Genomic DNA, 144,179 nt, shown 5'->3' with positions numbered 1-144,179 from the left:
TCGTTATCCTCCATGCGCAGCTTTTGCTGCTTTCGTTCCAGCTTCTTAAACGAAGAAGCTTTCTTAGTTGGTGAAGAAAGAGATCCTATGGGGGGTCCTTTTTGGCGCAGCATTTTCTTTTAGCCTTTTTGTCCGTTCCTCTCTCATTCTTTTCTGTTCCCTTTATTTATATAGTCTAGGTTTTTGGTAGGGTTTTAGGTTAAGGGGTATGGGCCTAAGAATTATGGGCTTGACAATTATGGGCTAGGTCCAAATTAGGCCTAAATATGGGTTGCTCGAGCCCAAGCTCTATTCTTTCGCTGCGAACGTGATTAAAAATACGGGCCCATTTGTTAATTATTCTTACTATTCAAATAATTATTAAAATAAAACTAACTATTAAAACAAATCTATTTTTGATATTTTCAAATATCATATTTAAATAAAAATATGATACTATTGTTGTATATATGTTTTTAAGATTTTTTTTAAATTAAAAATGACTACAAACATTAATGAACATATTTTGTGATTTTTTGTTTTCTTGTAATAAAATAAAGTAAAAGAGTCAAAATTACTTAAAATATCTATATTATGCCTAAATTAAATATTTTACGCTAATATATAAAAAATCTTGGGAAGGGTCAAAAATCACATGTCTACAAGGTTGAAGCAGCTTTTACCCGAGAAAGTCGGGATCGATTTCCACAAGGAGCTAGATATTGGAGTTGAGTTTCTATCTAAATGGGAGTTGTGTAATTGATCCTAATTGTACTTCTAAACATTGTTTGTTTTGGTTTTACTTCTAATTTTATATTACTACGATGCTAAATTAAGCTAAGTAAAGCTAAGATTAAACTATTGAGAGTTGATCAAATAGATAAAAGGCACTAGGGTAGTGACTTTCTCCTAGGTGGTTAATTGATGGATTCTTGAGTCTAAGGCTAGATTGTCACATTTGGGGAGTATGATATAACCATTGCACGATTCTACTCACTCTATACCTCTCGGTAGTTCGAGTGATATTTCCCGAATTGACTTTCTCAAGACCAATTGGGTATGCAAATGTCACGACCCAAACCGATGGGCCGCGATGGGCACCCGGTACCTTACTCAACCGAGTACCAACGTAACGTATCGTTCTCATTACATCATCATATACACATGACATATGGGCCTAATAGGCCAACATGATCCTTTATAAACTCAAATCATAGGCCGACAAGGCCATGCAATCTTTCACGTACAAGACATATATCTACAAGCCTCTAATAATACATAAATATAATAAAGGTCGGGATAGAGTCCCGCCATACCAAACAATACATGTCTAAATTATACTAACCAAATGAGCAACTTCGAAGCAAATGGAGTGCACCAACATCTTTTGCTGAGCTGATAGCCTACTTGGAGGGCTCTCGACCTGTCTATCGGGACCTGCGGGGATGAAACACAGCGTCCCCAGGCAAAAGGGGCGTCAGTACAAATAATGTACCGAGTATGTAAGGCACATAAGTAAGTACATCAGAGACATGGAAGAAATATAGAGTACATGACTCAACCTGCAAGTATGAATAACTTTGTAAATCATAAATTACTTTTAGCGTCATGCATGTACATATGAATGTCATGTCGTGCATAGGTACATGTTTTATAACATCATCAGCCTCTGAGGGCATTCCATTATATCATACCGGCCACTGTGGGCAAAATCATCATCGTATACCAGCTGATCAGGTGGTGGTGCGTATATAACGCCATAACCTTTCCCATATCCCATATACATATATTTACATATATACGCGTATATAATGCCATTTGAGTACATACATATATATGCGTATATAATGCTATTTGAATCATATTTCAGCCACTATGGGCAACATCATCATCATATACCAGCTGATCAGGTGGTGATGCGTATATAACGCCGTAACCTTTTCCCATATCCCATATACATATATTTACATATATATGCGTATATAACGCTATCTGGTCATGGGTCAATGCACATGAATGCAATGCATGAAAAGAACGTCAATAAAATCATTCGGAAGGTCATAAGACCACTTTTCCTCTTGAACAATATCTAAAGTAACATCTTTTCAATTTCGTATTTTTCTGAGACCCATGAACAGATGCTAAAATGTTATGACACATGGAAATTCAAGAACATAGATATTTCTAATACTTCTATGAATAGAGTCATTTATGGAATTTGTGCATTTGCACGTTTTGTTCGTATCATATGGATCATGCCAAAAGAAAGAAGGGATAGCCTTAACATACCTGAGCCGATTCTCTTGACAATCCCTTTAACACAGGTCAATTGCGACAATTACGTAACGGAGTATCGAAGAAGGAAAAAACCTGTATGATATTCTTGAGAAAGATTATATTGTGTTCTCTTAGAATCGCGTCTTACACTGCGATTATAAAATTCCAGATTGTGTTACAGAATGTGTAACTTGCTAGTATGGCGTTGAAGCCCATATAGGCTGCCATGGAATTGTAGTATAAAAGAAGTAAAGAAGAAGGAGATGATGTTAATTTTAGGGGCATGTGATATTGAATAGATTGTAAAGATAATGGAATGAATAGGATTAGTTTGTCACTTTAAATGGGAGCATACGTATTTACACATACAGTAGTGCTTTTCATAAGACATGGATACGTGTTTTCTTGAAAAGTGTATTAATTCTTATCCAAAAGTCTTGATTAAGCTTATCAACAAAAATTGTTTAATTAATTTGATAATCTCTCACTAATCAATAATCCCCATAATTAAGAATTATCCCAAATTACTTTATATATTGCTCATTTTTATCATACCTTATACACCTCTCTATCATGGCTATGTGGTACCTTGTATGGTACTAGTCCATCAATATCGGGTATTTTAGTTTGGGCCATATTTTATCCCAAAACGTCAAACTTTGACAAAATTCTTTTTCTTATAATTGCTCCCCCTTTCACCTTCATGAATTTACTAATCACTTGTGAAATAGCATAATCCTTATAATCCCCAAAATTAATCTTATTCCCGAATTTGCGTCGATTAATCTTACGACGAAGATTTATTGTACGACGATGTTTTAATGTATGAAAATGCGAAATATAATATCTCATTTTCATACTTTCATCATTTTACTTATGGCGTACTTTTACGCACGAAAACCTGCGGTGTAACAGTATTCCCCCCTTTGGAACATTCGTCCTCGAATGTTGACTGGTGCACTTATCATTTTCGTAACTTATGTCTTCTAAAAAATTTGTGCTCTTCTTTCCATCATGGCAACTGTTCTGTGAGTAAATCCAAATGCTAGGGCATTCCCTCTTTTAGGCCTCTTTCACATCCCACAATTTGTAATCGGAATTCATCCAATCTTGTAACCGTTGCTACCTTTTGTCATGCAGCCTGTACGACTTCTTCCTACTATGTACGCCTATGAGACTCTTTTCTTTAGCTTTTAGCCAATCGCCTTTTCTTACTTTGGGAACATATACAGAACTCGACAAGATGTCCCTTTGGGTATCTATGAGTATACTGAAGTTCTTCTCTCGGTACTTTGTTGAACTCACGAATATTGCTATATCTTATCGCATGGGTCCGTTTAGCCATCCATATGACTTTACTGCATCTAGCTGGGTCATACTATACCATAACTCTTACTTCAATTTTTAGTTACTGAGGTTGATGACCAAACTCCAGGTTACTCTTCCACTGCTTATCATATATGTATAAGTCTAAGTCCTTTAATACTTCCTCATTACTGTTCATCTTAGGAATGATTGTCTAATTTCATCTCGTACTTTGTAACTTTTATCCATCCATTGTCAATTCACCTCAACGTTTATCTATAATCTTCCATCGATAACTTGAAACTTCTTACGTAATACATTGCCACTAGGGCTTAAGTTGCATCGAGGAATATTTGAAGTGATTCCCATAATCGTATTTCATAGTGTCTCAATGTGATTCACCTTATGGGGTATCTTAATTTCGTATCGTCCGCGAAATCTTTTTCTCCTCCTCTTCTTCTATTTTTTCAAATCATTATTCAAACGAAGGCCCAAACTTCATCTTTTATCTGTGACAACTATACCCTCATTTTATTACTGGGTCAGCATTTCATTCTTTCTAAATGCCATTTGTCTTTGACTTCTTTGAGTTCATTCAGGCTACACTAAGCTTTGTATAACATAGAGAAATCATATGCTTTTATTGTTTTCATGGGCTTAATTATCCATTTTGTTACTTTCCCATTTGCATATTCTTATCCTTGCTCCTGTCTTCTAGAACCTTGTCGCTTCACCATACAATAACTTTTGATCTACACATCTCTATTTATACTACTTGCAACCTTTCAACTTGCCTGCATCATAGATTTCCTTATGTCATTTGGAATATCAAACGAGACATCGCATCGTCTCTAATTCTTCTTTACTCTGTTAGTCAAGCTTTTCGATACCTAGACCATAGGTTGGAAGATATGATAATGACGATGCTGCTATTATTTCTGGATACTGAATCCCCATACTTATAGCTTTCTATCCGAAGTATGGACTATTCACGATCTTCTGTCTTTGACTATCTCATACGTTGTTCACATTTACCTTACATACCTTACAATCTCACATCGTATCTTCTATCTCTCTCACGACCTCCCTTCCACCTAGATGTAATTCATGTCTATAACTTGAAGCTCTATTATAATACTTGCACCTCTGGTACATACACAATTCGGTGGGAACTTCGTACTGACTTCTTATGAGGCTGGTACTTTTTCTAACTGGGTTCCTTGTAAAGCCATTACAGATTATGGTTGTTGTGTTATTTCTCTTGAACATCTGATACTAAGAGTGATTCTGTCATGTTCTCCAGCACAACTTCTATAATTTTTCTAGGTCCAATAATCAGACTCCTGATTTACTTAGGTGATGTAATTCTTTAGTTTCCTCTTCCTTTTGATCCGCCTTTATGTAGGCTTAAGCTATCTTCCGATCTTTGGCTCATGGTATCAGTTATTACCTTAGCCTTTTATGGGCGTTATGAAATATCCATGATACAATCTTCTAACAATTCAATCCTTTGTCAATGCCCTGGGCTTAATTCTTTTATTCCATCTTAGCTTTCTTTCAATGTAAGCTATTACTTTTCCTGGTCTTTTTGCCCCCTCGTTGCGTCCATAGTTAGCTTATCTTAGTGACCACACTCGCCAGAATTTTTATACAACTCATATGATCTCGAATATTACTTTTAACTCCAACTTCCCATTCATTAGCCAAGGTAGGTGCCACTTTCCTTTGGAATGTTGTTGTGAGATTGTTGTTACACGACTATTTCCTCTTTAGATCGTTGTGCTTAGGTTGAAGCCTTCTTTCTTATCTCCTCAGCTAGTCTTTCATTGTAGTACTTATGGAGAACCCTTGACTCTCGTAAAGATATGAGCTTATTACGATCCTTTTTGATGTCCTTACTAGCCTATAATCATCCATAGTTGCTTACTTCCATGCCCTTGTGCTTGTATGGTTGCTTCTGAACTGATATTTTGATTGCCTTCCCAGTGGCACTTTCTTTTATCCCCATAACATTCATACGTATGTTTAACTAACTCGACTCTTGTTTGAATGTTTCTCAAGTATTATAATTATATTCTCCGAGGCTGAATTCTCCATGTTGGGTTCTACTATGTTTATCTTAAACGATCTGATGACTCGTCTGTAACCTCCTATTTAGCCAAAACTGAGATCTTCCTAACCAATTACTAACTACTCGTTGGCTCATTCTCATATCAATATTCCTCGTAATCTTTCTTGGTTTATTTCCTTTGTCTCAACTTACGTCTCGTATGGACTTCTTATTTATTAATAACAACTCGGGCAGGAACCTTTACTTCCTCTCCTTGACGTCGTGCTTGCACAATATTCTTGAATCGTAGCGTATCTGTAAGATTTAGTTAAGTGCCATCTCATTCCTCTTTCATTTATTGCATTCTTCCTTTACCATTCCATAGTCACTAGAATCCCTTTATTTTAGTCACCAAAACCCCTTTATTTTAACTTAATGCCACATCACTCTATATTCTCCCCCTTTAGGGGTGTACTAAGAGCTGAAGCTACGAGGATCTACCTATAGATGTTTTACCTCTTCATCTTTGGCGTCGTTTCTCAACATCAATGATCTTTACTCGCCATGCAGCAATCCTTCTATACCAAGGATAACAAATTCTCTTACTCGCGAGGGTGACACTTAGCGTAACTAGCACATATAGTCCTTTAAGCTTAATTTTGCTCACATTGCTTGCTTTAGGGAAGCGTCTTCGTGAGTGACCATCCTCTGAATTCATCATGAATTTTCTTTTGTGGTCCATTCTATTACCACCGGAACAGAATCTGAAATTCCCATGATGCCGAGTACTTTCCAATCATTTAGTCTCTAATTCATATTTAGTTTATCTTGTTTATCAGCCTATACTGATTTCTATTACTCTGGGGATTAACTCTCCCCTCTGGTAGTCGCGTTGGAGTCACAAACTTGTTTCTCAAAATAAGGATATAACCTTATGGACTATACTATTTTGTTCTCTTAAGGCCCATCATCTTTCGTCTCTTTCTTCATTTGACTATAGGTTCTGTAACACTCTACTGTTTTCATCTATATATCATACCTTATTCATAATGCTTCCTTATCTCTCTTCCCATTACTCTGCTAATATTTCTGCATATCCCTTTTCTTGTGAAAACTTCAATACGACATTCTTCACTTTTATCTTTCCTTTGCTCCATTCAGTGGCTCTTCAAGTTTCTTAACATTCTCGGTTTACTAGGGACGCGAGCCACACTAAGGTAATATTTATCCCTTCACGGCTTATAGTGCATGTCTTTGTAGTACTCATAGCTATACTATTTTAAAGTGTACCATCTGGGTGTCTCACAAGGAGATCTATTAGCACATTTGCCATTTCCTTCGAAAATGTCAACTGAAACAAATAATTCATCCATCATATCTTCTTATACTATTTCTATTAACCCCCATAGGGCATATCCGGAATGGGTGTGACCAATTGTATATACCTCTGTTACATTTAAATATAACTCAAAAAGCTTATGTTCCTCTGCCTGAATTATAAACACTGTTAACCTTTGTTAACTGGGCACCTCATACCCTTCTTCATCTTGCTTCTTTTACTTGCTGAAACTTGTACTTATCTTCTTAATCTCTCATTGTCCTTCACCATAAAGATGGATAGGCATTCTTTCCTTAAGGCTTCTTACCAGGAAGTTTACACCTCTCAGTAAACCCATGATCTTCTAAAGACCTCATATTTACATATCGTAGGCATCATACAAAAATCCAAGTCCTCTTACTCAGCTCTTCCACAACTATCTCTCTTTCCAACCTTCTTTCCAGTTGTAGGCATCGTCTTATTACGAATAAAATAGAATTTCGAAACTTGGATTCTTATAAGTGAGCTCTATCACACGATCTAGAGTAAGAATAAAGAGTGACAATCCTAAATGCCCTGTAGCCTCCTGCTTATAAGTGTGGTGTACGACACACCCATAAACAAGACTCTACTAGACAGGCTTGTAGACATCCCTAGGAAAGAACGGCTCTGATACCACTTTTGTCATGATCCAAACCGATGGGCCGAGACGGGCACCTGGTACCTTACTCAACTGAGTACCAACGTAACGTATCGTTCTTATTACATCATCATATATACATGACATATGGGCCTAATAGGCCAATATGATCCTTTATAAACTCAAAACATAGGCCGACAAGGTCGTACAATCTTTCACGTACAAGACATATATCTACAAGCCTCTAAGAATACATAAATGTAATAAAGGTCGGGATAGAGTCCCGCCAGACCAAACAATACATGTCTAAATTATACTAACCAAACGAGCAACTCTGAAGCAAATGGAGTGCACCAACATCTTTTGCTGAGCTGATAGCCTACTTGGAGGGCTCTCGACCTATCTATCGGGACCTGCGGGCATGAAACACAGCATCCCCAGGCAAAAGGGGCATCAGTACGAATAATGTACTAAGTATGTAAGGCACATAAGTAAGTACATCAGAGACATGGAAGAAATATAAAGTACATGACTCAACATGCAAGTATGAATAACTTTGTAAATCATAAATTACTTTTAGTGTCATGCATGTGCGTATGAATGTCATGTCATGCATAGGTACATGTTTTATAACATCATCAGCCTCTGAGGGTATTCCATTATATCATACCGGCCACTGTGGGCAAAATCATCATTGTATATCAGCTGATCAGGTGGTGGTGCGTATATAACGCCATAACCTTTCCCATATCCCATATACATATATTTACATATATATGCGTATATAACGCCGTTTAAGTACATACATATATATGCGTATATAACGCCATTTGAATCATATTTCAGCCACTGTGGGCAACATCATCATCATATACCAGCTGATCAGGTGGTGATGCGTATATAACGCCGTAACCTTTTCCCATATCCTATATACATATATTTACATATATATGTGTATATAACGCCATCTGGTCATGGGTCAATGCACATGAATGCAATGCATGAAAAGTACGTCAATAAAATCATTCGGAAGGTCATAAGACCACTTTGCCTCTTGAGCAATATCTAAAGTAACATCTTTTCAACATTCATATTTTTCTAAAACCCATGAACAGATGATAAAATATTATGACACATGGAAATTCAAGAACATAGATATTTCTAATAATTCTATGAATAAAGTCATTCATGAAATTTGTGCATTTGCACGTTTCATTCGTATCATATGGATCATGCCAAAAGAAAGAAGGGATAGCCTTAACATACCTGAGTTGATTCTCTTGACAATCCCTTTAACACAGGTCAATTGCGACAAATTACGTAACGGAGTATCGAAGAAGAAAAAAATCCGTATAATATTCTTGAGAAAGATTATACTGTGTTCTATTAGAATTGAATCTTACGCTGCGATTATAAAATTCCAGATTGTGTTACAGAATATGTAACTTGCTAGTATGGCGTTGAAGCCCATATAGATTGCCATGGAATTGTAGTATAAAAGAAGTAAAGAAGACGGAGATGATGTTAATTTTAGGGGCATGTGATATTGAATAGATTGTAAAGATAATGGAATAAATAGGATTAGTTTGTCACTTTAAATGGGAGCACATGTATTTACACATACAGTAGTGCTTTTCATAAGACATGGATACGTGTTTTCTTGAAAAGTGTATTAATTCTTATCCAAAAGTCTTGATTAAGCTTATCCACAAAAATTGTTTAATTAATTTGATAATCTCCCACTAACCAATAATCCCCATAATTAAGAATTATCCAAAATTACTTTATATATTGCTCATTTTTATCATACTTTATACACCTCTCTATCATGGCCAAGTGGTACCTTGTATGGTACTAGTCCATCAATACCGGGTATTTTAGTTTGGGCCATATTTTATCCCAAAATGTCAAACTTTGACAAAATTCTTTTCTTAGACTTGCTCCCCCTTTCACCTTCATGAATTTACTAATCACTTGTGAAATAGCATAATCTTTATAATCCCCAAAATAAATCTCATTCCCGAATTTGCGTCGATTAATCTTACGACGAAGCTTTATTGTACGACGACGCTTTAATGTACGAAAATGCGAAATATAATATCTCATTTTCAGACTTTCATCATTTTACTTATGGCGTACTTTCACACACGAAAACCTGGGGTGTAACAGCAAATTTGTACAAGCAATTGAGATTCAAGTCGGGTATTACTATCTCTAGGTTTAACCCTTTATCTGGGGCTATCAATCTCTTGAATACGCCCCAATTCCTTGTTGGACTAATTTCATGAACTTAGGCTCTCTTTCCTAAGAAGAGCCAAAGTTTACTAGGCATAAACTAGTGTTTGCAACCATTAATTCAACATTAAAACCCTAAATTAGTCCAAATATCAAACACCAATAGACAATCAAGCATCAAAACACAAGACCCATCAATTACCCACACTAGGGTTGAGCCACAACCCTAGCTAATGGGTCTAGCTACTCATAATTATAGAAGAAAATAAAGAAATAGATGAAGAAAAACCCATAATAATTAATTACTAGATAAATCTTGAAGATTCAAAGTTGAAACTAAGCTAAAATTACTAAAAATGGTAAAAGAGAAGAAGTCATGAGCGCAGCTCTGTCCCAAAATCTATCTGATGACCTAAAAATGGGAAAAGAAACTATTTATACTAGGCTAAAAATTCTAGACAAAAATACCCCTGCGGGGCTAGTGCAGACCGCACAAAATCAAGTGTGGCCGCACTAAGGCTCTTGGCTTGACTAATCTGCTCTCTGAAGTTGGCCACCGTGGACCGCACAAAATGCACCGCGGCAGCGGTGGCTTCTATTGCGGTCCGCACAAAATGGACCGCGGACCGCATTGACCAGGTTCCCCAAAATGTCACCTCTCTGAACTTTGGCTCTGCGGACCGTACAAAATCGAGTGCGGCCGCATTTCCTGGCTGATTGAGAAGCATACTCTCTGATCTTCATCTTTGCGGACCACACAAAATGGTGTGCAGCCGCATTGGCCCTGTTTGACTAAGCTTGGTCTTGGTCTTGGTCTTGGTACTTGTGCAAGTTTCACTCTTTTTTGAGCTAGTTTTTGACACCATGTCACCTTGTTGATCAAACCTGCAATCAAGTACAACTTGTGAGCCTTTGGGACTATTTTGTACACATTTCTAATCAAAACTTAAGCAAGAAGTAGTGTAAAATGCATAATAATCCCTAGTTATCAATCTACCATATAATTCTTACTTCCTCCAAATTCAAGATAACACCAACAACACAAGAATACAATAGTAACAATGTATATACATTATTTTCCAACCTTATATACATCACAAAATACTACAAATCAGCCCAACACACTCGAATCTCTTCAAACACAAAATGACCACCGTAGTAGTGTCAAACAGCCTGAAAATGTTATGACGAACGACCAGCCCACCACCACGCATTTATGTGGTGTTTCTCCACATTCTTCCTCCTCCAAAACTCCACAAAATAGTAGAAAAACACGCAGCCCAACAGCAACACAAAATAGTCCACAAAACAGTCTGCTACAAGTGAATAACTCGAACTCACGACTTCCGATCACCGTCCCATGAGTTCTTACAAATATAGAACGGCTTACCATGCATTTACAGTAGAAAAAATTGATGAAAAAGAGTAGTAAACTTACCTTATTTGTTGTATAACTCAGCTCTTATCTTGGTTCTTCAGACTCTAGGTTTTACCTCCAATTAGAACTTGAACGGGAGAGAAAATCAATTAGGGTTTATGGGAGATGTTTTGGAGGATGTTTGCAGGGGTTTAGGTCTGATTATTGTATTATGTAATGGGTGTTATATTGCAGGATATATGTCCTTAAATTGTCTCTTTGGCCTACCCGAAATAGCCCCTTTTTGGACTCTCATTTAAGCAAGTAGGTGATACACCTACTTGTCACCTAGCAGCTTGCGCAGTCTCCAAAAAATGCATATATCTCTCAATTCTGATGCCGTATTGACAAACGTTTAATACGTTAAAAATAGACGCATAGAGATTCAATTTTATTGGTGGAACACCCAATAACTCTAAGTATATTGGGAGAAAATCACAGTTACATTTGACCCAAATTTTCAGTAAAACGTATGAACGTAACTTGTGATGACTTTCATCGACTTTTGTTCCACAACTCGCTTGACTTCAAAACATTACACAAGAATATCATATGACTAACATAACTCATAACATAACCTCCTTCATGTTAATCACCCTAGCCTCACCCCAAAAGTATATGTTATAACATTCCCAACTTGTCGACTTTCGACGAAGCATTGTTTTCTTCAATTCCTTAGCTTCTAAACCTTCCAATACTCTTTGTACTTGTTGTTCATGATCTTCAATATATATAAAATCCAAGGTAATATGATAACTTACTTTATATACTTCCAAAGATGATCTCAGTTTTGGTCTTACATTAGTTTACTTACGGCGCACTTTTACGTACGAAAATGTGGGATGTAACATCATCCCCCCCTAGGAACATTCGTCCTCAAATGTTTACTCTTAGAGACTTGGGGAAATTTTGCCAGAGTCTCCTCTGTACACTAGATTAAAACCAACTTGCACACAGCTAGAAAACATACTACACATGCCATACATGGCCAATGTCTATAAATAACAACATTTGGCCTCACACTGTCGTCAATCATAAATACTGAAAGTCAAAAATAAAAGCTTACCTGATGACTTACTAGCCTGAATAGAGTTATGCTGAAGTATCCCATCTCAAGCCATATATTCATTTGAAATAGGTAGGGGTATTTAAACTTCATTTCTTTCTCCGCTTCCCACGTCATCTCTTTCATATTCTTGCTTCTCCACAACACCTTCACGGAGGCTACCTCCTTATTTTGTATCTTGCGGATTTGTCGGTCTAGGATGGAAACTGGAACTTCCTTATATTACAAGTCCTTCGTAATCTGTACATCATCTGTGGGTACCACTCAGGTAGGATCGCCGATGCACTTCCATGGCATAGATACATGAAAAACCGGATGGACAGACTCTAATTTTAAGGGAAATTCTAACTCATAAGCTACTTGGACCACTCTCTGAATAATCCTATAAGGCCCAATATACCGTGGGTTAAGCTTGCCTTTCTTCCCAAACCTCATCACGCCCTTCATAGGCGACACCTTTAAGAATACCCAGTCATCAACCCCGAACTCTAAGTCTCATTGCCACACTTCAGAATATGACTTCTAACGACTCTGAGCTATCAACAATCACTCTTGGCTAAGCTTTACCTTCTCTACGGCCTGCTGAATCAAGTATGGACCATGTAACCCAGATTCTCCAACATCAAACCACCCTATAGGAGATTTGCACTTGGACCATACAAAGCCTCCTATGGAGCCATCTGGACACTGGAGTGGTAGTTATTATTATATGCAAACTCGATAAGAGGTAGATGTCCATCCCAACTTCTTTTAAAATCCAGCACACATGCTCGTAACATATCCTCGAGCGTCTGAATCGTGCGCTCAGCTTATCCATCAGTCTTTGGATGAAAAGTTGTGCTGAGATTCACCTTAGTCCCTAGACCTCTCTGAAATGACCTTCAGAAATGTGCTGTGAATTGGGCCCCACGATTAGATATAATAGATAGCAGTACTCCATGTAGCCGCACTATTTCTTTAATATATAACTTCGCATAATCTTTGGTAATATGTGTAGATATGACCGATAGGACATGGGCTGATTTCATGATCTTATTGACTATCACCCATATGGAATCGAACTTACGATGGAAACAAGGCAAACCTGTGAAAAAAGTCCATGTTTATCGCCTACCATTTCCTCGTCGAGATCTCTATAGTCTGCATTAGCCCTCCAGGCTTCTGGTGCTCTACCTTCACCTACTGGCAACTAGGACACTAGGCCACAAACTCAGCAATGTTCTTCTTCATATCGTTCCACCAGTACACATCCTTAATGTCATGATACATCTTCGTCAACCCAAGATGAATGGAGTACCACGAATAATGTGCCTACGACATAATCTAGGCTCGTAGCCCTGCTATATCTGGAACACATAGACGACCCTTGTATCTGAGAACCCCATCTCCCTTGAGCTCTAACAATGGCTTCTTCTGCTGTGGAACTCGCTCTCTCCACTCGACCAACTCGGGGTCCTCATATTGCCTTTCCTTGACTTCAGGTATGAGAGATGATTTTGCAGTGCTTTGGAGTACAATTCCACCATCGTCAGAATCTACTAACCGAACCCCCAAACAAGCCAATTGATGAATCTCTCTAGTTAATTGTCTTTTCTTGACCTCTACATGTTCTAAGCTACCCATAGATCGGCGACTTAAGGCATTTGCTACAACATTAGCTTTCACTGGATGGTAAAGAATGTTAACATCGTAATCTTTCAATAATTCAAGCCATCGCCTCTGTTGCAAATTCAACTCTTTTTGCTTGAAGATACATTGTAGGATTTTATGATCTGTAAATACATCAACATGAACACCATATAATAATGCTGCCATATCTTAAGTGCATAGACAACCGCAGCTAACTCGAGGTCGTGGGTTGGATATTCCTCTCGTTATTCCTTAACTGCCTTGAAGTATATGCAATTACCTTCCCATCTTGCATCAGGACACATCCTAACCCAACACCAGAGGCATCACAATACAATGTATAACCCTTTGGACCCTTTGGAAATGTTAGAACTGGCGTTGAGGTCAACCTGTTCTTAAGCTCTTGGAAACTCTGCTCGCAAGACTCCATCCACTAAAACTTAGTTACTTTCTGTGTCAACTTCGTGAATGGTGCCAAAATGGAAGAAAAAACCTCTACGAGCCTCCGGTAGTATCCTGTAGAACATAGAAAGCTACAAACTTCTATCGGAGTGGTAGATCTAGGCCAAGATTCCACGGCCTCAATCTTCTGAGTGTATACCTTTATATCTTCATTGGATACAATATGCCCCACGAATGCTATAGACTTCAACCAGAACTAACATTTAAAAAACTTAGCATACAACTTACGATTATGGAGGGTTTGGAGTACCGCTGGCAGGTGGTCCTGCATGCTCATCCTCTGAACGTGAATAAACCAGAATATCATCAATAAATACTATCATGAACAGATCTAAAAATGGTCGAATAGGCTATTCATCAAGTCCATAAATACGGCGGGTGCATTCGTCAACCCGAAGGACATGACAAGGAACTCGAAGTGGCCATATCGGGTCCTGAAAGCTGTCTACGGAATATCTTTCTCCTGAACTCTGGCCTGGTGGTACCCCAACCCCAAAAATATATCTTTGAAAAGAATCTAGCCCCCTGCAACGGATCATAGCCCCCTGCAACAGATCAAACAAGTCATCGATCCTTGGAAGTGGATATTTATTCTTAATAGTTACCTTGTTCAGCTACCTATAATCTATACACAACCTCAGAGAGCCATCTTTCTTTCGCACAAACAGTATTGGTGCACCCCAAGGTGAGGTACTAGTCCTGATGAAACCTTTCTCCAGCAAATCTATTAATTGCTCCTTCAACTCCTTGAATTCGGTAGGTGTCATTCTATACGGAGGGATGGATATTGATTGAGTTCCTAGAAGTAAATCGATGCTAAATCAATATCTCACTCTGGAGGAATACCTGGAAGCTCATCTGGAAACACATCTACAGATTTTGGAATCAATAACCCCACCAGAAGGCGGAAGGTTACAACAGGAATCCCCAGCAGTAAACAATAAAATCCACAGCACCGGGAAGCAGAAGGTTGCAACAAGAGGTCCCAGCACAAATTCAGGCGCATGAGTCAAAAGGAAGAAAGGACGCGTCTTGAAAGAAGCAGCTGGTGAACATTAAATCATGCCCAGCATTACAAATCTGATGAAGAGAGTCGTACCCACCAGAGGAACCGCCGAAAAGCTTGATGAAGAAAGCCATGTCCCTAGCGGACCAAGCAAAATGATAAAAACTGGTATTCAGAAAAGCAAAGGGCCAGTATCATTCCCAAGTTCAAGGAAGAAAAGCATCGGAGGAAGCACAAGCCAACAAGAAAGCAAGGCAACAAGAACAAATTTCAGTCTAACCTAGCTTCTTGTTTTCTTTTAAACACGGTGTAACAAGGAGATTGGTAAGCAGTGATAACATCATGCAACAGCAGTAACATCGCAGTCCCACGGTAGTCCCAGCTACCAAAACTTCCCGAACTACATTAACCTGATTCCCCTTTAGCCAGGGATATGTAGGAAACCTTTGAAGCAAAGGTTCGGTTGAATCTTTTTCAAAAAATGCTTCACACGGAGTACTCGGATGGGCAAAAATCGCTCGCTTTATCTTTGCACGAAAACCCTTCGTGTCTTCGGGCAAAGAGGGGCAGCTGTAAGCACGTGATTTTTGCCCTATATGAGAATTACTCCCAAAAAATTCAAAAAAAATAAAATAATTTTTCTTGGTGTGCAATTTTTGTGATATTTTGTGTAACTATTTGTATGTTTGTCTATGCATGTTTATTTGTTAAATTAATAAAAAATACAAAAATAGGTATCTTTTGCATTTTTAGCATTTAATGTCCAAATGAATAATTTTATGCTTAATTATTACTTAATTGTGCGTTAATTGTTATTGGAAGTTAATTTGCGCTTTTATAACTTAATTTAGTTCTTAATAATAATTTAAGTACTTTTATAATTTAGTTTTAGAAAAATAAAAGAAGAAAAGAGAACAAAAATACAAAGAAAAATCGGATTGGGCCACTTCTTCAATTTCAAACCACAGGCCCAAATAATTGCCCAACTTTCCCCATGACCCGGTCCGTTTCAAACCGGGTCGATCCGGTCCGCTCCATTAACCCAACACCCCTTCTTCATTTTTGTCCAACACAAAACAAAACCAAAAAAAAAATAAAAAATAAAAAGTGAATTATCACTATTAATAGTTTTATTTTTTGTTTTTTGTTTTTTTATATATCAAAAAAAATCCGAAAATATTTTATTTTATTTATTATTTTTATTTTAAAAAATATATATATATATTAATTTTAAAAAATAAAAAAATAAAAAAATAAAAAAAAAGTAAAAGAATGTAGAAAATTTAAAAAAAAAAGTAAAAAGTTTTAAAAAATTTAAAAGTAAAATAAGGTTGGAATTAAAAAATAAATATAAAGGTATCTGAAAATTTAAAAAATTTAAAGTAATTGAAAGTAGCATTTTTAAAAGAAAAAGAAAAGATAGTGGTTTGTTTTTTAAAGAAAAGTTAAATAAAGTGAGATTCTCTTTTTAAAAAAAATAAAAAGTGGGATTTTAAATAAGATAAAGTAATTAAAGTTGGAATTTTAAAAATAAAAGTAAATAAAGGTGGGATTTCTTTTTCTAAAAAAATAAAAGCAATTTGTAAGTGGGATTTCTTTTAATTAAAAAAATAATAAAATAATAAAAAAACAAATCTGAAAATTTCGAAAATTTTGCTATAAATAGAAGAGAAAATTTAGGAAGAAGGGGTGGAAAAAAAAGAGGAAAAACTAGATAGAGAGAAGAAAAAAAGAGGGGGCGGAGTGAGAAGTATACACCCTATATACATTCTGGATACACTGAATATACAGGGGCAGAATTCATTTTGGAGAGTTTTTTTAGGGGGAACATTATTGGAAGACTTAGAGATTATTATTGAGAGATTTTTACACTTGAGAGAGGATAGACTTGAAACATTTTGAGAGTAAAAGAGAAATGCAATTTGAACTTTCACTCGAATAATTTTCGTTTGCATTTCTTCGAGTGTTATTCAAAAATCCGAAACTACTGCATCTTGTATCTTTTCTCTCTTCTGCTTTGACTGCGATTGCACTTTTGCATTGCTGATTTTTCAATCTGTTGCTGGGTTATTCTACTGATTGTTACTGGTTTTGCGGTGTTGCTGAATCTGCTGTTTGCTGTGGTATTATTGCTGCTGACTCCTACTTCGTTTGTTCTTGTACTGATGTTTCCAGGTACACATTTGTACAATCTCGGCTTGAAGCAAAAATGAAATATTAATCAGGCTTTGTTCCTGTTGAATTCTTCCCGTTTAGATTTGTGGTTGAATATAATTTTTCTTTCTTCGTATAAAGATGTAGTTGAATGATTAATGAATAATGAGGTTGCATATGTATATTTTCTTCATCTAATAATGTTAGTTTAAATTAATCGGAGAATAATTAATCTGTTTTGATATTATGGTCAATCTCATGTTCTAGTATTATTGAATAACAGAATATAAAATGAAAGCAGTTTTTTTGTACAAACTCGATCGCAATTTTCCATTCGCATTAGCCGTAAACTAATAACTAATAAGTTACGTTTTTCAGCATGTAAATAATTAAGAGATTTTCTTTTATTTTAGAGACGAACTTAATAGAAAATATAGTCATTGTAGGTTTATCCTTTAAAAATAAAAATGAGACGAGCCTCGCCAAATAAAACGTATAGATTGCGGGGCCCTCACAAAATGTATGGTTTAATAAGAATTCGGAAGGACCGTTTAGCGAATTTCACGGTCTTCCCCAAAATAATAACGCGATAATCTCTTTAGGCGCGTGTTTAATATTTTACTTTCTTAAGCCTGGGTGTGCATTTCATGCGACCCGAATCCAAATCCCAAAACATAAAATAAAACGTGTTCCAGATTGTGGGTGCATTTCATGTGACGCAGTCCAAAGACGTGTTTTAAGCGATGTTCACATTTCTTTTAAAAACAATAATAATAAAGCGGTTAAAAGATAAAATTTGCACATAAGTTCATATTTGTATAAAATCAGATAATCAAGCCGAATATAACAGTTGAGCGACCGTGCTAGAACCACGGAACTCGGGAATGCCTAACACCTTCTCCCGGGTTAACAGAATTCCTTATCCGGATTTCTGGTACGCAGACTGTAATATGGAGTCATTCTTTTCCTCGATTCGGGATTAAAATTGGTGATTTGGGACACCCTAAATCTCCCAAGTGGCGACTCTGAAATAAATAAACCAATCCCGTCTCGATTGTCCTTTAATTGGAAAAACTCCCTTGCACCCTCGCGGGTGCGGGAAAAGGAGGTGTGACAGCTCTGGCGACTCTGCTGGGGATCATTACCCAGAACCACTGGTTCAGGGTTAGAAATTCGAGCTTAGATAAATTGTTATATTTGGTTTTATCTGATTTTTACATGTTTGAGCCTAATGTGCTAAATGCTGCTTTTACTGCTTTGATATTATTTGAATTGTACATATAAACTGTGCCGAAACATACTCTTCTTACCTCCGGGGATGTGCTTACTGGTTAAGACTCCCTATTCTGTTAGTGTCATACCCTGAATAAAAGAGGTTCGGAAAGTTTCTAAGCCGGCTGGCCTTTTGGTTCCCGGAAAGGAGCTCTTTCCTCAACTCGAGTTGTCCGCTCGGGTACACTGTCTAGAACACCGACCCAGGTTTTTGAACATAGAATAACGTGACTTCATGCCGGATCCCTAGTAGGAACGCTTATTTGCATCACGTTGCATTTGACTTAGGGGACTCAACACAGGGGTTGGGTCCGTCTAGGACTAGCAACCTGATATGAAAAGACCATCCTGATGCATCCTATTTGTTTTCCGTGCATTTATTTTGTCTCGCTGACCGGTGTTTGAATATTATGAATATTGTGCAATCGAAAAATAGCGGTTAGGGAATTGATTGTTTATTTTGAAAAAAAAACAAATACTGTCAAAACTCTGTCGATATTTTGAGAAAATGAAAAAATGTCTTATTAGTTGTTTTATTAAAAGGAAAAATAGAAAAAAAATCATCATTGTTCTGTTTTGTTTTTCAAAAAAAATAGAAAAGAAAATAGTTTGTTTTGCCATGAAAATGAAAATGAAAAAGAGTCTTATTTTTTAAAAAATGTTTTTTTTATTATTACTTAGTTGTTTATGAAAATGCAACAAATAAAAAAAAAGTCTTTCATTATTTGTCGCAAGTATATATACATATATATATATATATATAAATTCAAAAGTTTTTTTTTATTTTTTTCAAATATATATATATATATATATGTCTTTACTTGTTGCAAAAATATTTGTCTTGCCAAAAAGTCTAGAAAGGTTTTTAGACCTCCAATTTTCAAAAACAAAAAAAAATCCAAAAATATTTTCCATTATTAACTTCTTTAGAAAGTCTTTTAACTATTATTTTTTTAAAAAAAAAATATATAATAAGGTAGAAAAAAATCCGAAAATATTTTTCTTCTTTCAAAATTGAAAAGAAAATTCAAAATTCAAAAAAAAATATTTTTTAGAAGCATTTCTATTATTAAAGGTAACATTCCGAAAAATATTTTCTTCTTCCTTTAGAATAAGAAAAAAAAACAAATGGAAATTAAAAAATATATATATATATATCTTAGAAGTCTTTCTTTTAAAAAGAAAATCAATCAAAAATATTTCCTTTCTCCTTTTAAAGTAGTTCTTTCACAAATTCAAAAAAGGAAGTTAGTTTATTTACTTTATTCTTGATTGCCCGAACTACGCGGGTTTGATTCTCACCGGATGTGAGATACGTAGGCAACCCTCATCGGGTCCAACCCCCATTTTTGCTAAAATAACCAAAAACAAATAAATAATAATAAAAATAATATGTCATAAAGAAGTCAGGTGATGTTGTTTTGTCATAAATAGCCGAATGTTCCCGAAAGGGACGCCGGAAGGCTGACTTTGCATAAACAGCCACCTTTGGGTCATTTTAGGATTTTGATCCAGTTGACCCACTCAGCCTTAAAAATCTTCGTCCCCGAGATGTTGAAAGGCCGTGTTTGCAATATTGAGTTTGCTAATTTGAAAACGATAAAAAGAGTCATGAATAAGTCAGGTGATGTTGTTTTGTCATAAATAGCCGAATGTTCCTGAAAGGGACGCCGGAAGGCTGACTTTGCATAAACAGCCACCTTTGGATCATTTTAGGATTTTGATCCAGTTGACCCACTCAGCCTTAAAAATCTTCGTCCCCGAGACGTTGAAAGGCCGTGTTTGCAATATTGAGTTTTCTAATTTGAAAATCGATAAAAAGAGTCATAAATAAGTCAGGTGATGTTGTTTTGTCATAAATAGCCGAATGTTCCCTAAAGGGACGCCGAAAGGCTGACTTTGCATAAACAGCCATCTTTTGGGTCATGTTTAGGATTTTTTGTCCAGTGGACCCACACAGCCTTAGAAATCTTCGTCCCCGAGGCGCTGAAGGGCCGTGTTTGCAACACCAGTTTTTTCGTAATTTTGAAAAGAAAAAAAAACAAAAAGTCAGCGGTCAGGTGAATACCGTTTGAATTTTGTCATAATAAGCCGAGCCAGCTTCGGCCGCGTCTTAAACCGTTCTCGCCGAAATAGCCTTAGAGTATCTTTCAGTTGTCGAAAGGTTATTTTCGTAAAAGAATGGACAAGTTTGTAAAGTGTCAAAATAATCCTCCCCAGCCTCAAAATTCATGTGAGATTTGGAAGGGGCAACATTTGCAAAAATAACCGTTTGGTTGCATTTGACAAACGAGGAAAGGAAGCTGGCTGTTGTTTTTGTAAATCTTTTGATTAGAATATGCGGGTTGTTTGATTTTCAAGTTTGTAGGTCATTTTTAAACCTTCGAAACCCAATTTGTTTTATTATGAAAATTGATAAAGAAAAAATGTTTCATTGCTTTTACCTTTCATTTTGTCCGAACTACGCAAGGTCTGATTCATGCGGGGTCATGATACGTAGGCAATCTCCATAAGATTCGACCACAACAAAAAAAAATGAAAAAAAAAGACAGAAAAAAGAGAATGAAAAAAAAACGAAAAAAAAAATGAAAAAATGAAAAATAGAAAAAAAAGAAAAATGAAAAAATTTGAAGAAAAAAACGAAAAGAAAAAAAAAATGTTGTCAATAATGAGGACCGACTGAGTCCATTCTAACCTGTTTTGTTTTGAATCACAAAGTTAAGGTGGTTGGTTTGTGGTAAGCCGGACAATGACACCCAGAACATCGCGAAGAATCCTATTGGGAACTTGTTGAGGGGTGATGATATTGAAGTTGGCAACGGTCTGGCAATACTGATGCAAAGCAAAATGGCTAAGATGCCAGTTTCGCTAAGTGGGAGGACACTCCGTTCCTTGGTTAACAAGAAAGAAGCAGTTGGTGGTTTATTTTGTTGTCATTTCTGTTTGTTCGGATTATTAGGATTGTAATTCGGATTTTGTTTTGTGTCAATATCTTTCCGCTTATCTTTCCGTTTTGTCATAGCGGTTTGTTTAAGTTTTGTCCAGGTTGTTTAGGATTTTATTTCGTTTGTTTTGTTATTCAAACCATTTCACCGGTAGTCTAGCACAAAATCCAGTCTTTTATTATTTCCATTCATCTTTTTGTTTAGTCTTTTTATCATTTTGTTCAGCGCCGATTCTAGTGACATGACATGCGCACACAGTTTGGGCCTAATCTTTAAAGTTAATCATAAAACCCCGAAAAGGTGATCAGAACATTTAAAGGAAATAAGAACGGTTTGAGATTATTCGGAGCTCGAGTCATGTGGAACTGGGGCAAGTAAAACATAAAGAAAACCGTTAAAGGCAAGATTCGCCAAATTGACATAAGGGTCTTCATGATAATGAGAAGTGAGAGTGTCGCCCAACGGTGCTTTAGAAATGGCAAATGAAAAAGCAAACGTGTGAATATAATTGTCAAGTCCAGCATCATCGGAAGAGACTATAAATCTTTATTGTGTTGTTTGCACTTGGCATGTTTTGAAGACTGGAATAACGAAGGCATTTTGTTATGCTACCTAAACACTTTACCCTTCGTTACTCCTTTTGAGCCTTATTTATTTTCCTTCATACCCCTCGTTAGGAATTAGTAGCAATGAATAGAAAACGCAAGCGCGGCAGGTAAACAAAAGAAAAAAAAAGGAAAAAGAAAAGAAAACAACACAACAAAAAAAAAGGGGAAAAGAAAAAAAAAAGAAAAAAGAAAAATGATAACAAAAAAAAACAAAAAAAAAACAAAAGAAAGTCAAATGAAAAAGAGGAATTGGGAACTACGTTTGACCTGATTCCTCAAAGAGGATACGTAGGCACTTCACGGCTCGGTCATAGTTTTGAAAAAAAAATATAAAGAAAAATCAATTAAAATATCCCCAAGCAAGAAACTGGGGCAAAGGTTGCGTTTGTTGTAAATAAATCTAATTCCGAAGGTTGTAACTAATAACCCAAAATTAATGCATTTTTTGAGCCTTTAATACCTTTTTTTCTAGCCCTATCCAAAACCCACATTACGGTCCAAAGAAAGACCTTCTGATCAGTCTTCAAAAGATGCCAAGTCAGACAAATGAGAGTCTCCCCGGTGAGCATAACATTCTGTTCCACAGCAGAAAGGACTCTAATCCCCAGCAGAAAGAGTCATACCGGCGACACTCCAAATCCCCAGCTGGAAAGTGATACAAATGAGAGAGTCTTATCGGTGAAAACCTTCACAGGCACCATAAGGCGATGAAAGCTGAGAGAAAACCAAAAATGAGAGAGACTTGATAGTGAAAACCCTTTGGGCACTACAAGTCGAATAAAATTGAGAATCAGATGGGGAATCGCCAATTGAAGATCTTGAAAAATGATTGACGGTAGAGGATAGGCCACATGTGTATGTCATGACCATTAGAGCTGGTATCTCCATTTGATAGATTTTCATTTATAGTTTCTTTTGTTAAAGAGTCATCTTTTCTTTTGTCTTTATTCTGTTCCCTTTTATCTTTTTCCTTTCATAGAAAAATCCCCAATAGAGTCTATTTGGTCAGAACAAGTGTGAACTGACTTCAAAATAGGCCATCAGCTTTCCAAAATGAGATCTGACTAGTACATCCAAGTGGTATAGTCAGCAGGGAACAAACGCGAGGCCAGTGTCAAAAGATATCCCCAACAGAAGGGAATTGACAGAAGGACTGACAAGTGTCAAGAGGGATACCATTGCCTTTATCAAAGGTTATAAACCTCAAGGCCAAAGCCCGTGGGCAAATCAAGGAGAGCAATGAGCATGATTTGGGAAATTCATACTAGACTAAAAGGTCGGGGAAATGCCAGTTTCCGAGCTATGCCACAAAAGAAGAGGGATATCCCCAGAAAGGAATTATCCCCAGCAAATAATATCATCCCCAACAAGTTGTGGAGCGCAAATCAAGGAAGGAGAAAGGGAAAACCATCCCAGTAGGAGTATCACAACCAACCACCATGTTTTAAACTAACAAATTTTGTTTGATTTGAAACAGGTAAAGGAATGGGCATTGACGCCAGAAATGCATGCCACAAGGGATATTACCAAACTGGGGCAGAAAATTTTCCTTCCATTTAGAAAATTTTCTGTAAGTCAGGTACCCATGCGGGGAAAAAATATAACACCAGTCTCAAGGGAAGTGGTCTTAGAACTAGTGTTGCCCCAACATAATAAGTTTCAATGGAGGAAGTTGTTCCCCAGCAAAGGAATCAGAATCCCCCAGCAGTGTTATCCACGACAGCGTTATCCCCAGCTGATAACATTTTACCCCCAACAGGTAAGTAAATAATTCCCCAACAGTATTATCCCTAGCAGTTTCGAAGAGTCCAACACGAGTTTGGTGAAAATCGGTATCCTCAGCGGTTCCATTCGGGGAAAGGCAAAACGAGTCTTAAGGGAGTTAGTCTTCAAAGAAAGAAGCTAATAATAAAAAAAAAGTTAAAAAAAAAATTTGGGGAAGGTAGAAAGGGAAAATTCATCCCAAGCAAAATAATCCCCAGCAAGTATTCGAGATAAGATATTTTAAAGTCTTAAGGATATTTTGGGTTCATCCGCCCTCGAATAGGATATTTTGGGTTCATCCGCCCTCGAATAGGATCTTTTGGGTTCATCCGCCCTCGAATAGGATCTTTTGGGTTCATCCGCCCTCGAATAGGATCTTTTGGGTTCATCCGCCCTCGAATAGGATCTTTTGGGTTCATCCGCCCTCGAATAGGATCTTTTGGGTTCGTCCGCCCTCGAATAGGATCTTTTGGGTTCGTCCGCCCTCGAATAGGATCTTTTGGGTTCGTCCGCCCTCGAATAGGATCTTTTGGGTTCGTCCGCCCTCGAATAGGATCTTTTGGGTTCGTCCGCCCTCGAATAGGATCTTTTGGGTTCGTCCGCCCTCGAATAGGATCTTTTGGGTTCGTCCGCCCTCGAATAGGATCTTTTGGGTTCGTCCGCCCTCGAATAGGATATTTTGGGTTCGTCCGCCCTCGAATAGGATATTTTGGGTTCGTCCGCCCTCGAATAGGATATTTTGGGTTCGTCCGCCCTCGAATAGGATATTTTGGGTTCGTCCGCCCTCGAATAGGATATTTTGGGTTCGTCCGCCCTCGAATAGGATATTTTGGGTTCGTCCGCCCTCGAATAGGATATTTTGGGTTCGTCCGCCCTCGAATAGGATATTTTGGGTTCATCCGCCCTCGAATAGGATATTTTGGGTTCATCCGCCCTCGAATAGGATATTTTGGGTTCATCCGCCCTCGAATAGGATATTTTGGGTTCATCCGCCCTCGAATAGGATATTTTGGGTTCATCCGCCCTCGAATAGGATATTTTGGGTTCATCCGCCCTCGAATAGGATATTTTGGGTTCGTCCGCCCTCGAATAGGATATTTTGGGTTCGTCCGCCCTCGAATAGGATATTTTGGGTTCGTCCGCCCTCGAATAGGATATTTTGGGTTCGTCCGCCCTCGAATAGGATATTTTGGGTTCGTCCGCCCTCGAATAGGATATTTTGGGTTCATCCGCCCTCGAATAGGATATTTTGGGTTCATCCGCCCTCGAATAGGATATTTTGGGTTCATCCGCCCTCGAATAGGATCTTTTGGGTTCATCCGCCCTCGAATAGGATATTTTGGGTTCATCCGCCCTCGAATAGGATCTTTTGGGTTCATCCGCCCTCGAATAGGATCTTTTGGGTTCATCCGCCCTCGAATAGGATCTTTTGGGTTCATCCGCCCTCGAATAGGATCTTTTGGGTTCGTCCGCCCTCGAATAGGATATTTTGGGTTCGTCCGCCCTCGAATAGGATATTTTGGGTTCGTCCGCCCTCGAATAGGATATTTTGGGTTCATCCGCCCTCGAATAGGATTTTATTTTCAAAGTTGTTGTTGAAATCAGGCGCCCACCTGAATAACGAGAGGAATACTTTTCTTGTCTGTCCATTGCATATTTTAGGTGCCCACCTGTATAACAAGGGGATACATTCCATGCCTTTACCAATAGGAGACGCACTTCCTAGGTCAAGTTTTACCAATAGGAGACGCACTTCCTAAGTTTTACCCATAGGAGATGCATTTCCTCCTAAAAGTTTAGTTTCACCCATAGGAGACGCATTTCCTCCTAAGTTTAGTTTTATCCATAGGAGACGCATTTCCTCCTAAGTTAGTTTTTACCCATAGGAGTTGCATTTCCTCCTAAGTTAATTTTAGAGTTCTACCCATAGGAGATGCATTTCCTCCTAAGTTTGTTTTAGTTTTACCCATAGGAGATGCATTTCCTCCTAAGTTAATTTTAGAGTTCTACCCATAGGAGATGCATTTCCTCCTAAGTTTGTTTTAGTTTTACCCATAGGAGAGGCATTTCATCCTAAGTTGTTGTTAAAATCAGGAGCCCGCCTGAAGAGAGGAATGACGTTTATTTTTAAAGTTGTAGTTAAAATCAGGAGCCCGCCTGAAGAGAGGAATGACGTTTATTTTTAAAGTTGTTGTTAAAATCAGGAGCCCGCCTGAAGAAAGGAATGGCGTTTACTTTAAAAAGTTGTTGTTAAAATCAGGAGCCCGCCTGAAGAGAGGAATGGCGTTTACTGTTAAAAGTTGTTGAAATCAGGAGCCCGCCTGAAGAGAGGAGTGGCGTTTATTTTTAAAGTTGTTTAAACCTCGCCAACCTAAAGAAAGGAATGGCATTTTATTTTTAAAGTTGTTGAAATCAGGAGCCCGCCTGAAGAGAGGAATGGCGTTTATTTTAAAAGTTGTTTTTGAAACCAGGCGCCCACTTGAATAACGAGTGGAATACTTTCCTAAAGTTTATTTTACCCATAGGAGATGCATTTCCTCCTAAGTTTGTTTTAGTTTCACCCATAGGAGATGCATTTCCTCCTAAGTTTGTTTTACCCATAGGAGATGCATTTCCTCCTAAGTTTAGTTTTTCCCATAGGAGAGGCATTTCCTCCTAGGTTAGTATTGAAGTTGGGAGCCCGCCCATATAACAGAGGCATACATTTCTGTCCTTTCACATTATGTTCTAGGTCGCCCACCAGTAAAATGCGGGAATACTTTCAGTTCTAGGTCGCCCACCAGTAAAATGCGGGAATACATTCTGTTCTAGGTCGCCCACCAGTAAAATGCGGGAATAAATTATGTTCTAGGTCGCCCACCAGTAAAATGCGGGAATACTTTCTGTTCTAGGTCGCCCACCAGTAAAATGCGGGAATACATTCTGTTCTAGGTCGCCCACCAGTAAAATGCGGGAATACATTATGTTCTAGGTCGCCCACCAGTAAAATGCGGGAATACTTTCTGTTCTAGGTCGCCCACCAGTAAAATGCGGGAATACTTCTGTTCTAGGTCACCCACCAGTAAAATGCGGGAATACTTTCAGTTCTAGGTCGCCCGCCAGTAAAATGCGGGAATACATTTCAGTTCTAGGTCGCACACCAGTAAAATGCGTGAATACTTTCAGTTCTAGGTCGCCCACCAGTAAAATGCGGGAATACATTCATGTTCTAGGTCACCCACCAGTAAAATGCGGGAATACATTTCAGTTCTAGGTCGCCTACCAGTAAAATGCGGGAATACATTCATGTTCTAGGTCACCCACCAGTAAAATGCGGGAATACTTTCAGCTCTAGGTCGCCCACCACTATAATGCGGGCATACATTTCATAATTTTGCATTTAAGCAACTTTTTAGTCTTGTACTACAGATTTTGGAATCAGTAACCCCACCAGAAGGCGGAAGGTTACAACAGGAATCCCCAGCAGTAAACAATAAAATCCCCAGCACCGGGAAGCAGAAGGTTGCAACAAGAGGTCCCAGCACAAATTCAGGCGCATGAGTCAAAAGGAAGAAAGGACGCGTCTTGAAAGAAGCAGCTGGTGAACATTAAATCATGCCCAGCATTACAAATCTGATGAAGAGAGTCGTACCCACCAGAGGAACCGCCGAAAAGCTTGATGAAGAAAGCCATGTCCCTAGCGGACCAAGCAAAATGATAAAAACTGGTATTCAGAAAAGCAAAGGGCCAGTATCATTCCCAAGTTCAAGGAAGAAAAGCATCGGAGGAAGCACAAGCCAACAAGAAAGCAAGGCAACAAGAACAAATTTCAGTCTAGCCTAGCTTCTTGTTTTCTTTTAAACACGGTGTAACAAGGAGATTGGTAAGCAGTGATAACATCATGCAACAGCAGTAACATCGCAGTCCCACGGTAGTCCCAGCTACCAAAACTTCCCGAACTACATTAACCTGATTCCCCTTTAGCCAGGGATATGTAGGAAACCTTTGAAGCAAAGGTTCGGTTGAATCTTTTTCAAAAAATGCTTCACACGGAGTACTCGGATGGGCAAAAATCGCTCGCTTTATCTTTGCACGAAAACCCTTCGTGTCTTCGGGCAAAGAGGGGCAGCTGTAAGCACGTGATTTTTGCCCTATATGAGAATTACTCCCAAAAAATTCAAAAAAAATAAAATAATTTTTCTTGGTGTGCAATTTTTGTGATATTTTGTGTAACTATTTGTATGTTTGTCTATGCATGTTTATTTGTTAAATTAATAAAAAATACAAAAATAGGCATCTTTTGCATTTATAGCATTTAATGTCCAAATGAATAATTTTATGCTTAATTATTACTTAATTGTGCGTTAATTGTTATTGGAAGTTAATTTGCGCTTTTATAACTTAATTTAGTTCTTAATAATAATTTAAGTACTTTTATAATTTAGTTTTAGAAAAATAAAAGAAGAAAAGAGAACAAAAATACAAAGAAAAATCGGATTGGGCCACTTCTTCAATTTCAAACCACAGGCCCAAATAATTGCCCAACTTTCCCCATGACCCGGTCCGTTTCAAACCGGGTCGATCCGGTCCGCTCCATTAACCCAACACCCCTTCTTCATTTTTGTCCAACACAAAACAAAACCAAAAAAAAATAAAAAATAAAAAGTGAATTATCACTATTAATAGTTTTATTTTTTGTTTTTTGTTTTTTTATATATCAAAAAAAATCCGAAAATATTTTATTTTATTTATTATTTTTATTTTAAAAAATATATATATATAGTAATTTCGGAAATGATTTTAAAAAAATAAAAAATTAAAAATTAAAAAAAAAAGTAAAAGAATGTAGAAAATTTAAAAAAAAAGTAAAAATTTTAAAAAATTTAAAAGTAAAATAAGGTTGGAATTAAAAAATAAATATAAAGGTATCTGAAAATTTAAAAAATTTAAAGTAATTGAAAGTAGCATTTTTAAAAGAAAAAGAAAAGATAGTGGTTTGTTTTTTAAAGAAAAGTTAAATAAAGTGAGATTCTCTTTTAAAAAAAATAAAAAGTGGGATTTTAAATAAGATAAAGTAATTAAAGTTGGAATTTTAAAAATAAAAGTAAATAAAGGTGGGATTTCTTTTTCTAAAAAAATAAAAGCAATTTGTAAGTGGGATTTCTTTTAATTAAAAAAATAATAAAATAATAAAAAAACAAATCTGAAAATTTCGAAAATTTTGCTATAAATAGAAGAGAAAATTTAGGAAGAAGGGGTGGAAAAAAAAAGAGGAAAAACTAGATAGAGAGAAGAAAAAAAGAGGGGGCGGAGTGAGAAGTATACACCCGATATACATTCTGGATACACTGAATATACAGGGGCAGAATTCATTTTGGAGAGTTTTTTTTAGGGGGAAAATTATTGGAAGACTTAGAGATTATTATTGAGAGATTTTTACACTTGAGAGAGGATAGACTTGAAACATTTTGAGAGTAAAAGAGAAATGCAATTTGAACTTTCACTCGAATAATTTTCGTTTGCTTTTCTTCGAGTGTTATTAAAAAATCCGAAACTACTGCATCTTGTATCTTTTCTCTCTTCTGCTTTGACTGCGATTGCACTTTTGCATTGCTGATTTTTTAATCCGTTGCTGGGTTATTCTACTGGTTGTTACTGGTTTTGCGGTGTTGCTGAATCTGCTGTTTGCTGTGGTATTATTGCTGCTGACTCCTACTTCGTTTGTTCTTGTACTGCTGTTTCCAGGTACACATTTGTACAATCTCGACTTGAAGCAAAAATGAAATATTAATCAGGCTTTGTTCCTGTTGAATTCTTCCCGTTTAGATTTGTGGTTGAATATAATTTTTCTTTCTTCGTATAAAGATGTAGTTGAATGATTAATGAATAATGAGGTTGCATATGTATACTTTCTTCATCTAATAATGTTAGTTTAAATTAATCGGAGAATAATTAATCTGTTTTGATATTATGGTCAATCTCATGTTCTAGTATTATTGAATAACAGAATATAAAATGAAAGCAGTTTTTTTGTACAAACTCGATCGCAATTTTCCATTCGCATTAGCCGTAAACTAATAACTAATAAGTTACGTTTTTCAGCATGTAAATAATTAAGAGATTTTCTTTTATTTTAGAGACGAACTTAATAGAAAATATAGTCATTGTAGGTTTATCCTTTAAAAATAAAAATGAGACGAGCCTCACCAAATAAAACGTATAGATTGCAGGGCCCTCACAAAATGTATGGTTTAATTAGAATTCGGAAGGACCGTTTAGCGAATTTCACGGTCTTCCCCAAAATAATAACGCGATAATCTCTTTAGGCGCGTGTTTAATATTTTACTTTCTTAAGCCTGGGTGTACATTTCATGCGACCCGAATCCAAATCCCAAAATATCAAATAAAACGTGTTCCGGATTGTGGGTGCATTTCATGTGACGCAGTCCAAAGACGTGTTTTAAGCGATGTTCACATTTCTTTTAAAAACAATAATAATAAAGCGGTTAAAAGATAAAATTTGCACATAAGTTCATATTTGTATAAAATCAGATAATCAAGCCGAATATAACAGTTGAGCGACTGTGCTAGAACCACGGAACTCGGGAATGTCTAACACCTTCTCCCGGGTTAACAGAATTCCTTATCCGGATTTCTGGTACGCAGACTGTAATATGGAGTCATTCTTTTCCTCGATTCGGGATTAAAATTGGTGATTTGGGACACCCTAAATCTCCCAAGTGGCGACTCTGAAATAAATAAACCAATCCCGTCTCGATTGTCCTTTAATTGGAAAAACTCCCTTGCACCCTCGCGGGTGCGAAAAAAGGAGGTGTGACAATGACAACTTTTAGTAGTTATTATAGAAAATAGTATAATATCGTCTGCGAAGAATAGATGAGATAGTAGCCAGGCACTATACCAAACTTTCCTATACCTGTCACAACATCTAGTGAAGACTCCTGGTCCTATCGACCTGCTAAAGCATAGATATAGTTCTGGTTACCACATGAACTGGAACCTTTACCTCTGCCTCGACCTCTACCAGCCGAAGACTGAGACACCCGCCCTGAAGGATGCACAGACATAGATGATCATGTTGTTGAACTCGCTGGTTGTGCCATACCCCTAGAATCTCTATTTGGACAATCTCGCATCATATGCCCCGACGCCCAAATTTTGGATGGCACGGGAGTTGGAGACTGAGACTGCATTTCATCAGGTTGTGGATATTTCTAGGAGATTAGATCATATCTGTTGGTAGGAGAGAGAGGATGGGAGGCTAATAATCCTCGTGGTTTTAGAGGATATAGTGGCACCTACACTGGGGGCAACCTTCGTCATAGCAAAGGTTATGTCAGTCGACCAGTTCAGTCTGCACTTCAAGTTTCCCGTAGTGCTACAGCTAGTCATGGATTTCAGAGCACTTGTCGCAGAAAGTCATCTTTCAGTGCACTTGTAATGGAAAGTCATCTTTCAGTGCACCTTCTACACGGGGTTCCTACAGCAGTTATTCCAATCGTCCGGGACAGACTGATTACCAGCAGCCACACCCGCAGAGGTTGTTTCAATGTGGTGATACTAGGAAAATTGTGAGAGATTATCCTAGACTTCATATGGGTGGAACTTAGTAGGGTGATTCAACTATAGTTCCCTCTCTAACTTCTACTCCACCTACACACTAGAGGTGGAGGGCATGTGGGTAGAGGACGTCATAGAGGGGGAGGCTAGGCTCATTGTTATGTTTTCCCTGGTAAGACTAGAATAGTTGAATCAGATGCAGCCATTACAAGTATTATTCTGGTCTGTCATTGAAATGCATCAGTTTTATTTGATCCAGGTTCTACGTATTTGTATATGTCATCCTATTTTGCTTTATATTTGGATATGACTCATGATTCTATGGATACTCTTATCTATGTGTCTACACCCGTTCAGGTTTCTGTTGTGGTGGATCGTGTCTATCATTCTTATTTGGTAACTATTGGCGGCTACGAGACTAGGGTTCACCTTCTGTTACTTAATATGGTGAATTTTGATATGATTTTGGGCATGGCTTGGTCATCTCCATATCATGCTATTTCTGATTGTCATGTTAAGATCATACAGGGTTGCTGAGGATGGAATGGATAGGTTCCTTGGGTCAAGCTCCAAGTAGGGTGGTGTCTTTTCTGAAGGCTCAACGGATGGTTAAGAAGGGGTGCTTAGCATACTTAGCCTTTGTTAGAGATGTGAGTATTGATACTCCCACAGTTGATTCAGTCCTCATGGTGAGCGAGTTCTCATATGTTTTCCCTATAGACCTATCGAGCATGCCACCCGATAGTGATATTAATTTTTCTATTGACTTGGCACCGGGCACTCAGCCCATATCTATCCCATCGTAGGCTCCAGCAAAGTTGAAGGAATTGAAGGAACAATTGTAGCAATTATTAGATAAGGTTTCATCAGGTCGAGTTTGTCACCTTGGGGGTGCTCCAGTTCTATTTGTGAAGAAGAAAGATGGTTCCATGAGAACGTGCATTGACAGCAGGCAATTGAACAAGGTTACCATCAAGAACAAGTATCTACTACCGCGTATTGATAATATATTTTATCAACTTCAACATGCTAGGTAGTTCTCAATGATTGATTGGATATCGGGATACCATCAGTTAAAGATCGGCGCTTCGTACATTCCTAAGATGGCCTTCAGGACCCGTTATGGCATTATGAGTTCTTGGTAATGTCATTTGGGCAAACCAATGCCCCAACAACTTTCATGCATTTGATGGACAGCGTGTTTCAGCCTTATCTTGATTCATTCGTCATTGTGTTCATTGACGATACATTGGTGTATTCTCGTAGTAGGGAGGAGCATAAGAAGCATTTGAGGATTGTACTCCAGACTTTGAAGGAGAAAAAGCTATATACCAAGTTCTCCAAGTGCAAGTTTTGGTTAGATTCGGTGTCGTTATTGGGTCACATGGTGTCTAGTAAGGGATTAATGTGGATCCGAAGAAGATTGAGGCAATTTAGAGTTAGCCCGGACCTTCTACCGCTACAGAGATTTGGAGTTTCCTAGGGTTGGTTGGGTAATATCACTGCTTTATGGAGGGGTTTATTCTATCACATCCCCAATGACTAAGTTGACACAGAAGGGTGCCCCATTCAGGTGGTCTGACGAGTGTGAGGAGAGCTCTCAGAAGCTTAAGACTGCCTTGGCTACAGCTCCAGTTTTGGTTTTTCCTTCAGGATCGGGTTCATATACAGTCTATTGTGATGCTTCATGGGTGGGTATCGGGTGTGTGTTGATGTAGGATGGTAGGGTGATTGCCTATGCTTTGCGTCACTTGAAGTCCCATGAGAAGAACTACCCAGTGCGTGATTTATAGTTAGTAGCTATTGTATATGCTCAAGATTTGAAGGCACTACTTATATGGTGTGTCTTGTGAGGTGTATACGAATCACTGGAGTCTTCAACATCTATTCAAGCAGAATGATTTAAACTTGAGGCAATGAAGGTGGTTGGAGTTATTGAAGGACTATGATATTATAATATTTTATCATCCGGGAAAGGCTAATGTGGTGGCCGATGCCTTGAGTAGGAAGGCGGAGAATATAGGGAGTATTGCTTTTATTCTAGCTAGGGAAAGGCCATTAGCTATGGATGTTCAGGACTTGTCCAACAGGTTTATAAGGTTGGATATTTTGGAGCCTAGCAGGGCTCTTGCTTATGTTGTATCGCAGTTATCCTTGTTTGAGCGCATCAAGGCTCGTTAGTATGATGATCCCTACTTGTTTATCCTTAAGGACGCGGTGTATGGTGATGCTAAGGAGGTGACTATTGGTGATGATGGGGTATTGAGGCTTTAGGTTTGGATTTGTGTTCCTAATGTGGATGGCTTAAGAGAGTTTATTCTTGAGGAGGCGTATAGTTCATGGTATTCCATTTATCCAGGTGCTACGAAGATGTACCATGATTTCAAGCAGTGTTATTGGTGGCGGAAGATGAAGAAGGACATTGTTGAGCATGTTGCATGGTGTTTGAACTGTTAGCAGGTTAAGTATGAGCATTAAAGATCAGGTGGTTTGCTTTAGAGGCTAGACATACCGGAGTAGAAGTGGGAGCATGTCACGATAGATTTTGTGGTTGGGTTGCTAGGACCTTGAGGAGATTTGGCATTGTGTGGATCATTGTGGACAGACTGACCAAGTCTGCACATTTTATTCCAGTTATGACTTCCTACACTTCGGAGCAGTTGGCTCGGATTTATCTTAGAGAGATTATTTGCCTGCACGGTGTGGCGGTGTCTTTTATCTCGGATCGAGGAACTCAATTTACATTATATTTTTGGAGAGTCGTGTAGCGTGAGTTGGTCATACAGGTTGAGTTGAGTATGGCATTTCATCCCTAGACAGACTAGCAGTCTAAGCGTACCATTCAGATCTTGGAGGATATGTTGAGAGCCTACATCATTGGTTTCATAAGCCGGTGGGGTCAACTTTTACCGCTAGCAGAGCTTTCCTATAATAATAGTTATCACTCGAGTATCCAAATGGCTCCGTATGAGGCCTTATATGGGAGGAGATGTCTCTCTCTAGTTGGTTGGTTTGACCCTCTGGAGGCTAGGTCATTGGGCACTGATTTGATTCGTGATGCTTTGGAGAAGGTGAAATTAATTTAGGAGTGGCTTCATACAGTGCAGTCCAGGAAAAAGATTTATGCTTATAGGAAGGCTCGGATGTGGGATTCATAGTGGGTGAGAAGGTTCTACTCAAAGTTTCACCCATGAAGGGTGGGATGAGGTTCGGGAAGAAGGGCAAGTTGAGCCCTCGGTACATTGGTCCTTTTGAGGAGTTAGAGAGAGCTAATGAGGTGTCCTACAGACTTTCTTTGCCACCCACACTTATCGAGAGTTCATTCGGTGTTTCATGTTTCCATGCTTCAGAAGTACTATGAGGATCTGTCGCATGTGTTGGATATTAGCTTGGTATAGTTAGACAAAGAATTTGACTTATGATGAGGAGCCAGTGGCCATTTTGGATAGGCAGATTCGAAAGATGAGGTCAAAGGATATTGCATCGGCGAAGGTTCTGTGGAGAGGTCAACCGATCAAGGAGGTGACTTATGATACCGAGCATGATATGTGGAGCAGATACCTTCATCGTTTTGACATCCCAAGTATGATTCTAAACCCGTTCGAGGAAGAAGATTTGTTTAAGAGGGGAGAATTTAACAAACCAGCCAGTAGTTTTGTGTATTTGAGCCCTGTTACCCTATTCGATATTTCTCGTATGCTTATTTCTCATTTTGTGACTTGCATGGATAGTTGGTTTTGTTCCGGTAAGGTTTTGGAACTAGTTGGAACACTAGTTCTATGGTTGGAAGTTTAAGTTATAAGAGTTTATCGAGGTTTGGCTTTTGTGTGCTTTTATGGTTTCAAAAGGTTCATATGGTGATTTTTGACTTAGGCGTATGTCCGGAATTGGATTTGGATGTTCCTAGGTTGATTTGGCTCTAATTGGAGAAAGTTGAAAATTTGAAAGTTTGGATATTCATAGGTTTGACCGGTAGTTGCCTTTAAGCTAAACGAGGTCGGATTATTGTTCTAAAAGTTGGAATAGGTTCATTATATCATTTGAGACTTTTGTACAAAATTTGGGGTTATTTCGAGTTGGCTAGACATGGTTAGGCATGAAATTTAGAAGTTGGAAAATTGATTAGTTCATTAGGCTTCAATTGAGGTGTGATTCATAGTTTTGATGTTATTTTGTGTGATTTGGGACCTTGAATAGGTCCGTGTTATGTTTTGGTACTGGTTGGTATGTTTGGATGGGGCCTCGGGGGCCTCAAGAGTATTTCGGATGAGTTTCGGATCATTTTGAGGTTTGTGGGTAGTTCTAGTCCGGTGTCTTCGCACCTCAGAGGTTTGGACCGCAGGTGTAAGATCACAGAAGCATTTATGGGGTCGGAGAAGCGATGCTTTGGCTGGACAGGCGAATCCACAGAAGTAAGGGGCTGCACAAAGAAGTGATTGGGTAGGAGCAGAAAAAGTCCGCAGGAGCTGAATACTTCTCACAGAAGCAAATGGTTGGGGGCCAAGTGAAACTCGCATAATCGAGCTTTTTTCGCGAAAGCGACACTGCAGAAGCGACAGTATTGATTGCAGATGCAAAATACTGGGCAGTGTATTAAGTTCGAGGGTTTGGCTTATTTTAATATATTTTGAGAGTGGGAGCTCGAATTGAGGCAATTGTAAAGGCAATTTTTACAACTTGGATTGGGGTAAGTGTTCTTGATTCGGATTTGATTATTATACATGATTCCATCCTAGAATTTGGCATTTGATTGATGAATCTAAGCGAGAAAAAATTGGTGATTTTGGTAAAACTTTTCTAAAATGAAAAATAGAGATTGGAACCCAGATTCGGAGTTGGATTCGTATGTAACTTGTATATTTGGACTCGTGTTCAAACAGATGACTAGGATTTGTGACTTTTGTCGAGTTTTGGAAGGTGGGCTCGGGTTGACCTTTTGGTTGATGTTTTTTATATTTGATGAATATTGGAGCTTCATTACTTAGAAACTATTTCTATAGTCGTGTTTGATGTTATTGAGTTGTTTTTGGCTAGATTTGGCCCGTTCGGAGGCCGATTTGATAGGCAAGGGCTTTTCAGAGTACTAATGTAAGGCCCCGTAAAAGGTTTACCAAACACCCGGGGTTTTGTGGTGTCGAGGTGGACTTTTGTATTTGTCACCTCCTTTTTACCCGCCCGAGGGGGTATATAAGGGAGTTTTTCCAATTAAAGTGACATTATTCAAAATGAGATTATTTTATTTAATTTTCAGAGTCGCCACTTGGAATAGTTTATTTGGTGTACCAAGTCACCGGTTTATTTTAAAATCCCAAATCAAGGAAATTTCGACTTTATTTTAAAAGCCTATGAACCAGAAATACTAAGTAAGGAATTCTGTTAACCCGGGAGAAACACTCGTGGTTCACAACACGCTTTATTTAACATTGTTAAGAATTGGGTCACATGAAATGTACACTCGGATTTAGTAATTAAAAATCACAACTACGTCACGGGAACCGTACCTATAGCTATGATGAATTATTTAAAGAATGTGCCTAAAGCAACTACGAAGGTTCAAAATAATAACAACATTTATGAGGGCCATGGAGAGTTTAATTGATGGCACACCTCGGTTCTTACAAGGATTAACTTTTGAATTAATTTCATGAGGGTCATGGGTTAAGGGGTTTTACGGCACACCTCAAATTATTTTAAGAAAAAAGATTATATATTTTAAAGGCAAACTAAAGGTGCTCTTATTTTAATCTAATTTAAAACTAGTTATCACAACCATGTCACGGGAACCGTACTCGTAGTTGTAATAACTTAATTGCGCGCCTAAAGCAAGCTACGTGTATTTAAAGAATTAATCACTTCTAAATTTTGTTTTACTAATAAGAGGGCCATGGGTAATTTTAACGAGAGATGGCACGCCTCTAAACATTTTAAAGGGTTACACTTAATTAGGCCTAAGGTGTTTCAGGCTTAGCATAAGTGAAGCTCAAATTAACCCTACTAATTATAAGCATGCTTTAGGTAGTATACTAGGTAATTATTTATTTAAAGGAATTTTGAGCCAGCAGCATGGCCAAAATTATTAAAAGTCTCAAAAAGGAAAACAGGAGAAACTGGGCTCAACATCAAGCCCAGCAACGAGGACAAGATGGCTAACATAATTTCAAGGGCCAAACACTGGACCTAAGACCCAAAACTTCAGTTGTTATAAACATAAACATTTCCATTGTATCAAATATGATAAAACTCAGCAAATTGGAACTGCTGAACCTGAAAGGGCCTGGAATCGAGCCCAAAAAAAATGAGGAGAAGAAGCAATGAGACAACACTGAGTCCAGCTTCAAAACGGACAGCCTGATGGGCCCAAGTTTGGCCCAATAACCTCCAACAAAGAGGGCCTTCAACATTAAGGCCCTTTTAGGCTTAAAACCTTCTAAATCACTTATGACCAAACCCAGCAATTTTGAATATTAAATATATGGATGCCAAATTATAAGATCAGTTTTTAATGATCTATTCAATAGTAAAAACATGATACATTTACTAACTAACTTTAAACAAATATAAGAATGATTCAGCATCTAATAAATTCCAATATGAAATCATCATGCATTATCCTAACATTGAATAGCACTAATGCTTTTAACTCAATATAAATCTAACAAAGTCCCCAGATATTACAATTCTTCATGCAGTAAACCATTTATTCAAAGAAAACACATGATATACTAATCCTACTCTGTCTTTCAAACCAAACATCAAGACTAAACTACACAACAGTGAATATCAAATTTAAAGACCAACAGCTCAAACAAATGGAAGAAAAATGCAAGGAAAGGAAGAAACAAAGAGAAAACATTTGAACAAAAATGGATCTGGAGCTTTTCACTTTCCAGTCAACATGTTATAACCACATTTGCTTTTATGAGAGTACCTGGATACAGCAAAAGGGAAAGAAAAATACTGGTACAACTGAATGAACAATAAAGGAGATCAGCAACAGTGAACAACAATAAAAACCCAACTCAAATAGCCTCAAAGTCCAGCTTCATTTCAGCTTACAATTTTAAAAATGTCCCAGAAAATACCACTTCCAAACTTTTTCAAGAGAGAAAATCAATTTCAGTCTATAGAAAGAAAAATTTTCTGCCGTTTTTTCTATTTTTTATATTCTGATCCCTACCCTAGAATTTAGGAAAGTGAGCTTCTTATAGAAAGGTTTTAGGGCAGCAGAGTTTGATTTTTCTTTTACTGTTACCTCTCCCTCATTTTCTTTTTGTTCACTTTTTACCCTAAGATTTAAACCTGTTATTTATCTAAAAACCCCACAGCTTTCAGGAAAGGAATCTTTACATAACTGAAAACTGAGCAGCTCTGGGACAGCTGTCCATATTTAGATATTTCCATATCAAGTCTAGGGAGTTGTATGCTTTCTAGAACATTCTCCTTCGATTTTGGGCCAACATGCCCAAACCGTGGCTAAATGGCTTCAGACAGGCCCAAGTGTAACAACTAGACTCAGGCCTGGGCTGAACACCATTTTTTCAGCCAGAATCAGACACTCAAGTAAAGGGGAAAAAGAAAAATGGTGCAATCAGAATCGAACTTCAATCGACTAATTAGCTTATTTGACTTAACCTAAAACAACTAATCGAGCTTATTCTAATTTACCCTAAAATAAATTGTAATTAATCAAGAACTTAAAACATGTTAACAATGATTTAACAATTGCCTAATTAAAAATGAATGAAACCCACTTAATAAGCGCTATAAACTACCATGCAAACAAAATCGATGGAGAAGAATAGAAAGAAAGAAAGAAAGAAAGAAAGAAAGAAAGAAAGAAAGAAAGAAAGGAGAAGAGAAAACATAAACAACATAAAAAGAAACAAAGAGTAGGGAGCCAAGATTTATCGATTGAACTTAAAAAAAATGACCGAGAAAAACGAGGCGAAAGACTGGCCGATCTTCAAAATTCTTCGAAAGGCTCGAAGTTGACCCAAACGGCTACTTCGGTCAAGAGTAGCCTAGTTGGACAAACTTCTAGCCAAACGAGCAAAACCTTCGAGAAAAAAAACAAAATGCAGAAACTAGGTCAAACCCTAGATCCAAGATTCGACGAGTTACAAGAGTCATTAGGGGAAATTGTTGGGGGCTTTGGGTTTGAGGAGGCCTGGTGATTGTCTGGTGAAGATTTGGGCTAATTTGGAGATGATTAAGGCAGTGATTTAGGTGGCGCCGCCGGAATACGATTTTTGGTGGCTAGGGTTTACTTGGAGATGGAGGGGATGAAGAACTGAAGAGGACTCGAGGGTTTGGGGGGTGCTCGTTCAGACACTTTTAAATGGGGAAGGTCTCCAGTTCCCAACCGTTAGATCTCAAGTGATCAACGGACGGGATTAGCTGAAGCAAAACGGTGTCGTTTAAAAACCTGTCCGAGATTGGGCTGGATAAGGGGAACTGGGTCGGTTGGTTTTGGAGGGGGGAATTTGGGCTGATTTGGGTATAGGAATTAGCCCACTATCTAATTAGTCCCCTTGCTTCAATTTCTTATTCTATTTCCAATTTTTTTCTTTTCTTTTAATTAAAAATCCTAAAATTGAAATCCTAAATTATCTAACAATGTGAAATTAAACTAATTAACAAGTTACAAAAATTATAAAAGCTACTTAATCCTAATTTAAAAGAGAAAAAACAATAACCTAAAAATAAAAGGAAAAAGCGTAAAGAAATGAAGCATTTTTTGTGATTTTCATTTTATAAAACAAATAATTACTGATCAATCCTAAAAAATATAAAAATAAAGCCTAAATGCAATGCATGATATTTTTGGTATATTTTTATGATTTAAATAAAAATTAAACATGCACAGAAATACAAACAATTAATAAAATTCTATAAAATTCCTAAAATGGCAAATAATTAACAGAAAAATCTATTTTCTTGGGATTTTATAGGAGTTTCATATAGGGCAAAAATCACACGCTCACAGTTGCCCCTCTTTTCTAGGAAACACGAAGGGCTTTTGGGCAAAGATAAAATAAGTAATTACAAGGTATTTTTGCCCGTTCGAAACTCCATGGGAAGCATCTTTTGAAAAATTCTGACTTAATCTTGCTTCGGAGGTTGCCTACATATCCTTGGCTATAAAGGAATCAGGTCAGTGTAGTTCTAGAAGTTTTGGTAGCTAGAGCTACCGGGAAACTGTGATTTCACTACTGTCGCTGTTGTTTCTTCTTGCTGAGCTCCTTATTACACCAAAATAAAAGATAAAAAGCTAAACTAGCTAAACCTATCAACTACGAGTTACAAAAATCCTATGTATAAACCTTCTAAAGCTTGATCTTGAGTCTTGGATGGTTCTTCCTGTAGAACCTGATCTGAATCTTGATGCTCGTTAGCTGTGACTGCTGGTTCATTCTTCCTCCGCTTTTCGGATCAAGGCGGTACATGCGAAGCTTGTGACTTCAATCAAATTTTGAGTAGTCCGTATCTTTTCTCCGCTTATGCAGCTTGAGTTCAACTTCTTTTCTTGTTTCTTCTTTTCTTTTGTTTGGGTTGAGACTTCTTCTTTTGGTCATCTCAAACTGTGTGCCTCACGGTGAAAACCTGTTCAGGCACCAACACAAACAAAAGAACGAAATATTTCTGCCCCAGTTTTCGCTAGAACATTTTCGTGAGTTATTTATAACAAAAATCTAAACTATTTCTTTATTGAAAGCAATAAAATCAGGATTATGTATCCTTAGGAAAAAGAGATTAGGGAGTGGAGCCCTATATCTATACTAAAATCAACCAGGGAGTGAAGATCCTATGTTGGAAAAGCGACTAGGGAGTGGAGATCCTATGTCAAAAATAAAATCAACTAGGGAGTGGAGACCTTATGTCTAAAATAAACTCAACTAGGGAGTGGAGACCCTATGTTGGAAAGGCAACTAGGGAGTGGAGACCCTATGTCTAAAAATAAACTCAACTAGGGAGTGGAGACCCAATGTTGAAAAGGCGACTAGGGAGTGGAGACCCTATGTCTAAAAATAACTTAACTAGGGAGTGGAGACCCTATGTTGTAAAGGCGACTAGGGAGTAGAGACCCTATGTCTAAAATAAACTCAACTAGGGAGTGGAGACCCTATGTTGGAAAAGCGACTAGGGAGTCGAAACCCAATATCTAAAATAAAATCAACTAGGGAGTGGAGACCCTATGTTGGAAAGGCAACTAGGGAGTGGAGACCCTATATCTGAAAACAAACTCAACTAGGGAGTGGAGACCCTATGTTAGAAAGGCGACTAGGGAGTGGAGACCCTATGTCTAAAAATAAACTTAACTAGTTCCAAGGCGACTAGGGAGTGGAGACCCTATATCTAAAAATAAACTCAACTAGGGAGTGGAGACCCTATGTTGGAAAGGCGACTAGGGAGTGGAGACCCTATGTTTAAAATAAACTCAACTAGGGAGTGGAGACCCTAATTTTGGAAAGGCAGCTAGGGAGTGGAGACCCTATTTCTAAAATAAAATAAACAAGCGAGTGGAGACCTTATGTTGGAAAGGCAACTAGGGAATGAAGACCCTATGTCTAAAATAAACTCAACTAGGGAGTGGAGACCCTATGTCTAAAATAAACTCAACTAGGGAGTGGAGACCCTATGTTGGAAAGGCGACTAGGGAGTGGAGACCCTATGTCTAAAAATAAACTCAACTAGGGAGTGGAGACCCTATGTTGGAAAGGCGACTAGGGAGTGGAGACCCTATGTCTAAAAATAAACTCAACTAGGGAGTGGAGACTCTATAATAAACTCAACTAGGGAATGAAGACCCTATGTTGGAAAGGCGACTAGGGAGTGGAGACCCTATGTCTAAAATAAACTCAATTAGGGAGTGGAGACCCTATGTTGGAAAGGCGACTAGGGAGTGGAGACCCTATGTCTAAAAATAAACTCAACTAGGGAGTGGAGACCCTATGTTGGAAAGGCGACTAGGGAGTGGAGACCCTATGTCTAAAAATAACTCAACTAGGGAGTGGAGACTTTATGTTGGAAAGGCGACTAAGGAGTGGAGACCCTATGTTGGAAAGGAGACTAGGGAGTGGAGACCCTATGTCTAAAATAAACTCAACTAGGGAGTGGAGACCCTTAATTGGAAAGGCGACTAGGGAGTGGAGACCCTATATCTAAAATAAAATCAACTAGGGAGTGGAGATCCTATGTTGGAAAGGCGACTAGGGAGTGGAGACCCCATGTCTAAAAACAAACTCAACTAGGGAGTGGAGACCCTATGTCTGAAAATAAACTCAACTAGAGAGTGGAGACCCTATGTTGGAAAAGCGACTAGGGAGTGGAGCCCCTATGTTTAAAATAAACTCAACTAGGGAGTGGAGACCATACGTTGGAAAGGTGACTAGGGAGTGGAGACCCTATGTCTAAAATAAAATCAACTGGAGAGTGGAGACCTTACGTTGGAAAGGCATCTAGGGAGTGGAGATTTCTAAAAACAAACTCAACTAGTGAGTGGAGTCCCTATGTTGGAAAGGCGACTAGGGAGTGAAGACCCTATGTCTAAAAACAAACTCAACTATGGAGTGGAGACCCTATGTTGGAAAGACGACTAGGGAGTGGAGACACTTTGTCTAAAATAAAATCAACTAGGGAGTGGAGACCCTACATTAGAAAAGCAGACTAGGGAGTGGAGATCTATGCCTAAAATAAAATCAACCAGGGAGTAGAGACCCTATGTTGGAAGAGCGACTAGAGAGTGGAGACCCTATGTCTAAAATAACTTCAACTAGGTAGTGGTTACCCTATGTTGGAAAGCGACTAGGGAGTGGAGACCCTATATCTAAAATAACTTCAACTAGGGAGTGGAGACCCTATGATGGAAAAGCGACTAGGGATAGGAGACCCTAAGTCTAAAATAACTTCAACTTGGGAGTGGAGACCCTATGTTGGAAAAGTGATTAGGGAGTGGAGACCCTATGTCTAAAATAAAATCAACTAGGGAGTGGAGACCCTATGTTGAAAAAGCAGACTAGGGAGTGGAGACCCTATGTCTAAAATAAAATCAACTAGGGAGTGGAGACCCTATGTTGGAAAAGTGACTAGGGAGTGGAGACCCTATGTCTAAAAGAAAATCAACTAGGGAGTGGAGACCCTATGTCTAAAATAAAATCAACTAGGGAGTGGAGACCCTATGTTGGAAAAAACGTAACTAGAGATTGGGGACCCTAGGCTACCATGATTTTGAATTTTTATTCTTCTTTTTTTAAAAAAAAATGAGTAAAAATGCAAGAAAGAATTCGGAGGAGACTTCCCTTTTGGATTGATTATTGCTGCAAAGCTGTTTCTAGCCCTTGTACAATTTCTCTTTGGTTGCACCTGCTTCTTGCAAGGTTGCTTTGGATTGCACCTATTTCATGTTTTCAAACAAAGAACAATTGTAGTTTGAAATAGTGGTTGGTTTTGTGGCCTTGATTGTTTCAATCACTTGATCTCGGCTCTCAACTGCAACTGCTTGTTTCCTGAGGACCGATTTCATTTCAGGCTCTGGAGAACCTGTTGTTTTTCCAGACTTTGCCATGACGGTTGGTCGGTGGAACTTAACCTTTTCGACTTTATCTTTCCTTTGTAGGCCTTTCCCTTCTGATTTCTCTTCTTTTTTTCTCTTTTTTTTCTTTTCTTCGGAGCATTGGGGGACTTTGGCTCCTCAAACTTTGTCGCAACGGCTAGTCGCGTGGGACTTAACTTTTTCTAGCTTTATTTTGCCTTCGTAGGCCTTTCATTTTTGGCTTCTTTCTTCCAACTTTAATTTCAGAGCATTTGGGGTACCTTGTCTTTTCAAACCTTTGCCAAGACGGTTATCCACGTGGGACTCAACCTTTTCAACTTCATTTGCCTTTATAGGCACTTTAATTTGATTTTCTCCTTCCAAGAGTTTTCAATTTCATAACATCAGCCACCATGGCCGGTTGAAGTTGACTTGATGCCCTTGACGAGGCTGGGTGCCTTATTTCACATTAGCTCGTGTCAAATGAGAACTCTGTAAATCAGTCTTGTCATCCCTTCTTTGTCTCATTTTCAGAATAGAGTTAGACCAAAAGCGATTCAAAGAAAAACAAATAATAGAATGGACAATGAATTTAAACGAGAGGTACCCCTTTCGGGGAGGAAAAAGAAGGACTTATCTGGAGTGCATGCGAATTTCAATGAACATGACATGCTTTTTGGACTGGATGGTTGATCTGTATAAACCGTCCAACTCTCATAAATTCATTACAACTTTTCCTTAAAACCGAAGAACCTTGCCAGGACTCTGTTGATGCTGATGGTTGTGAGGATCCTCTTTTCGATCAATGGCGCCTTTTGCGGGTTTTCACTAGTTGACCTCTCTCATTTCTCTTCTCACCATCGCCTTATAGTGCTCTTTGCGAGTTTTCACTAATAAGACTCTCACATTTTCCATTTATCTACTTATTGTCGCCTCACGGTGCCCGTGTGAGTTTTCACCAATAAGACTCTCTCATTTTATTTCTCTTATTTTGGTTGCATCGGATCCAAGTAGTTGTATTCTCTGATCCTTGAACATTCTCACTGACTGATCGGAAGGACTTGAAAGGATTTGGGTAAAAATGATTTGCAGTGAACTACAACTTTGGAACCATTCATGCGGGATCATCGCCGAACCATTATAACATCTGCCCCAGTTTCACTTTTTAGGGAATTTGGATTTTTATTTTGGTGTGAATAAACCCTAGAGAGAGGCTGCCTACATAGCCTTTCAGAATCAAGTCGAACGTAGTTCAAGAAACTTTGTTTTTGATTTTTCTTTTGTTTTTCTGTTTTTTTTTGTTTTCTCTTTTTCCTTTCCATTTTCCATTTCTTTTTTCATTTTTTTATTTCCCTTTTCTCCTCCCCCCCCCCCCCAATTTTTGGATTTTTTTTTCTTCTCTTTTCATTTTTTTCATTTTCTCAATTCAATTTTTTTTTTTCGATAACACTTTTAGTTCCAAAGAGGGTAATCAAAGAAGAGTAATCGGCTCAAATGATTTACAAAAGGGTTAATGTTATTTGGGTAGCAAGAATGAAAGCCTTCGTCATCCCAACCGAAGAATATTAGTTAATATGGAGGATCCAACACAGTACCTTTTGACTGCATTTGCATTGACAGTTATTTCAGGGACATTTCCTTCGACTTGTCCCAAGTACAACGCATTCTTTTGGCAGTTTTCCTTCAGTTGTTCCAACTCTTTGTTTTATTTCCTTAAACTTATCCTCATTGCGATCTAATTCTTGATTCATTACTTCGAGGTCTGACAGCTTTTCAGGATCTAGGCATGAAGTCCGCAAGCATGTCATGTTATTGAAATCTGTATTTAAAAGAACTGAAAAGAAAAATAATAAAAGTGACAAGACTAAGAAAAGAGATATTACTAGACAATGAAATATTAATTTCATTTGATTTTTTTTGATTTTTTTTGATTTTTTTTCTTTTTGATTTTTTGATTTGATTTTTTTTTAATTTTTGAAGATAGAAGGGTTTACATCGGAAAGTAAGACAACAAAGTAAAACATCCGGATCACACCCTGAGATAATCTGGACGCAGAAAGGATAGCAAAACTGGCTACTAAGACTCCCGTCTGATGGGGAACTTTCATGCTTGGCGACCATTTTTTGGCTTTTCTTTTGTCTCGGCAATGGCTGTAATGGCCTTCAGTGCCGGATCAAATTCCTCAGCTTCACAAATCATTCTGACTATTGGCCCGATGTTGTGGGCAGACAACATATTGTTCATCACATCAGGAGCTTCTTCATCCCGAAAAATGATTCTTTCAGCTTCAATCAAATCTTCAACTACCCTTTTGAGGGTCCAACAGTCCTCTGTACTGTGTCCCACTGCTCCAAAGTGGTATTCACATATAGCATCAGCTCGGTGCGAGGGAAACTCGGGGTTCGGCCGGTTCGGGGCCACTAGCTGCAATAGATTTAACCTGATTAGCTTTTGGAACAAGCTTGAATACGATTCACCAATATGGGTGAACTGATTCTTTCTGAAAGGCTCTCTTGGGCGAGGATTGTATTGGGGATCATTTGGTTGAGGATTATATCGAGCTTGGTAAGGATGGGCATTTCTAGGAGGTGGAGCTTGATTTTGTGGATAATGTTGTGGCCGCGGGTAAGGTTGCGCGTTCATCACCGCATAGGGAGGTGGTGCCACGGCATAAGCAGCATCTTAAAGGGGATAATAGTATAGTGGGGCCATATGAGGCACATATGATTGGCTGAATGACCTGCGGGCCTCCCTCGAGCTTGAAACCATCATGGCTCCCTCTTCAACCCCATTTCTGTTCATCAAACTCTCTGAACCATTCTGAGCAACCTGGGATATGGCCTTAAAGGCAGCATAACTCAAGAGTCGCCCTGTTTTTAAACCGTTTTCAACCATTTCCCCATTTTTGATAGCCTCAGCGAATGGCTTACCCATAGCAGGCATCATATTCTGGAAGTAGTCCGCCTCTAGGGCCTGTAGAAAGACTGTGACCATTTCAGTTTCATCCATTGGAGGCTTTACCTTGGCAGCTGCTCACGCCATTGACAGCATTTTCGCGGAAGCTTTCTGCGATTTTCTTTTTCAAATTGGACAAGGAGTTTCTGTCGAGAGCGATGTCCACATTATATTAGAATTAGCGGACAAAATCTCGAGCCATATCGTCCCACACATGCCAATGAGTAATTTCTTGATCCGTATACCACTCAGAAGCAATTCCGGAGAGGCTTTCCCCAAAATAGGCCATTAGCAGCTTCTCTTTTCCACGAGCGCCTCTTAATTGGTTACAGTATCGTTTCAAGTTAGCGACCGGGTTTTCGTGCCCGTTATACTTTTCAAATTTTGGCATCTTGAAGCCAGCTAGCAAGTGGACATGGGGAAACATACAGAGGTTAGAGTATAAGACACTCTTTTGGCCACTCAGACCTTGCATGTTTTTTAGGCTTTGTTCCAGGCTCTTCATCTTCCGAGCCATTTCCTCTTGCTCGGGATTTTTAACAACCTTTTCTTGTTCCATCGAGAGATCATATTGCGGAGGTTGAGTGAAAGAGTACGGGGTCACATATATTATTTCTGGTTGAAGCTGTGGACCCTGAAAGATGAACATTGGAGGCGGTGCCCTTGAAGCCGGTGCCTGGGAGCGAACCACAGAAGGCATGCCAGGAACATTGGACAATATTGGAAGGTGCCCGCATGGGATGAGCGGGTTAGGCACAGGGGCGTTGGTAACCTCACCTAACCTGGGGACCAACTCAGGGAACCTAAGGATTGCACTTGTCGGTTCGCTTCCATTAGACCAGGCGTCCCACATTTCCAATATGTGGAGACGCAATATCTTATTCTCTTCAAGCAGCTGCTGATTCTAGCTGCAGAATAGTCGATGTCGGGCTATCCTCAGGACCGACGATTGGTAGATTGCTTGCGGATGCCATATGTGCCTTTGGATCTTGTGAAGGAGGGGAGGCTAGATTGCCAACAAAACCAACCACCAAAACCTGGCTAGTTTGCACATCCAACAACCTTGTTAGTTTTGAGACACTTAACAGATAGGAAATCGCACGTTTGGATGCAATGCACATAGCAGTTAAACGTTTCTACCATGTGTTTGAACGGTTGCATGTTTCATACTAGCCTTAACTAAACCTTTCAGTACGTACCTCTTTTCTTTTAATTTCTGCCTCTCTTTAATCACTCTTGATTTGATTTTTTTTTTCATTTCGTTGTTGTCGCTCTTTTATTTTTTGGCACTCTCCTTTCTTTTTTGTTTTTGTCACTCTTTTATTTTTTGTCGCTCTTTTTTTCATTTTTTTATTTCTTTTTCACTCAATTTTTTTTCTTTTTTTCAGTTTATTTTTCACTCAATTTATTTATGGCTATGATCGAATCCGATGGGGATTGCCTACGTATCATGACACCGCATGAAAAAGATCTTGCGTAGTTCGACAAAATCAAGAAAGGAGTAAATAAACTAACTCTTTTTTTTTACTTTTTATAAAACTCAGACCATGAAAGATTTAAGGCAAAAGAAAAACATTTTTGATTTTTAATTTTTTTCTTTTTTTTTGATGATTTTTTTTATTTCTTTTGGAAATTATCTAAAAAAATGCTTTAAAAGACGAAAGGAAATATTTAATTTTTTTTTTGATTTTTCGTTTATTTTTGAAAGACAGACTTCTAAAAACTCCTTTTCTTTTGATTGGAACTTTGAGATTTTTAAAAGTAAAAAGAAAATATTTTTGTTAGAATTTTCATTTGTTTTCTCTTTTCCTAAAGAAGAAAGATTTGGATTTTGGATGTTGCCTCTTAATTTTCGAAAGAGAGACTTTTAGGAAAATGTTTTGAATTTCTGAGTTTTTTATTTATTTACAAAAAGTACTTCTAAAGAAAAGAAAAAATATTTTTAGACTTCAATTTTTTCAACTTTTTTTTGTTTGACATTTACGAAAGAAATACTTTTAAAGAAGGAAAAGAATATTTTTTTTTTGATTCTTTTTTTTAAAATTTTTTGGAAAAATACTTCAAAACAAAGAAAACCCGTATGAAATACTCCAGAAAGAAGGAAACTACTTTTTTGAGTTTTAAAAACTTCCTTCTTTTTGGTTTTGAATTTTCTAAGGAAAGATTTCTAAAGAAAAATATTTTTGGATTTTTGAAAATTGGGGTCGGAACCGATGAGGTTTGCCTATGTATCTCACCTCCGGTGAGAATCAGATCCACGTAGTTTGGTCAGTTTTGACGGAACAGGGGAAACATGACACTTGAAAATTTTGGCTCATTTTGAAATGACTTTTTCTTTTTCAGAATTTCTGCAGAGTTTCAGGATTTTTCAAATATTTGGATTTGTCAGAACCTGGTGAATTTTCTCTTTCCTAGCTCACTCTGGTTTTCTTTTTCTTTTTCTTTTCTTTTTTTTGATTTTCTTTCCCTATTCTAGAAGTCGGTCAACATGCAAGCCGAAACAAACAGATGCGCAAGTAGCACGCAAGATGCATCAGGATGGTCTTTTTAATTTCGGGTACACCTGTCCTAGACGGACCCAACCCTTGTGTTGAGTCCCCAAAGTCAGATGCACGTGATGCAAACAAACGTTCCTACTAGGGATCCGGCATGAGGCTATGTTATTCTAGGTTTAAAAACTTGAGTGTATTGTTCTAAACCTGTCTTACCCGAGCGGACAGCTCGAGCCGGGGGGGCAGCGTAACGGGGATACAGAAGCTTCACCGGCTTTGCAACTTGTCCGAACCTCGTTTTAAAATTGGGATATGACTCTAATAGAAGATAAGTCACACGAAGTGCACACTTCCCAGATGATTTAGAAGAGTTAGAGAGAAGAGGGTTTCGTAACAGTTTATATATAGTTCAAGCAATATCAAAGCGGTAGAAAGCGACATTTAGCACATTAGGCTCAAACACGTAAAAATCAGATAATAAATAAAGCCAAGTATAATAGTTATTCTAAGCTCGAATTCTTGAACCCTGAACCAAAAGTTCTGGGTTAATGATCCCCAACAGAGTCGTCAGAGCTGTCACACTTCCTTTTTACCCGCCCGAGGGGGTATATAAGGGAGTTTTTCCAATTAAAGTGACATTATTCGAAATGGGATTATTTTATTTAATTTTTAGAGTCGCCACTTGGAATAGTTTATTTGGTGTCCCAAGTCACCGATTTATTTTAAAATCCCAAATCGAGGAAATTTCGACTTTATTTTAAAAGCATGCGAACCAGAAATTCTAAGTAAAGAATTTTGTTAACCCGGAAGAAGGTGTTAGGCATTCCCGGGTTCCGTGGTTGTAGCACGGTCGCTTAAACTATTAATATTGGCATATTATCTGATTTACTACATGTTTTAAACTTATTGTGCATTTTCAACTTTATAACCGCTTTTATTTATTTTAAACCCTTTTTAGGAAGATTCAATGTCATTTAAAACACATCGTAAACCACGCTACATGAAATGCACCCGTAATTCACAACACGCTTTATTTAACATTGTTGAGAATTGGGTCATATGAAATGTACACTCGGATTTAGTAATTAAAAATCACAACTACGTCACGGGAACCGTACCTATAGCTATGATGAATTATTTAAAGAATGTGCCTAAAGCAACTACGAAGGTTCAAAATAATAACAACATTTATGAGGGCCATGGAGAGTTTAATTGATGGCACGCCTCAATTTTTACAAGGATTAACTCTTGAATTAATTTCATGAGGGTCATGGGTTAAGGGGATTTACGGCCCACCTCAAATTATTTTAAGAAAAAGGGTTTTATATTTTAAAGGCAAACTAAAGGTGCTCCTATTTTAATCTAATTTAAAACTAGTTATCACAACCACGTCACGGAAACCGTACCCGTAGTTGTAATAATTTAATAGCACGCCTAAAACAAGCTACGGGTATTTAAAGAATTAATCACTTCTAAATTTTGTATTACTAATAAGAGGGCCATGGGTAATTTTAACGAGAGATGGCACGCCTCCAATCATTTTAAAGGGTTACACTTAATTAGGCCTAAGGTGTTTCAGGCTTAGCACAAGTGAAGTTCAAATTAACCCTGCTAATTATAAGCATGTTTTAGGTGGTATACTAGGTAATTATTTATTTAAAGAAATTCTGGGCCAGCAACAGGCCCAAAATTATTTAAAAGTCTCAAAAAGGAAAACAGGAGAAACTAGGTTAAGCATCAAGCCCAGCAACGAGGACAAGATGGCTAACATAATTTCAAGGGTCAAACACTGGACCTAAGACCCAAAACTTTAATTGTTATAAACAGAAACATTTTCATTGTATCAAATACGATAAAACTCAATAAATTGGAACTGCTAAACCTAAAAAGGCTTGGAATTGAGCCCAAAAAAATGAGGAGAAGAAGCAATGAGACAACACTGAGTCCAGGTTCAAAACGGACAGCCTGATATGGGCCCAAGTTTGTCCCAATAGCCTCCAACGAAGAGGGCCTTCAACATTAAGGCCCTTTTAGGCTTAAAACCTTCTAAATAACTTATGACCAAACCCAGCAATTTTGAATATTAAGTATATGGATGCCAAATTATAAGATCAGTTTTTAATGATCTATTCAATAGTAAAAATATGATACATTTACTAACTAACTTTAAACAAATATAAGAATGATTCAGCATCTAATAAATTCCAATATTAAATCATCATGCATTATCCTAACATTGAATAGCACTAATGCTTATCATGACTTAACTAAATGCATTTAACTCAACATAAGTCTAACAAAGTCCCCAGATATTACAATTTTTCATGCAGTAAACCATTTATTCAAAAAAAACACATGAAATACTAATCCTACTCTGTCTTTCAAACCAAACATCAGGACTAAACTACACAACAGTGAACATCAAATTTAAAGACCAACAGCTCAAACAAATGGAAGAAAACTACAAGGAAAGGAAGAAACAAAGAGAAAACATTTGAACAAAAATGGATCTGGAGCTTTTCACTTTCCAGCCAGAATGTTATAACCACATTTGCTTTTATGAAGGTACCTGGATACAGCAAAAGGGAAAAAAAATATTGGTATCAACTGAATGAATAATAAAGGAGATCAGCAGCAGTGAACAACAATAAAAACCCAACTCAAACAGCCTCAAAGTCCAGCTTCATTTCAGCTTAGAAGTTTAAACATTTCCCAAAAAAATACCACTTCCAAACTTTTTTCAAGAGAGAAAACCAATTTCAGACTATAGAAAGAAAATTTTTCTGCCGTTTTTTCTATTTTTTATGTTCTGATCCCCATCCTAAAATTTAGGAAAGTGAGCTTCTTATAGAAAGGTTTTAAGGCAGCAGAGTTTGATTATTCTTTTACTGTTACCCCTCCCTCATTTTATTTTTGTTCACTTTTTACCCTAAGATTTAAACCTGTTATTTATCTAAAAACCCCACAGCTTTCAGGAAAGGAATCTTTCCATAACTGAAAACTGAGCAGCTCTGGGACAGCTGTCCATATTTAGATATTTCCATATCAAGTCTAGGCAGTTGTATCCTTTTCTAGAACACTCTCCTTAGATTTTGGGCCAATTGCCCTGGCCAACATGCCCAAACCGTGGCTAAATGGCTTCAAACAGGCCCAAGTGTAACAACTAGACTCAGGCCTGGGCTGAACACCATTTTTTCAGCCAGAATCAGACACTCAAGTAAAGGGGAAAAAGAAAAATGGTGCAATCAGAATCGAACTTCAATCGACTAATTAGCTTATTTGACTTAACCTAAAACAACTAATCGAGCTTATTCTAATTTACCCTAAAATAAATTGTAATTAATCAAGAACTTAAAACATGTTAACAATGATTTAACAACTGCCTAATTAAAAAATGAATGAAACCCTCTTAATAAGTGCTATAAACTACCATGCAAACAAAATCGATGGAGAAGAAGAGAAAGAAAGAAAGAAGAAGAGAAAACATAAACAACATAAAAAGAAACAAAGAGTAAGGAGCCAAGATTTACCGATTGAATTTAACAAAAATGATCGAGAAAAACGAGGCGAAAGACTGGCCGATCTTCAAAATGCTTCGAAAGGCTCGAAGTTGACCCAAATGGCTACTCCGGTCTAGAGTAACCTAGTTGGGCAAACTTCTATCCAAACGAGCAAAACCTTCGAGAAAAACCCCAGAATGCAGAAACTAGGTCAAAACCTAGATCCGAGATTCGACGAGTTCCAAGAGTCATTAGGGGAAATTGTTGGGGGCTTTGGGTTTGAGGAGCCTGGTGATTGTCTGGTGAAGATTTGTGCTAATTTGGAGATGCTTAAGGCAGTGATTTACGTGGCACCGCCGGAATACGATTTTTAGTGGTTAGGGTTTACTTGGAGATGGAGGGGATGAAGAACTGAAGAGGACTCGAGGGTTTGGGGGTGCTCTTTCAGACACTTTTAAATGGGGAAGGTCTCCAGTTCCCAACCGTTAGATCTCAAGTGATCAACAGACGGGATTAGCTGAAGCAAAACAATGTCGTTTAAAAACCTATCCGAGATTGGGCTGGGTAAGGGGAACTGGGTCGGTTGGTTTTGGAGAGGGGGGGAATTTGGGCTGATTTGAGTATAGGAATTAGCTCACTATCTAATTAGGCCCCTTTCTTCAATTTCTTATTCTATTTCCAATTTCTTTTCTTTTCTTTTAATTAAAAATCCTAAATTATCTAACAATGTGAAATTAAACTAATTAACTAGTTACAAAAATTATAAAAGCTACTTAATCCTAATTTAAAAGAGAAAAAACAATAATCTAAAAATAAAAGGAAAAAGTATAAAGAAATGAAGCATTTTTGTGATTTTTATTTTATAAAACTAATAATTATTGATTAATCCTAAAAGATGTAAAAATAAAGCCTAAATGCAATGCATGATATTTTTGGTATTTTTTTATGATTTAAATAAAAATTAAACATGCACAGAAATGCAAACAAATAATAAAATTCTACAAAAATTCCTAAAATGGCAAATAATTAACAGAAAAATCTATTTTTTTGGGATTTCATAGGAGTATTTCATATAGGGCAAAAATCACATACTCACAACGTCAATGATTGTAGAGATTCTTCGCGGCTCGCAAGCTCTCCGCGGCGGGGACATTTAAGGCTTAACAGTGCGTTTGGGAATTGAAGAAAATTTTTTGGAACTGCAGGGCATTTGTGCGGCCAATTCTATGATCGCTGAACTGATCTGCAAACCGCAGATCTGCCGTGGAGTGGAGCAGAAACTTGAGCAAAATGTTAGGACCAATATGCGAAACAATTTGCGGCCACATAATCATTTCGCGGGCCGCACAATCCATCGCAAATTCAACATTGAAAATTTCCGGAGAGATGTTCTGCAGCGGCCAATTCTATAATCGTAGAACTGATCTGCGTACCACAGATCTGCCGCGGAGGAGTAGAAACCTGAGCAAAATGTTAGGACCAATATGCGGTCCATTTTGTGGCCGCATAATCATTTCACAGGCCGCACAATCCATCGCTAATCCAACATTGAAAATTTCCAGAGAGATGTTTTGCAGTGCATTATGCGACCGTAGAATTCGTCTGCGGACTACAGACTGGTCGCAGAGTGGAGTAGAAAATGCCCAGTTTCGGAGGGCCATTATGTGGCCCATTTTGCGGACCGTAAAAGCTTTATGCGTTGGGGCTTCATTTTTTTGGTTTTATAAACCTGACCCCATTCTTATAAAACAAACTTAGAGATCATTTTAGAAGGTTAAAACTTATATTTTAGAGAGAGAGAGGAAGGTGGTCTAGAGTGAGAAGAGGAATTCTAAGTCATTTGTTCATCAAACTTTGCTCAAACCTTGAAGATTTCTCTAGGGTATCTCACAAGGTCTTCAACCAAAAGGTAAGATTCAACTCCCTAGCCTTCAATATCGAGATTTAACTGAAAATAGGTAATGAGCCAAACAATTCTTGGGTGTGGGAATGGTTTATTATGCATGCATGTACTATCTAGGGTTGTGAAAAGATTGTTGAGTTCAATTGCTAATGAAATAGAGGAATCCACCATAGGAGCACCTTGAGATCACAATGGCCACCTAGTGTTTGATAAAATGCTCAAATAAGCTAGAATTATGAACTCCTTCCTAATTTATGTTCAATTTTATTATATCTCTAAATAGATCAAAGTTTCTAGGATTCCGGAATTGTATAGTGAATTAAGGAAATCTCAAAGTGAGGTATGTTGGCTAAACTCCTCTTTTAGAATTGAACCCCATAATGACTTGTAAGCCCCGTGTTGCTCATTGTAATTGATTAATCTGAATAAGCCCTATGTTCAAATAAATATGCGTTCAATATGTGTTCCAAAGGTTCTTGTTGTGTTGAGTTACTATTTGAGGATGTGGTTTAAGTATGGGTTGTGTGCTAATATGATTGGTTTAAAAACGTGATTCTAATGAAAGCTATCATGTCAAATTGTGTAAGAAATCACATGTGTCTTGGCCCCTAAACTGCTCAATGTGTGTTTAAAGTCTTAATTTAAAAGTCTCGTTGTTGATTATACATGATGATATTTTAAAGTGAAAGAAAAGAGCATGAAATATGATGTGCTGCTAACGTCCCAAGAATGATATTGTGTCATGGCCATTGGTGTCAAGAATGATATTGTGTCATGGCCATTGGTGCCAATGAAATGAATGATATGTAAAATAATATGAAATGAGTGGTAAATCCCTTTAAATAAAAAATTGCTTTGGGGAGTATCGTTTAGTCACTGAGGAAGGGTAGGTCAAAATAACTTAACCCCAAAACTACACGTGCCGATGTAGGAGTGATTGAAGGGTAAATCCCCGTGTTAATGTGTTGAGGTTTTTTCCCCTTATATGTGATGAGAGTGATGTGTTGATATGTCTCCCGTTGAATGGGATGAGATTAAATCTAGCAAGATGTGATGTCGACCCACACGATATTATGGTGATACGTCTTAGGCAATCGGGCTGAGATCGGATGTCATGTCGCACACATGGTGGTATTGTGAGTGGATGTCTCAGGGTAAGACGGCTTAGCCGATCAGGATGAGATCGACATCCGTGCTAAAAACACGATGGTGTATCGGTGCTAAAGGCCTCCCAACTTAAAATGTTGAACTTGTTTGAAATTTACCTTTCCCTTAACTTGACACCTTGATGTCGTGTGAGCCTCTTAATGATTTCATATTTCCTCTGTTTAATTTTACTCATTCTATTGAAAGGGTGTTTAGTTTTGCATGCTAGTACTATTCCACGGGTATTAAAATCGCTTTTGTCGGGGACGCTGCATCTTTAATGGATGCTGATGGTTCCATAGCAAGTGGTGTTGATCCGTGATAGCAGCATACCCTCTCCTCAGCTAGCTTGGTGACCTCCACTTCATTTTGGGGTCCTGTTTCTCTTGTCCTTTGTACATACCATTTTGAGGTATAGCTAGGGCCTTGTTGCCTGCACCGTTTTAGCACTCTTTTTGTTCTGTTAGAGGCTCCGTAGACGTAGTGTGGTTAGTATCTTATTTTGGGAAGGTTGAACTAAACTTGTTGTAATTGTATCATATGTTCCACTTTAACTACGGATGTATAGTTTACTATTTTGGAGACTTGTTAATAATGTAACTAATAGAAATAAACTGGTGTTATTCACATGACCTCTCACTGCCTAATTAATGAAATGTATTCTTCTCTTTATTCTTGGGTGAGTTGGTTAGATGGCATTGTGCAGGCTTGCTCGACTAAGGTAACTCTATTGAGCGCCGGTCGCGCTCCCCGAGGTCAGGGCGTGACAATTAATTTAGCTTGTTTGAGGTAAGTATCTTTCCTAACCTCATGTGGGAGAATACTCCATAGTATTTGGTCTTTAATTATTTATTTGTGTTATGTGAAAAGAGGCGTGTACACGAGGTGACGAGCGTGTACATGGTACTATTTGTGGCTTATGACCGGATTAGACCTTAGGTTATTATTAAGCCTTAATTTAAGGATGTATTTTATATGAAATATGCTTAATCTTTTTGTGGCTACGTGAACATGATCACTACAATTATTTTAGCGGTAATAATGTGTTATATGTTAAACACCCATCCGTATTGTACTATTTTCATGCCCTTGTTCACCTTGTTGATAAATTATGAGCTTATATTTTTGATACAATTTTGGCCTTGTTATTTTGTGATAATTGTGGCACAAGTGGACATGTTAAGCAGATTGATTGGGTGTTGGCACGAGGTCTTTATTGTGTGATTGTGATTATTGTTGTGCACGTGGGGTGAAATAAGGGTGACATTTTCTCAGGTTGCCCACGTAACGAAATAGGGGTGGTGATAAGCGCATCTAGCGAAATAAGGAGGGCATTTATTGTTACTTGCACATGCAACGGAATAAGGGTGGCATTATTGATGTTGTTATATGATGATTTGGGTATGTTTCTCTTGATGTTGTTTATGTGTTAAAACGGGATTGATATCTTGATCACATATATGTCTCTTAAAATTCCGTCTTGCATTTTTAATGAGTTGTTAGTCAAATTTGACATACTATCATATGCTCCCACTTTTAATTGATTATTTGTCGACAAAGGTGGATTCTTTTTTGTCGAGTTGTTATCGCATGTTCTAACATTATTGTTGATGTTATTTTCCATTGCACATTATGTTTCCAGTTATCGATACTTTACACAAGTTATTTGACTAGTAAGTATAATATGACTTGAACTTTGCCACTACTTTATCGAGGTTAGTATTGATACTTACTGGGTACCAAGCATGGTGTATCCATACTACAATTCTACACATTTTTGTGCATATCCAAGTGTTGGAGGCAGCGGGCCTTGAGAGTGAGAGCTTGCATCAACCGTGAGGATTCAAGCTAGAGTTGCATGTTGTCGTAGTCCCTAGGAGTCTAATCCTTTATGTAGATACTGTTAATTTTACATTCGAACAGTGTTGTCTTTTGAGTATTCCGTATGTATTCAGTTAGAGATCATGACTTTGTACTACCTAGTTCTGGGGTGATATATTTAGTATAGCCATTTCGGCTTGTGTTAACTCTATTTTCACTTTTGTACTAAACTCTATCTTGTTATATCATGTTTTATTGACTTAATGTTATTAAGTGATAGGCTTACCTATTCTGAGAGACTAGGTGCTATCACGACCCCTTTGGTGAAATTTTGGGTCGTGACAAGAAAATAACAACTCGTAATGAACTTTCCATTCCCATAGAAGGCATCAACCTAAACGTCATGGTCAAAACCATCGGGATCTCTTCAAAACTCATTTGCACATAAGAAATCCATCATAATAAAATCCCTCTAAATCAACCAATCCAACCATAAAAGTGACCAACTACTCGATCATACCGATGAAACCGACCAATGCTATTGTCGTGTTGGCCCAAGCTAATGTCATCTGATCCATTTTCTTCAATCGCTCTAGATTCCCTCAACGATGATACAGAAGTGCCCTAAGTCTTCGCCATAACTCCATGTTAATCACAACTCCCAACCAAGCAAAGGGTCCGATTAATCTTCACGCATCACATCCCGAAGCTCAAACTTACTAGAACCACATTTTGAAAGTCAGCCACTCCATTCTAGTGCCCCAATACCTAACCGAACATACCAAACAATCTATTCCCCATTGCATATCATCCCTTTCGTAAGAAAGTAAAATTGCCCATAGATAGCTTAGTGAATATCGCGTCACTGAACGCCTGGGCGTACGCCTCAAATTGTTGCGTGTACGCCTCTTGATACTTTCGCACACACTATCACCTCGGGACATTTTGTATGTGCCTCGCCCCAGGGCTCGCCCTGAAAATGCCTTTTACAACAGTGGGTGGCACATAATTAACAACAGCAAAAAGGCAACATTCACACGATAACTTAGCAATTAAGGTAGAATATATATACGTGCATATGAGGGAAAGATAAATACAATACAAGGCATGTCCCTCGTCCTCACTTGCACGGAAACATCCATTGTACTATGAACTCATGATAAATATAATACAATACATGTTGCTCGTCCTCGCTTGCACATAAACACTTGTCGTTCCAAGAACTCTTATCCTCATAGGTACATAAACACTTGTTATACCAATATCATATCAAATCGCATGGAAACACATGTCATACTAATATCACTCATCCCGGCCTGCACGAAAACATCAGTCGTGCAATATCACTCATCCTCACCTGCACGGAAGGACCCGTCGTGCAATATCACTCATCCTTACAATATGTATATCAGTACTAAGCAAGGTAGGATGCATAAATACAATCAAGAGGGATGAGTAAGAATATTACAATATATGAGAGATAAGCATAACCATCGTACAACTACAAACTAACAATTCAAGAGTCGCCTTGTCCAAATATCGCAACAGAGTCTGAAAATAATCTCAACATGAATAAGGATCAAGTAGCACAAATATGGCAGGTATGGACATGTGTTCCTAATATAAAGCACGATTACAATCAAATCAAGTATATCACAACTTCAAGAATAGCCCATCATATTCTTTTAAGTTGTCATATGTTTAAACATGATTTCTAGCATAGATAATTATACTCATTTAGTCATTGAAGCAAATGAAGCATAAGTCAAGAATATCACAAAGTTCAACAAGGCACAAGAAGTCTATAATCTATCCTGAGTATGAATAACCCTGGCACATGCATATACGCTTGTTACCTCGCATATGCATCATCCCCTCTCCCCCCATGTACCAAACAATATCATTTATTAGAAAAAAATTCCTCAACCAAAGATAGGCAAGACACTTACCTCATTCTAAAACAAGTTCAACAACCAAATACTGCTTCCCTTAGAAATACTCCTTAAAAAGATCAAAACTTAGTCAAATATCATCTAAGAAAGTCAAACAATGCTAGAAAATATCCTAGTCAATAAAGGTTCGGTCTTAGATGAAATCCCAAAATTCAACAAAAAAACGCAGGAGCACATGGTCCAATCTAAAATTGAGACCAAATTTCGATGACCCATAACCTCACGAGTCTAAATATATAATTAATTTCAAGATCCAATCTCAAATTGAGGTCAAAATCCCCAAAATTAGTATTCATTAGTTCAAACTTCAAATCAAAAAAGCCAAATTTTTACACTTTAAAATCCTAGATTTAGGGATGAAGATCTAGGGGGAATAACGAAAATTAATCAAAACAATGTTAAAATCACGAATCTTGAAGTTGGGAAGAAAATTCTCTCTAAAATCGCCACCTAACAAAGTCTAAATCTCGAAAAATGGAATGGGCTAATATCGGAATCCTTCCCTTTTAACGCAACTTCAAATATCGTAATTGCAAACTCTTGTTTGTAATCTCGCAAAAGGGAACAAGTGTTCGCAATTGCGAAGGACTACTGATGTCGCGCGTGTGACATGTATGTCGCAATTGCAGACATTGTAAATGCGATCCAAGCTTCGGAATTTCGAAGCTCCCCTTACCAAGCCTCGCAAATGCAAGGTGATATTTGCAATTGCGAACCTCATATTTGTAAATTGTCACAATTGAGGCAACAACACCACTAGCAATTGCAAGACTTACCAAAATAGTCTGAAATCAAAACTCACCCGAGCGCCCCTCCCCCCGACCCTATTCCAAAACATTCAAAAAATTATTACACAAACTCGCTCGTAATCTTAAAACATCAAAATAACATCAAAAATCAAGAATCAAGTATCAAAACGCAAGAATTTCAAAAACTTATAAACTCAAATTTCCAACTTTTGACTAGAAGCACTAAAATTACATGGGATCACCCCGGACCCAAACCAAACGTACGTACAAGTCCAAAATCATCACACAAACCTATTAGAATCGTCAACCTTGGAGCGTTGACTTGTTCCGGAAAGAGGTAAGTGTCTTGGTTAACCGTGATTTGAGGAAATTAGGTTGTAGTTGAGTCTTTGCTACGTGCTTTATGTGTTCAGGTTGGTGTATATGCAAAGTGACGAGTATATATGCGTTTGTCATGGATTAAGCATGCGGGTAGAGTTAGCCTTATTCATGACTTGTTGCTTCATATATTACTTCTTATTTGCTCTGTATGGTTCGTGGAACTTCTTGATTATTCGTATTTGTGCTAATAGTTACATTTTGGATTTGTTGAGACATTTTGATATTATGTTTCTTGCGATGTTGGCTCGGCTTTTGATGCAAAAGTGATGGTTATCTCTCATGTGGTGTGTTATACTTAATCACTCTTTATGATGTTGTTATGCTTCCTACCTTGCTTGGTATTATTTTGTATATATGCTTGATGAGGAATAGTGAATTGCATGAAGGGTGTTTCTGTGCTTGTGAGGAAGAGTGATTATGCACAAACGGTATTTTCGTGCTTCTTAATATTATTGCTATTTCACAAAGGGTGTTTTTGTGCTTCTTGAAATTTCTATTATTATTATTATTGCTCGAAGGGTGTTTCCGTGCTTGATGAGGAAGAGTGTTAATACATATGCACGAAGGGTGTTTCTATGCTAGTGAAGATGAGAGATAAATGCACAAAGGGTATTGTCATGATATTTGCTTTTTTATCTTTTACTCCTTGCTTCATTTATGCAGATTCGAGGACTTGGCTATGTTGTTTCACGGATATTGTTCATTCTCTCAGACTTGAGTTATTGTGAAAGGCTTGATTGTGTTATTTGAGAAGATACGATCATTGTTTCCCTTAGTTGATTCTTTACTATTCCTCATATTTTTTCTTGCTATTACTCTCTTGTTATCTCACTCATTAATTCTCATATTATATTACTTGTTATCTTACTTATTATTTCACTTGTTGTCTTACTTGTAATATATCTCTTGTTATTTCTCTAGTTATTGAACTGGACAGGTTTATAGAGTATGTATCTTGTTTTAGCCTCGTCACCACCTCGGCGGAGTTAGGTTTGCTACTTACTGAGTACATAGGGTCGGTTGTACTCATACTATACTTATTCACTTGTGCATATTTTTCTGGCATTGGATCTAGTGGTGCTCAGAGAGCTAACTAGCTTGTTGATTTGAGGAGACCGGAGGTAGTGCTGCACTCCGCAAGCCTTGAAGTCATCTTTCCATTTTTCCTATTACTGTTTATTTGTGTCAAAGAATATCATTTATCATTTCACACGCTGTATTTAGTAAATCCTTAGATACTCATGCACTCAGTGACACCCGTCCTAAAAAGTTATTAGATGGATGTTTTGGCTTAGACTCGTTATGTTGTTTTATGTTAGTCTTATTATTATTCAGTGTCAGCTTAGTTGGGAATTTGGGTCATGATACATATTTTCTGAAAATAATGAGTATTCACAACGAAAATTATATTTTTTAATTTTTTTGAAGAGAATGAATGTTGGTTAGTCTTGTGGATATTCAACCAAGAAAATAGAAGAAAGAAGAAATATTTGAGCCCAAAAGGGAAGATTAATAATACGACGTGGGAAGATGTATTGGTTATAGCCATTCAAGTTCCTGTTTGTTCGGCAATATTTTTATTCATTTGGATTCAGGACATTTACAGAAGTTTTGATCTCCTGCTCTTTCTTTTCAAAACCAAGGGTGCTTAGCAGTTCTGATTATTTGAAAGTTGTATTTTTTGTGGACAATTTAACCTATAACCTTGGTGAGTTTTCTTTCTCCTCTTTCTGTTGAATTTTTTTTTCTAGTCTTGACGTTAGAATGGCAAAATTTGGTGATTCCTGTTTGAAAATTCCTTTGGCTTCTTAAGATCATAGCGATGATAGTGTTGTGTAAATACTGTCATCCAGATATGAACATTTACTTTGATAGGTGAATGTGGTGCCTAGAGGGAAGTAGAAATGGCGTACAAGGTGGATCATGAGTACGATTATTTATTCAAGATTGTATTGATTGGAGATTCAGGTGTCGGAAAATCTAACATTCTTTCCAGATTTACGCGAAATGAATTCTGTTTGGAGTCTAAATCCACCATTGGCGTCGAATTTGCAACTAGGACACTTCAGGTTAGTTTCCAATTCTCCCAAGTTCCATGCATTTCTGAACCTTGTATTTCATGGATTAAGATATGATTATGTGCAATTATATTTTGCTAATTAGTCTACCACAATTATGCTTAATTAATAAAAACGTGCATTGCATGGCGCAGGTAGAAGGCAAGACAGTAAAGGCACAAATATGGGACACAGCAGGGCAAGAAAGGTATAGAGCAATAACAAGTGCTTATTACAGAGGAGCCGTGGGAGCACTTTTAGTTTATGATATAACAAAAAGACAAACTTTTGAAAACGTGCACCGATGGCTTCGTGAGCTCAGGGACCATGCTGACTCCAACATTGTCATAATGATGGCTGGAAACAAGTCGGATTTGAACCATCTTCGAGCTGTACCAGAGCAAGACGCAAGGCTCTTGGCCGAGAAAGAAGGCTTGTCATTTCTTGAAACCTCTGCATTGGAAGCTTTAAATGTTGAGAGGGCGTTCCAGACGATTTTGTTGGATATTTATCAGATAATGAGCAGGAAAGCTTTAGCAGCTCAAGAGGCAGGTGCTATTCCTGGTCAAGGAACTGTCATTAAGGTTGGAGAGAATTCTGGCAACTCCAACAAGAGACCATGTTGTTCTAACTAAAAACTGGGATTGTATTATTTAAGAGTAGATTTATATGTGTAAGAGTTGAATTGAGGAATGACATATAGGAATCTTATGCTGCATAAAATTACTTGTAATTAAACACAGGTAAACTTTTTGTAATACTTTTTGACATTCTGAAGTATGAAAGATTTTTGCTGTAGTAGCTTATAACTCAAGTGAAGGTCCTGATGGACAAGCAATCAGTTTTTGGTTGCTTCTTAATCCTGTGTTTCAATAGGGTCAATATTTCTAGTATTTCACTCAAAAAGTAAAACAAATGAATTACTTACATCTTATTGACATCATGCAGAGCGTAAAAGCTTTTTAAGGACAATTACGAAGTGTTTCTTATGAATCTGGCGCCTGGCTTGCTGCAAAGTAGGATTTCAATTTAGAACAATATTTGCAGGAAAGTAGGAAACATTTCTGGAGCATTCAAATTCAATTTTTATTGCAGTTAAAGTGCAGCAGTCTCCGATAAATGTTACATTTTCTTCTATTTTTCATTGTGGCATATAATTCTCTTTGGGACTGAGCATCCACAGATGAATCCCATAAAAAATGAGGGGAGCAAATCCAGCTTTGCAAGATCAATGAGCAGTCAGATTCAATGACTTCTGAATTGCCATACAGCAGACGAGACCATCAACAGCCACGGCCAGAGATGTTACAATGATGGTATCATAAAGGAAAATTTCCTGTGAGGTAAATGTGATCCAATGTACGTCTTAAACCATACTTATTCACGGCTTCGTTAGCAGCTCTAAATCCTCCACCATATGCTGGAGAAGTATCATGGGCAATCTGGTGCATGAAAAACTCACCCAGCTTATTCTCTACTCCAGACTTAACACCTTTCTTGGATGATGACAATGACGAGGATGAAGCAGTTGACGTGGATGGCATATCTCTCGATACAGGCATTACCTCTGATTCCAGCCACATGTAGGAAAGCATTTGGCATATTCCTTCTTCTACCTCAAGGCTGAGATTACGGAATCCTGCAAATAAGTGATCAGGTTCAAACTTATATTAGCTGCAGAGGCGAATCCAGAATCTAGAGTTAGTGGATTCAGAATGAATGAGATCACATTCATTTTATGTATTACATGTTTTAAATGTTTTTTGCACATATATAGAGCCAAAAGCAATTAGTTTAGTTGAACTCATAGAACCCGCTCTAATGATTAGCTGGTATCAAGCATCATGAGAGTTTGATGATGAAGCATCCGGCTATCTTTTTATCTTTATTTTCTTGAAGATGAAGATTATATACATCTCCAGAGTTTGCTGCAAGCCCATGCAGATAGAAAGCCAGGATCAAAATTACCTTTTAGACGTAACCACGCATGCATCAGTTCATGAGCAAGAATGGCACCAGTAAGTAGTCTGCAGATAAAGAATTATAGTCAGTCCATCTGGCCTTACATAATCTTTTCAGAAAGCATCTTCACTGTTAAACAAGGGTTACAAATATACAAAACAAAAACATTGTCAATAGGATATGCCAGGAATACCGCAAGAACAGTGTGTCTGTTTCACTTGACTGGTTATTTAGGAGTGATTTCTTTTCTCACATATGAACTCTTCTTTCTCGTCATCCCTTTAAAATGTAGATTATTTACATTTTCGCTCTGCTTCTAGAAGAACACTAACTCGATACATGATAAAACACATTAAAGACATTCTTGTTATTCATTTAGAAACTCTATCTCATATAGGCAAACCCAACTTGTTCAGGACTAAGGCGTAGTTGTGGCTGTTGTTATTTGGAAACTAGACCTCCTCTTTTTTAGAGCCTATAATGTTTAAATTGGTGTATGTTCACATTGGAATAGAGAAATGGAATTAATATTGACACTTTGTAGGTATATTTGTGTGAAGAGGGAAAGCTGCCTTAATAGACGTTGAATTGAAAAAGTTAGTTGAATGTCATAATAAGTTTGCTTTCTTTAATTCCTTATCCTTTGAGTTGATTCCTTCTCCTCTCGTCTTGTTTGGAGAGGAGGGTTCGCCACATTCCACGTAACACTTTTCGCTCTTTTGAGAATTATGTTAGAATAAAATAAACTGAAAGTAATTAACACAATGAAAGTTACCTTGGGAGACCAAACAACACTAGAATAGCTGTAACTTCACATTTTCTAGTTAGCTTCTGAGGATGTGTTCTGATTCCTACTACTTCACGACCACCCATTCTTGGCCTTTTGAGTATCTGGACATATGTTCAATAAGATGTCATAGCTCGTATTGCACGATTCAATAGGTTACCTATAGATTTGACAGTTCTAATCTAAATTGAAAATTGATTTCAAGTAAATGAAGAGCTTACACTGGTGACTGTCTGCTCTTCTGATAGGCATAGACCTCTCGTTTCAGGCATATGATGAAAACCCTACAAAAAAATTACGGTCAGAAATTTTCCAGACTAAAGAACAGAAAAACTACATTATGAAGTCACTCTTACATGCTTTTCCCCTTCAATGGCTTCATTAAGTGCTTGTCTTTCAACGAGAAGCATAGGAACTTGCTGATCTATTTTCATGTTCATGCCTTCATAATAGTCTCTGATTGAATGGTAAAGCGGTTGACAGTCCCCGGTATCCATGATAGCAGATTCCATGCACTCCAAACATAAGCTCCTACCATCCCCAAGCGATATATATCTTGCATTCCATGGCTTAAAGAAGATAAGAACAATATCAGCGTGAAGCATATTAGTTGAACGATAGGTGATCCAACATGTTTGATTTCAGCTGATAACCATACCTCCAGACGTTCACAACTACAGCATCGTTTTGTGACATCATTTTCATGTGAAGGACAATATTTCTGAGACCAAAACGGGTGGCACCTATACTCAATCAAGCCTGCTGCATTTGTTGGGATCTGAAAATGAAATGGTGGATCGTAAAACAAACTACTGCATGAGGGATTATAAGGTGAGAAATGGTACTCCTTTCAATATTTGTCTGTAAGTATATTTCAAATTTCATGAAATATTTCCAATACTTTAAACTGCTTCACCAAAAGATAGGATGCAATTTTTAGTGACACACAAAAAATGGCACTATAAGCTGGTTTCTAATCAGACAAAAAGTATTGCAGAACAATTTGACAAAAGATAATCTATGTAAAACATCTCTTTAGGATGGTGAACTAGACAACACTTTTACTCAAAGACGAAAACAGAATGCATCAATGGATATAATAATGACAGCAAGTGATCGATGACACTCTACGGGCACTTCAACAATCATGTGCCAGTACTGTATATGCATTTTTCTGTTTGACGAGCAAGAATCAGTATTATCCTAACAGAACATGCAGGAGAAGCTTATATCTGCAGATGCAGTCAAGATTAAAACCTTGAAATGTAAATTGGATTTGTGATGAGCAATTTCCGTTAACCAACTACATGAAGAAGCACCATGTCCTTACAAATTGGTAGCAAACTTCACATTTGGGGTGAGTCATTTCTCTGAAGCATGATTTGTGATAATAATTGTTCCCTGACAAAGAAAACTTGAATCAACAAAGAAACCAATGAGCTAAACACAAGAAAAGTTTCAAAACCATTAGGTCAATTGAAATTACAAGTTTAATTCAAATTTCATTTGGGAGAAAGATTGAGTGATAGTTAGAGACAAAGGACAAGAATGTACCTCATATTCAGTAATTGGATAACCACAAGCACGACAACGAAAGCAATTTGGATGAAAGAAAGTTCCCATGCATCCCAAATAATTGCCAGAGCCAATATCCCCATGGCAGCCACTACATATTCTGCAAATTATAAATGCGCTATATGTTCATCCGAAACAATCAGTAGTTTTCAACAGATACTCCTTCGAAAATTTGTTTGGATGTGCATATTAATTCAGGTCTTAAATTTGAATTTTGTTCATTCTCCATTTTTCAACTAAAGACAGATTGAAGTTTTCATCTATAATAGGTATTAGCATGCGACAGTTTCCATTTTCAGACAACACTGTCTCAGTAACACATATTGAATTTGATGCCCCGTGAATTTACCACTCTAAAAGGCAGCCTTCTATGAAATAGATAAATAAATGCTATAATTAAGCTGAATTTGAAATGACACAATGCACAAGAGGATATCTCAACAAAATCCAATTACCTATAACTTGTGGGATTATATTGCCAAGGTGCATATAAAGGAGCATAAGGAGGCGGATATGACGATGAAGTAAGGTCATGGTTAAGCGAACTTCCTACATCTTCATCATTCTCAGTCCTCCATTTGTATCCTGCAAAGCACACAACTCTCAGTCTTAACCTCAAAAGAGTGAAATTAGTCATATAAATAGATTCTATATACAAATAAAAACTTTTAATTTCCACCTGGTCTTTTCAAATCTTCGGCCAAAGATAATGCAGTTGCATTTTGGTCTAGTTCCTCTTTTTCTGTACTAGCCCTAGAGCGATCATCCTGATGAACTTTAAAATTGCGTTAAGAAACATTCAATCAGAGGAGCATGAAATTCAATTTAAAACGACAGAACAAAATTCCTATGAGTAAATCAGTCAGATGTTAGAAATAAGGATAAAGCAAAAGATTGAGTCATGACTAGTAGAATTTGACTTCTGAAGCAGCCAAAATTCCTGAATTCAAAATGAAAAGTTAAAAAAATTACTCCTACCAATGATCCGACTGGAGCGCGCCAAACCATATTTTCATCTTCTAGAAACTGGGGTTGACGTCCACGTGGAGATCCCCTATTACATGACCCACCCTTGAAAATCTTAGTCAGCCATTTCATAACCTTTGACTTTCTCTCTGCGTATGAAGAAACAAACTGACCTGCTTTAAACCCCATAAGAATATCAACAACAAAGATCAACTTTTTTCACATAAAAATAAACCAAGGTTCATTGTATACTCAAACGGGTATACGTAAATAGCAAAAAAGTCAAGTCTAGGAACTTTTGAAACATTACCATATATGCATGGCTGAGAAAAATGGTTGATATTTGAAGAAGACATGAGAAGAATTAAGGTGTGTATTGAGAGAGAGAGAGAGAGAGAGAGAGAGAGAGAATGGTACGTAATGTATTAATGGAACAGAAGAGAAGGTGGAGGAGAGAGAAGAAGAATGGCATGATTGATAAAAGGGTACGTAAGTTATAAGAGAAAGAAGAGAATAATTGAGAGAGAAAGAGATTCTTGGCTTGGGAGAAAGAAATAAAGGCTGGGGAGAATCTGCTGAGGCGGATCGTGATGGAAAGGGAAGGAGAAAGGCAAAGATAAACGAAGTGGCATATATACATGCAGTTTATATTTTGGACGGCTCAGAAATGGAGTATGAGTGAAGCCTTAAGAGAACCCATATACATGAAATATATGAAATTCTCAGCATTCAAGAATGTCTCTTCTTCCTGTTAGCATTTTCGAAAGTTGGATGCCGGGGAAAAGGATGTGCTTTTTACTAGTGCGGTTTCTTTTCTTTAAACTTACTCCTTGGTCTCAAATTGGTGATCATTTTAGGGGTCGTTTCGTTAGTTGTATTAAAATAATAATAATTAATCACAATATAATAAAATGACAGTGTTTAGTAATTCAACCTGTTTACCCTAAAAAAACGTATAACAATTGAATTTATACACGGTTTTAAGAATATGTGGATCAATTCAATACAAATGATTGATGACGTTAGTTAAGCAAATAAAAGATAAAATAAACAACCAAACCAGTAGTGATATTGAATCCGGGCTCGGTTGAAAGCTTAAGAAGAAGCCCACCTTCGGTTCCGGGCCAACACTTATGAAGGACTTATGAGCAAAAGTAAGAACTTTGAATAACAGAGAAAACAGATGTATATTGCCTTGGTATGGGTGTTACAGATTGTCCATTGAATAATAAACGTCCCCTTTATATAGTAGGGGAGTTTTACCCGAAGTACAATCCTAAGAAAAGTAAAAATCTTCATTTTCGCTAATCACTAATATGCGGCTGATATGGGCCGAGATCTACGCTGTGATATCCGATTGGGCACGGATATCATGACCCTTTGTTGATCGTGTGAGGTCGTTTGTCAACGCTTTTGGATTCACCATCGACCACCTACTCCGCTTATAAAATCCCCGAACTTTCCAAGAGGGACTACTCAAGCTCGCTCGACGGGCCAGCAAAGCCCCCTTTTCGAGCATTGACGTAGATCGAGACCGAGGCTGGCAGGGCCGCTTCGTTCGGGTAAAGACCGAAGACTTGATCCCTTCCGAGTTCATGCTATTCCCCGAGAAGTGGAATGCATCTATTAAGTGCAGCCTCTCCTTAAGTATTAATCTTTCTTCATTCTCTTCATTATCATTCATATTTGTGGTTGTGCACCTATTTTTCGGGTTCCAAATGCGGTCCCCCGGCTTAAGGAGTGGATCAAGGGCATCTGCAAAAAGATGACGTACTCCGAGCGCGCATGGCACAAGCTTTCAAAGGGTTGATGGGGCCCCGTTCTCATGGTAAGGTCCTCCTCCGAATAGTTAATACTAGGGGTGTACATAGGCCGGGTTGGTTCGATTTTTTCAATTACCAAACCAAACCAATTGTTTCAGATTTTTAAATTTATAAACAAAACCAAACCAACAAAAGTCGGGTTTTTCAATCACGATTTTTCTCGAGTTTTTCGATTTTCTAGAGTTTTTCTAGGTTTTTTCTTACAAAATCTTCATAGCATAAAATTTATAATTTGTGCCTAATATTTCTTAGGTCCTAGGAGGATAAAATTATATAAGATGTTACCCAATAAACTAATACAAAATAATATGAGATGAGTCATAATTATACTAAAATACTCAACAAATCGCATAAGATAAATATTGCTAATTAATAAGCCATAATAAAAATAAACATAATCTAAAAGTACTAAGTCATGTGAAAATAAGTACGACTAATAACTACTAAGTATTAATTACATGACTAAATAATATTAAAAGTGAGTTATGCATTTTCACTATCTAAATCAATGTGAAACTAAAAAAAAATATCCAATACTATTGTCATTTTTAATATTGAATTGATTTTTTTTGTTAGCATTAGTATTGATTTTATTTTCCTTTAGGCTTTATTTGAGTTACTAACTTTTATGGGCTATAAAACATATTTAACCATTCAAAAGTTCTAAGTCCAAACTTTAAATAATACATTAAAAGAGAGAATTATTAAAGAGTTTAAATTATATTTATAAATTACATTACAATAATTATTTTTATGTATAAAATATTTTTAAAACTTGTATACATGTAATGTCCGGTTGGTTTGGTTTCGATTTGACTTTTTTTAGTTAAAACCAAACCAAACCAATTATAGTCAGGTTGTTTTTTCTAACACCAAACCATAATTGAGTTTTTTTTCTCGGTTTGACTCGGATTATCGATTTGGTGCGGTTTGTCGATTTCCTTTGTACACACCTAGTTAATATCATGATTTTAATTTACATCATACAGACCTTTCTTCCTTCTTTTATAGGTTTGCCTAAGACCACTGAACTTGGGCCTTTGGAAGGGGGACGAGGACGTGTCCTTGTCCGTTGGTCCCTCCATTACGGGACAGCCCGGGGCTGCCGGGGGGGGGGGAAGAAAAAGAATAAAAGAAAGCTTCTAGCTCCCCGAGCATAGTGGTGAAGCCAAAGAAAAGAGTGGCTCGTAAGCCCAAGAAGAGCTCCAATGAGGTCGTGCCTTTTCAATGAGGCGCAGCAGGTGCTGAACCAGGTAAGACATCATTACGTCTTTCTGAATTTTACTTAGGTTTTGATGTTTCTCACGTCTCTCATTGTTTTTCAAGCCTAGGTACTTCATAATGAGAGCTTCCTCCGATAACGGGTCGAGGTCAATCAGCTCGACCTCAAGGAGCAGGCTAAAAAAAAGGATATGTACAAGCTCCTCAGTGAGTAACAGGACGGGGCCACCAAGGACCTTCAGGCCGAGATGGATAGAGCTCTGAAGGAAGGGCAGAAACATGTCGACCTAGTCGAAAAGGTAAAGGTCTTTGAAGTTAGAAACGAGGAACTAGTCATCGCGACGAACGACCAAACCTCGCAGGTCTAGCAGAAGACCGACCTGATCGCCCAACTCCGAGTTGAAATGAATGAGGTCCAAGCCATGGCTGATGGTTGGAAGAGCAAAATGGACCGATTGGCTTCGGGGAAGGAAACCTCCCAAACAAAGTTGGCATCGGTAGAGGTTCAACTTTGGGTGGTGAAGGAGAAAGCCGACAAGAGGTCCCAGCTGAATGACGAACTCCGAGCACAACTGAGCTCGGCTCTAGCAGAACGGGACGCCCTCGGTAAGGAATACGAAGCAATAAAGTCCAAGTTGGACACAACTCCAAAAAGGTATTTTCAAAATTTTCACTTCAAATCACTCACAAAAATTTAAAAATAGCTCCAAAATTGTATTTATGTCCAAACACAACTCTAATTTTCAAATACCATTTTCTCTTAAAATTTCTTTTTTACTTTTTTGGAAAATTCTTCTTATGTCCTAATACCCACTTAAAATGGCAGTGATTCAAAATATAAATACTTAAAGAAAGATTGAGCTAAAAATAAGGAAAACTTTAAATAGGGAAAAGCTAAAAATATAAAAAGATCCGAGTAGCTAAGGAAAGATTGTCACGACCCAATCCTAAGGGTCGCGACGGGCACCCGGTGCCTTACTCAACCGAGTACCGACGTAACATATCTTTCTTATCATACTATCAGGGGTAAAAGATCCAGAAAACCCATCATGATATAACAAGAATAAAACATAAGAGAATACTCAATATATGACGACCCAATATGATATACAAACTTATACATGTGACATACAGACCTATAAGGCCGACAAGGCCATACAAGTATCCATACACCTGACATCTGTCTACAAGACTCTAAGAGTACATAAAATTATAAAGGTCGGGACAGGGCCCCACCACACCAATCAATACATATCCAAAGCTTACTGATGAAATAGGCAACTTCGGAGCAAGTGGAGTGCACCAACACTTTCCGCTGAGTTGATAGCCTACTAGAAGGACTGCCAACCTATCAATCCAGACATGCGGGCATGAAAAGCAGCATCCCTAGGCAAAATGGACGTCAGTACGAATAAAGTACCGAGTATGTAAGGCAGAAAAACATAAATAAGATTAGTAATGTAAAGAGAGGTAGATGAGATACAACATGTGACATCTGAGTGCCTCTGGGGCTACTGACATGAAATGCATAATACATATATATACATAAACTTTTAAAAACATACGCCTCAGTGGGCATCATCATCATCATATCGTACCCGGCCTCAAAGAGGACTAGGTAAAAATGTACCCCACCATCATAAGTCTCGGTAGAATCGTACTCGGCCACGTGGAGCTCGGTAAACCCAACTGATTAGTGGTTGCACAATTGGTGTCGTACCCAGCCGACTATAGTGCGACTAGGTATAGTAAAATAGATACATATATATATATATATATATAATGCATGTAGGACTCGATGGAATCATATTCTGAACCTTTCGGAGTGACGTAAGGTCGATATTCTCCGTACACCTTCTTAGGAATAACTCTTCATCAAGAATCTTATAAGAATCATCAAGTACAAACAACATTGATAACATAAGAATAAGAGAAGCAACCTCAACATCAATTGTTCCATAAGAAGGGAAACAATGTAAGTACTGCTAGCTTCTAAGAGTTGAGTACCTTTGGATGCTCGTTCATTGCATTATGTACAATCGAAGTCATGCAAAAGAAGGAAAGGGATAGCCTCACATACCTTGTATATGTACTGCCAACCTCAAGCTATGAAAATGTCACGACTCCTTAGTCTACAATAAGAGAAATGACATTATCGTTATTGATTAAGCGTTGTAACTATTACATATCGACCAAAACCTATTTTACGATGAAACGGACATCACCTCCCCTATATATATGACTTCACACAAGTACAAACAATCACCAAACAACCCAACATAGCCCTATCATTTCATACACAACACGACAACCATACTAGTGTCAAACAATCTGAAAATGTTACGATGAACGACCAGCAAACAACCCTGCCATTATGTGGTATTTATCCACATCCTTCCTCCTCTCAACTCCATAAAAATAGTAGCAAAAGAGACAACCCAATAGCAACACGAAACATCCCACAAAATAGTCCCACAAGTTCAGCAACTCAAATTAATTTTTCAGTTTACTTAAACACGTTTCGACTTGTCTTTTCTTTCAAATTGAGAAACATAACCAAAAGTACATAATTATACCTCTTATCTAATAAACCAGCCATGAATTCAACTTAAAAATAAGTTCACAACCAGCTAACCATGACACAAGAACAAATAACATACCATTCTTTCGAAACTCGCTAGGTCTATTCTTTACGATCGAGTTACAACTCGCAAACGCATAGATAATGGAAGGAAAAGCATAACCTTACCTTGTACTGAGTATAACCCACGAAACCTGGTCCTTCTTCATAAAAAATCAGTTCCTTAACGCGGCTACAAGAAGGAGAAAGAGAAACTAGCAAACTGTCCGGACATTTCAGCACTAGAATCACGTCGTAACACCCGAAATACCCTAGGGTTTGTGTGGGATTTTTGGGGAGGAGTTGTAGGGGTTCAATTTGATTTTTAAGTTCTGAAAGATGGGTGAAATAAATGAGTTGATAATCCCTTAAAAGTCCCCTCTTGGACAACTCTGAGGCTTTTAATTCAGTCCTCTCATTTTGGCAAGTAGGTGATGCACCTACTTGTCACCTACCAATCTGTGCAGTCTCGCGAAATTGCGAATATCTCTATACTATGAGATCGTATTGGAAAACGGTTTAATGCATTGGAAACTAGACTCGTAGATCTTCAATTTTACATGTAGATAATCCCTTGATTCCAAGTATATTGGGAGAAAAGTGCAGCTACATTTGACCTAAATTTCAGGCACATTATGAATGCAACTTGTGATGACCTTTGCCAACTTTTTATTCCACAACTCGCTTGACTTAAAAACATAACACACGACTATCATACGACTAAAATAACTCATAACTTAACCTCCTCATCATATTAATCACCCTAGTCTCACCCTAAAAGTATATGTTATAACATTCCAACCTTGTCGACTTTCAACGAAATTTATTTTCTTCAATTCGTTTAGCGTCTAAGTTTTCCAACCCTTTTGGTACTTGTTATTCATGATCTTAAAGATTTGTAACCTCCAAAATAACATGATGAACTTACGTTATGTACTTTCAAAAATGATCTCATTTCCGAACTTACATCAATTGGCTTATGACGCACTCTCACGTACGAAAACATGAGATGTAATAAAGATGTTTATCCTTTTCAAATTCAACTAGTTAAGGAAACATGATCTTGTTCCATTCAAAAACCAAAAGTAGAAATGGCGTGGCATATCCACCTTTTAATGTGGTATTTAGTTTTTATCTAGTTTTTTAATATTGAGCAAAAATAGTCACTACTTTATTAAAATTAATACGAAAAGACATTTTTACCATTTCTTCATGAGCGCTGTGTAAATATTAAGGACATTTTGTCCTTAATATTACACTCATGAAGTTAAGGACACCATGTCCTCAGGTTTAACAATAGAAGGGCAAATACAAAACACTTTGGCCTTAATAGTTACATAACACTCATGAAGTTAAGGACATCATGTCTTTAATATTTACACAACACCCATGTCTAGCATAGGGGTATTTCGTTCGGACAGGTACAAATTTATTAAGCATTGGCTAAAGAGTAAATACATTTTAAACAATGGTTAAAGAATAAAGACATCTCTAATTAGTGGCTAACTGTGCATTTTCCCCAAACTAAAAAGGTCCACTTGGGTATGATCCAACAAATACAATATAGCATTTTAATCTAACAAATTAAAAATAACGTATTTAAAAATATCTAAATAGAATCAATTTAAATTATTCATCTTTACCAGTATTTTAAAAGGTGTACCAAAATGCCCCGGGGCGATGGTGTGGGGCAAAAGTCTCAAGAGGCGTATATCCAGCAATTCGGGGCGTAAGCCCAGGTATTCGGGGTGTATGCCCGGGTATTTGAGGTGCGTTTTTGTAGTGAGGCGTAAGCCCCAGAGACTTTTTTAAATTAAAATAAAATTTGTTGAATAAGTCCTTCATATAATACTCAAAATCTCAGAAGTGAGCTCGTAATTACTCAAAAGTTTTAAAAAGGAATTGAAATGTATTAAAAAGTCAAGACCTTTTTTTATTGATTGAAGCCTTAATTTATGGTCTTTCCCAATTCTTTATCTTGTCCGCTAGTCTGCTGATATCTCCCAAAAGCAAAGAATATTCATTTTTTTACAAATACAAAGAAAACTCTATTCTCCTTCATAGGAACAAGTTCAAAGTTCAAATTGCAGGTTAGTCATCCTTTTGGTTCCTCCATGTAGAAAACTTTATTTTTTTCGACTCAAGTTGCTTGTACTTGTAAGTAGCGTATAATAGATTGTTTTGAATAGTTTTTTTGTAGGGATAGAGCGCGTGCGCGCATACACACACACCACACACACACACACACACACATATATATATATGCATACATACATATTTATAGTTTTCTTCAATTTTTATACAATTTTACATGTTTATAAATATTTATTGTAATTATATTATTTTATAATTAAATACCTATGGGGTTTACAAATATCCATGGGGCTTATACCTCGCTGATGCATATGTAAAATGACTCGCCTTATGGCTCACGCCTCTTAAAACACTGATCGTGGCTACTTCATCTAATCATGCTGAGATCAAGTATTCACAACAAAGTTTTTTTGTGCACTTTTAACTTTAACTTTATAGTCCAAACAATTATTTTTTAAAGTATTTATGCAGTTAAAAATTTATTTATTTTTATGCATTAGAGAGAGGGCGCCTACTTTTTGGCCCAGAACTTTTTTGAATTTCCTATATCCTCTTTCTCTCTTAGGTAGGGTTTCAAATCAAACACCTAAAATAGAAATACAAAATGCAGAATTACGCCACCAACTACTTCACTCTCACTTTCCCATTCATCTAAATTGTCAAAGCTAAAGATGGATTCGATAAAGAGCTTGTTGGCGGCAAGTGGGGGTGACACGGTGAAGCTATTTGACCTGTCATTGGAACCGCGTGATCCCTGCATTCTTAGCTACACTCCTTCCCCTGGCTTCCTTATCAACTCCCTCAAGTGGAACGTTACTAGTCAGTTGATTCAATTTATTTTATTTCAAATATTTAACAGTTTTTTGGGTTTTAATTTTGGATGTTTTGGTTGTTGTAGATTTAGTGGTGGCAAGCGCTGGAGACGACAAGAAGATATCTTTGTGGAGGAAAAATGGACAGAGTTTGGGGACTCTACCCACTGATGCTGGTGACAATATCGAGGTTCTTTTATTTTGCTATTTACCTTTTTGACCTTTTGTTGAAATTTAAGATTATTTAGTTTTACCAGCAACTGCAAAATATGCAAGTTTAAACCTTTTTTTTCATTTTTTTAAACATGATCAAGTTTAGTATTCGGCTGCCAATTATTTCAATGTATTTTGGTACAGCATTCTTTGTGAAATGGTGAATTTTGAGTGTAAAGATCTGCTGCATTGCAAGCCGTTTGGACCGACTTTTTTTTGTTTTTGTTTTTTTACCTCTATTTGCTGCTGAAATTTGTAGGAGGATTGGTGCTTTCATTAGGAATGGCAGGCGGGGCGGGTGCGGGGCGGGTCCTGTCTGAACCCGCGAAATTTAAACCCGCCCCGCACTCCACCCGCGTTCACCCGCCCCGCACCCGCATTTTTTTTTCTAATAAAATTTCTTTCTTTTTTAGAAAGCTAGACTTAAATTTGATTTTTTACTATGTGCTATAATTGTTTGTTTCCTCTTTTCACTACATGTGAGTAGGTAAAGTGATTTTATTATTGAATTGAATGGTTACCCCACTCCCTTTTCTCCACACGAGTACTAAATTCTTGACTTAGAAACGTTTAAGTAGTTTGCAATTGTAATTGTTCAATCTCGGACTCAATTACTCAAAAAACATTTGAAGTGACTTAAAATCTTATTTTTTCTGTGTTGAATTTAGTACTCATGCAAGCACTTAAAGCGGACCAGGCAGTGTAAAACTTCCGATAATTAAAAGCTACCAAAATGCAAATTTCAAACAAAGTTCATACCAAATATGTTTGAAATTCCTACCAAATGCATGTGACATAACTCGATCAAGGAAGGACTCATCTCAATGATAAACAGTCACACTGACAAGACTGTTTCACAAGCCAATTAAAAACTATTTCCCAGGAAAAAGCAAAGCATCAACTAGGCTAAACATTAAGCAAAACAGGTTTAGAAACATCAGAATAAACTCTACATTTATCGACACAGGTGCCATTGAGCAGGCTGCTGTGGGAGTTCCAATTGTTGTATTCAATAGGGATGGAAATAAAAGCAAGGAGCAGAATGAAGGAGATGCAGCATCTCAGATGCCGAAGCAATGGATACAGAATGTCAGAATCAGAACTCAATGCCAGAACCAACAACGCTGGACCATAGACCATAGTGTTGAAGCAAAAACACATCTCAAAAGGCATAGAAGTAGTAGCTTTAACAAACTACAATGTCTATTCAGCAAAACAACAAGTCTATACTCGAACAAAATCTATCAACAAATGAAATTCTCTTCCTCTTCTACGACCACTTGAATCCGGCTCTTCCTCTTCGTCAAGTAATGATGGACATGAAACTTTGTTGACCGTTGAAGCCAAACCTAAAAAGAAACATATATAGTATTAAAAATTGAAAATCACTATTAACATTACAAGTCATTGAAAAAATCACTTACCATTTATTTCATTCCATAACCAAGTGCGAGCACACATTAAAGCCTCCAAAGTAGTAGGATGAAGTCTACTAAGATGCGGACTAATCAATCTTGCACTAGTAAATGCAGATTCTGAAGCAACGGTAGAGACAGGAATGGCTAAGAGGTCACGAGCCATTTTTTGTAAAGTAGGAAATTTCAATCTGTTTGTCTTCCACCAACTTAAAGTGTCAAATGATGGTGTGCGGGGTAGCACATTTTCTTCTAAATAAGAATCCAATTCCGATCTTGTGTCCACGTTCGAGCTACTCGACGCGACAAACCTATCAAAACTAGACAGTCGGTCACCCTCAACATGACCAACAACTTCACTAGAACTAGATGCTTGGGATGACTCAGCTCCTCTACTCTTATATTCTTGAAAGAGATCAACACAATAGTTTCGAACTTCTTGAATTTTATTTGAAGCAGCTTCTCCACCATAAATATGTGTAAGATAGAACTCCACCAACCTCATCTTATACCTCGGATCAAAGATAGCAGCTACACCCATCAAAATATGCACTTCATCCCAATATTTCTTAAATTTCAACAACATTGATGATGCCATAGAGCTAATCAAAGGATTTAAACTTTTCACCAAGGCTTCCAATTCTAGCTTAATATCACAAACTTTAGAAAAGTATAGAGTAGAAGTGGGATATTGAGTCCCTGAGAACTCTTCAGTGATATGATAGAAAAAAGCTTTAATATATTACAAACTTTTTTCGCTACACTCCATTGCCCTTCGGTTGGAAAACAACGATAACTAAGGTCACTTAGGCTCAATTTCATAAACACATCTTTGTATTCCAGGGTTGTTCTCAACATTAGATATGTTAAGTTCCACCGAGTAGGGCAATCATACTCTAACTTTTTGTTACAAGAAATATGTAGCAATCGTGCAGCTTCTTCAAACCTTTCGATTCTGCCTGAAGACCCTATCCAATATAAGACACTGTCACGCACATTATTTATACTATCTTGTATCACCTTTAGTCCTTCTTGCACAATCAAATTCAAGATATGTGCGGCACATCGTACATGTAACATTCGACCCATCAACAATAAATCCCTTTTACAAAGTTTCTCATCTAGCAAGGTTTTCATCATAGCATTGTTTGTGCTACAATTATCAACTGTAATTGTTGAAGTTCTTCTTTCAAGATTCCACTCTAACAAGCAATTAAGCAACGCACTACACAAAGTATCCTTATCATGTGGAGCAGGAACATAAACAAATCTAAGAATATGGCTTTGAAGTCTCCATGAATCATCAATAAAATGTGCTGTAATAGCCATGAACCCTTTTTTGGTGTTGTCCGAAGTCCACATATCAGTTGTTATTGCAATTTTACTTGTAAGTTTTTCCAATAACATAGAAGTTTTTGATTTCAAATTGTCGAAAATCTTCAGTATATCATTCTTGATTGTGTTCCTAGACACCATTTTGAACAACGGTTGGAGACTAGCAACAAACTTCTTAAATCCTACATGATCAACAATAGACAATGGATACTCGTGCAAAATGATAGCATGAGCAAGCTCTCTGCGTGAAACATCTTGATCAAAATAGTGTTGTTGACTACCATCACCCCCCGAACTAACCTCATTGTCTAAGTTACTTGGCTTTTTGCGACATCGACTACGGATATGATCTAACATGGACGATGTCCCACAATTTCTTGTTGATTTGATACGAGTATTACAATACTTACAAACACCAAAACGAACACCATTAATCATCACCGGTGTAAAATGATTCCATGCGTCAGAAATAAGTTTTCTTTTCCCAGTTTCCTCAACAACTTCATCGACTTGGATAGGCAATTGACTGTCACTCTCTATAGGAAAAGTACTAGAAGATGAACCAACCGGATTCTCTTCATTTTGAGACTTCATACTTTTCTACAAAAAATAAGCTAAATTAATATTATGAGACATTTCTAAGTGCACATGGAAAATGAAAAAAGAGTCAATTAATTAGTAAATCCAACTTAGTCAGTTATACTCAGTTTGATCCAAAAGAGTCAAATAATTACATTACATACAACTACAACAGAATAATGCTTGCAACTCTGTGAGCTAAAAATCAGCAATAATGAGGCAAGCCCGTTTATCTTTAGATGTAATATAAATATGTAATTCACATGTCAACTACAATCAACATCATTATTGACAAAATTTTAGTTTTATTTCAACATAAATTGACATGAGACTTAAATTAAGCTACATCATTGAGTCAAATTAAGCTACTATAAACTTGAGCTTACAGGAGTTATCACTATTTTCAGAATCCGAAAATCAATCCAATAAAAATAATCTCCAGAAGAAAAAAAGAACACAATATTTCACCAAAAAGAATCAAATTCAGCAATCAACAATAAACAGAAATTCAAGACAATAAAAAGGCAGAGAAAAGAACCGATGGAGAATCAAACAGGAGAAAGTCGCCGACGGTCCACCTTCTGAGAATTGAAGAACCGTTGGAGAATCAAACACCGTGTTACGGCCGAAAAACAAGAGTTTGAGAGAAAAATTGAGACGAGAGTTTGAGAGTCGACGACGAGTACCTATTCACGAGGACGAAGGAGCGTCTCTGCGTCCGTCGTCTGAGAGAGAATGAGAGATGACTGTCTGGCTAGTGACTGACGAGCCGTTTAAGTCTGAGTGAAATTGGGAGTATTTGGGACTTGAGTTTTAAATATTATTCAGGCTTTTAAAATTAAATCCCCAGTCCCCACCCGCGCCCCGCCCCGCCCCGCATATTTTTTTTAATTTAAAAATTGAACCCGCCCTGCCCCAACCCGCACCGCCCCGCTAACGTTCAAACCCGCCCCGCACCTGCACCGCCCCATTGCCATCCCTAGCTTTCATACGATAAATTTTCTTTTAGAATGCACAGGCACATATTAGGGATATTAAAATCAGGTTCCAAAACTTAATAGCATAAATTGACCAGGTTGCTTTTGCTATATACATTTTATGCAACATGGATCATTCTGTGCGGGGCTCATAATACAGAAAAGTATACTAAAGGGAAAATAGAAAAAGATTTCAGTTGTTTTGCTTGTAGTAGCTTCAATTGTTGATTTTTTTTTCCAACGAAGTAACTTCAAATATTGATTATGATAAATTGTCCCACGGGCAGGGCTTTGGTCTAGTGGTAAGAGAGCAATATGCAATGAATGGCTTAGGCAAACTTCATGTGTTACATGGTATTTACGTGGAGAAGGTTTGGGTGGGCCCATTATCTACCGAGTTTTGAACCATTCACCACGGGCCCTTGGTGGTTTCTCGGTTATAAACAAAATATTGATTATGATAAATTATGCATGTATCATCTAATACACTGATGGTGTCACTTTGATTAGTGGATGTTGCACTCAAACATTCTCCAATAATTAGTTGTCTTTAGGGGTTTCTCTATTTCAGGTGTTTAATGGTAAGTTTTTTAAATACTGTTAAGAGTGTTAATACGCCAACTGCAAGGTTGCAGGTTCAAGTTCACTAAAGAAAGACATCTAGATGAGATCGTTCAACAACAACAACAACAAATCCAGTAGTTTCCCACAAATGGGGTCTGGGGAGGGTAAGATGTACGCAGTCTTACCCTTATCCTAGAAAGGGCAGAGAGGCTGTTTCTGATAGACTCTCGGCTAGAGAACGACCGAAAAAGAAAAGGTAATTGCAACAACTAGGAATAACAGCAATATCAAATAAGATTGAATCCAAGAATGCAGTCAAACTCTAGGTAGTAATAGCCATCTATGATTAAAAGATATCATACATGCTACCGAACTGAGCAAGACAAAGAGAAACGCTCGACTGCCTACGAACCTTCTACCCTAATCTTTGACATCCACACCCTCTTGTCTATGGCCATGTTCTCAGTCAGCTCCATCTGCGCCATGTCCCGCCTAATAACCTCTCCCCAAGACTTCTTAGGCCTACCCCTATCCCTCCTGCTGGCCACCGAGGCTAACCGCTCGCACCTTCTAACGGAGACTTCTATACTTCTCCCCTTAGCATGCCCGAACCATCTCAACATCGCCTCCCGCATCTTATCCTCCACAGGGGCCACTCCCACCTTTTCCCGAATAACTTCATTCCTAATCTTATCCAACCGGGTATGCCCACATATCCACCTCAACATCCTCATCTCAATTACTTTTAGCTTCTAGGTATAAGAGCCAACACTCTGCTCCATACAACATAGTCGGTCTAACTACAACATTGTAAAACTTACCTTTAAGTCTCAGTGACACATTCTTATCACACAAGACACCGAAAGCGAGCCTCCGCTTCATCCATCTTGCTCCGATACTATTCGTGACATCTTCATCAATCTCTCCATTACCTTGTATTATAAATCCAAGATACTTGAAACTACCTCTCTTGGGGATGACTTGCGTATCAAGCCTCACCTCCATATTCCCTTCCTGGGTACCATTGCTGAACTTGCACTCCATGTATTCCGTTTTGGTCCTGCTCAACTTGAAACTCTTAGACTCTAGGGTTTGCCTCCAAAACCTCCAGCCTCTCGTTAACACCACCCCGCGTCTCGTCAATTAAAGCTATGTCATCCGCAAATAACATACATCATGGCGCCTCACCTTAAATGTGTCTCGTCAATGCGTCAATCGCCAAGGAAAATAGCAATGGACTAAGAGATGATCCCTGGTGCAACCCCATCATAACCGAAAAGTGTTTCGAGTCTCCTCCTGCTGCCCTAACTCAAGTCTTAGATTCATCATACATGTCCTTAATCACCCTAATGTAGGCTACTGGGACCCCTTTAGCCTTCAAGCATCGCCAGAGCACCTCTCTCGGGACTTTGTCATATGCTTTCTCTAGGTCAATGAACACCATGTGCAAGTCCTTCTTCATCTCCCTATACCGCTCTACCAATCTCCTTACAATGTGAATGGCTTCCATAGTCGAATGCCCCCGCATGAAACCGAACTGGTTCTCAGAAAGGGACACACTGGTCCTCACTCTCACTTCAACCACCCTTTCCCAAACTTTCATAGTATGGCTTAGCAGCTTAATCCCCCTATAATTAATGTTATCAAAGGTGAAAAGTGCAAAAAAGCTTTAAGGTCCGTTGGAGCTTTAAGCGCAAAGCGCAAATAAAGCGTGAGCTTTAATGAAAAAAGGCGCAACTGGAGAAAAAGTAAAAATATATATATGTAGTCCAAAACTAATAATTATAAGCATGAATAACAAATATATGGACAAAGAAATTGAATTTTTTTTACGATAAAGTGAAATATCAATTGTTTAATATTGCCTTTTCATGATACACTCATTGATAAAGAATAGTATGCCTTAGAGACTTGATGCGATACTAAAGCGCTCACAAAGCGAGGCAAAGCACTCGACATATTTTGAGCCTCGCTTCAGGGCTTAAACACGCTTTAAGCGCACCTTTGACAACATTGCCTATAATTATTGTAACTTTGGATATCGCCCTTGTTTTTATACAGAGGAATCATCGTACTCCACCTTCATTCATCGGACATCTTCTTCGTCCTAAAAATGACGTTGAATAGCCTAGCGAGCCACTCCAAACTTGCCCTACCTGCATTCTTCCGAAATTCCGCAGGTATTTCATTTGGCCCGGTAGCTCTACCCCTGTGCATCTTACACATAGCCCCCTCGACCTCCTCTACTCTTATGCGCCTACAATACCCGAAATCCCGACGGCCGACGTATTTCGGAGTGCTCCAAGTCGCCCAACACAATGTCCCTATCACCTTCTTTGTTCAGGAGTTTATGGAAATATGCCTGTCATCTTCGTCTAATCTGAGCCTCTTCCATCAAAACTCTACCTTCCTCTTCTTTGATACTCTTAACTTGATCCAGATCACGGGTCTTCCTCTCTCTCACCTTGGCTAGCCTGTATAGCTTCTTGTCCCTGCCTTTGGCCCCAAGCTCTTCATACAAACGCCCAAACGCCACAGTCTTAGCCGCAGTAACCGCTAACTTCGCCTCCTTCTTAGCCCTCCTATACCCCTTCCTGTTCATCCTCTTCGCCTCCTCGTCCATGCTCTCTATAAGCGTCAAGTACGCCGCTTGCTCGGCTTCCACTTTCTCTTGTACCTCCTCACTCCACCACCAGTTACCTTTGTGGCCGCCAGAGAAACCCTTCGAGACCCTAACACTTCTCTCGCAGCTACTCTAGTACACTCCGCAGTCGTGGTCCACATACAGCTCGCGTCCCCACTGCTCCTCCAGGTTCCCATAGCTAACAACTTCTCCCCCAACTCCTGCGCTTTGTCACTAGTCAAAGCACCCCTCCTGATCTTGGGTTGACAAAACGCAGCCCTCTTCCTCCTCTTCCTCACGATCTCTAAGTCCATTACCAATAATCTATGCTGAGTCGTGAGATTCTCGCTTGGTATAACCTTGCAATCCATGCACAGGCTCCTATCACACTTCCGGAGGAGTAGATAATCAATTTGAGTCTTGGCCAACGAACTTCGGAATGTAACCAAGTGCTCCTCCCTTTTCGAAAAACACGAGTTGGCAATCACCAAATCAAAGGCTTTAGCATAGTCCAACAACGAAGTACCTCCTCCGTTTCCTAACTCTAAAGCCAAAGCCGCCATGCACACCGTCATAACCCCCAGATGTCGCCCTAATGTGACCATTGAAGTCACCTCCTATGAATAACTTCTAGATGAGATCGTTCGAACCACAAAAGTTTTGTTAAGTGGTAGTCAAAAGGAATCATTATTGCTAAATAACAGCGTTTTTGTTGTTGGCTTATCAAGAAATCCATAGTTTACTACTTTATTTACTCTAAAAAAAGAGTCTGTACTTTACATCTTTGTATTTTTAATCCACTGTCATAGAATTTGTGTTCGCCTCTGGGTTTGAATGGGACGAAGATAGGGTTTAGTAGGGTAAAGAAATGGATCCCTGAAGGTTCGATTATCCTATATAGGTTTATGAAAATACGGATGCTGGATTAATGTGTGCTATATTGCTATCCGTGGCAAAAAGGTGAAGACAAGACGATTGGTTAGAATAAAGTTAGCTTCCTATCCCATCTGCCACAACCTAACATGGTTCTATAGTATAAGCTGTCAACATTTTTTCGGAGTCCACCTTGTTTAGTGGGCTATCAATCAATTATCCACAAGTAGTTACTTTATATCACTTGCAGGAGTCTATTTCAACAATTAACTTTAGCAGCAAAGCATCCAGATACATTTGTTCTGGAGGCAGTGGTCAAGTTGTACGAATATGGGATTTGCAGCGGAAGCGTTGCATCAAATGGTTGAAAGGTCATACTGATACTATTAGCGGTGTAATGTACAATTGCAAAGATGAGCACTTAGCTTCTATCAGTCTTAATGGGAATCTCATACTTCACAACCTGGCTTCTGGTGCGAAGGCTGCTGAACTCAAGGATCCAAATGAGCAGGTTAATTCATTCTTTCTAAGTCCTACTTTGCTGAAAGCTGCTTATAGCTGCAATTTGCTTTTGGTGTTTGCTACGATGCTTTGTTTTTCTGATGCCATCTATCTTTGTCTAATTATCACAAGACCAGGTTTTGAGAGTCCTTGATTATTCCAAGATTAGCAGGCACTTATTGGTGACGGCTGGTGATGATGGATCGATCCACCTGTGGGATACTACTGGTCGCACTCCCAAGGTTTGTTGTATGTCATTTTGGTGTTTTGAGACGATAAAATTTGATCTCGTTACATCTCCTGCTAGTGCCTATATCCGTCTTGGTTAAATGGGTTATCGGTTTAAAAGTACTAGGGAATTCTTTTCTTTCTCCTCGACATCTGCATGTGCAAGTCAAATCTCATCTGGCTAATTTGGTATAGGCACTAGGCTATGATATAGAACATTTCTGGCAGAGTGTTTTCTGAAACAAGCATCCACTATCCATTTGCAACTTACAACTGTTACATCTCAAAGGGCTTGACAGTTTTAAGAAACTCATCACTGCTCTTTGGGGGTCTCACAGTGTTTTACTCACAACAACAACAACAACAACAACGACCCAGTATAAATCCCACAAGTGGGGTCTGGGGAGGGTAATATGTACGCAGACCTTACCCCTACCCCAAAGTGTTTTACTCACGAAAAGAGAAATTCTTACTGCTATTGGTGCGGTGACTGTTTGAAGCACTATTCTTTATAGCTTGCGGACTTCAAAGATGGAATGTGAGCTTGCACGTGACACTGAATAATGGTTATGAATTTTCTGAAGTTTCAGATAGATAATTATTTCGGAACCTCCAAGCCCCTGTCTCAATACTTATTTTGCCTCCCCACCTGACGAAGTTGAGAACATGTCATGGTTCTTCCTCTGATCCTTCTCCACTGCTCTTCCTTTTCCTACTCTTCCCTCCCTTTATTTATTTGAAAGATGAGACGTGGATGTCCTTTTTTTTATAAGGTAAAAGTTTTATTAATAAAGGTACCAAGAAGGTACTCAACAATACAACCAAACAAGTCAGCCCCTACAACAATTTCTAGTTACATATTTCCAAGTGGTCCAGAAATTCCATATACTGATCAATACTCTCTAGTGTACTCCTTTTACACCAAAAAACAGATTTTGCAAACAAAGGTTCCTGACTCCAGAGATGCGGTTCTTTTTATTCTCGAAACAACCACTGTTTCTCTCTATCCAAATAGTCCAGAAGACGCATAAAGGGATAGTTCTCCAGATCTGCTTTTGTATCCTTCCAATCCTCTGTCCGTTCCAGCTCTCCAACAAACTCTTAACATCTGATGGCATAACCCAAGCCACACCATCATCAGACATGCTTTGATAGCCATAATGGTTGAATTTTCCAAGTTCCTGAAACTTTCTTGCTTTGCATTTGTGTCAATCTTTTATTAACCTTTAATTTAGTGGTTGGCTTCTTTGGGGTTGTTGTCTCTCTCTCTCTTATGCAGTTATATCTGTCTTGCCAGCTGTAAAATTTGTTTCATTGGATAACTGGTAGTTATTTTTATCTCTATAGGTTTCTTGGCTAAAGCAGCATTCTGCACCAACTTCTGGCGTTAGTTTCTCACCATCAAATGACAAGGTTTTCTCTATTTTACTCATTAACTAGTACACCTATTGCATACCTGTTCTAGTGAAGAATTGTAAATCCTTCCTCAGGCCAAATGATTGTAAGCATTTTCTTAGGTATGGTTTTACTCTTATGATTGCAGATTGTTGCTAGTGTTGGTATGGATAAGAAGTTGTACACTTTTGACTCAGGGTCAAGAAGGCCATCATTTTGCATTCCTTATGAGGCACCTTTTTCTTCACTGGCATTTACTGATGATGGCTTCACTCTAGCAGCTGGAACAAGTAGTGGCCGTGTGGTATTCTACGACGTTCGTGGAAAACCACAACCTTTGACTGTTTTACGTGCTTATGGAACTTCTGAGGTCTTTTATTCTTCTCTTCTTAATAAAGTATTTGTGTTGAGGATCAATTTCTCCTTACTGTGTACTTGACTCGTCATTTCATTACCTTGGTTGGCAAAACATGAGATAAAAAAAAGAAAATTAAAGAAAAGATTTAGTTCCCTATTACTAAGGGTGGAGATACCTAACCATATACCAAATTCCATTTGGTGTGGGTATGCATATCAGGGTTCAGAAAAGCGCCCGCTTCCTCGCTTTAAGCGAGAAACGAAGCGGAGCGGGAGGTTGGGCACTACTCCAATTAAAAGCGGCTCAGGTAAAGAAAAGCGCCCGCTTCTCTCTAAAAAGCGAGAAGCGGAAGAAGCTTTCGCTTTTTGAATTAAAAGACCTAAAGTCTTTTTTCAATTAAAAGACCAAATCGCTAACTTCTGTTCCGGACCCAGTAGTTTCTTCGACTTCTTCAGCAGCAAACTAGGGTTCTAAACTAGCGATTTCTTCCTCACTAAAACGGTAAAACCAGCAATTTCTTCAAGCAAACTAGGGTTCTTCTTTTCTTCTTCAACACTACAACAACAGCTTTCAAGTTTCAACAGGTATGTTTTGCTTTTGCACTTTTTATTTTCATTCTTCTTCTTTTTCTTTTTCTTTCTAAAAGTCCAAAAGAGCCGAAATGCTGGCGAATTTTTTTCAGAAAAATTTTGCCCAGTTTCTGCCCAAATTCTGCCCAATGATAGTGGAATAAAAGAATTTGACAATCTTGTAGAAGAATAGGATGCTCATTTTGTGTTTTAATTGATGCTACTCTTTAGTTTTTTAATTGAAGTATTGAACATTTGCTTACAATTACATGTGTTGTCTATGCCGTATTTATTTTAATTTTTTTTTAAATTCCGCTTCACTTAAAAAAAGCGAGCGCTTTGCTTCTCGCTTCTCGCTTTTCGTGAAATGGGGGTTATCGCTTTTCCTCGCTTCACGCTATTTTTAACACTGATGCATATAGACTTTAGCCCACTTGTTGTCTTCAAATTATACCTTCCAGTGATGATAGAAGTGGATATGCATGCAATGGTAAATGGGGCAAGAGGAGATGGGGAGGAGATGAGGCGGACAGGTAGGTGATCCATGTGCCATTCTGCGGCTTCTGCCAATATATGGCATGTATTGAGAGGTTAAAGATAGCCAGCATTTGCTTTGGGGAAGGGGTGGTCCACAAGCTATTGACCACCTACCCTGATTCACTCAGAATGCAGCAATAGGGTACAAAAGCAGCACCTCACTCAGTCAGGCATGACAACCAAATTTCTGCTCAGTCAAAACGTGGAAAATAATTTAAGGCACTTCTCAATTTCCTGAAATTGGAAAACATTGTGAGGATATCCTTATTCCTTGTTTCTTCCTTGGCTAAATGTTTCTTTGTGTCATTACTGTATCAAGGTAGACCGATGTGTATAATCTGATTGATGAGCTGGAAGATGGTATGCAACGTTGGTTTTTGGAGTTTGGGTGGGGGAGCTGGACTGAGAACTCTCTCTCTCTCTCTCTCTCTCTCTCTGCAGAACAACACAGCGTGGTGTTTCTTTATCTATTTGTGCAATTATCATGTTCTGGTTGTCTTATAATATACATTGTTTATCAGCTTGTAAAATCCAGCTGTGTTCCTATTCTTGACACTAGCCTTCTTACTCTTATTTATTTCCTCTTACTAGTAAAGTCTGATATGAATTAACAGGCTGTGACAAGTCTATGCTGGCAAAGAGCAAAACCTGTAATGGTCAATGAAAACAATTGCACAACAGAAATAGCTCTTCTGGGCAGTGCTGTGGAGGATTCGATTTTAATGCCTGACCCACTTCCTGCTACGACATCATCAAGCCTATCAACTTCCATGACAACATCAGGTTCCAGAACCACTGTTCGTTCAGGTTCTGTGGACTCATTTTCTTTTCCAGCAGGCAATACGGGATCTACATCTGGGACACTAGGTTTGTCTCCATCCGAGGAAACACCCATACGAAGTAGTTTGTGGAAAGGTGGATCTTTGACACGATTACACGCTCCTCGTAACTTCAAGGATGATATGGAAGTCTTTTCTCCTCTTAATGAAGTTCAGCCAATTACACCTTCACTTGATAAGTTTTGGGATGATCAGGAAGGTTTTAAAAAGGATCTTGATAAGAGATCATCTTTGCTATTTCCTTCTCTAAGGTTTCCACTTCCAGTTGAGGGTGGCAATGACAACCGCCCCATATTTGATTGGAAATCAAGTTCCTTGCCCAAACAGGTTTGCATCTTGTCTGGTTGATGTACCTTGATTTATTTGCTTTTGGAGAGCAAATTATTTCATTGTTTGCCGGACACTTAGTGAAGTTGTGAGTTGCTGTTCTACATGCAGAAACTTGTTTTGTTAAAATTTTCTAAGTTGATTTGCTGCAAATGGTGCTTTCAATATCCAGTGTTGTCAAAGGTGAAAAGCTCTAAGAAGCCTCCAAGTCTATTGATTGGGGCACTTTAAGCGCAAAGTGCAATTCAGGTGTGAGCTTTAGTGAAAAAAAGGCGCAATGACAAAAAATAAAAATATATGTAATTTAAGAAAGTAAAAAATTAGTTCATATTGTTTTCCTTAACAACTATTACACTTATTTGCCGATTATATTTGTTTAGTACACTCGACTCAAGATAGAGCTCATGGGCAATGAGTGTGCACGCGTCAGTGCCTTGCACTACACTGAAGTGCAACTTAAGCAAGGTGAAGGGCTCTCCACGAGGTTTTCTGAGCGTCAGGCTTAAGTGCACCTTAAATGAGCCTTTGACAACACTGTCGATATGTAGTTTAAGTAAATAATTTCTTAACTCGCAACTTCTACCCAGATTCTTGGGTGCTAAATAATTTGTGAAGTCGGTCCAAAAAGTGGCGTCAGTATTCTGATACTGAAGTCAATGACTGGATTAACATCAAATGCATGAGTAATTTTCCTTTCTTGACAAGTATTTCATATCTTTGACATTCCTGCAGGAGAATACTTCTTCGGCACAGTTATCTTCTACTCCTACATCTTTCCGTAGGGATGATTCTTCCTCCATAACTCCTCCAGAAGCTTGGGGTGGTGAGAGATTATCTGATAGATTATCTCACCTTCGGCAGTCAGGAAACATGCCTTCTCGTTTTGCAACATCGACATCTGGCCCTCTTGCACCAGGAACAATGTTCTCTGGATTACAGGATACTTCTCCAGCAACTCAGAGTATCAGCTCTTTGAGCAATTCTAGTCTGAGTTTGGCAAATTTGCGCATTAAAGAAAATTCAAATGAAGAAACTTCTCTAGGATCGTCAGAACACATCCCCTCTAGTTCCACATCTTTTTCAGTTGGAACAAAAGGCATTACAGGGCAGGGTACTCTTGATTCTCTTGGTTCAACTATGACCCTTCCACGAAGATTTTCCAGTTATGCTGAGAGAATAAGCACCAAGCCGTCCTTCAGTGATGGAACCCTTTCTGTTGGTTCTCCAAAAACTAAGAAAACTGGAGCTGAAACACGGGAGGAGCTTCTGAATAGCTTGTTGTCTAGGTCTGACACGTCATCTGCTGCAGGAGCTGGTGCTTTCCAAGCAATGAATGTATGAAACAGGAAAACCTGGCTGTTCCTCTTTATCTTAGGCGTCATCTGTTATGATTCATCATGGATTGTTTTCACCTTTGTGTTTTTCGAAGAGAATCTTGGAAGCATGAGCTGGTGAAAAGAGCCTTAATGATGAATCATTCCAAATGCCATAGGCTTATCTTTTCAATAGAAAGTTTTCATTTGACCTAAGAATTTTACAGGGTGAAGTCAGACAATCACAAACATCCACACTGCCTGAATTGCAGCAGGGAAGTTCCTTTCAACTCCAGCTGTTTGAACGTAAGCAGGAAGAAACTTTGTCTTTCATTCAAAGAACCGTTCATGAGCAAATGAGGAATCTTCATTTAGAATTGATAAGTCAAAATCATATGCTGCAGGTACATTTCTTAAGTTTGTACTATCTAGTTCTTTGGTTGTATAGTATCTGTAACTTAGATTTGGAAACATATACAGATGGAAATGTCTAGTCGTCATAACTTGATCTTGGACAACCAGAAGGTTCTCTTTGATCGCCAGACTTTGATATTGGAAAACCTAGCAGAGCTGATGAAGAGGTTCAATTAGTTTGAAGAGAAACACGGAAGCTTCGTAGCTAGAGGTCCTGCTCTAAAATAAGTAGGTCATTTTCATTATGTATTCCTCTAGTTTTAGCCATGTACTGCAATATTGTTTTGAGAGACTTGTATTGACAGGCGTGTAGTAACTAGAGAATGGAAAGAAGTGTTATTCTGTGTTTATCTAAATGTGGGAGATTTTGGGGTTTATTTTGTCCTAATATAGTAAAAGAGAGAGGGAAGGCTGATCAATATTTGAGATTAGAGCGTTGTATGGTTATGTACAGAAGTTGGTATACGCCAATTTAATTTAATGTACAGATCATCTGATTCACTTTGATTAGCATACTTCTTAGTTGAGCATTCTCATCTTTGTACCAGGTTTGCAGCTTTCTTTAGTTCATTACAGAGATGTTCACGAGCTATTTGTCAGTTTTAGATAATCCCCAAGTCTTAAAATGTCTAGTTTCATAAGCAATTAATTATAGTATGATAAGTAGGTAGTACTAATTGGTTTTAGAAATTGTTTAATTAATGCAAGTAAAATGAGCACGTATTACAACATTATGAAGTGTTGGAGCAGGCTGAAGTCAAGTGTGAGACTTAGCTGCCGCGCGGGTTGTTTTTGTGTGACATAAAACACGCCTGTGACAACTGGTATCAGTGCGGAGCAGGTTCGTGACGGAGACACGGCGGGCAGTGGCAGATTTTGTGGTCTTGTTTGAAGACATGGCCGGTGGTAACAACGAACTGCGGGAAAGGCTAATGAAACTAGAGGCATTGGTGGGAAATGTTCCTGATGGTGAAGAAATTCAGACTCTCGTGACAAGGCTTGCCTACCTTGAGGCAGAATTGGCAAGGCTAAGTCGAGAGAACGCAGATCTGAAGGCCGAGACAGTGGTACTACGATATGCTGTGGGCGAGGATGCTCCTCAACGTGGTGCTGAACGTCTCAAGGTGAAAATTCCTGAACCTAAGGCATTTGGTGGTGCAAGGAGTGCACGTGAATTGGAGAATTTTGTTTGGGATATGGAGCAGTACTTTCATGCTATTCGTGTGCAAGATGAGAAGTAGAAAGTAACCTTGACTAGCATGTATTTGAGTGACGATGCTAAGTTATGGTGGCGCACTTGTGTGGCTGAAGATGAAAGTTTGGGCAAACCAAAGATTGAGTCATGGGACCGGCTTAAAAAGGAATTGAAGGATCAGTTCCTTCCTAGCAATACGTCTTGGATTGCTAGGGACAAACTGAAAAAGTTGAGGCAAACCGGATCAGTTAGAGCATATGTGAAAGAGTTCACTTCTTTGATGTTGAGCATCAGCAACATGTCGGAAGAAGACAAGTTGCACAACTTCATGAGCGGGCTGCAACAGTGGGCACAACTTGAGTTGCGAAGGCAGAATATTCAAAACCTCGCAAGTGTTGTGGCTGCGGCTGATGCATTGAGCGATTTTCATTTGAGTGATGAGATTTATGCTTCAAAGTCCAACGACAGAAAGAAGGACAAGGCTAAGGAGTGGAAGAAATGTGAAAACAACAATGCAAATGAAGACAAGGGGAAGAGAAAGCATGAGGCTGGAACTTCAAAATGCAAGGAGAAGGGCAACAAATTAAGTGGTTGTTTCCTTTGTGATGGACCACATCGAGCAAGGGACTGCCCAAAGAAGGTAGTGTTAAATGCTATGACTGCCGCAGATTAGAGGGCTGCATTGGAGGCAATGACCAGTGACAAACAAACTGTTGGTGTCAATGCAATTGTGGCTGAAAAGAAGGGAGGCCAAGGGGCGTTGCTTGTCAACCCCTTAGGACTCATAAACTGAGCTAACCTCAACGAGGACGTCAAGTTTCAAAGGGTGTAGGTGGTTTGTTAGACCTCCGCCAATTGAGCTCGACTTGACAACAAGAGTGTTGTCATGGGGCAACAAGAGTGTTGCTAAGCTAAGGTGCATGAGCAACACCAAGGCAAAAATGGGAAACGAGCAAGTGATGGCCAAGGCTTTGACGGAGGTGAGACAGCTTGGCAAGGGCTTGACAATGAGTTACGGGCTGAGGATGACACTTGATCATGGCAAAGGCATCAAGGCATGAGGCAGTGATGCCAAGGCAAGGCAAAAATGTAATAACAAAGGCAGACCAAAGTGCAACGAGAAGGCAGTGTGCGGGCTGACTTGTCATGGCATTGAGTTGCGGCAAACGGGCCAAGTTCGTGGGCAATGGCATAGGCAAATGTGGCTACAATGCAGCTGGATACAATGGCATTGGCGCCTGATTCAAGCCAAGGCACGAAAATGGGCACCAAGCTTCAGATTGACTAAGTCAAGGGCGGTTACGGCACATGGGTAGCAGTTGAGCTTTGCTAAAATGCTGGCAGGAGTGTTAGCACGTTTTGGGGGCCATGATCCCACTATTCTTTAGCATGATTTACATGATCCTAGTAGTTGGGGGTTGTCAACTACACTAGACTAAAGTAGTGGGCTGAGTGGGCAAGTGTCTAAGCCTAAAAATGGGCTGTCTCATGTTATTATAAAATGGACAGCACCCTTATACTTTTATATAGAGTGAAAAATGTGTAAGAGTACACATTGAGTTAGGAAGGAGTCCTAAATCTGGTTTTCAAGAGTGAAAACATCTAAGGCTAAGAGTAATCTTGTGAGGGTCAAGAGTGATCTTCTTTTTGTACCCGGATGTACCTTGAGTTGAGTTTCTTTGTATGCTCGAGTTAAATACAAAGTTGGGAAAAGAGTTTCCTGTATATTATGCCTTGTGTTCACTTTTATTTTCTCTTGCCTTTACTTATATTTCGTTGCCTAAAATCAGTCCTAAACTTACTACGTTGAAAGCTGCCTAAAATATTCTAAGTCTAAAGTTACTGAAATTTTGGCTAAGTGTTGGAGCAGGCTGAAGTCAAGTGTGAGACTTGGCTGCCGCTGGCTGTTTTTGTGCGACATAAAACACGCCTATGACACAAGCCATGGTGCTTAAATCTTCATGATCGCTGAGAGTGGAGAAATATACTTAGGATCTGTAAAACTAGAGTTTCTCCTTCCTTATTTATTAAGTTCTTTATTTGTAAAACTTACGGCTAGTAATAACTAAAATGTAATTTTTTTTTATTGTTGTGATAAATCAAGCTTGAAAGCTCATTGACAACAAGATTGCTTAATGTTCTACCGCCAGTTTTTTCTTTCCGTGTAATTTGCTAAGCTTAAAGTTTAGTGCTTTGTGATTTTGTCGCCATATCTGGCGTCTTGTCATTCCTAAAGCACTTGGAAAGTCATAGATTTCATCAAGTACAAGCCGATATTAGCAGTAAAGCAAATGCATTTTAGGCATTTTACTATCGTAGTTTTCCTCTTTTTCTTTGAATAAACACGGCCTTTTTGGGTGGGAGTGAATAAAATTGATAGTTGACAAATAAGGAATGCTTTTGAATCCATCAATCTTCAACAGATAACCAGTCCCCATACTAGATTCTCGATGGAGAAACCCCATGGTCCAGTCAAGCTTAGAACTGACAACTGAAGAAGCAAGCCAGTACAAGTTCCAAAAATCTGTATGCCAAGGGACTGATGAAGATCACCAGCATACATGTCTATACTGATTTGTGTAGGAAACAACCTAGGTAAGTAATAAGATAGCGACGTCCTAATGAATATAAGACACCAAACGAGAAACAGAGCTAGGGGCCTACTAAAGGCCAAGGACTAAGTAATAGATAACCGGAAGATTAGCGAATTTGACAAAGCAGGCCTTAAATCAAGGCAAGGCATTGACAAAAGAAAAACATACCAAATGAGACGTAGAGAAGAACTCAATAGTCAAAAGATGGTAAGAAAGGGAGTACAACATTAGAGATGATACTCTGGAAATTCCATGAGAGAATAAACTTACACTATTGTAGCAAAATATGCAGGCAAAGAAGACAATAACTAGAACTAGCTGACAAAGCATAATGAAACAAAACTCCCAATGGACAACTCTAATATATGGGTGTATTGAGTTCACCAAAGACTTGGATATCTCATGGTAAAGCAACTTTATCAATGATAGACAGTAAGATTAACCAAAAGGACTTCGCAATCAAGGTATTGATTGATGACAGATAGTAAGATGTAGCCAAAATAACATTACCCTACTAAAACATCAAGAATTTTTGGGACAATTGTTCACAGAAAGTAGGATCTATGCCTCAATGAATTTCTTCAGATTCTTAAGCCACATCATGTATTCCCTGCCGTCCTTGTTGATCATGTACTCGTGCAAGAAGTTAGTTGCGCTGGGTTTGATCCCCCTAATCTCCAGATACTTGTGGAAAGCCTTTTGGAGGTTTTCATCCAAATCCCTAATCGAGAAAGCACATCTTCTATTAGTATACCAAAAAAAAAATTGACCGATATGGATGTAAGCCACAGCCATTTTAATAAAATTTCAAGACTTACGAGAAATCAGGTCCTTCATAAGCAATCTGATCCTCAGAAGCATTAGGATCTTTGATTGACAAAGTTTCGATAGCAATCTCATCAGCAAAAGCTGTGCAACCAAACTCCAAAGAAGGTCCATTCTTCTTAGACACCCTAACAACAAGAGGAATTTGAGACTGATTGGCCCTTTCTCTATCATTGTCATCGTTGTCATTCTCAACTTCATCACCCGTGACAAGGTCAGGCATGTGAACTTCGACATCAATAGATTCACCTTGATACTCTCTTGTCAATGTTACAGTCTGTTGTCCCGGATGGTCTTCAATCTTGAAGGGAAAACCCTCAGGAGCCTCCTCAACCTGCAATCATAACAAAAAATAATGATAATAGTCTTAAGTCTGCTAATGTAGTACTAGCACTTTTTTCATAAAATAAAAAACAGCATAAATTTTAAAAACTTCGAGTAAATTATACTCTAAATTTGCTTTTTAAGGTAAAATTACTCCAAAACTGGGCGTTTTTCTTACAGGTGGAGGGAGTAAGATTAAAAGAGAAAAACAAAAATCCTTGAAATAAATAAATTTTCTCCATAAATCAAGATACATATAGGAACTAAAAACCAGAGACAAATATTAGAATCCACAAATTACAGCGTAGCTATAAACAAACGAAATAAGGTCAATATGTACTACTAGACAATAACTCAAAACCTTCTTTTTACTCATTTAATTAACTTTCTATTCAAAAAACAAAAAGAACAGAGAAGAAATATTAGAATCCAATTTTTCATTTAATATGAAGGTAAAAAAAAAACCTCGTCATGTTCGTCAGATTCCTCGGCACATAAGATTTCGGACTGAATGATTTTAAGGAGTGACTCATCAGAACTGGGCCGCTTGGTCGAATAGCAATGAAGGGTAGAGGGTAATGAGCTTCGGAAGAAGTTTCTAGACGCAGCGCCACGGTTAGCTATGGTGGAGAACAGAGCAGAGGATCGATGGTGGTAGCTCTGAGTTCTACCGATGACTCGAACAGCTAAAGGTACAACTTGAGAAGCTGTTCGTCTAATTATGTTAGTGACAGCCATTTTTTGGGGATTTTCAGAGGGGTAAGAGATTTCAGGGTTTAAGGAGAAAGGGAGGCTTGGGCTTTAGGGTTTTGGCGACATGTTATAATAGGGCGATTCTGGACTTTTTCGGAAAATTAGAACTTGAAGTGGGGGTAGAATGGGAAGTGCAAATTAAAAAAAAAAATGCAAATACGAGCATAAGACTTTTTAAAAAATCTTTCCAACTCTATGTGTTATTTATTGTAATTGTTATAAATAAATTTGTATTTAAAGTGAATGTCTATTTTATTTTATTTATGACTAAGTCACTTTTTCCTATAAATAGAGTGATTTTATCACATTGTAATTCATCTCAAAATCAATAGAATTTTCTCGCTCCTTTCTGTTTAATATTCTTCTTTTCCTTTATTGCTTTATTCCACTTTATCAACACGAGACCCTACCGTCTCAAGAAGCTCTTTGAGAAGATTAAGGGTATAATTTTTCTCCTCTTTTAACTATGATTAATATTATGAAACGAAAGTTCGTTGCCCTTGAAATTTTGTGCAAGAACTATATGTCATGAGTGTTGGATGCTGAAATTCATTTAGATGCAATGGGTGTTGGAGACGTCATTAAAGATAAAAATAAAGCATCTATCCAAGACTGTGCTAAGGCCTTAATTTTCTTGTGCCATCACCTTGATAAATGGTTGAAAATAGAATTTCGCAGTCAAAGATCCACTTGTTTTGTAGAATGGCTTAGAGGAAAGATATGACAACCTAAAGTTGGGAACATTTCCACAAGCACGATATGATTGGGCTTATCTGAGGCTCCAAGACTTTAAGTCTATTTCTGAATACAAAAAGGTACTTATGGGCATATAAATTTTATCGGAATAAAATCCGTAAACTAATATGGACTATATCTCAATATATTAATCCAAATAAATATTATGGGCTAATATAATTGGATTAATTATATAAAGCAAATATATATGAATTAAATAAATAAATCTTAATCTAATGGGCTAGCCCATTTAATTGGACTAAAGTGATGAGCCCACTTCATTAAGCTCAAGATGTCATCTTCCTAGAGGCTCAGTTTGGTGCCACGTGTCAAATGACATGACACGCCAAGTCAAGCGGAAGAGCCAATAGGACCATGCCACGTGTCAAAATGACAAGGCATGCCCAGTTACACTGAAAGGCCAATGAAATCGCGCCACGTGTACAAGTGACATGTTCTGGCCAATCAAATGCGGCCATGTCACACTTCAATTTGATTGGTCGGAAAGAGTTTGTTCTTATCATGACTCCTTCCTTCCACAACTATAAATGGGGGTCTTCATAACTCAGAAAAGACACCAGAAGTTATAACAAAAAAAAGGAAAGAGCTCGTGGATCAAACATTGCAAATTCCTCCACAAGATTCAAGATTCAAGCTCAAGAACGAAGAACAAATCAAGTTTAAGCTCAAGAACGAAGAACGAATCAAGGTCAAGTTCAAGCAATCAAGCTAAAGCTCAAGAACAAGATCATCGTTCCTGGCGGCAACAAACGTAGATTCAAGATCAAGCTCAAAGGCCCTTGAATTTATTTAATATTGAAAAGAAGAATCAGAGGATTCATAGAGATTGTAACACTCAAATATTCGAAATAAAATACTACGATTGTTGTAATATTTTTCGGTCCTGATTTTATTTTCTCGACGCAATTTTATTGTCTACAAATTCTGGCACGTCCAGTGGGACAATCTCTACCTCTCATCTCAACCTTTCAATCACCAAAGTTCAAGAACATTAAAATGGTTTCAAAGAAAATCAACTTCGGTTCAACTTTCACTAAGACTGCTAACTCCAGGTTCTATGTTGATGTGAAAAGCATCCTCGATGTTACCTTTGGAAGCTTTGGACCAGTTACGAGGAGCAAAGGAATCTTTTAGGACAACAAGCACCCCAAGTGCCGTCCGCATCAACCCCTATTTTGGATCTTTATCCTCAAAAGGAGCAAGATCTTCCACAAATACACTTGAAAGAGGAAATGATGTTGCTGAAAAGATAAAAAAAACTCTTGCTCTGCTTGACCTCTCTGGATCCAAGCACTCTGCTGTGAAGGAAGATGATGATGCTTCAAGTGATGGATCCTCCTCACTTACACCGCATAGAGTGAGCCAATCAAGGATCAATCTATGTGAAAATCCATCTACTCTCCATCGTCCACGGCAATCATGCAAGCCATGATGACAAACACTTCATCTGTGAAGGAGCAATTGGCAAACTTGACGGAAGCAATCGCTGGCTTAACCAAATGCATGCAAAATCAAGAGGTTAGAATTGACAAGCTAACAGACAGGGTGGGAATCTTTATGGAAGAAGAATCCACTCATGCACCCGGCAAACTCCTAGAAGTTCAAGAGATTGATCCTCCCCCACGACAAGTTGCATCCACTAAGGAAATTCCAGTCTCTTCGGAAGGGATGATTCCAATCAATCAATTAAAGGAGTTCATTGAAGGGACTATAAAAAACAAATATGAAGTCGCTTCCAAGTCCTCTTTTACCTACACAAAGCCATACACTTCAAGGATCGATATGTTGAAGATGCTTGCTGGCTATCTACCTCCAAAATTTCAACAGTTTGATGGCAAAGGCAATCCAAATCAACATGTGGCGCACTTCGTTGAGACATGCAACAATGCTAGGACTTATGGAGATTACCTCGTTAAGCAGTTTGTCCTCTCATTAAAAGGAAATGTTTTTGATTGGTACACAAACCTCGAGGCTGGATCTGTTGATAGCTGGGATCAACTATAGCAAGAATTCCTCAATCACTTGTATAGCACGAGACGTACTGTGAGTATGATAGAACTTACAAATACTCGTCAACTACAGGGTGAACTAGTTATCGACTTTATCAATTGTTGGAGGAATGCAAGCCTCAACTGCAAAGATAGGCTTAGTGAAGCTTCGGGCATAGAGATGTGCCTCCAAGGCATGCATTGGGGGCTATGCTATATCTTGCAAGGTATCAAGCCTGGCACATTTGAAGAACTTGTGACTCGTGCCCATAAAATGGAGTTGAGCATGGCCTCCGCTGGAAATGAAAGGTTGCCTATCTATGAGCCTCGAAAAAGGAACGACAAGCAAGAAGTTAGGAAATTGAGCAAGTTTGTACCCAAATCTGAAAACAAAGAAGCTATGAATGTCAACACATCACTTGTGAAGTTCAAACGAAGGTGAGCAAGAAGCAGAGTATAAAATCCACTTCTTTCAAGATAAGCCAAGTGAAAAGTTGACTCTAAAAGAAATGGAAGAGAAAGAGTACCCATTTCTGGATTCTGATGTGCCAGCTATTTTTGAAGAACTCTTCGAGTTAAATCTCATTGAGCTTCCAGAGATGAAGCGACCAAATGAAGCTGGGAAAACAAATGACTCAAATTACTGCAAATACTATTGACTTGTGAGCCACCCTCTGTAGAAGTGCTTTGTCTTCAAGGACAAAGTCATGAACTTAGCTCGCGAAAAGAAGATCGTGCTTGAAAATGAGAAAGCAAGCGCAAACCAAGTCTCTATCACCTTTGGCTCATTCAGTCCGAATGAATTATGAGGTTTTAAAGAAAGTAAAGATGAAGAATTACTGGAGAATGACAAAGCTAAAGTCAATCAACCTGATGATCATGAAGGTTGGACGTTGGTGACTTGTCGTAGGCACCACAAAAGGAGCCCACGAAAAGAATCAATAGAACAACCAACAAGAAAAATGATGGTGAAAAGACCAAGGAGATGGAATCCAGTTAAATATTTGAAGAAAGCAAAAGTGGAGGTGCCCCATTCTCAAAAGCCACGAAATCCAGTGACCTTGGAGGAGTTTTTACCAAGTTGGTTCAGCACAAAGATTTCCTATGAGGGTATCGATGCCTCTTGTTGCCATGCTGACAAAGGTGAAGAAAAGAGTGATGACCTACCGTTGGCACCATCTTCGGGAAAGCTCATCGAGTCCACTCCTCAAGAAGTTAATGCTTGTGAGGGAAAAGTCACGTTCACAAACGATGATCTTCTGCTAAGTGACACTCTTCATAACCTCCCATTGTACCTGATTGGCTATATGCGTGATGAAAGGGTAAATGGAATTTTGGTTGATGGAGGATCCTTAGTGAACATTTTGCCAATTCGCACTGTGAAAGAACTTGGTATTCCCATGAACGAACTCTCAGAAAGTCGTGTGATAATCCAAGGATTCAACCAAGGCGGGCAAAGAGCTATAGGCACAATCAGGCTAGAAATCACCATTGAAGATATGCAATCAAGTGCGTGGCTACATGTGATTGATCCAAAGACTTCATACAACGTCCTGCTTGGAAGGCCTTGGATACATGAGAACAAAGTGGTTCCATCTACCTACCATCAATGTTTAAAATACTACGAGGGTGAAGTCAAGAAGAAGATAGTTGCTGATGATGAGCCATTCACCGAGGCCGAGTCACACTTCGCTGATGTAAAGTTCTACTTGAAGAATCGCATTGTAAGGAGCTAAAAGCTGATGATGGCATAAAAGCAAGAATGACGAGCCCATAACTAAAAGAGCAGAGGTGACTACTGGTGAAGCCAAAGCTGTTACTGAAGAGGTACAACCCAACGTGAATAAATCTTATAGAGGGAATATTGCGTCTTATGACAATAAAGTAAGTCATGCGCTCCAATATGTCCCTAAAAGGAAGAAATATGAAAATGAATCATCTAATCCCCAAACTAACATGCTAAAGGAGTTAACTCTTTTGGTAAAACGAATCGAGGCAGTAAAGTTGTCCTCAAAGTCACTTGCAGGGCTTGTAGCCCAAAATCGTTTGCAGAATGTGGCACTCCCTACAAAGCGAACAGATGAAAGTTTTGATCCTAATGCTTACATGCTATTTGCAAAAGCTGGATACAATCCTAATGAGCCGTCAAAGTTAGGGAAGCTACCATCAGAAGCTGTGACGAGACAACCACATGAAGGTTTAGGATACAAGCAATCGTCACCAGTGCGCATCTCCATAAGAAGGGCGAGTAGCAATTATATCACTGTAGAAGATGAATCAGTCGCTTCTAACAAGCTTTCTATCTTTGATCGACTTGGAAAAATACTTGTGAGGACCTCCGTGTTTGAGAGATTGGGTCCATTAAAGAAAGGGAACAAGTTCTAGAGAAATTTTCAAAGGATAAGAACACTCGATTCGCCCAAAATCCAGAAGATCTCTAAGGATTTCCAAAGTTTGGTTCCTTCTAGAATGAGGCAACAAACAAAACTTGTGGTTTCATATAAAGAAGTACTGAAGGTAAAGCCATATACTGTGGTCTACACTAAGGAACGTGACAAAAATGAAGAAAGTGTGGGTTCTTCATATCATGTTACTGTACAAGGCGAGAATGGTGTTCCATCTTCAATGGAGGATAATGTAGAATTGGAGGATGTTTCACCGTGTTATCACATATCCTTCAACGATGGGGACCCTCAAGAAGATAAAGATGCGAAAGATGCTCCACCTGAACTTGAAGAAGGAGTGAAGGCGATAGTTGATGCCTTAAAAGAAGTTAACCTTGGCACTGATGAAGAACCAAAACCCACCTACCTAAGTGCTTTATTAGAAATTGATGAAGAGAGCACTTATATTGAGTTACCCAAGGAGTTCATGGATGTTTTTGCTTGGAGTTACAAAGAGATTCTTGGCTTGGACCCGAAAGTAGCAGTCCATCACCTTGTGGTTAAAAATGGCACTCGCCCTGTTAAACAAGCTCAAAGGCGCTTTAAGCCAAACTTGGTTCCCTTGATTGAAATAGAAGTTAACAAACTCATCGAAGCTGGCTTTAGTCGTGAAGTTAAATATCCAACATGGGTTTCAAGTATTGTCCCTGTAAGGAAGAAAAATGGCCAGATTCGAGTGTGCGTTGACTTTAGGGATCTTAACAATGCATTTCCGAAAGATGAATTCCTGCTTCCCATTCTAGAACTAATGATCGATGCTACTATCGGGTACAAGGCAATGTCATTTATGGATGGTTCATCGGGCTATAACCAAATTTGTATGACGCTAAAAGATGAAGATCTTACTGTATTCCATACCTCTATGGGTATTTATTGCTACAAGGTAATGCCTTTTGGCTTGAAGAATGCTGGTGCTACTTACTAAAGAGCTATGCAGAATATCTTTGATGAAAGATGACCTTCTCCACAAGAATGTCGAATGCTATGTTGATGACTTGATGGTAAAATCAAGAAAGAAAAGCGGCCACTTGAAAGACTTGAGAATGATGTTTGAGTTGCTCCGGAGATACCAACTTACGATGAATCCATTAAAATGCGCCTTTGGAGTTACCTTTGAAAAGTTCTTAGGTTTCATTTTTCGACATCAAGGGATTGAAATAGATCAAGCTAAAGTAGATGCAATCTTGAAAATGCCCGAGCCCCGCAATATTCATGAATTGAAAAGTCTGCAAGGAAAGCTAGCATACCTTAGGAGATTCATCTCAAACCTAGCTGAGAGGTGCCAACCATTCAGTCGCCTTATGAAGAAAGGTGTCTCTTTCAAATAGGACCAAGCGTGTAGCAATGCCTTTGAGAGCATTAAATCCTATTTGATGAAGCCTCTAGTTTTGACAGCCCCTATACTTCGAAAGCCGCTGATACTATATATTTCAGCACAAGAAAGATCTGTTGGAGCGATGTTGGCCCAAGAAAATAGTGAAGGGAAAGAAAACTCCCTTTACTACTTGAGCAGGATGATGATACCAAAGGAGCTAAATTATTCGCCAATCGAAAAGTAATGTTTGGCGCTAGTCTTCTCAATCCAAAAATTGAAGCACTAGTTTCAAGCTCAAGTCATTTATTTGGTTTCTAGAGCAAATCCCATCAAGTTCGTGATGTCAAAACCTGTCCTCAATGATCAACTAGCAAGGTAGTACCTCCAGTTTCAACAATTTGAAATCGTGTACATCCCTCAAAAGGGTATAAAAGGATAAGCGTTAGCGGACTTCCTGGTAGATCACCCTATACTTGATGATTAGGAGCGAACTGACGAACTACCTAATGAGGACGCAATGGTCGTTGAAGTTCAACCTTCATGGAAGATGTATTTTGATGGTGCTGCGCATCGTGGGAGAGCTGGTGCTGGTGTAGTATTTGTCACTTCCCAAGGTGAAGTCTTACCCTACTCCTTCACCTTAACAGAACTCTGTTCCAACAATGTTGCTGAGTATCAAACATTAATACTTGGGCTTGAAATGGCCGTTGATATGAAGCAATTACAATTGCAAGTCTTTGGTGACTCCCAGTCTGTGGTCAATCAGCTTATAGGTAGTTACGAGGTCAAGAAGCTTGAACTACTCCCATATCATGATTACGCAAAAATATTAATAGGTGGCTCGATGATGTGACTATTCAGCATGTGCCAAGGAAAGAAAATAAGAAGGCTGATGCTTTAGCTGCCCTAGCTTCATCGTTAATCCTGCCTGATCAAGCGCAAGTTACTGCCTGCCAAAAATGGGTAGTACAACTGCCAAATGAGGTTGAAGGTGAAGAAAATGAACTCAAGCATCTTGTTGTTGTTTCTGAAGTTGAGAAAGAAGAATGGCGACAACCCATTGTCGACTACTTATGCTATGGGATACTTCTAGAAAATCCGCGGAGAAGGACTAAAATCCGTCGTCGTGCACCTCGCTTCCTTTATTACAAAGATATCTTATACAGAAGATCATTCGAGGGAGTAGTTTTGCGATGCTTAGGGGAAGATGAAGCACTCCAAGCTTTGCAAGAGGCACATTATGGGGTATGTGGGTCACACCAGTCTTGACCAAAGCTCCACTTCCATATAAAAAGGTGGGATATTATTGGCCAACGATGGTAAAAGATTGCTTGGACTACACTCGAAGATGCAAGGGTTGTCCATTCCATACAAATTTTATTCATCAACCTCCTGAAGTGTTGCACCCGACTATTACATCCTGGCCATTTGACGCTTGGGGATTGGATATTGTTGGACCACTGCCAAAGTCCTCTGGTGGGCACCTATACATCTTGGCTGCAACTGACTACTCAAAATAGGCTGAAGCTGTTGCTCTTAAGGAATTAAAGAAGGAAAATGTTGCAAGTTTCAACCGAGTAAACATTATTTATCGCTTTGGCATTCCTCGTTACATAATAACGGATAATGGAAAGCCATTCGATAATAGGTTGATGAATAAGATTTGTGATCTCTTTGCCTTCAAGCAACGTAACTCTTCGATATACAATGCTGCCACCAATGGTCTAGCTGAGGCATTCAACAAAACTCTATGCAACTTGTTAAAGAAAGTCGTTTCCAAATACAAACGAGATTGGAATGACCGTAAGCAAGCTCAGTGGGCATATAGGACAACTCACCACACGCCAACACAAGCGACCCCTTATGCACTCATTTATGGAGTTGAAGCCGTCTTGCCACTTGAGCATCAAATACCATCATTATGATTAGCTATTCAAGAAGGCATCACTGATGAAGAAAATGTTCGACTTCGATTAGCAGAGTTGGAGGCTCTTGATGAGAAAAGGTTGGAAGCTCAACAGAGTCTTGAATGTTATCAAGCTAGATTGTCTCGCACCTTCAATAAAAGAGTTCGCCTAAGATCCTTTCAAGGGATATCAAGTCCTTGTCGTACGAAGACCCATAATTACTTTCCATAAACTTGTAGGGAAGTTCACTTCAAAATGGGATAGGCCATATGTCGTACAAGAATCTTACTCAAGTGGGGCTTAAAAGTTGGTTGATGCAGATGGCATGAAAATCGGCCCTATCAATGGCAAGTTTTTGAAGAAGTATTATCCTTGAAGTTCTTACGCTCCTCGAGGTACGAGCCTAAACTGCAAGTCTAGATGCTCCTTGACACACGAGCCTAAACTGCACGTTCCTATACTCCTGGCCCGCATGAGTCTAAACTGTGTATGACCCCCACAAAAAAAGAGTCTGCTAGATGGAAAACCTCGAAAGAGGCGGCCTAGGAAAAAGTTAGGACATAAAAAAATCAAAATAAATAAATAAATAAATAAAAATTCTACCTAGTCTGAACTACGGTATGACTTGATCCTCTTCACCGAGGTACATAGGAAGCTTAGAGTTTCATTCTAAGTTCAGTCGCATAAGTTCAAAAGATATATAATTCCCCAATCGTTGTCCGAATGAAGTACGATGGAATGTAATGCATTCAATCAACATTTGAAAATCAAGTTGAGATACCATTATTCTATTAAACTTTGGATCCTATTTGATTTAAAGGGGGCAAGCTGCTATGGTAAATTAGTGTCTTCAATGAAATGATTAATGTCTTTTAGGAGGTTGCCAAGCATTTGCATTGAAGTTCGGGAATTCTCTATAGCTTCATGTTCGCCAAACCTCCAAGTATTTTTTGGTGTGCCTTCACGACGTTTCAAATTCAGTGAAACTTGAAACCAAGATGGTTGGTGAGAATGAAGTTCTTGAATTTTAATTTCTGACAATTAAAAAATTCTTATAATTGCAAGGCTTCCACACCAAGATACAAAAATTTTGGTGAAGTCGCGCTAACTTGGAACTGTCGGCATATCAGAAACCCAAGTCGATTTCGAAATATTATCTGAAATTATCCTTAAGGCATTAAATTCTACATTTTTGATATGTTTTAGATTTCGAAGTTAAGTTTCCAATATATAAATGGTTCATGATTTTGACATTCCTACACCAAGATACAAAAGTTTTGGTAAGGTTATGCAAATATGAAACTATCAACGTGTTGGAATTTAAAGTTAGATTCAAAATAATATCTGAGACGATTCTCAAAGTATTTGATTCCAAATTTTGGATATGTCTCAGATCTTGAAGTCTAGTTTCTATGACATCAAACGGTTCATAATTTCGACGTTTCTACACCAAGATACAATTTTTTTGGTGAACGCAAATCTGAAACTATCAACGTGTCGGAATTTAAAGTTAGATTCAAAATAATATCTAGGGTGATTCTCAAAGTGTTTGATTCTGAATTTTGGATATGTCCTAGATTTTGAAGTCTAGTTTCCATGAAATCAAACGGTTCCTAATTTTGACTGTTCTACACCAAGATATGATTTTTTTGGTGAGACCGCGCAAATCTAAAATTTTCAACGTGGTGGAATCTAAAGTTAGTTTCAAAATATTATCTGGGCGATTATAAAGGCGTTTGATTCTAAATTTTGGATATATTTTATATATTGAAGTCTAATTTTCGAGAAATTAAATGGTTCATTATTTGGACTCTCCCACGACAAAATATGAATCTTTTGTTTCACGCGCTTAAAGCTGAAAATTATGCGACTAAGATAAAAGACAATGTAAAGCAAAAGAGAAGCTGAAACATTTAAGCCCTCGAAGTCTCCAAGTTGAAATTTTCAAGTTCGTCGGTCTCCAAGTTGAAGTCTTCACGTTCGCCACCCTTCAAGTTGAGATATCTAAGCCCTCAAGGTCTCCAAGTTGAAGTCTTCAAGTTGAGGTCCTCAAACTCGTCGGTCTTCAAGTGGAAGTATTTGAGCCCTCAAAGTTTCAGACTGAAACATCAGAGTCCTCCGAATCTTCAAGTTTGTTGGTCTTCAAGTTGAAGTCTGCAAAGTCCGCCGAATCTTCAAAGTTTTCCAAGTGTTCAAGTCGACGTCATCAAGTCCATGAAGTCTTCGAGTTGAAGCTTTATAACTTTCCAATCTTAAGGTGGACATATAAGTCCCTTTGCACCTTAAGTGAGTCTCTTCATGAGTTTGTCCTTAAAAAGAACTATAACTTTCCAATCTTAAGGTGGACATATAAGTCCCTTTGCACCTTAAGTTGGCTTCTACGTGGGTTTGTCGTTAAAAGGAACTATAACTTTCCAATCTTAAGGTGGACATAAGAGTCCCTTTGCACCTTAAGTTGGCATTTCCGGTAGTCGGGTCACATTGAGAGTAATCTCTCCGGTAGTCGGACCATTTTGAGAGTAATCTCTTTAATAATCAGGTCATTTTGAGAGTAATCTCTCCGATAGTCGGGTTATTTTGAGAGCAATCTCTCCGATAGTTGGGCCGCCTTGAGAGTAATCTCTTCGATAGTTGGATCATTTTGAGAGTAATCTCTCCAATAATCGGGTCATTTTGAGAGTAATCTCTCCGATAGTTGGGTCATTTTGAGAGTAATATCTCCGATAGTCCGGCCACATTGAGAGTAATTTCTCTAATAGTCGGGTCATTTTGAGAGTAATCTCTGCGATAATCGAGCCACATTGAGAGTAATCTCTCCGATAGTCGAGCCACTGAGAGTAATTTCTCCGATATTTAGACAGGGATGAGTACCCATCCCCTCACACCCTAGGACCATCTTATTGAACAAGAATATATGTTTCTTGCTTGACCTACAAAAAATAAAAAAAGACAACAAAATAAGAAAAGCACAAGAAAAGAAGAAGAAATCACCTTTGCGTTAATGCTTCCGAGTCCATAAAAATAGATTCAAGTGGCTTGCAAATAATGGAAATTGATGCTAACAAATATGAGCATATGGGTTTATATAGGCATGGCAGAGACGATTTAAAAGAGTAACTTTCGATGTGGGATCGTATGTTTTGCAATCATTTTCCGCATAGAATTTGACTTCTGGCCAATATATTTTCGAAAAAGGATAGGTCTCGTCTCGGCGGAAACACATGAATGCTAAAGCAACTCCAATTGTTATTGGGATTAGGAACTTCACGTGAAATGTACCTAATAATTATGATAGGAGGAAATTCACTTCTTAGTGGGGTATATAGATTTCACTGATGGTTATAATTTATATAGTTTGCATGGTTGTGTCTTTTTCCTTGTTCAAAAGTAATGGTTATTAATTGCTATACATGTAACAAATTGCATGGGGTGACAATACTTCAGGCTTCGTTTTCGATTACGACAAATCTATACTTCAACGTGTTTTGAAGCAGAGAGCATTTGTGAGCATATAAATTTTATCGGAATAAAATCTATAAAATAATATGGACTATATCTCAATATATTAATTCAAATATTATGAGCTAATATAATTAGATTAATTATATAAATCAAATATATATGGATTAAATAAATAAAGTCTTAATCCAATGGGCTAGCCCATTTAATTGGGCTAAAGTAATGAGCCCACTTCATTAAGCCCAAGATGTCATCTTCCTAGAGGCCTAGTTTGGTGCCACGTGTCAAATGACATGGCGCGCCAAGTCAAGTGAAAGAGCCCGTAGGACCATGCCACATGTCAAAATGACAAGACATGTCCAGTCACACTGAAAGACCAATGAAATCGCGCCACGTGTGCAAGTGACATGTTCTGCCAATCAAATGCGACCATGTCACTCTTCAATTTGATTGGTCGGAAAGTGTTTGTTCTTATCATGACTCATCCCTTCCACAACTATAAAAAGGGGTCTTCATAACTCAGAAAAGACATCAGAAGTTATAACAAGAAGCAGGAAAGAGCTCGTGGATCAAACACTGCAAATCCCTCCACAAGATTCAAGATTCAAGCAATCAAGTTCAAGCTCAAGAACGAAGAACAAATCAAGTTCAAGCTCAAGAACGAAGAACGAATCAAGTTCAAGTTCAAGCAATCAAGCTGAAGCTCAAGAACAAGATCATCGTTCATGGCGACAACAAACATAGATTCAAGATCAAGCTCAAAGGCCCTTGAATATATTTACTATTGAAAAGAAGAATCAGAGGATTCATAGAGATTGTAACACTCAAATATTCGAAATAAAATACTACGATTGTTGCAATATTTTTCGGTCCTGATTTTATTTTTTCGACGCAATTTTATTGTCTACAGTACTCTGAGTTGATATCTCTTCTCCTTGTAGCTGAATGAAACAATGAGTTGCTCATGAGAAATCACAATAATCAACCCACTAGGTCTACACCCATTGCACGAATTGAATGAGATATATTCCCATTATGCTAAGCGTGAAAAAAGTCATGGTCAAGGAAGAAAGTTTCTAGTGTTAATCATCCCTCAAAGAAAAATAACCACCAAAAGTGAAAAAAGAAAGATGAGAAGCTAAAAGCAAAGGAATCAAAAACTAGATGCTATCGTTGCGGTGGAAAATGACATTGGACAAATATTTATCGTACACAAGATATTTGGCTGAGCTTTAACAAGCATCTCTAAAGAATTAAGGCCTTAAAGTTAATTTTGTCTCAGACAATGAATTTGACATCACCCACTTGGATGTGACAGACTTCTTTGAGTACCTTGATGAAAAAATGTACCACTTGAACGGTGATGAATATGTGGTTAAAGATGATTGAGTAATTTGATTTTTATTTTTTCCTATTTATAGTAGTTAGTGAATAAAAATCATGTAATCGTCTTTACATGAGTACTAATTTTTCAATTAGTCTTAGTTAGTTTAGCTATAGTCGTTTATTTAATAAAGCTTTCGTTTAGCTATGTTGGCCGGTAAAGAACTCACACACCCAGAAGATGAAAGTAGCAGAGATGAGGATGTTAAGGTGGATGTGCGGGCATACAAGGATGGATAAGATTAGGAATGCAGATATTCGAGAGAAGGTGGGTGTGGCCCCCATGGAGGACAAGATGCGGGAAGTAAGACTCAGATGGTTTGGGCACATTCAGAGGAGGAGCACTGATGCACCGGTGAGGAGGTGTGAGCGACTGACTGTAGTGGGCACGCGGAGAGGTAGAGGGAGACCTAAGAAGTATTGGGGAGAGGTGATCAGACATGACATGACGCGACTTAGGATTACGGAGGACATGGCCCTTGATAGGGAATTATGGAGGTCGAGCATTAAGGTTGTAGGTTAGGGGAGAGGGTGAATATTTTTACAGCACAACTGAGAGAGACTATCTAGTTAGGAGTTAGACTAGGAATGTCAGTGGTCGTCTATTGATGCAGGGCTTTACCTTCTAGTTGTACTATACCAGCCATCTAATTCGTATTTCGTATTTCGTATCCTGTGTTTCATATTTCGTATCTCCTATATATTGTTGTTATTTTATTACGCATTTTTATGGTACTAATATATTATCTCCTATTGCTTTTTTTGAGCCTTTTGAGCCGAGGGTCTCCTGGAAACAGCCTCTCTATCCTTCGGGGTAGGGGTAAGGTCTGCGTACATATTACCCTCCCCAGACCCCACTTGTGGGATTATACTGGGTCGTTGTTGTTGTTGTTGTTGTTGTTTCGTTTAGTCTGTTTTTGTCTCGATTAAATCATTGTTTGTTATTAATTTGGTTCACTTAGCTTTTCTGTTGATTAGCAAAATATTTATTGTAAGTTTTGAGAGGCACTTTGACAAAAGAAAAAAAATGGTTTTTCAAGTTTACTGTTTTGGAACCATAATAATGAACGTGAGGTATGACTACAGTTTAGTCCTTTATGTTAATATGACCATGTCAATCTTTAGTCACCTGTCTGTTATGTATCTTTACATTATAAATATATATAAAAAAAGATAAAATATGAAGTGCATCTCGCTAATGCTAGAATTTATTTGAGAATATGTGTATCTGTTAGTAATAATTATTTTGCCCCAATCATATTGGAAGTTAAATTATTAAGATAGAGTCCAATAATAATACTACTAAGAGGTTTAAGCGTTTTTAGTTGGTTGTCCACTATTTATATTTTTATATTATATTTACCATATCAATTATTGGTATATGTTCAATAGAAAACAAGTTGAAACGTTTTTGTTACTGGGAACGTAGCAGCATTAATTTATAATTAAATTGTTCAGTCTTATCGTTGTCTATTGTATCATTGATTTTTAATTTATTTTCCTTTTTTGGACACTAATAATATTTATTGTGTTATCTTTTACGTTGTATTAGTCACACGTGTAGTGTACTTAGAATTGCATTATTTTTAGTTACGTAATTGTTTGTATCATAATCAGAGTATGCTCGAAATTGCATCAAAAGATCATTATTGAATCATTGAATTAACTTTATATATCTTTTCCTTTTTCTCTGAAAATACTAATGTTCATTTGTATATTTTCTTTTGTATGTCAAACCATGGGAAGCAAATATGGATATCTCTCAAAGCAAACTTGGATCAAAGTTCAATTGTAAAAGTATTTATTTAATTGATTCATGTACGACACATACATTATTCAAATAGAAGAAATATTTCACTTATTTAATATGTGTAAGGCAGATGTTACTACAATTTCTAGTAGTAGTAATTTAATTGAGGACTGTGGAAGAGCTACTATAACTCTGCCTAGGGAAATAATACTTATCACAGATAATACAACATTTTCTCCCAAGTCCAGGAGTAACTTGTTGATTTTTAAAGATATCGCCGAAATGGATATCACATTGAGACTATAGAAGAGAGTAATCTTGAATATCTCATCGTTATCAAGAATGCCTCTGGCTAGAAAATAATTATTGAGAAGTTCCCATATTTGTCTTGCGGCCTGTATTGGACAAGAATTAATGCAGTTTAAGGCACATTCTTTCGTAAACTAAAAGGTTACTGATTCCAATATGTTTGTACTTTGGCATGATCGATTGAGACATCCCGAATCAATTATGATGAGACAAATTATATAAAACTCAAATAGACATCCATTAAAGAACTTAAAGATTCTTTTAAATAATGAATTTTCTTATGCTTCTAGTTATCAAGGCAAGTTAAGTATTAGATAATCACCAATATAGGTTGGGATTAAGTCTCATGCATTTTTGGAACGTATATAAGGGGATATTTGTGGACCTATTCACCCATCTAGTGGGCCGTTTAGATATTTTATGGTCTTAATAAATGCATCTTCTAGATGGTCTCATGTGGCTTATTATCATCTCGCAACCTGGCGTTTGTAAAAATAATGACACAAATAATTCGATTACGGGCACAGTTTCCCGATAATTCAATTAAGTTTATTCGACTTGATAATGCTGTTGAGTTTTCATCCCAAACATTTATTGATTATTGCTTATCAACTGGGATAAAAGTTAAATTTCTTATAGCTCATGTTCACACTCAAAATGGCCTTGCAAAGTCTTTGATTTAACGTATACAATTGATAGCAAGACCATTACTCATGAAAATGAGGTTGCTCACTTCTGTTTGGGGTTATGCCATTTTGCATGCAGCAATACTAGTTTGTCTCAGACCGACAAATCACCATAAATATTCCCAGTTAGAATTAGCTTTGCGTCATGAACCTAATATATCCCATTTAAGAATTTTTGGATGTGCAGTTCTGTAGCATAGTCGTATCGCATCCCTAAAAAATGTTAGGAATATATGTTGGGTTTGAATCGCCCTCCATTATTTGCTACCTCGAAGCATTAACAGAAAATTTATTCGCTACTCGATTTGCAGATTATTGATTTGATGAGACATTTTCCCCAAAATTAGGAGGAGAAAATGGTGAGACCAAATGAAAAATTTGTAGAAAAATCAATCATTGTCTGATCTTGATCCACGTGCCTCTATCATAATCCAGTATCTCTCATGTGCTCCAACATAATCCAGCATATCCCACGTGCTCAACGTGATACGCGCATCACCTGTGCTCACATTGCCCAATATAGCATGGGTAATCACCTGACTCCGGAGGGACGAATCCATATCTAAGTGCTGCATGAAAATCCATCATGCCATAACATATCAATATCATAATAACCGCACGAAAATATCTATTGTGCCATAACAATATCAACCTGCTCAAATGTTCAAATATGCCATAATCATATCAATCTGTATCAACATCACAATCTCTAAGAATGTATGTATATATTCAAGAAATTACAAATAAAATATACAAGGACATAATAAATAAAAACACAGATGCGTGCTCATGATATAGAGTATGGCTACGGCTAAATCAAGTATATCAACAATCTCAAAAATAGCACATCATGCCTGAATATGATGTCAGAAGCTAAACTATAATTTTTAGTATGATAATAGAGTTCACTTAACATACAATCAAATAAAGCATAAGTCAAGAATGACAACAATCAAACAAGGCAAAAAGCAGCCTAAAACTACCCAAATATGGTATAGCCTTAGTGTATGTATGTACGCTTCTCACATCACATATACATTACTCCTAAATCATGTAGCATGTAGTACATGAGTCCGATTTGTAGAAAATTCTCCCTGAACAAGGTTAGACAAGAGACTTACCTCACGCGGAACTGCTTCAACCCTCAAATACCTCTTTTTCTTTGTAATTTTCCCCAAATGACTCAAATCTAACCGAATAATACTTAACGAGATCCAATAAAGTCATAGAAATCAATTTCAAACAATAAAACTTCAAATTTTAATCAAATTTCAAAAGTCAACAAAAAGTTAACCTAGTCTTACATTGTCAAAACCCGAGTCCAAAGTCAAAACTCTTTGACCCATAGTCTCACGAGTCCAAATATGTGATTAGTTTTAAATTCAAGTTCAAATAGGTGTTCAAAACCTCAAAATACATTTTCTTAAGTTATATACAAAACCCCTAAATTTCACTTTTAAATTTCATATTTTAGGTATAGAAATTCATGAAAAATCAAAATATATAATCAAAAAAGTAAGAATTGCTTACAACTTGGAGTGAAAATCTCCTCAAAAGTCACCTCCTCCCGAAGTCTAGGTCTCAAAAACAGTATGAAATAAGGTAAATTCTGAAATTTGGACATTAAATACCCCTGGTCCGAAATCCTTAATTGCGAATGCGACATGCCCATTGCAAACGCAATTCACCAGCTACCTCAAGCTACGTGATCGCGAAGAGCAACACCCTAGCCCTAAAATCCTCCTACGTGATCGCAGTGCTTCGCCAGCCAACACTATGCGATTGTGGACCTTCCTCCGCCGGCACATGCCTCGTGATCAAAATTCACACCCCTGCATTAGAAAATCAGCAATCCAATCTTAGCTCAAAGTGATCCAAGAGCACTCTGAAACTCACCCGAGCCCTTCGGGACTCTGTCCAATCATCCTAACAAGTATATATACCTTATAAAGACTTGTCCAAATGCTCAAAATACCAAAAACAATATCAAAACCAAGAAATACACATCAAACTAAGAATCTCAAATACTCTGAAGTTCAAAATTCAAGCTTTTTACTAGAAGCGACTAATCAACCGTGCCACCCGAGATCGAACCGAACATACGTACAAGTCCAAAATTATCATATGAACCCAGTAGAACCTTCAATATACCAATCCGGGATCGTTAACCCGCAATTTTAATTTTGGTAAACTCTTCCAACTTTAAGCTTCAACTTAGGAACTAAGTGTTCCAAATCACTCCCAAATCTCTTGGAAACCAAACCACTCATCCGACATGTCATAAATTATCAAACCAACCTATCGGAAGTCTAAAATAAGGAAATGGGGTTCTAGAACTCCAAAAGACTGGTCAGGTCATTATGAACAAAATCAATATTTCTTCGTTGAAGGGGTTTATCCCATATTGACCCAGTTCCTAGCAAGGATTTTAGCTTCAATTTAGGAACTATGTGTTCCAAATCTCTCGAAAACTAAGTTACTCTTCCCACCAGATATAAATTATCAAACCAACATCCCGGAAGTCTTAAATAAGAGAATGAGGTTCTAGAACTCAAACGATTGATCGGGTCGTTCCCGCATACAAAATCAATATTTCTTCGTGGAAGGGGTTTGTCCCGCATTGACCTAGTTCCTAGCAAGGATTTTACTTGAAAGAAGATCAATGTGGGACCAAATAACTATTTTATGCTCCAATTTCTTGACTATTGATAAAAAATTACAGGCACGAGATGCTATTTCCTTTTCTTTAGGAGTTGGTGGAACAGCAAAATGGAGCTGTCAATTGGCCCTCCCTCTTTTATTTTTATCTTGCCTAGATCTCATCGTGTCCTAAGTGAGAACATCACCGACGCATGCTAGATACAAACAGGACTATTAAAAAATCGTGGAGATAATATTCTTTAACACATAATTATTTCCTATTGATGATTAGAGAGGATTCATATATTATGTACATAATTATTGTTATTGTGCAAGTAGATGGGCAATAAACCACACACTTATTTGAAGCATCATAGAGTTAGAAAATAGAGGGAAAATAAAAGAACGAGAAGTCACAAGCTGTACATGATTAGTCCAAACAAGTATAGGAAACCACATGGAGAACTTTTATTTCTATGTACACACACACAAAAAAAAATTACTCATTTCCTAATCTCTACATCATATCTAAGAAAGCAGCAATTCAGCACAAAAGTTTGCACCACTCAATTACCAGTACTGACTTATATATATACTTGAAGAATAGGAAACTGGAAAGCAACCAAAAAAGGAATAGCAAAGGGAAAACACATTTTAAAGAAGGTGAATACATAATATCTCCCTAGTGCTAACAATCATATCCTCACATCACTATTTCAGGTTTCAATATGCTAGATTTGATCTCCTTGTGGGGCAAAACTACACCTCCATTGCTGTAAATTTCATCACAAACATGGACATCTTCTCCAAGAATGGTCATGTTCTCAACACGAGCCCATTGTCCAACTGTAGAATGCCAGCCAATGATGCTACTTGAGATGCAGGCATGTTTCTTGATGCGGACTCCTCGCATCACAGTGCACCGGGAGAGTCTAACTCCAGATTCAATAACACAACCAGAACCAATTGCAACATCTGGTCCTATCAAACAACCCTCTCCAATCTTTGCAGACTCATCCACTATGACATTTCCAACAATGTGAGATCCTGAAGCCAATTTAGGTGAAGAATTCTTCTTTAAAGAATCCAGGTAGAGTCTGAGGCCAGTAATGTAATCTCTTGGCTGACCAATGTCCATCCAAAAACCTGGTAAGACCATAGCATACAGTTTCTTCTCTGCTGCAATTTTTGGGAAAACCTCTTTCTCAATTGATGTTGGCCGTAATTGAATTCTCTCTAGGACAGAAGGATTCAGCAGGTAAAATCCAGCATTGATCTTGTTGCCAACAAATAACTTTGGCTTCTCTACAAATCTCTCTACTTGCCCTGTCGATTCTTCCATGACGACAACACCATATTTAGAAGGCTCATCCACCTACATCAACCGGAGAACTTTTACCTTTTGCCTCAGAGATGTTGGAATATCCAAAATTAAGTTTAATTCCAACAGAATTAAAGCTAGGAATTTTACCTTGGTGACCATCAAGGAAGCCTCACCTCCATGGGATTTGTGGAAAGCAATCATCTCCTTGAAAGGATATTCACTGATAACATCACTATTAAGAACAAAAAAAGGTTCACCGGAGTCATCAATCAGCTTATCTCTAGCCAAAGCAAGGGGACCTGCAGTGCCAAGTGGTTCAGTTTCTTGAGAACAGGTGATCTTGATTCCAAGGTTTGCCTCAAATTCTTTCAAGAAGTTCAGCATCTCCTGCACCAAAAGACGCTTCTATTCTGTTAAGTTTTAAACTATCAAGACAAATTTGTAAGGGGTAAGAAAATGACCTCAGGTTGGTAATTAATAGCCAGTACAACTTCAGTTACTCCGACTGCCTTGAGAGCCTCAATCTGAAGAAAAAAGCTTAAGTCAAGATGAATCGTTTAACCACAAAAGAGACACAAAGATCATTGTACTACATATGCTTTGCTTGCTTCTATTTTACTTTACTTTTTGGGATCATAATAGAACAGGGGGAAAGCTCAGTACAGTATTTAAGGATTCTATAGCAATGAGAGAATTAACTATAACACAAATATAACAAATTTGATGATATACTTAGCTAGAGCAATAAGACAAGTAAAATTGTCTGATACAATTCCAAACCAGAACAAATAGTGTTTGTAGTAATAACAATCCAACAACCAAATATATTTCACGAAAACAGGATTAATAAAATAGGCGTATTTGGAGGAATAGGATTGTAAATTGAATAAGCCATAACAAAGCATCATCAATATTAATGAAACTAGAGGGTATTGTGGAAAAGTACCTGATGCAAAATCATGGGTTTGTTGGCAAATTCAACTAATGGCTTTGGGACACTGAGCGTCAATGGCCTCAACCGAGTACCGAACCCTCCAACAAGAATAAGCGCCTTCATTCTGATATATCAAAGCTCCTGCTAAAATAATAAGGCAGAATTTCAGCACAAGAGCCTCACGCATCAGATCCAACGAGTAAAGCTTCATGCAATTCTAACAGAAATATGGCATTAATTAGAGAAACTACATTATCAAATTAACCATAATAGACAGAGATGAGGCGTTGAAATATAGATATTAAAAATGAAAACCGAGATCCAGAAGAAAACTCAAATTAAAGAATGAGTAGCAGGATTCACCTTAGATCTAGAAAATCCAAAGACTGAGGTGCAGAAAACGGATGGACTAAAGCAACGACGGAGTCAGAGAATTTTCCTGAACCAAATAACAACAGCGCTTTCTGTGGTGTTAGAAGATGGTTGGATAATGGACGGATATTATATATACACACAGCTTTGTTAATGTATATGTAATTAACAATGACTTTTTATTTTTGAAACTCGGATTACATTTTCAAGAAATCGGTTGGCGTTCGATTGCTTTTCTTTTTCTTCTGATAGAGTAAGATTTTAATTTCTGAGCTGGCATTATGGGGAACGGTGATTGGGTTGCTTCTAATCACGGGTTAATCATGAGGCTGGCGTATGCTCTGCCTTGTTGGCCTAACAGCGATAAACTGAAGTCCAGTAGGTGGAAAGGCCCCTAGGAATTAGGATTATAGAATATAGATTTACAGTTTAGTCACACTTTCGATTTCTCATAGTTGCAGTGTCACTGGATTTCAGTATTTTAAATACCAGTAAAATGTTACTTAATAAAGAACAATTGTTTGAGCAATATTACAAGTGAAATAATGATTTTTTGTGTTTAGAGAAAGTTGTTTACCCTTAAATCGGATAACAATCAAATTTATACGCGATTTTAAGGATACGTGGATTAATTTAACACAAATAACCAAGAATATTAGATAAATAAGTTAAAGACAAAATAAATTATCAAACCAGTTGCAATGTTATGGCCTAACCCGAACCTAGGTTGAATAGTAACTTTGCCCTCGATTGGATCCTTGGTTCGGGCCCAGTTGTGAATGAAGAATAGAACATTTAGTTAAGAACTTTTGTGGTAGCTAGAAAGCAGAAAATGAATTTCTATTGCTTTGATTCGGGTGTTACAAAAGAAAAACTTCCCCTTTATATGGTAGGAGAGTTTCATCCCTAGTACAAGTCTAAAAAGGATAAAAATCTTCCTTTCTCGTTAATTACTAATCCGCAAACCGACATCGAGCGAGATTTACGTCGTGATATCCGATTAGATACGGATATCACGACCCTCTATCCATCGTGCGTAACCATTTACCATATTTTCCGAGGTCTTAGAACTCGTTCTGAGTCCGGGGAGCGTTGCTTTATCACGCCCGATGATGAACACATCGTTCACCTTTCATGGATCTCGATACGAAGGGCTCCGGGCCTCGATTTCAACCTCGTGCGTCCATGCCCTTCTTCCATTTTCTTCACCTGGAAATCGGGGTATGCATTATCCTCGATTTTACCCTTATACAAATAGTCTCCTCGTTTTCCGGAGAGTAGGTTTGCCGAAACAATGGGAAATAATAGATGAACCCCGATTCCTTCTTTCATACGTTACAACTGAGATGACAGGTAAATCGAAACGTCCCATCAGTCACGTTGTTCTGGCTTCGAATACGTGTCAGTCAACCGTTGGCTGCCTTCGAATGTGAAACGCCACGCATTGATTGTTTTTCCCCTATAAAAGCTTCAACCTTTTTCACTTCTTCCACTTTCCAACTCTAGATTTTACTCCCAAACTTTCAAACAGTTTTCAACTTCTCCAGGTCTTCATACATTGTTCTCTGAGCCTTCATATCTTCATCTTCAATCATCATACATTTCCTTTGAACTTTCAAGCCAGACCTTCATACCTTCATACCATCTTCAAATCATCATATTTTTCTTCAAACCCTCATACTCTACTTCAGACCTTCATATTTCTCAAACAATAATGGCGAAAACCTCCAAGTCAGTGCCTCAGCAGGCTGCCCCTTCATCTTTCTACCCGGCCACAGATGCCGAGGTAGCTGTCCCCAAAGTGGCTCAGGAGCCTCCCATGAAGAGCTTCATACTCGGGGGTTGCTCTATGGGGGACGACTTCAAAGTCGAGAGGGCCTCTAGTCAACAAAACCGAGGCAAGGGAGCATGGAGATACATATGCTACGTCACTGAAGAAACCCTACCCATAGTCCGAGCTAAATGTAAATGGGAGGGTAAGGATGTGGTCGTTCCCGGGCCCAATGATGATATTACTACTCACATGAAGGAGTATTTGAGTGTTTACACTTACCCCTTCATGCTCGTCCCGGTAGACCCCATATTTCTTACTTTCTGCAAAAAGGTACAAGGTGTGCCTTAGGCAAATCCACCCGTCCTTCTGGAGGATCGTGATCCTCTTACGCTATTTCGTGAACAATACCAAAGCCCCTAGGTTCAATATCGACTATCTACTCCGCCTATATAATCCCTGAATCTTCCGAGGGGGACTAATCAAGCTCGTTCGCTAAGAAAGCTAGGCTCCTTTCTCGAGCATCGATGAGGATCGAGACCAAGGCTAGCAGGGGATATTCGTTCGGGTGAAAACCATAGACCTGATCCCTCCCGAGTTTCTACCGTTCTCTGAGGAGTGGAACGCATCCTTTAAGTATTATCTTTTTTCATTATTCTTTTCTTTTTATTCTTTTTCGCATTGTATGTGTTTATGGTCGTGCAATTGTTGCCCAAGTTCCTAATTCAATTCCTCGATTTAAGGAGTGGATTGAGGGGATCTGTAAGCAAATGTCGTACTCCAAGCACGCAAGGTGCAAGCTTTCGAAGGGCAAATGGGAGGTCCGTTCTCATGGTGATGTTCTTTCCTGAATAGTTATCACCATGCTCTTAACTTATACAATGCTAACTCTTTCTCTTTTCTTATAGGTTTGCCTAAGACCACCAAACTTAGGCCGTTGGATGAGGACGAGGATTCGTCCTCGCTTGCCAAACCCTCCATTTTGAGGCAGCCCGGGGCCACTACAAAGGAGGAGAAAAAGAAGAAGAAGAGCAATTCTTCGGTTCCTCGGACGCTGAGGCGAAGAAGAAGAAAGTGACAATCTGGGTCCGGAAGCCCAAAAAGAACAACAAGTTCAGGGTACCGAACCCCGATTCTCTCTATCGACTCAGGGACGAGCCCGAAGATGACGACCTTTTCATCGCTCATGGGTCGATCCTTACTGAGGAGGAGCAGGTGACGATTGGGAAAGAGGACCATGAGGTCGATCCCCCTCTAACTCGGGAACCAGATAGAGAGACGGAGGGTGCGACTATTACATCTCGCGTTTTCGTACGTTAAAATTTTATTTTCAGTTAACCGACGTAGACCGAGGATGAGATCATTTTGACGTTAATGTACTTATGCTATTTATAACAAGCAATTAATAAGTGTTATGAAATATAAAGGGGTACACAGAGTAAAGAAAACGAGTTTCGTTGAAAGTGGCCAATTTGGAATAAAATACGGGTCGAGCGATAATACCCGATAAATATGAACTAGTACCATGCAAGGTACCATATAACCACGGTAATATAATATATAAAGTATATATGAAGTATTTTTTAAAAATAAATAGAATTTTAAGTAATTTATGGTAATTTTTAAATTATGCGGGTAATTGATTAATTACCGGATAACATAATATTACCCGGTTAACTAATAAGTGGATAAAAAAAATTATTAAAATAACCCCCCTTACGTGGCAAAAAGCCACACAATTAGAAATGGCTAAGTAGTCATTTCTGCCAGACGGCTCTTTATGATTTCAAACAAGGCATGGCTTAAATGTCTTAGCAAATAAGACTTATCATTACCTAGAAAACTAAGCAACACATTAAATGAAAGCATTATGTATTTGGTTTCAAAAGAAAGACATGAGAAGTAGAATAAGTTCGTCCAAATTCTTTAGCCAAATTTCGAATTGAAAATTTAAAGAACAACAACAATTTTGTTAAATCCATAGCAAGGTTTCGTTCAAATTCAAAAGCTGAAGCTTCATCCTCTCGTTGCAACGTATTTCACGGAAGCAGAAGCTTCACTTCGATCAAATAATTCAAGGAATAGGTATGTTAAGGACTTCCCTTCTTTCTTTTGGCATGGTCCAAATTTTATTGCAAAAACGAGCAAATACATAGTTTCCATAAATACTCTATTCATAGAATTATTAAGGGTGTCTATATTCTTGATTCCCCATGAAAACTATTATTATTTTCTGTTCATGGGTCTAAGAATAATATGTAATTGGAAAAGTTTATCCGGACGGAATATTGAGATTATTACGTATTTTTCATGCATTTCACTCATGTGCATTGACCCATGACTAGATGGCGTTATATATGCGTATATATGTAAATATATGTATATGGGATATGGGAAAAGGTTACGGCGTTATATACGCACCACCACCAGATCAACTGGTATATGTTGAAGTTGCCCATAGTGGCCGAGATGATATGATGGGATGCCCTCAGTGGCTTGATGATATTATATACACCCATACCTATGCATGGCACGATATTTATATGCACGTGCATGACATTATAAACGTTTCAGAATTTATAAAGTTATTCAGATCTAAAGATATGTTTCTGTATTCCATATTTCATCTATGTCTTTTACGTACTGATTTTCATGCCTTACATACTCAGTACATTTTTCGTACGGGTGACCTATTTCACGGAGCCTGCGTTTCATGCCTGCAGGTGCAGGTAGGCAAGCTGACGGTCCCTCTTCTTAGGATCCCTGATCAGCGAGAGTTAGCGTGCTTTATTTGATCCGGAGCTGCTTTTGATTTTGGCACGATACATTTGTGTATATATATGTATATGGCTATGGCGTGGCTCAATCCCATCCTTGTACAGTTATGTTTCTGTTAGAGGTCTGTGGGCAATATGTCTAGTTGGGTTGTATGTGGCCTCGTCGGCTTTCAGTTTTGGGTGTATAGTTGTCCATAACATCCTTGCCAGCTCGCCCACTGTATTCTGCATGTATATGCCTTGATGGCAGGTTTCCTTCACGTATGTTAATTTCGTAATGCAGAAGACGTTATTTAGGTTCATATCTTAGACGCATGATTAGGGGTGTTTTACAGGTAGGACTCAGGCACCCGTCGCGGCCCATCGGTTTGGGTCGTGACAAAAGTGGTATCAGAGCACTTCTGTCCTAGGGTTGTCTATAGACTGTATCTAGTAGAGTCTTGTTTATGGGTGTGTCGTGCACCGCACTTATAAACAGGAGGATACATGACATATAGGATGTTATCCTCTCTTTTTATCTCAGATCGTGCGATACAAGAATTCATGTTCCTAACAATATGCTATATTTTTAGCGATGCCTCCAAAGAGTACGGCTGCCCAGAAAGGAAAGTTTGTGGCAGGGCAGACTACTAGTCGAGCGCCATGAGTTACCAGGGCTCGGGGAGAGTCTCATGGTGAGGTTCCATCTCAAACTTCACATACCCCGCCTTTTCCAGAAGAGCTCTGAGGGGAACTAGCTCTAGCGCCCGCCCCTGTACATTCAACACCTCAGCCGGATGCGCCGGGTCAGGAAATGAGAGATGATATTCAGTTATTGACCCGATTAGTATCCGCACAGGCTCGACGTCAGGATGTAGATATTGGTCACGCAGATAGGTCCATGAGTACGAGGGTTCGTGACTTTATTAATTTAGACCCTCCGGTATTCACTAGAGCAGATCCAAATTTAGACCCTCAAGTATTTATTGATAGAGTGAAGAGGACGTTACGAGTAATGAAGGCCACTGCGACTGATTCAGTTGATCTAGCTTCTTATAGACTCCGAGATGTTGCAGTTAATTGGTATGAGTCTTAGGAATTGTCCAGAGGTGAGGATGCCCCTTCAACGGTATGGCAGGAGTTTACAGAAGCTTTTTTTCGTCATTATCTACCACTAGAGCTTAGTCGAGCCAAAATTGATAGGTTTTTGACCCTTCGACAGGGTAACATGAGTGTTCGGGAGTACAGTCTTCAGTTTGGTTCATTGGCTAGGTATGCTCCCACTATTGTATCTAAGATGGAGGATCGGGTTCACCGGTTCGTGATGGGATTAGAGCCTCACTTGCTTAACGATTTTATGTCGGTCTCACTTCAGTCAGACAAGGATATTTCTCGTATTCAAGCATATGCTTAGGGTGTAAAGGAGCGTAAACAAAAATAGAGGGCTGATCGTGAGCATGATAGGGCCCAGAATAAGAGAGTAAGGTCTTCGGGTCCTTCTGGTGAGTTTAGAGGTGGTCAGAGGCAACAATACCCGAGATATCCAACCCAGCCATCGGCTAGCACACCCTCTCAATTTGGCGGTAAGAGATTTGATCGTTCTACATATTCTGGGTCTGGTCGGAATTTTAGGGCCTCAAGTTCTCAGTATAAGGGTGAGTCAAATCAAATGAGGCCACCTTTGCCACGATGTATTCAATGTGGTAAGCAGCATATCGGGAAGTGCCGTATGGGATTAGATGGTTGTTATACTTGTGGTTATCAAGGCCACGTTATGAGGGATTGTCCGATGAGAGGTGATGCAAGCATAGCTCATCCAGCGGGATCTGTAGCTGGTTTGTCATCATCAGTACGCCCCCCTGGGCAAGGTCCCCAAGCACCAATGAGTCGTGGTAGAGGCAGAGGCGGAGCATCTAGCTCGAGCAGCCCTCAGAATCGCATTTATGCGTTGGCAGGATGACAGGACCAGGAGTCATCGCCTGATGTTGTTACAAGTATATTATCAGTCTTTTCATACAATGTATATGCACTGATTGACCCAGGTTCCACCTTATCATACGTTACTCTGTTAGTTGCTGGTAAATTTGGAATAAACCTGAATTAGTTAAACCTTTTGAGGTGTCTACACCTGTTGGGGACTCGGTGATAGCTTAACAGGTATATAAGGGTTGTATAATAATAGTTTATGGTCGACCTACCGTATCAGACATAATTGAGTTAGATATGGTAGTATTTGATGTTATAATGGGTATGGATTGGTTGGCTTCTTGTCATGCCAACGTTGATTGTAGATCAAAGATAGTCCGATTTCAATTTTCAAGGGAGCCTGTTTTGGAGTGGAAAGGTAACACGACATCGCCGAGAGGTAGATTTACTTCCTATTTCAAGACAAGGAAGATGATCAGAAAGGGATGTATTTATCACTTAGTTCAGGTTCAGGATATGGAAGTGGAGTCACTAACCATTCGGTCCATCCCTGTGGTGAATGAGTTTCCCGATGAGCTTCCGGGTCTCTTGCTAGAGCGAGAAATTGAGTTTTCTATTGACCTACTACCAGATACTCACCCAATATCTATTCCTCCCTATAGAATGGCCCCGCAAAGCTGAAAGAGTTGAAAGAACAACTAAAGGACTTGCTTGAAAAAGGCTTTATCAGTCCTAACACGTCACCGTGGGGAGCACCTGTTTTGTTTGTAAGAAAGAAAGATGGTTCCTTACGAATGTGTATTGATTATAGGCAGCTGAATAAGGTGATGATCAAGAATAAGTACCCGCTCCCGAGAATTGATGATTTATTTGATCAGTTGCAAGGTGCCAAGTGTTTTTTAAAAATAGACTTGAGGTCTGGGTATCATCAGGTAAGGGTTAAGGATGAAGATATTCCAAAGACAACATTCAGGACTAGATATGGGCACTTTGAGTTTCGGGTTATGTCGTTCGGTCTGACCAATGCCCCAATAGTATTCATGGATTTGATGAACCGTGTGTTCATGCCCTTTTTAGATCTGTTCGTTATTGTATTTATTGACGATATATTGGTATATTCTCGTTCAGAGGATGAACATGCTGGTCATCTACATACTGTGCTCAGAGTTCTACAAGAAGGGAAGTTGTATGCAAAATTTTTTAAATGTGAATTTTGGTTGAACTCTGTAACTTTCCTTGGGCATATCATTTCGGGTGAGGGCATCTGGGTGGATACACAAAAGATTGAGGCAGTGAAGGCTTGGCCTAGACCCACAACACCGATGGAGGTTCGTAGCTTTCTTGGTTTGGTAGGTTATTACAGGAGATTTGTAGAGGGATTTTCTTCCCTTTCAGCACCTTTGACAAAGTTGACTCAGAAGGGAGCAAAGTTACAATGGACTGATGCTTGCAAACGGAGTTTCCAGGCATTAAAGAACAGGCTAACTTCAGCACCAGTTCTAACACTCCCAGAAGGGACTGATGGTTATGTGATCTATTTTGATACTTTAGGCATTGGATTGGGTTGTGTGCTGATGCAGCATGGTAAAGTTGTAGCTTACGCTTCTAGACAACTAAGAAAGCGCGAGAAGAACTACCCGACCCACGATTTAGAGTTAGCTGCGGTGATTCATGCACTAAAGATGTGGAGGCACTACTTGTATGGCATTCATGTTGATATTTATACGGATCATAAGAGCCTCCAATACATCTTTAAGAAAAAGGAATTGAATATACGTCAAAGGATATGGTTGGAGCTACTTAAAGACTATGACGTTGATATTTTATACCATCCGGGGAAGGCAAAAGTCGTAGCCGACGCCCTCAGCCGTAGATCTATGGGCATCCTGTCATATTTACGACCAAAAAAGAGGGGAATAGCCCATGAGGTTCATCAGCTAGCTAGCCTTGGAGTTCGGTTACTGGACTTAGGTGATGTTGGAATTACTTTTCAGGATACGACAACATCCTCTTTAGTAACTGAAGTAAAGGAACACCAGTACGATGATCCTGTGCTATTTCATTATAGGGATACCACTCTTCAAAAAGAGAAGACACTGTTTGAAATTACAGAAGATGGGGTCCTCAGATATCAAGGGCGATTGTGTGTGCCTAATATTGCAGGGCTGCGTGGGCAGGTTATGTGAGAAACTCACTATTCTCGTTATTTTATCCATCTAGGAGCAACAAAGATGTATCATGATATCAAGGAGGTGTATTGGTGGGATAGAATAAAAAAGGATATAACAGAGTTTGTTGCTTAGTGTCCTAACTGTCAGCAGGTTAAAGTTGATCATCAGAAACCCGGTGGATTATTGCAGGCTATGGAGATTCGACTTGGAAATGGAAAATAATCAATATGGACTTCATCGTAGGCTTACCTCGTACCCAGCGTAAGTTCGATTCGATATGGGTTATTGTGGATAGGCTTACAAAGTCAGCCCATTTTCTGCCCGTTAGAACTACATATTCCTCAGAGGATTATGCGAGGCTTTATATCAAGGAGATAGTATGATTGCATGGTGTCCAAGTATCTATTATCTCGGACAGAGGAGCTCAATTTACAGCTAACTTCTGAAGGTCCTTCCAAAAAGGATTGGGGACTCAAGTAAGTCTTAGTACAATATTTTATCCCCAGATAGACGCACAGGCTGAGCGTACTATTCAAACATTAGAGGATATGTTACGAGCTTGTGCAATAGACTTCAAAGGTAGCTGGGATGATCATCTGCTGCTTATTGAGTTCGCATATAATAATAGTTATCATTCCAGTATTTAGATGGATCCATACGAAGCTCTTTACGGACGGAAGTGTGGGTCACCTATAGGGTGGTTTGATATTGGAGAATCTGGATTATACGGGCCAGACCTGGTTCAGCGAGCCATAGAAAAAGTAAAGTTGATTCGGGATCGACTATTGACAGCTCAGAGTCATCAGAAGTCATATTCTGACGTGCAGCGGCGAGACTTAGAGTTCGAGGTTGATGACTGGGTATTATTAAAGGTGTCGCCTATGAAAGGTGTGATGAGGTTTGGCAAGAAAGGCAAACTTAGCCCATGGTATATTGGGCCTTATAGGATCATTCGGAGAGTGGGCCGAGTAGCTTATGAGTTAGAATTTCCCTCAGAACTGGAGTCTAACTATCCGGTTTTTCACGTATCTATGTTACGAAAGTGCATTGGAAATCCTACCCGTGTGGTGCCCACGAATGATGAACAGATTACAGAGGACTTGTCATACGAGGAAATTACGATTGCCATTCTAGACCGTCAAATCCGCAAGCTACGGAATAAGGAGGTAGCCTCCGTGAAAGTACTTTGAAGGAACAACAATGTGGAAGAAATAACTTGGGAGGCCAAGGAAGACATGAATTCTAGATATCCCTACTTATTTCCTCCTCCAGAGAAGGGTCCGACTGAGACGTCATAGCCATAAGGTACGTGTATAAATTCCTGTGTCGGTTATTGTCGTTATTCATAATTATGGTCCTGTGTGTCGTTGGATTATTAAGCTTCTACGGGAAAAGTTGGTAGTGGTGTTATTACAGAGGCGACCCTGCCAAAGTTATATGGATCACAAGGAGTTGAACATTTGAGGACGAATGTTTCTAAGGGGGAAGGATGTTACATCTCGCGTTTTCGTACGTTAAAATTTCGTTTTCAGTTAACCGACGTAGACTTGGGGATGAGATCATTATGACGTTAATGTACTTACGCTATTTATAACAAGCGATAAATAAGAGTTATGAAGGATAAATGAGTACACGGATTAAAGAAAACGAGTTTCGTTGAAAGTGACCAATTTGGAATAAAATACGGGTCGAGCGATAATACCCGATAATTATGAACTAGTACCATGCAAGGTACCATATGACTATGGTGGTATAATATATAAAGTATATATGAAGTATTTTTTAAAAAATAAATAGAATTTTAAGTAATTTGTGGTAATTTTTAAATTATGCGGGTAATTGATTAATGATCGGGTAACATAACATTACCCGGTTAACTAATAAGTGGATAAAAAAATTATTAAAATACCCCCCCTCCCCAACGTGGCAAAAATCCACACAATTAGAAATGACTACTAGATGGCTCTTTAGGATTTCAACCAAGGCATGACTTAAATGTCTTAGCAAATAAGACTTATCATTACCTAGAAAACTAAGCAAGCAACACATTAAATGAAAGCATTCTGTATTTGGTTTCAAAAGAAAGAAGTGAGAAGCAGAATAAGTTCGTCCAAATTCTTTAGCCAAATTTCGAATTGAAAATTCAAAGAACAACAACAATTTTGTTAAATCCATAGCAAGGTTTCGTTCAAATTCAGAAGCTGAAGCTTCATCCTCTCATTCCAATGTATTTCACGGAAGCAGAAGCTTCACTTCGATCAAATAATTCATGGAACAAGTATGTTAAGGCCCTCCTTTCTTTCTTTTGGCATAGTACAAATTATATTGAAGAAACGAGCAAATACACAATTTCCATAAATACTCTATTCATAAAATTATTAAGGGTGTCTATATTCTTGATTTCCCATAAAATATATTATTATTTTCTGTTCATGGGTTTCAGACAGTTGGTAAAGTTTATCCAGAAGGAATATTGAGATTATTACGTATTTTTCATGTATTTCACTCATGTGCATTGACCCATGACCAGATGCGTTATATACGCGTATATATGTAAATATATGTATATGGGGATATGAGAAAAGGTTATGGCATTATATACGCACCACCACCTGATCAGCTGTTATATGTTTATGATGTTGCCCACAATGGCCGAGATGATATGATTGGATGCCCTCAGTGGCTTGATGATATTATGTACACCTATACCTATGCATGACACGACATTTATACGCATGTCCATGATATTATAAACGTTTCAGAATTTATAAAGTTATTTAAATCTAAAGATATGTTTCTGTATTCCATGTTTCATCTAGGTCTTTTACGTACTAATTTTCATGCCTTACATACTCAGTACATTTTTCGTACTGATGCCCTATTTCACGGGGCCTACATTTCATGCCCACAGGTGCAGGTAGGCAAGCTGACGGCCCCCCTTCTTAGGATCCCTGATCAGCGAGAGTTGACGTGCTCCATTTGATCTGGAGCTGCTTTTAATTTTGGTACGACACATTTGTATATATATATGTATATGGGTATAACGTGACTCAGTCCCGTCTTTGTACAGTTAAGTTTCTGTTAGAGGTATGTGGACAGTATGTCTAGTTGGTTTGTATGTGGCCTTGTCGGCTTTTAGTTTTGGGTGTAAATTTGTCTATAGCAGCCTTGCTGGCTCGCCTAGTGGATTCTGCATGTATACGTACATATGCCTTGATGGCAGGTTTCCTTCACGTATGTTAATTTCGTAATACAACAACAACAACAACAACAACAACCCAGTGTAATCCCACAAGTGGGGTCTGGGGAGGGTAATATGTACGCAGACCTTACCTCTACCCCGAGGGGCAGAGAGGCTGTTTCCAGGAGACCCTCGGCTCAAAGAGGCAACAAGAGACACTATATTAGTACTATCAATAGACTCATAATAAAACAACATAAAGTACCATAAAATCCATAACATAACATAAATACCATAAAAACAAAGTAACAACAATATAAGAGATATAGGAAATACGAGAAAGATGTAAGGTATTAATACACAGGAGATAAAGCCCATCATCAGTAGTTGATCAATAGCATCCTAAGACTACTTCCTAACTGGCTAGTCTCACTCTAGTGCGCTGTAACAAAGACATCACAATTTCCCTAACCTACCACCTTAATGCTCGATCTCCACAATTCCCTGTTTAGGGCCGTGTCCTCAGTAACCCTAAGTCGCGTCATATCCTGCCTGATCACCTCTCCCCAATACTTCTTAGGTCTCCCCCTACCTCTCCTCGTACCCACCACTGCCAGTCGTTCACACCTTCTCACCGGTGCATCAGTGTTCCTCCTCTGAATGTGCCCGAACCATCTGAGTCTTGCTTCCCGCATCTTGTCCTCCATGGGGGCCACACCCACCTTCTCTCGAATATCTTCATTTCTAATCTTATCCTTCCTTGTATGCCCGCACATCCACCTCAACATCCTCATCTCTGCAACTTTCATCCTCTGGATGTGTGAGATCTTCACCGGCCAACACTCGGTCCCATACAACATAGCAGGCCTAACCACTGCCCTATAAAATTTACCTTTCAGTAACAGTGGCACTTTCTTGTCACACAGGACTCCCGTCGCTAACCTCCATTTCATCCACCCCACCCCTATACGGTGTGTGACATCCTCGTCGATCTCCCCGGACCCCTGAATAAACGACCCCAGGTACTTGAAACTACCCCTCTTAGGGATGACTTGAGAATCAAGCCTCACTTCCACTCCCGCTTCCGTCGGCTCTGCCCCAAATTTGCACTCAAGGTATTCCGTCTTCGTCCTGCTCAACCTGAAACCTTTGGACTCAAGGGTGTGTCTCCAAACCTCTAACCTCTCGCTGACGCCGCGTCGTGTCTCGTCGATTAGAACTATGTCATCAGCAAATAGCATGCACCATGGCACCTCCCCCTGAATATGATGTGTTATAGCATCCATCACCAGGGCAAATAGGAAAGGGCTGAACGCAGACCCTTGATGCAATCCTGTAATAATCGGAAAATAATCTGAATCGCCTCCTGCTGTCCTAACCCGAGTCTTAGCTCCATCATACATGTCCTTAATCGCCCTAATGTAGGCAATCGGGACCCCTTTAGCCTCTAAGCATCTCCATAAGACCTCCCTAGGAACCTTGTCGTACGCTTTCTCTAGATCGATAAACACCATGTGGAGATCCTTCTTCTTATCCCTGTATTGTTCCATCGTCCTCCTAATAAGGTGGATAGCTTCTGTGGTAGATCGCCCCGGCATGAACCCGAACTGGTTGTCTGAAATAGACACCGTCCTTCGCACTCTCATTTCTACCACTCTCTCCCAGACTTTCATGGTATGACTTAGTAATTTAATACCCCTATAGTTGTTACAGATCTGGATATCGCCTTTGTTCTTATACAACGGGACCATAGTACTCCACCTCCACTCTTCGGGCATCCTATTAGTCTTGGATATCACATTAAGCAACTTAATAAGCCATTCCACGCCTGCTCTACCCACACACCTCCAAAGCTCAACCGGAATTTCATCTGGTCCGGTAGCTCTGCCCCTTCTCATCTTACGCATTGCCTCCATGACCTCATCGACCTCAATGTCCCGATAATCACTTAGTTCATGGGGGCTGTCGGCGTTCATTTCGTAATACAACAGATGTTATTCAGGTTCATATCTTAGATGCATTCTTAGGGGTGTTTGACAGGTAGGACTCAGGCACACATCACGGCCCATCAGTTTAGGTCGTGACAACGACCTCCCAGGAAGACACTCCCATTCCGAACGAGGCAACTAGTGTCATTGACCTCTCAAAGACGCCCTCATATACTGATTCTATGCTCAAAGAGGCCCATGAGGGCAAAGAAAAGTCAAGCGAGGTGGCGCAGGGCCTACACGACGCCCTCAACACGTTCTTTAGTGGTATGGATATGGTCGCACTGGAGGATTTTTACGGGCTTGGTCTCCTGGAGTTCCCGAAGATGGATGTGTCCTCAGGAGTAGGCAAGCCAAGTTGGAGCCCAAAACTAGTGAAGCAATTCCCTGCTTTGAGCGTGTACCTCGAGTGCAAGAGAACAGTCATTCTTACAATCCTGGTGGATGCCCGAGTCCTGTCTGCTCCGGTGGGCGTAGCCAGCTACCTTTGATGCCTGGTGATCAAGAAAGACCTGGCAAAGACGAACAAAGAGGGCATGTTGGGCCTCTTCAATGAGGCGCAACAGGCGCTGAATCGGGTATGGCATCAACCCTTTTGTACCCCTTTGTGAATCTCACTTTGGTTTTTGATGTCCTCTACTAGCCAGCTCGAGTCTCAAAGAGCAGGTCCGAAAGAAGGACATGTACAGGGCTCTTAGTGAGTAGTAGGACAAGGACCTCAAAGACCTCTCGATTCTCGAGGCCAAGCTGGAAAAAGCTTATAAGGAGGCCTCATCCCTAAAGTGGGAACACACCGACCTGTTTGAGAAGGTAAAGATCTTTGAGGATAAAAACAAGCAGCTAGTCGTGGTGACTAACAACACAACTTTGCAGGTCCAACAGAAGATAGACCTGATCGACCAGCTTCGAGCTGAGATGGACGAGGTCAAGGTCACGACCCAAGTGTGGAAGGGAAAGATGGACCTACTGGCTTCGGAGAAGGAAGTCACAAAAGTGGAACTAGCATCGGTCGAGAACCAACTTCGGGTGGCAAAGGACAAAGATGATAAGTGATCTCGGTTGAATGATGATCTCCAGGCACAACTGAGCTCCGCCGCCACCTATATGATGCTTTCAAACAAGAATATGTGGCACTGAGGTCCAAATTGGATGCAACCTCTTCTGATGCCGAGGAAATGGTGGCCCAGTACAAGGATGATGTGGAGGTAGCCGAGACCCGCTTATAGACAAAGACTGAGTACATAAAGCAACTATCAGGGAGAGAGACCCTCAAATAGATCCATGCCCGAGATTTTTAATCTATCAGTAGATATTGAAGAATCTAGGAGGCTCAAGGCCGACGAAAAGGAGCTCTACAAGCTTGATGGTCCTGAAGGCTCCGAGGGTTCCGAGGGCTCTGACGGTTCTGGCGACGAGTCGGGCCCTGGTGCATATCAGGCGTAGATGCCTTAGTATTTTTCTAGTTTTTCCTTATGTATTTTTTTGTTTGTTTTGAGGTCATTCTATCGGGCCTTTGTAAATATATTTTGGAGTATATCTGGCAACACCGTTTCTTTACTTTTCCAGCATCATCTTGAAATTTTTATTTGCGTATTGTTTTTGATGCCTTAGCATAAAATCAGATGTAGTTCCGGAGCATTCGTTTTTTGGAGGTTCGAACGAAACCCGACATCGATGCAACTTTGGTTTACTTGCTCGAAAGTATTTAAGATGCTTAAGTTTTTTTAAACGATGTTTTTGCCTAGGGTAACCATTTAGTAGGTTTCCAATTTTCGTAAGAGCCTTACTTTTTGGTTATGGACTTCGAACGTCTCTAAGTCATTTTTAGGGTGGCTGTAGTCTTTTATATTTGGGCACCGCCTAATTGGTTTAGTGCCTCTAGGATTTGGTATCCCAGTCGTTCGAATTCTCATTGGGCGACAATCCCCGAGTAGAGGTAGCCCGTGGGCTTGTTAGTCCTCGAGTAGGGGTAACCCGTGGGCTTTAGGATCCAGGATCAAAGAAGCAAAATGCACAGTAACAAAGTGTAAGGGAAGTAGATATTCTTTCATTGCCTAGTATGCAAGTTACACGATCAAAGGCGCATAGAAACTTGTGCCATGGTTAGACTGGACTATGTAGGCACAGTTCATACGACTGTGTGGCCCTTACAATGAATCCTAACCACCAAGCTGTAGCTTTTAGCATATAAAATTTTCTTTTTTCCTTGCTAAAGTTCTTAATCCGAGGGTAATGGCCCCCAGTATTCGAGGTCGAACTTGTGACGCTCGGAAACTATCGACCTGGAGAAAATGATCATTGATTCTGGTTTGAAATCTATCTTCAAATCTAAGATAGCATGTTTTACTATTGCCTCGTTAAAAACCTTACCAAAAAACCCACTTCGAGACAAAATTGATTCAAGATAAAAAGAGTGCAACACGTGCTTTCAAACCTAATAGCCACATTCGTCCTTGGCTGATTACCTGCATACATTAGTCTGATTTATAACATGATTAAAAAGTAATTAAGTTCGTACCTTAGCAGTAGTACCACTTTAAGTGTGTCACATTCTAGTTGTTTGGTAGTTGCACGCCGTTTCCCGCTTTGAATTTATATGAGCCTTAGCTGGTTACTCCGATGAATCGATATGGTCCTTCCATTCGGGGCCAGTTTCCTTTTGTTCAAGTTCCTGGTGTGTAGTGTTACTTTTCTTAACACCAAGTCCCCGACTTGAAAGTGTCGGAAGCTGGCTCTTCGGTTGTAATACCTTTCTATTCGCTGCTTCTAGGTGGCCAACCGGACTAGGGCGTCCTCCCCCCTTTTATCAAATAGTTCCAAGCTCGTGATCATGACCTTGCCGTTTTGCTCTCGGTCACGTACTGGATCCTTGGGCTTGGTTCTCCCACTTTGACTAGTATTAAGGCTTCATCTCTGTAGACCAAAGTAAACGGGGTGGCCCTGGTGCTCGATTTCAAAATCATACGGTATGCCCACAGGACTTCGGGCAGGATATCGTTCCATTTCCCTTTCGAACCGGTCAACCTCTTCTTCAGGTTTTGAAGTATAGTCTTGTTCGTTGATTCCACCTGCTCGTTTCCACTAGGATGATAAGGCGTCGATAGTATCTTATTGATCTTGTGGTCTTCGAAAAGCTTACTCACCTTACTGCCGACGAACTATTTTTCATTGTCGCAAACAATTTCTGTTGTTGTAAACAATCTCAGCCGGTATCCCAAATCGACATATTATGTGGTACCAGATGATGTCAATGACTTCTTTCTCTCGGACCTTTTTGAACGCTTGGGCCTTAACCTATTTGAAAAAATAATCGGTCCTGAATAGTATGAATTGAGCTTTATCGGGTGCCCATAGCAGGGGACCGACGATGTCTATTCCCCAATTCATAAATGGACATAGAAACAGGACCAAGTGGAGCATTTTCTCCGGTTGATGGATCATCGGGGCGTGTCTTTGGCACTCGTCGCATTTCCGTACGAAGTCCTTTGCATCCTTCTCTATTTCGGTCTAGTAGTAGCCAACTTTAATCATTTTTCAACCCAAGGATTCTTTCCCCGAATGATTCCCCCAAGTGCCTTCGTGAACTTTCCTTATGGTGTATTTGGTCTCTCTCGATCCTAAGCATATGTCTAGTGGGCCAAAGAAGGTTCTCCTGAACAATGACCCTTCAACCAAGATAAATCTGGAGTTTTGGTGCGCATGGCTCTCGATTCTTTAGGATCCGAATGTAGTTCTTCCTGCTTTGAAGTAGTCTATGTACTTGTTTCTTCAATCCTAAGTTAAACTCGTTGAGTTCACTTCGGCATGGCCCTCTTCTATCACCGAGCTCATTAGCTGAACTACTGCTCTTAAATTGAATTCATCAGTATTGACCGATGACCCTAAGTTAGCCAGTGCATCGGCCTTACTGTTTTGATCTCAGGGTAAATGCTTCAGGGTCCATTCCCTGAATGGTTACCTGTAATTTTTCCAAGAACCTTTGCATCCATTCTTCTTTTACTTCGAACATCCTGTTAACTTGACTTACCACGAGGAGAGAATCACACTTGGCTTTGATTATCTTGGCCCCAAGGCTTTTATCCAGTTCTTGACCTACAATCACGGCCTCATACTCGGCCTCATTGTTAGTCAATTTCGCAGTTCTAATAGATTGCCTAATTACATTTCCCATAGGTGGCTTTAATACGATACCGAGCCCGGACCCCTTCGCGTTCGAGGCACTGTCTGTGAAAAGGGTCCAGATTCCCGAAGTGTTCCCTGAGGTTAACGGTAATTCTCTTTCGACTTCAGGTATTAAGACCGGCATAAAGTCGGCCACAAAGTCTGCCAAAATCTAAGATTTTATGGCGATTCAGGGTCGATACTCGATATCGTACCCGCTAATTTACACGACCCATGTGGCCAAATGGCCTGAAAGCTTGGGCTTGGGCATGATGTTACTTAGCAAATGTTACAAATGGTCCTCTGCTCGCAGGGAATTAATCAACATGTTATCAATATAAACATCCATTGATTTTCCTATTTGCTCTTCGAACATCTAGTTTACTAGGCGTTGATAGGTGGCACCAACATTATTTAATCCAAACAGCATTACGTTATAATAGTAGGTGCCGGATTTTGGTGATGAAAGAAGTCTTTTCTTGATCGTCCGGGTCCATCTGAATTTAGTTGTACCCGGAGAAGGCATCAAGAAAGCTGAATATCTCGTGCCCGGCCGTTACGTCGATTATTCGATCGATGTTAGGCAAATGGAAAGAATCTTTAGGGCATGATTTGTTTAGGTCTTTATAATCTACACACATTCTTAGCTTATTCCCTTTTTAAGGTACTACCACTACGTTAGCTAACCAGTCTGGGTATTTAACTTCCTAGATGGATCCTATTTTTAGAAGTTTGGATACCTCATCCTTGATGAATGCATGTTTGATCTCGCATTGTGGCCTTCTCTTCTACTTAATCGAGTGGAACTTTGGGTCCAAACTCAACTTATGAGTGGTTACCTCCGGTGGGATCCCTGTCATGTCACGGTGGGACCAAACGAAATAATCTATGTTAGCTTTAAGAAAATTAATAAGTTTTTTCCTGATCTTGGGGGTTAACCGGGTGCCCAGGTATACCTTTCGATCTGGTAGGTGTTCGATTAATATGACGTGCTCCAACTTTTCGACCGTCGATTTGGTAGCGTCAGAGTTATCAGGGGCTATGAATGATCTCGGGACACCATAATCATCCTCCTCATCTATGCCTCGTTCTTCCGATTTGGCTGAGGCAATTGCTATTTAATTTTTTCCTTTCTAGTCAGCTCTGCATTCCTTGATGTCGAAACTGTGGTCACTGAGATTACCTTGCCGACCGTGAACATCTCCTTTTCGGCCGGCTGCTCTTCATAGACCGTCTTGACTCCCCCGGTGTAGGGAATTTCAATGCTTGTTGCAAGGCCAAGGGCACGTCCCTCATGTTGTGAACCCATGACCAACTCGAATAGAGCGTTATATCTCATGTCCCCCTCGATCACATAGAATTTTGTTTCTTGGGTCGTCCCGGTGGTGTTCACTAGCAGAGTTATCTCCCCTTTAGTGGTTTCGCATGCCATGTTAAATCCGTTCTACACCCGGATTGCCAGCACGATTTGGTCTTGTAACCCCAATTGCTCTACGATCCTTGATCTAATGATGTTGGCCTAACTACTAGGATCAATCAACACACATTTAACTGTAGACTTGTTGAAAAGTAAAGATATTAATAGTGTATCATTGTGAGGTTGCACGATGCCTTCAGTATCCTCATCGCTGAACAAAATGGCTCCCTCCGGAACATAATCTCGGGTGTGTTTTCCCTTGTGATAGATACTTTAGTGGGCTTTATCATTGGTCCTTGGGGGAAATCAACTCCTCCTATGATCATGTTGATGACATGCTAAGCCTCCTCTTGTTCGACCTGTTTGTTGGCGTCCCTGTTCCTGAAGTGGTTTTTGGCTTGATCGCTCAGAAATTCTCGAAGGTGCCTGTTGTTGAACAACCAGACAGCTTCTTCTCTCAATTATCGTCAATCCTCGGTCCTGTGATACTTACACATCAATTTAGGATCTCTTTGGGTAGGGTCGGACTGCAATGGTTGAGGGCCACTTAGTCTCTTTGATGCACCCGATGGCTGACATGATGCTGGCAGCATCAGCGTTGAAGTTATACTCTGATAATATTGGTGCTTCCCTACCCTGAGCGGCCTGTCGAACATCTTTTTCCACATCAGACCTCGGCTATTGGGTCCTGGTAGCTTCTCTTCTCATTCCTTGTAGGGTGACACCCAAACCCGTTTCCCCTTCGGTCGATGCTGTATGGTTGGTACCGATACTGGACCAATATTTGCTCATGATCAACGACTCTCTTATACTTATCATTGGCCCTGACGGGGTAAACAGACCTAGAAGGAGCTCCGAGTTGGTCGTCTTAGACCCTGGTCGTTGGCTAGTACCTATTGTGGATGTCCGCCAGGTCACTACCGGGCACTCTACCAAATTTTGTTTTAGATGTTGAGAGGCCAAGGAACTTCGGGGGTTAAGCCCCTGAGTGAATGCTTGGATGGCCCAATCATCTACAACCAGAGGCAGGTCCATCTGTTACATCTGTAACCTTGACACAAACTCCCTGAGCATCTCGTTATGCCTTTGTTTAACCTTGAAAAGGTCTGACTTTCTAGTCTCGGCCTTGATGGCCCTGACATGGGCTTTTACGAAATCATCTGCAAGCATAACAAATGAGTCGATAGAATTTGGGGGTGAGTTGTGATACTATATCATTGCTCCTTTGGATAAAGTCTCCCCGAACTTCTTCAATAACACCGACTCAATTTTATCGTCTTCCAAGTCGTTCCCCTTGATTGTGCATGTATATAAGGTCACATGCTCATTTGGATCCTTGGTTCCGTTATACTTGGGGATATTAGGCATACAAAACCTCTTTGAAATTGGCTTCGGTGCCGCGCTTGGAGGAAAAGGCTTCTAGATAAATTTCTTGGAATCCGACCCCTTCAATATCGGGGGTGCTCCCGAGATTTGATCGACCCTGAAAATGTATGTTTCCACCTTCTTGTCATTAGCCTCAATTTTCTTCTCACCTGACTCCACCTGTTTCGTTAATGCTTCGAGCATTTTTATTATCTCGGGTTGACCCCCGGATCGGCTTCACCCAATCTCTCGGTGATCTGTTTGTTTCTTCGGGTGCTTTCCTGGGTTTGTTCGGGCTCAACCCTGCTGGGGGAATGGCCTTGATTCTGTACCTACGCTATTGCCGCCTATTGAGCCTGCAACATTTCAAAGATCAGCCGCATACTTTCCCCATCACCTTCGTCTTCAGGCACTTCTCGAGCTGCTAGTCTAGGTTCCCCGCGAATACTGTTTTTGGGGTCAGTTGGCAAATTAACGTCGATGGCCACCTGCGAGTTAGCATCGATCGGATCAACAACTGGGGCACCACTGGGATCAGTGAGAGGCACCTCGTTGCTAGGCACCAAGTTATTATTTTCGCCATGATGGCCAGACTCAACGTCAACGTTCAATTGAGCAGACTGAGAGTTTGATATTTTTGGGTTAACCTGAAATTAAGAATTTAAAGAACAAGCTTATAATAGGGTGTGTTATGGAGATTCGTATCAAATCACCACTATTATCCTTAGTCCCACGGTGAGCGCCAAACTGTTTATCCTTAACTCGAATAACAATTAAATTTGTATGCGATTTTAAGGATACGTGGATTAATTCAACGCAAATAACCAAGAATATTAGATAAATGAGTTAAAGACAAAATAAATGATCAAATCAGTTGTAATGTTATGGCCTAGCGCGAACCTAGGTTAAACAGTAACTTTGCCTTCGATTGGACCTTTGGTTCGAGCCCAGTTGTGAATGAAGAACAGAATAATTAATTAAGAACTTTTGCAGTAGCTAGAAAGCAGAAAACGAATTTGTATTGCTTTGATTCGCGTGCTACAATATGTGATACAAAAGAAAAACTTTCCCCTAATATAGTAGGAGAGTTTCATCCTTAGTACAAGTCTAAAAAAGGTAAAAATCTTCCTTTCTCGTTAATTATTGATCCGTAACCGACATTGAGCGAGATCTGCATCGTAATATCCGGTTAGGTACGGATATCACGGCCCTCTATCCCTCATGCGTAACCCTTTACCATATTTCCCGAGGTCATAAAATTCGTTTTGGGTCCAGGAAGCGCTGCTTTATCTCGCCCGATGATAAATACATTGTTCACCTTTCATGAATCTCGATTCGAAGGGTTCCCAGCCTCGATTTCAACCTCGTGCGTCCGTGCCCTTCTTCCGTATTCTTCACCGGAAAATCGGAGTATGCATTATCCCCGATTTTACTCGTATACAAAAACACAAATATAATTCCAAATCGTATTTCTTTTCAACCTCAACTCAAAATAATTTTTTTAATTTCGACCAAATATTGTACAAAAGCTTACTCTCCTTTACTCAAACATATGGTACCGGATGTTGTATGTTCAGCAGATTACTTTTCTTTTTTCATGTAAAGTAATGTTTAAGAAAAGAAAAAAAATGTTGAACTAAATCATCTGGTCAGTGTCTATGAATGTCACAATCAGAAAACAATGTTTCTACTTGTTAAGTTTGACTTCACGTAATGTTATTTTTTGTAGTGAAAAATAATTATGCAAAAAGGTCTGGTATTATAGAAATGGCGTTATTGCAATATAATATGTTTTTGTGCAAAATAGTTATACAAGAATGCAATTAAATAGAACTTTTCTAAACATTTTTACTTTACAATTGTCTGCATTAAAAAGATACGCTACAAAAAGGGTCCTGAAATAAGGAGACGGGCCTTTCTGGCTTCCCAATGGGAAAATGACTTGGAATCTTGGAACCTAGAGAATGAGCAAGTTGAATTGCTGACTCTGGGTTCTCATTGATTCTGCTAAAGGTGTGATAAATAAGGGCGATATAAATGCTTTTGAAGCCAAATCTTTGACAATTCTTGTTTCTTCCTATTTTTATCTCATTACTTTGGAAACATCATCTCAATAAATTGTACTCCCCCGTTTATCTTTACTAGTCCATTATTCTAAAAATAAATTTTCACTTCTACTTGTCATTTTTAGCATATTAAGAGAAGACAATTTTTTTTTCCTGTTATACCCACAATATTAATTACTCATTTTAAATCATTTTCTTAAATTCATTAAAACTTTGCATCTAAATTGTACTCCCCCGTTTATCTTTACTAGTCCATTATTCTAAAAATAAATTTTCACTTCTACTTGTCACTTCTACTTGTCACTTTTAGCATATTAAGAGAAGATAAATTTTTTTCCTGTTATACCCACAATATTAATTACTCATTTTAAATCATTTTCTTAAATTCATTAAAACTATGCATAGATGCAAGAATATGAGTATCATGGTAATTATGTGTTCAGTTATTATTTCTTAAGAGGCGTATAAAATCTATAGTGGACAAGCAAAAGTCAACGGAGGGAGTATGTGCTAGTAATATATTTGCCATTAAAGCCTAATTAGACGTTAAGAGTCAAAGACAGAATTCCAATGGAAGTTAAAACCCTGCTACCAATAAATTAGAAGAACCATACTTTGCTCTTGGAAGTATATGAGCTAAAATTTGAAATTCAAGGCCCGTAGTCATGCACCTTTAACCAAATCTCTTCCACAACTAAAATAAAGGAACGAAATACTCTAATAGTTAAGTGTGACTTGTAAATTACATCTTCTTCAATTTTTGTGAAACTTCATTAATTTCTGACTTCCGTCCTGCGTAATGCAACCAGTGAGGATTTTATGACTACGGGTGTCACTGTATTTAATGTAAACTTATTGCTAGTGAAGTAGATTAAAATTAAGGTGTATATTTAGTCAGTTCAATCCATTTTGGATTAATTTGGTTCGGTTCGGCTTGGTTCGATTCACTTTGAGTACGTAAATAAATACGTGATCACTAAATTAAATAAGTTTGTCCAATTCAATCTAATTCCCGTGATTCAAATTCTATCGGACAGTATAATTAAAACATAAAATAAAAATTTTAAATTAGTAAATACCCCCTTTGATCTACATATAGCTAGATTAGAATTATGTCTATCGATGCCATCATTCAAAAAATATTTAAAAATCAAGAAAAAACTAGCATTAGTCATTAGATGGATAAAAGAGAAAATAACTAGAATCACATTTAAATAAAACATTGAAGATCTAGAACAAAAAGGGAGCAAAATATATAATTCAATAAATATTAAAAATGAACTTGTACAAGGAGAGGAAATAAAAAGATGAACAGATAAAAGAAATTAACTAAAGGAGCAGGAAGAAAAGAAAGAAAAGCGAAAAAAGTAGGGACAAACAGTAATATACTGAATTGTACATCTAACAAGGTTCGATAATGCATCTTCCGTGTGGGGCTTCAGCAGTTTAACCATGGCACCTTGAGCCATTTTGCGATTTCGGGTGCCAATCTCTGCTTATAAAGGCTTTATTATGTAAAATACCTATACATATATAAAATTTTATCCGAGCGATCGGGTGGCGTGGCACCCCGAATCCCCTACATAGATCCGGCCCTGCAGCCAGTAAAGAAGAATAAACCTAGTAGTTAAAGTTACTTATCCTGAAATAATTTAAGAATAGATCTTGAGATTGATGTCTCTTGTTACATTGCGGGAGTAACTGTATAACTTGAGGACTGTTGGTTTGAAAGCTAAAAATCCGAAGGATCTTGTTATAGGATCTTCAGAACAGTTTAATTTCAGCCGAAATGTGAGATCTAAAGCACATGTAGGAATATTAATAAAACTAAATCTTGAAAATGGAATAGAATATTCAGTTATTTTATTAAACTCGTGTTGATAAGAAACTATGTTCCAAATCTGACAAATTAAAATTAGGCATTGGATTCTAACTCAACAGCACACCACACACTCCCAACTCAGATGCATCTGAGACAGCCCTCCACTCCCACATACACATGTTGCACCGAGACAAGCCATTTATATCCTTCCTATATACTATAAGTAATATATCACTCCGGTCCCTTTTGAATATGTTGAATAAAAATGAGGGGCGAGAACAATGAGTTATGTACCTTATTGACGCAGCGGAAATCGTTGAACTCACCACTAAAAGAATTGCCTCAAGTCGAACTTTGAACCATATGGAAACAAAGTTTAATTCACAAACTAAAAGCCTTCCTTTTTGTGTATGTGATTTTTGTTGGGCGAAGAAGAGAAAGTTTTTCACATGCATTCTTCTTTGATAGTTCTTCTATAGAACAAATATATAGAAGAGGAAT

General features: G+C 38.6%; 5 protein-coding genes and 1 pseudogene across 8 annotated transcripts; 2 read left to right on the top strand and 4 right to left on the bottom strand.

Moving 5' to 3' along the window:
- Nucleotides 1-62,719: 62,719 nt before the first annotated feature.
- LOC107788411 (ras-related protein Rab2BV-like) lies at nucleotides 62,720-63,965 on the top strand. The gene is made up of 3 exons (XM_016610096.2): nucleotides 62,720-62,827; nucleotides 62,995-63,188; nucleotides 63,332-63,965. The coding sequence occupies exons 2-3, from the start codon at nucleotides 63,024-63,026 to the stop codon at nucleotides 63,809-63,811; spliced, it is 645 nt and encodes a 214-aa protein (XP_016465582.1). The 5' UTR covers nucleotides 62,720-62,827; nucleotides 62,995-63,023; the 3' UTR covers nucleotides 63,812-63,965.
- Nucleotides 63,966-64,231: 266 nt separating this feature from the next.
- Nucleotides 64,232-69,005, bottom strand: LOC107788404 (protein DA1-related 2-like). Of its 2 annotated transcripts, none has more exons than XM_016610090.2 (12): nucleotides 68,777-69,005; nucleotides 68,479-68,639; nucleotides 68,180-68,267; nucleotides 67,956-68,085; nucleotides 67,480-67,600; nucleotides 67,256-67,339; nucleotides 66,584-66,703; nucleotides 66,282-66,494; nucleotides 66,147-66,209; nucleotides 65,914-66,029; nucleotides 65,145-65,203; nucleotides 64,232-64,815 (listed from the first exon to the last, which is right to left on the bottom strand). In XM_016610090.2, the coding sequence occupies exons 1-12, from the start codon at nucleotides 68,820-68,822 to the stop codon at nucleotides 64,496-64,498; spliced, it is 1,521 nt and encodes a 506-aa protein (XP_016465576.1). In that variant the 5' UTR covers nucleotides 68,823-69,005; the 3' UTR covers nucleotides 64,232-64,495. The 2 variants fall into 2 exon arrangements, with proteins under 2 accessions (XP_016465576.1, XP_075081415.1); XM_075225314.1 differs by having other exon boundaries at nucleotides 68,479-68,615.
- A 7,710-nt stretch (nucleotides 69,006-76,715) lies between these two features.
- Nucleotides 76,716-92,603, top strand: LOC107788393 (protein NEDD1). Its single transcript, XM_016610078.2, has 10 exons — nucleotides 76,716-77,043; nucleotides 77,123-77,226; nucleotides 85,866-86,126; nucleotides 86,254-86,358; nucleotides 87,692-87,757; nucleotides 87,888-88,109; nucleotides 89,818-90,369; nucleotides 91,102-91,704; nucleotides 91,910-92,086; nucleotides 92,163-92,603. The coding sequence occupies exons 1-10, from the start codon at nucleotides 76,896-76,898 to the stop codon at nucleotides 92,271-92,273; spliced, it is 2,349 nt and encodes a 782-aa protein (XP_016465564.2). The 5' UTR covers nucleotides 76,716-76,895; the 3' UTR covers nucleotides 92,274-92,603.
- On the bottom strand, nucleotides 78,474-80,726 carry LOC142166456 (zinc finger BED domain-containing protein RICESLEEPER 2-like; annotated as a pseudogene).
- A 3,614-nt stretch (nucleotides 92,604-96,217) lies between the features above and the next one.
- On the bottom strand, nucleotides 96,218-97,844 carry LOC107788385 (uncharacterized protein At2g39795, mitochondrial-like). The gene is made up of 3 exons (XM_016610068.2): nucleotides 97,500-97,844; nucleotides 96,704-97,044; nucleotides 96,218-96,606 (listed from the first exon to the last, which is right to left on the bottom strand). The coding sequence occupies exons 1-3, from the start codon at nucleotides 97,770-97,772 to the stop codon at nucleotides 96,447-96,449; spliced, it is 774 nt and encodes a 257-aa protein (XP_016465554.1). The 5' UTR covers nucleotides 97,773-97,844; the 3' UTR covers nucleotides 96,218-96,446.
- A 19,024-nt stretch (nucleotides 97,845-116,868) lies between these two features.
- Nucleotides 116,869-119,284, bottom strand: LOC107788373 (mannose-1-phosphate guanylyltransferase 1). 3 transcript variants are annotated; one of them, XM_016610058.2, is made up of 5 exons: nucleotides 119,046-119,284; nucleotides 118,695-118,823; nucleotides 118,210-118,272; nucleotides 117,896-118,135; nucleotides 116,869-117,799 (listed from the first exon to the last, which is right to left on the bottom strand). In XM_016610058.2, exons 2-5 carry the CDS (start codon nucleotides 118,803-118,805, stop codon nucleotides 117,128-117,130), a joined length of 1,086 nt encoding a protein of 361 aa, XP_016465544.2. In that variant the 5' UTR covers nucleotides 118,806-118,823; nucleotides 119,046-119,284; the 3' UTR covers nucleotides 116,869-117,127. The 3 variants fall into 3 exon arrangements, with proteins under 3 accessions (XP_016465544.2, XP_016465538.2, XP_075081416.1); XM_016610052.2 differs by having other exon boundaries at nucleotides 118,695-118,826; nucleotides 119,046-119,186; XM_075225315.1 differs by having other exon boundaries at nucleotides 118,695-118,899; nucleotides 119,046-119,182.
- Nucleotides 119,285-144,179: the final 24,895 nt, after the last annotated feature.

The sequence above is a fragment of the Nicotiana tabacum genome, chromosome 11 (assembly GCF_000715075.1).
Source record: "Nicotiana tabacum cultivar K326 chromosome 11, ASM71507v2, whole genome shotgun sequence".
NCBI classification, from domain to species: domain Eukaryota; kingdom Viridiplantae; phylum Streptophyta; class Magnoliopsida; order Solanales; family Solanaceae; genus Nicotiana; species Nicotiana tabacum.
Note: the sequence above shows the minus strand (reverse complement) of the source record. Positions and strands in the feature narration are given on the sequence as shown.

What these genes read in the sequence shown, in the direction of transcription:
- LOC107788385 (XM_016610068.2), bottom strand. Translation starts at nt 97,772, where the DNA reads ATGGCTGTCACTAACATAATTAGACGAACAGCTTCTCAAGTTGTACCT. An exon ending in AATCTGACGAACATGACGAG is followed by an intron (nt 97,045 to 97,499) that starts GTTTTTTTTTTA and finishes TTATGATTGCAG; the next exon opens with GTTGAGGAGGCTCCTGAGGG. An exon ending in TATGAAGGACCTGATTTCTC is followed by an intron (nt 96,607 to 96,703) that starts GTAAGTCTTGAA and finishes TTTCTCGATTAG; the next exon opens with GGATTTGGATGAAAACCTCC.
- LOC107788411 (XM_016610096.2), top strand. Translation starts at nt 63,024, where the DNA reads ATGGCGTACAAGGTGGATCATGAGTACGATTATTTATTCAAGATTGTA. An exon ending in TTGCAACTAGGACACTTCAG is followed by an intron (nt 63,189 to 63,331) that starts GTTAGTTTCCAA and finishes TGCATGGCGCAG; the next exon opens with GTAGAAGGCAAGACAGTAAA.
- LOC107788373 (XM_016610058.2), bottom strand. Translation starts at nt 118,805, where the DNA reads ATGAAGGCGCTTATTCTTGTTGGAGGGTTCGGTACTCGGTTGAGGCCA. An exon ending in CTATTAATTACCAACCTGAG is followed by an intron (nt 118,136 to 118,209) that starts GTCATTTTCTTA and finishes CTTTTGGTGCAG; the next exon opens with GAGATGCTGAACTTCTTGAA. An exon ending in CTTCCTTGATGGTCACCAAG is followed by an intron (nt 117,800 to 117,895) that starts GTAAAATTCCTA and finishes CGGTTGATGTAG; the next exon opens with GTGGATGAGCCTTCTAAATA.
- LOC107788404 (XM_016610090.2), bottom strand. Translation starts at nt 68,822, where the DNA reads ATGTCTTCTTCAAATATCAACCATTTTTCTCAGCCATGCATATATG. An exon ending in ATCCAATTACTGAATATGAG is followed by an intron (nt 67,340 to 67,479) that starts GTACATTCTTGT and finishes TGTTGATTCAAG; the next exon opens with TTTTCTTTGTCAGGGAACAA. An exon ending in GTGTTGTTTGGTCTCCCAAG is followed by an intron (nt 65,204 to 65,913) that starts GTAACTTTCATT and finishes CTTTATCTGCAG; the next exon opens with ACTACTTACTGGTGCCATTC.
- LOC107788393 (XM_016610078.2), top strand. Translation starts at nt 76,896, where the DNA reads ATGGATTCGATAAAGAGCTTGTTGGCGGCAAGTGGGGGTGACACGGTG. An exon ending in CCTCAAGTGGAACGTTACTA is followed by an intron (nt 77,044 to 77,122) that starts GTCAGTTGATTC and finishes TGGTTGTTGTAG; the next exon opens with ATTTAGTGGTGGCAAGCGCT. An exon ending in ATGCTGGTGACAATATCGAG is followed by an intron (nt 77,227 to 85,865) that starts GTTCTTTTATTT and finishes TATCACTTGCAG; the next exon opens with GAGTCTATTTCAACAATTAA.